The sequence below is a fragment of the Notolepis coatsorum genome (genome assembly GCF_963971535.1).
Source record: "Notolepis coatsorum genome assembly, chromosome: 10".
Taxonomy (NCBI): domain Eukaryota; kingdom Metazoa; phylum Chordata; class Actinopteri; order Aulopiformes; family Paralepididae; genus Notolepis; species Notolepis coatsorum.
Genome location: NC_140174.1, coordinates 136,856,151 through 137,000,329, shown reverse-complemented (window position 1 = coordinate 137,000,329; position 144,179 = coordinate 136,856,151). Strand labels below are relative to the sequence as shown.

At 45.3% G+C, this 144,179-nt stretch overlaps 3 protein-coding genes across 4 annotated transcripts in view; 1 reads left to right on the top strand and 2 right to left on the bottom strand.

Moving 5' to 3' along the window:
* The window catches only part of LOC311235737 (cell surface hyaluronidase-like), a gene marked incomplete at its 3' end in the record, with an annotated part of 70,593 nt that extends 51,802 nt beyond the window's left edge, over positions 1-18,791 (bottom strand). Inside the window, exon 1 of the mRNA XM_084323203.1 lies at positions 18,602-18,791. The remainder of the gene's footprint in view (positions 1-18,601) is intronic.
* Positions 18,792-25,701: 6,910 nt separating this feature from the next.
* Positions 25,702-99,997, bottom strand: abhd17b (abhydrolase domain containing 17B, depalmitoylase). 2 transcript variants are annotated; one of them, XM_084322431.1, is made up of 5 exons: positions 99,628-99,997; positions 99,356-99,408; positions 95,270-95,749; positions 40,265-40,444; positions 25,702-28,892 (listed from the first exon to the last, which is right to left on the bottom strand). In XM_084322431.1, exons 3-5 carry the CDS (start codon positions 95,734-95,736, stop codon positions 28,673-28,675), a joined length of 867 nt encoding a protein of 288 aa, XP_084178557.1. In that variant the 5' UTR covers positions 95,737-95,749; positions 99,356-99,408; positions 99,628-99,997; the 3' UTR covers positions 25,702-28,672. The 2 variants fall into 2 exon arrangements, with proteins under 2 accessions (XP_084178557.1, XP_084178556.1); XM_084322430.1 differs by lacking the exon at positions 99,356-99,408.
* Positions 99,998-100,715: 718 nt separating this feature from the next.
* Positions 100,716-105,848, top strand: cUnh9orf85 (chromosome Un C9orf85 homolog). The gene is made up of 4 exons (XM_084323358.1): positions 100,716-100,852; positions 101,855-101,961; positions 102,180-102,293; positions 103,929-105,848. Exons 1-4 carry the CDS (start codon positions 100,751-100,753, stop codon positions 104,140-104,142), a joined length of 537 nt encoding a protein of 178 aa, XP_084179484.1. The 5' UTR covers positions 100,716-100,750; the 3' UTR covers positions 104,143-105,848.
* Positions 105,849-144,179: the final 38,331 nt, after the last annotated feature.

Sequence of the window (144,179 nt, the reverse complement as noted above, 5' to 3'; positions counted from 1 at the left end):
CTAGCTTTCGGAGCCTAGCTGGAGCTGCGCGTGGGCAGAAATGAGACCCGCTACAGGATTTTCAAAATAAGAGTATCTATATGAACCGAATCCCTATCGCACCAGTGCTACTGAAGTAAATCCATCCATCGCACAGACCGCTGTTGCTGTAGCACGTGCGAGATATATGTCGCACTGTACAGGCCTGCATAGACAGTAATGTTACATCTAGACATTTATGACATACCAGATCTACAAATATACAGCACTGTTTGTGATACAAAAATATAGTAATAATAGAGTATATACATTTGAGGGGGAATACATTTACATTTTTCATTACAAGTTTTCATTCACACTCAAAATCTGTGTTCATTTTCTATTTTGCATACTAATGTTCTGTGTCTTGAGTCGTACTTGTATTGAAAAACTGATTTTATATGTCTGAGGAGAAGACTGGTACTCATCATCTTCGTCTCCACAAAAAGAAAAATGACATGTGAAGTATGTTGTGTGCCAGGTTCAAACAGTGCTGTATATGTACAGTTTATTCCTACTCCTATCCAAGCTCCGGGAGGGTCATCAAAGAGAAGTTGCATATTCTCAGTCCTTGCCCCACAATGGTGGAATGAACTACCCACCCCAGTTAGGACAGCCGAAACCCGTCCAATCTTTCGCCGTCGACTAAAGACGCACTTCTTCAACCATTATCTGAATTAAAAAATAAAAATAAAAAAAATCTAACCCTAACTAACCTTACTGTCATGCACTTGTCCTAATAAACTAACCTACACTGTAGCACTCAACACTTTATGAACATTGTTACTCAGCTGATAGAGTTGTGCCCTTCCTGATGACTTGTCGTACAGAACTTGTAAGTCGCTTTGGATAAAAGCGTCAGCTAAATGACTAAATGTAAATGTATTCCCCCTCAAATGTATATACTCTATTATTACTATATTTTTGTATCACAAACAGTGCTGTATATTTGTAGATCTGGTATGTCATAAATGTCTAGATGTAACATTACTGTCTATGTAAACGAGACGAAAGTTAAGTTGAAAATGGGGGACCCTGATGTAAACTAGACGAAAGTTAAGTTGTGTATGTGTGTCGTAAACGAGAGAGGGAGCGAGCGAGAGAGCCCCCCCCTCATCCGCATGCGCAGTAGTGCAAATACTTGTCCAGGCCACTAATACTTGTCTACGCCACGAAGCCCCGCCTCAAACCCGTCCACGCCTGGGCTCTGTGGCTCTGCAGATATCCCCTATTGTGAGAAGGTCAAATATCTGGAGTTGCTGCGCTTGGCCACCAGAGGGCGGCAGAAAACCACTGTTCATATTGTTCGGACAGGATCCCTGGCCGGGACCATGACAGTACCCCCCCCCCCAAAGGGTCGGCTTCCAGACGACCGGTAAGACCGTCCGGGAACGGGTGAGGCGGGGGGCCAAGACCCCGGAAAAAACTGGTGGGACGGAGGACCGGTCAGGGGGCCTGGAGAAAAGGGGCGTGGCCGACAGACCCGGAGCAGGACCCTGGATGAGGGATCCTCCAGGTGCAGGACTCGGGTTCTGGTCCGGAGCGGAGGCGCGAAGACGACAACCCCGGAGCAGGACCCCGGACGGGGACCACTCCATGTGCAGACCTCGGGACCGGGTGCAGAACCCCGGACGGGGGTCTCTGCGGACGAAGACCACAGCGAAGACCACAGCGAAGACCATGGCGAAGACCACGGCATAGGGCTCGACCAGACGAAGAGCCGGGACCAGACGAGGAGCCGGGACCAGTCGGGGAGCCGGGATCAGACGAGGAGCCAGGACCAGACGAGGAGCCGGGACCAGATGAGGAGGCCGGGCTGGGGGTAGAAACCGGACCGGGCGTAGCGGCTGGGTCAGGCGTGGGAGCCGGACATGACGTGGAGGCCGGACCGGGCGTGGAGGCCGGACCGGGCGTAGCACCTGGGGCTAAGCTAACAGGGGCTAGGCTGGCAGTAGAGGCTGGTGTAGCTGAAGAAGCCTTGCTAGCTGTAAGGGCTTTACTAGCCTTTCTAGACTTGCTAGCAGTAGCAGGGGGAGCTAAGCCAGTACTAAAGGCCGGAACCACACTGAGTCTCCTAACTGAGGAAGCCCTAGGTTTAGCTGTAGGGCCTGTAGAACTAGCAGTGGCTGTCCTAGCAGGGGATGCTAAGGAGGTAGCTGACACGGCTATATTGGCTACAGGGGCTACAGGACCTGTGCTAGCAGGGAGAGCTGAGGTACTAGCTGTAGGTGCTACATTAGCAGGAAGAGCTAAGGTGCTAGCTGCAGAAGCTAAACTAGCAGACAGGGCTGGACTAGTTGTAAAAGCCTGGCTAGCCGAAGAAGCTAAACTAGCAGACAGGGCTGGACTAGTTGTAAAAGCCTGGCTAGCCGAAGAAGCTAAACTAGCAGACAGGGCTGGACTAGTTGAGAAAGCCTGGCTAGCTGAAGAAGCTAAACTAGCAGACAGGGCTGGACTAGTTGAGAAAGCCTGGCTAGCTGAAGGAGCTTTGCTAGCCTCCCTAGACTTACTAGCTGTAGCAGAAGGAGCTAAGCTAGAGATACAGGCCGAGTCTCCTAACAGAAGAAACCATTGACTTGGTTGTGGGGGCAGAGGTTCTGCTAGCTGCGTTAGCTACGGTAGCTAGGCTAGCAGCTATGCTAGTAGCCTGGACTGTCTTAACAGAGCGGGGGTTAGCAGTACTAGCTGGGGAAGCTAGGCTAACGGCTATGCTAGTAGCCTGGACTGTCTTAATAGAGCGGGGGTTAGCAGTACTAGCTGGGGAAGCTAGGCTAGCAGCTATGCTAGTAGCCTGGACTGTCTTAACAGAGCGGGGGTTAGCAGTACTAGCTGGGGAAGCTAGGCTAACGGCTATGCTAGTAGCCTGGACTGTCTTAATAGAGCGGGGGTTAGCAGTACTAGCTGGGGAAGCTAGGCTGACGGCTATGCTAGTAGCCTGGACTGTCTTAACAGAGCGGGGGTTAGCAGTACTAGCTCTGGAAGCTAGGCTAACGGCTGGGCTAACAGCCTGGGCAGTGATAACAGTGCGGGGCCTAGCAGTACTAGCTCCTGAAGCTAGGCTAACGGCTGGGCTAACAGCCTGGGCCGTATTAACGGCGAGAGGACTAGCTGTACCTGCGGAGGAAGGCGTGCTGGCAACCGGAGCTTCACCGGGGGCAAAGGACAAGAGCTCCCGAATCAGCCACCGGATCACACGGCCATGCGCCTCCAGCTGGAGTGCCTGCTCCGCGCTGCGCTCACCGACAGAGGTGAGCAGCATGTACACAGTCCATCTCTCCTCTGAGGATGAAGAGGGAAAATCCCCTTTGAAGAATTTCTCCATTGAGAGGAGAGCGTCGCTCGCTCTTGCTGTCTTCATGACTGCTGGGGTCAGAACTGGTCGTGCCATTCTGTGAGGGTACGGTGTGGGAATAGAAGAGGAGACCCCAAGTGCAGGACACAAGCAGAGAGAGAAGAGGCTGAGGCGACGGGATGAAGTGAACAGGCTTTTACTGAGCAAGCAACAATGATGATTACAAAACGAGACGGTTACTAAACAAAAGCGAACTGCAAAATCTGAAAACAATACTCAGCCATGCTGGAAAAATAAGGACTAAGGGAGGAACGGACTCACAGGGAATACTGGTGACAAAGGTGAGTATGTGACCGAACACAACTGTGAATGAAAATCAATACAATGCAATGCAATGACGCGACAATGACTGTGAGAAACGGGCAGGTCTAAATAGTGCCTGTGAACTAATTACTAATGAGTGCCAGCTGGTATAAGGCCAGGCATGGCCAAGACAGGTGAACAGTGAACACAGAATTAGTAAAGAAAACTCACATCATAAATAAATGTGTAAAGGGAATATCTTAAAGGAAAAACATATGTAAAAGAACAACCCTTAAAGGAAACATATGTAAAGATGTTAACACTATTAAAAACATGTGTAAAGGGATGAGCCTTAAAGGAAACACATGTAAAGTTATCAACACTTACAGAAAACATATGTAAAAGAGATGAACCTTTAAAGGAAACATAAATTATGAAAAGATAAAACCTCTTAACACTTTCAGTGCCCATCACGTCATATCACGTTTTATCAGCCCAATGCCTGAATGCCCACGACGTTTATTAGCGTTTTATTTTTTAATTAGCAATCTGAATTCATATTTCATCAACAGAGTCTCCCGTTGGTATGCAGCCCCTGTAGGAGCTCAGATGTGAAAAAACCGCCCCCTGTCGTCTCCCAGATGGTAATGCACCCTTTTGGAATGGACTCAATGAAAATGGATGAGAAAAGAAAAATCCGGAATCCACATTTTACTTCTCAGGCATGTAACCCGAGCCGATCGGATTCATTGTGGACCCTCAGAACAGCGTGGAATACATATGTACAGTATGTAGCGTTGGATCAATAAAAGCGATCGATATTTGGAATGGCGATCAGGAATTGGAATAATCTTTTTGGATAACATCTGATCTCAGGTAAGGAATCTATTTTACCAGTCTTCGGATAATCAAACCTGTTTTCACGGAGATATAAGCTTTTCCCCTATGTGTGTGTGTGGCTGTGTGGCTGTGCGAGCGATCAGGAAATAAGAGAATACATTTTTCAGATCGCCTATATAGCGTGCATACATACACATATACTATCGATAATAGTTGAAAACTATTCATAAATAGGCAGAAAAATTACAGTTTTTGTGTATTCTAGAATATTCCAGTCTTTTATCATGGCATATTTATATTTTCCTTGAAAACGAGGGCTTTTCAAAATGCTATAAAACGAATGGCCATCGCTTATCAATGACTTGTTTTGTTTACATCAGGGTGAACGCTGTTGCGAATGACAGAGCTCTCATATTTGCGAATGCATAAACTATATCTTAAATTATGGCTATGTGTCTAATATGGCCGTCGCTTATCAATGACTTGTTTTGTTTACATCAGGGTGAACGCTGTTGCATTCGCAAATATGAGAGCTCTGTCAATTGATAAGCAACGGCCATATTAGACACATAGCCATAATTTAAGATATAGTTTATGCATTCGCAAATATGAGAGCTCTGACTGTCATTGAAGTGGGTGGTGGCAGCGTAACAGCGTTCACCCTGATGTAAAGTAGCGATTTTTTATTGGTTTGTCATGACAAACCAATTACATAATCCAACATATGTGTAAAGAAACAACATATTCCAGTTAACGGTATATTTTTTTAATGATTCAATACGGTATAAATTAGGTTAACTGGAGCTGCGTATTGCTGGCTCTCATATTTGCGAATACAACAGCGTTCACCCTGATGTAAACAAAACAAGTCATTGATAAGCGACGGCCATATTAGACACATAGCCATAATTTAAGATATAGTTTATGCATTCGCAAATATGAGGAGGCTGAGGAGCTTGGCGCGGCTCATGCGCATGCGCGGCGTAAGCGATACCTGGGGCGTGCTAGCGTAGGGTCACGTGGGCTTAGTGGCCAATCAGAGGAACCCGGAAACCGAACAGCGTTGTAGAAGGCATAGACGCGGCCGGGACCATGACACTTTGAGAGCAAAATAAAGAGGCTAGATCTATGATGAACTTTGTGCTCAAATTACACAAAATCGACTAGACTAGTGCTTCCCAATCCTCTCCTCGAAGCACCCCAGCCGTTCGTATTGTGTTCAATTCCACCACCAGCACACCTGATTCAACTTAACTAGCCCTTTATTAGTTGAATCAGGTGTGCTGGTGGTGGAATTTAACAAATACATGGAACGGCTGATGTGTCTCGAGGAGAGGTTTGAGAACCACTGGACTAGAGCATACATTTGAGCCATCAAAGAAATGAAGCAAAAGTGGTTACCTGTGTTGAACTGGTTTATTTTTTAGAAAATAAAAGAATATCGTGGATTACTATTACGACTACTACCACTGCCAATACTACTGATACATCCCTATTGGCAAACTTCATATTAAAAAAAGAATTGTAAAAAAATTATTTACATTTACATTTACATTTTTGTATTACATTTCTTTTTTGGTTCATTATACAACTGTGGCGGGCCGCCACAGTCTAGGTAATTAATGGGAAAATTGTATAGTATAGTTTAGATACATTAAGTATAAAAATGATGGAGTTAAAATTGTAAATTGTATAATAGTAGTGTACATAGGAACCAGTTTCTCAGGAACTTAGCATGTCTTTTTTTATCATGCACATCTTATGTCTTACCCATTTTCTTCTATGCCTATTTTATTATTGTATTTTGCACAATCGATGCGGGCATGACCACCCGCATTTCACTGTATGCCCTAGTATGTATGTGACAAATAAACCTCTTGATTCTTGAGAATATAGATATAGCCCCACACCGCGACGCACACCTATCTCTTACAGCGGTGGCGCAGTAGGACTAGGTACTGTACAAGGATAGCCAAAGCCGCTGGCGCTCAAAGTGTTAAGCTTTCGGATATATGTGACCTGACATTTCCACTATCCGCAACAACACTACTCCTGAATGATATCTCCCAGCTACCGGCTTCCATACAACAAAAAATACTAATTTTAGCGGGAGTTACAGCAGCCAAAAAACTGATAGCCATGAGATGGAAACAACCCGAAAAACGTACAATGATCAATTAGCCTCTTAACCCTTTATCTGCCGGAGATTATTCTCATCTTAATCCCTTCTCTGCCAGTACTGTAAGTCTATGGAGATGTTCCCCTTCTTTGCAGGGCTATAACTTTTTAAATTGTATTGCTAAATTGACATTACTATGGCCCATTCAACATCAAGTATCTATCGTTTAGGATGTAGCAACGTTCTACTTTTTCATTCACACATTCATACTAAAATACTGTCTAAAGTATAAATATGTTTTTATCGTTTTCTGCAGCATTCCATAGAACGTGAGTTATAGCCATAAATACATATATTAGATCATCAAATGTAGTATGATACCGATTGACGTCAGATTAAAAATTTCAATTGTACAAGGTCCTAAACGTCATGACTCATCATCTGATGTTGACCGGAGGGGGGGGGGGGGGTCGTTTATAATGCAATGACCGACGTTAAATTAATCATGTAGTATGGGTGATATGTTGATCATAGCAGTTTGTAGGGATGCACCGATATGAAAATTTGCCACCAATACCGATACCGATTGTTCAACTAACACAATCGGCCGATACCGATATTTGTGGCAACATTTTTTTTTTAAATATTTTTTAAATATTCTTTTTTTTTTTGTAATATTTCTTTTTTTGTAATATTTTTTATTTATTTTTTATGAAACTACTGTATATTTGTGTTACAAATTGTGCTCACCGATATGAACATAGGCCTCTTTACTTACTTAAAAAAAGGAAACAAGAAATAGCACTATCTCTCTCCCAGTATGTTCTGCAGGGCTGTAGCTAGATACTAGTTCTCCCAGCATGGTCTACCTGCTGGGCTGCAGCTAGATACTATTGTCTCAACCAATGAAATTTTGATTGACAGTCGATTCTGCCAATTACGTTACACACCGCTTGCCTCTGCTGTTACCACCAATCGGAAGCGCGTATACATTTTTTACTTCTGCTTTTGTCCGCCATTGATTTTCACAAGAGGTTTTCTAGAACAACAACACGGCGCGGCTGACGTTTAGCTTTTAGCTCCGCAGGATGACTTAAATGAGGCATAATGATTTTACTGCAACTAATGTTATAATAAAACAAAGCCTTTCTATACATGTGTCTGATTGAAAACGTTATTAACAGATTGCAGAATGGGTAAAACTCAGGGCTCTGTGAGCAACGGAACGAACTGAGCTAGTATGAACAATGCTTGCTACGTTCGGGTAAATAATATGCTGAATGTTATTGAACGTGTAACACTAACTATATAACGTTAATGCTACAAAACGAATGCCTTGTTAATCATAAGTAGTAACTTTGATGCAGTAGCTTGTGTGTGTGTGTGGGGGGGACTGCCAACGGCGTTGTGCAGGTCGCGAGTGAACTTTTATTTGTCTTGACGCTACACAAATTGATGGATATTTATCGGCTACTGCCATCGGCACATTCGAGCTTATCGGCCGACAGGCCGATTGCAGTCAACAAGGCACTTATCTGCCGATACCGATACATCGGTGCACCCCTAGCAGTTTGTATGGATAATAATAATCAAACACGCTGAAACTCACCGCAGCTTCCTCTGACCGTTGGGTGATCAGCGTGGAGCAGAAAGATCGCTATTATGGGATGTTGATATATGCGATCCATTTCCAGGTTGTATAATACTATATACGTCCAAATAACGTTGTTTATTGAGTTAGGGCAACCGATCGATTATCCAGTGTGTCGAGATGGAGCCCCGGGAGCGATAGCGAGTGGCCGGACGAAATATGGGTGAGCACCACTCCCGGCCGCTCACTTCCGGTTTTGGCAATTCGCCGATCGGCCACCAGATGGCGGTCTTGAACCGTTGGAGAGTTGAGAGGAGATCTACAGCACCCGTCAAGTCTCCGTGGGTGAAATATGATTGCCATGACAGATTTGTGAAATATTGATCTCAAAGATGCTGTACGACGTCATTGGCAGATTACGCATGGCGGAGAATGACGTCGTAACACGTTCTTGGCGAAGAAAGGGTTAACTTGCAACGGCCCACATGTGGGCCCTCTTGAGGACGATTTGCCCACCTGCACTTTGGCAACCTCTAGTGGCTCGGGTGTGCATATTTTTTAATAAAATATATATTCAGCGGTTCTCGAGTTACATGCCGATATGTGAGGCATACGCCGAAGTACACAGTGTGACAAATACAACACCGACTCCCGGGGCTCTAGCTCCGTCAATCATTTGGCGATCTCGAAAATGATTGGATAGGGTTGTAGCCAATGAGTGTGGCTTTCAGGCTCTGGACCCAGTGTGTCATTTCAGCCATACCAATTTCTGGGGAAATACTACTTCTGGACTACTACAGAAAAACGTGAGTAACAAGTTTTTCTACAACTCAAGTTCAGACCTATGTTACTCTATTTCATTAGCAGTAAAGTGAATTGTCTTTATTGTATCAGAAACTTCAGAATGTCATCTTTCAAAAGAGACCAGGCTCATGCATGTGCTATAAGTATAAAGTATAGTGTTTTGGTTTGCAAGAAAAGTATGCAGTCCTCAAAAACTAAAACTAAAATGGCCAATTTTGGGGGCGCCTGTTAACACATTGGTCGCCAAAAACGGCGTAAGTCGTTATTGCCCGCCATGCGTTGAACGCCAACAACGGCGTAAATCGTTTTTGGGATCAATTTAATTTTTTCGCCATGGCATTCATAATTCATCCAGCCTCCCTCCGGACTGCAGCGGCACCCTGTATGAGATTGCAACGCCTCAATACCGCCGACTGGTGGATGGTCGGGCGAGTTACACTCTCGCCAAAACCGGAAGTGGCGATCGGTGCGTTGAGGAAATTCCTCTGGCAGTCATATCTTGTTACGTGGATCCAGACAAACACTCTAGTGCATTGGGATCGCTTTCGAAACAAGTTCAAGTTCTTTAATAGTTGTCATACAGAAGTACAGAATACTTTCATACAAAATGCTTCTTACTGTTACGCTCCAGAGACTGTGCTAGACAAGATAGTATCAAATAACATAATAACATAATATAGCATGAATTTAGAAGAAGAAAATGAGGTCACAGTGTTCGGTATAGACATATGTACAATGTTCTGAGTTACCATATAATATACAATACACAATACTATGCAGTGTACTAATGTACAGTACTATCTAGTGCAAAGCAGAAATGGGATGAGGTACAATTTTAGGTACAATTTACAGTAAGGTGTACAAGTTGTAGTGCAATCCTTCATCCATAAATATAAAGTGTGGGGAGTGGGTGCTACAGTGTGTTTGTTTAAAGTGGGTGTGTGCTATAAAGTGTGTGGAGTGGGTGCTACAGTGTGTTTGTTTAAAGTGAGTGTGTGCGTGTGGATGTGTGTGCTATGTGTGTTTGGTGGTTGTTGTTGTGTAGTGTTCATTCATTGTTCGTTTAGCAGCCTGATGGCCTGGGGATAGAAGCTTCTTCTGAGTCTTTCTGTGCTTGCCTTGAGACTCCTGTATCGCTTGCCTGACGGCAGCAGTTCAAAGAGGCAGTTGTTCGGGTGGCTCGAGTCCTTAATAATTCTCTTAGCCTTCCCCTTGCAACGCTTGTAGTAAATGTTCTGGAGGGTGGGGAGCCCCCCTCCAATTGTGCGTTCGGCTGAACGTGTCACTCTTTGTAGTCTGCTTTGGTCTTTTGCAGTGCTATTCCCAAACCAGGAGGTGATGTTGCCGGTCAAGATGCTCTCTATTGTACATGAGTAGAAGTTCTTAAGGATCTTCTGGCTGACTTGGAACTTCCTTAGGCGCCTGAGGAAGTAGAGGCGTTGTCGTGCCTTCTTCACCACACTGTTAATGTGTGTGGTCCATGTCAAGTCCTCGGATATGTAGGCTCCGAGGTACTTGAAGCTGTTGACTCTCTCAACCGGTGCCCCGTCGATGCTGAGGGGGCTGTAGTCCTTGACCCCCGACCTCCTGAAGTCCACAATCATCTCCATCATATGATTTTGGCGTTTATTGCGCCATACAAACCGGAAATGGATGTAGGAGATCGACGTCAAATAATTGGGATCCTTTTTCCTTCAGTCTCATCGGCGAACGGTAAGAGGAATATAATGTTATTTTCAGCCCGATTGTTTATTCTTTTCACTGCAAACCATCTGCTCAACATATCAACCCATACTAAATAAAGCCGTTACTGACGATCAAGGAATTATAAAATTTATGGAACGCCCTACCCAAAGCTGTAAAGGAATGTGGATCACTACCCACTTTCAAAACCTCTCTCAAGAGACACCTACGGGAGACTGCAATTCAACACTGGCCCCTGTAAATATCCTAACCCAACCCCCTCCAATGTACAGTCATTTACCTAGTATGGTTTTGTCAATAGTCCAATGTACAATTTTGTTTGTTTGTACAGAGTCTCCCCCCCCTCAATGTACAGTTTTGCTTGCTTATACAGTGTGCCCCCCCCCCCCCCCCCCCCCAACCACCTCCAATGTAAATTACCCAGTATGGTTGTCAATATCCCAGTGTACCCAACCCCCCCCACCCAACCTCCTCCAATGTACAGTTTCTACGTCAAATGTATATACTCCCTTTTCTTGACTCCTTCTGTATCACAAACAGTACTGTATTTGCAAATCTGGTATGTCATAAATGTATAGATGTAGCAGTACTGACTATCTGTATGTCATGTATGTCATATATGTCCTGATGAATTGAAAATGGGGGACCCTGGTGGAAACAAGACGAAAGTCTTTCTCTGGTCTGCATCCCCTTAACAATTGTGTGTATTGAGCTGTACTGTATTGTACCCATTCTGCAATCTGTTAATAAAGTTTTCAATCAATCAATCAATCAATCAACCCCCCCCTTTCCTTCACGCATGATGAAGCATAATGTATACCGATCATATACATTTTAATTTTTTAATATAGCGTGTATAGGAAAGAAACGCCAATCGATAATCTATCATATGCGTCAGGGCCAATAACTAGCATTTTTGGAATTACAGCAGAAAAGCTTAAAACATACTTATATTCTAGACGGTATTAACACAACAATGTATGAATGAAAAAATATAACGTTCCCACATCCTGAACGATAGATAATCGATGTTGAATGGGCCATAGTAATGTCAATATAGCAATACAATTTAAAAAGTTATAGCCCTGCAAAGAAGGTAAACATCTCCATAGGCAGACTGGGTACAATGATGGGCACAACCCCCGGCGCCCAATGTGTTAAGAGGTTACTATTCTTAGATGTAATTTATTTGGATCTCCACTGCTCGGTTAATTGGAGTTAAAGAATCCAACATTGGGTTGTGGGCGTCGGCGGCTGAGAGTGTAAAATCCATGATCTAGCAGCGAAGCGGGTCGGGATGTTGGTCCTGAGGGGTCCTGGGGTGGGGGAAGAAATGTCTTTTGTAATGTCATGCAATATCAATTTATTTTTATATTCGGTTTTTATTATTTCTATTTGTATCTCTATATGGGATGAGATATTTTGGGCCCTTATGAATTTGGTGGTTTGCGGTATCGGGCTGGTGGGGGCCCCTGGTTCGGGGTCTCGGAATATTAAAGAGGCATGACTCGGGGTCCTCATAGGGTGGGGACTGGGGACCGTAGAGGTCGGGACAGGGTTGATGAGGGTTCAGGATATTTCACTGTTCTTCATTTTACATTATTTATACTGCTTTCTTGATTAATTTTATTTTATTTTATTGTCTTGTCATTTTTGTTATTATTATTGTTGAAGTACTGTCCTGTGATGTCTTGTGTATTATTATTATTGTATTGTGTTGTCTCTTGTTATTATGTGGAAATTAATTTTTTCTTTTTATAAGAATTGTATCACAAAAAGAAAGAGTAATATGCTAGACAAGAAAATCTGTATATTACTATCCCATCTCTTGGGTCTTTAGAAAGACCAGACGAGGTCAGAGGAGTTTGATAATATTTACTGAGGATGGCCAGATAATAGGGATGCCCCGATCACGTTTTTTGCCACCGATACCGATCACCGATCGTCGTGAGCCATATCGGCCGATACCAATCCGATACCGATCGTTTTTGATTAAAAGAAATTAAAGTTTATTTTATATAATTTTTATTTTTTTTATAAAATATATATATTATATAATTAGACTTGTATTGTATTATCTGCGAGACATCGCCACCACGCAACAAGCTCCACTGTCTGTGTGTACTCTAGTAGCCTCCAGCTACAGCCAGGATTCTCCGGAGCTGCAGCTGGACCTATACTCGAGTAGCCGTGTCAAGTATATAGCTGTGTCGATTCTTAGTGCAATATCCAAAGTCATAGAAAGGATCATTAATGATCAAATAAACGAATACCACTCTACAAACAACCTGTTGTACGAGCTCCAGTCTGGATTTAGAACATCATATTCCACAGACACATGTTTATTATATCTGACAGACCAAATTAGAACAGAGGTGGACAAAGGTCAATTCTGTGGGATGGTTTTAATAGACTTACAAAAAGCCTTCGACACTGTTAACCACGACATACTTTTATATAAACTGAAGGATATGGGTTTTAACAGTATATCCTTAAGGTGGATGGAGTCTTATCTGAGAGGCAGGAAACAAGTAGTGGAAATTAATGGGACCATATCCTCCTCACTCCAACAGACGTGCGGGGTGCCGCAAGGAAGTATTTTAGGACCACTTTTATTTCTTTTATATATCAATGACATGAAAACTGCATGTGATTGTAAACTGTTTTTATTTGCGGACGATGCTGCACTCATGGTCTCCCATCAGGACAAAAGAGAAGTAGAGAGGTCACTCAGTCTAGAGCTTGTCAAGATCAGTCATTGGCTGGTCGAAAACAGGTTATCCCTACACCTGGGTAAAACCGAAGCTATCCTTTTTGGCTCGGCCATACGACTTAAGAGGTCTCCTGGGTTCAAGGTAGTCGTAGGAGATATCGAGGTAACAGCAAAGGAGGAAGTCACATACTTAGGATGTATTTTGGACAACACCTTATCAGGGGTGAGCATGGCACAAAAGGTGGTCACAAAGATCAATCAGAGAATAAAATTTCTCTGTAGAGTGTCCACCTATATTAACAGGTCAGCAATGGTCCATGGAAGTCCTGGCAGGGGCACTGATCCAATGTCATTATGACTATGCATGCTCCTCCTGGTACACTGGCATCACAGTAGCACTGAAAGGTAGGCTACAGACAGCTCAGAACAAATTAGTTAGAATGATTTTAAAACTCCATCCCAGGACTCACCTTACACAGACACATTTTAACAGCCTCAAATGGCTCAGGGTTGAGGAGAGGGTCTCTCAAATAAAACTCAACATAACACATAGGATACTCGGGAATACTGTCCCTCAGTACCTCAGTGGATATTTTAACATGGTAAGGGATGTACACGGACACGCCACCAGGGGGAGCCCTACAGACATCGTCCCAGTGAGATGCAATAGGAAAATTGGCCAAAACGCATTCCTATATTCAGCAGCAGTACAATGGAATAGCCTACCAATGGAGTTGAAGACCATAAGCCCCTTCTCCACTTTTAAATTAGCTATAAAGAGGTGGATCATAAGTAGCAGAAGCTGGGAGTAGTGAACAAAGGGTTTTAATATGTGTTGTTCCTTTTTTATTCTTTTATTGTCTATAAAATGGAATATTATTGTATGTATTTTTTTGTTTTTATACCACACATCCTGACATACAGACACTACAAACACCCACGTCCACACACCAGTACATAAATCCACTGACACCAATGATGAAGGACCACAATGGAAACAAGCCTATGGCTTTATTGTGTTTTTTATGAAATCCTATTGGTAAATGGAGAAAATGTATACCTGTTTTCATATTGTGATCCAATGTATATGTGTGATTTTTCCATTCTAAACCAATAAACTATTCAATTCAATTCAATTCAAGCCTCGAGCTACGGCCAGGATTCTCCGCGCTGCACCTGGACCCTATTGGTATAATGTTACTTAACTGTGCTCAGCAAGCCCTCAGCTCGAATACGCATCGAATCAGTGTTATAAGACATTGATATCAGGAGCTATCTGTAGCTACTGCTAGCCGGATATATAACGTTAATACAACGCCTCAGTGAATTATTTAGTTCAATGGGACATTTCGTTTTTAACAGTGAACTAACTTGCGCTAACGTGAGCTAACAGCTAACAGCTAACGGGTATCATACCTACCTACTATACTTGCTAGAGCGTTTGTTGATGTCAGGAGCTATCGGTAGCTGGCCGGCTAGATACCGTTCGGTTAGACAATGCCTCATCATCATGTATTAAACTAAAAGTGAATAGTTGACTGGGTCATTTTGTAACGGTAGCTAAGCTAACGTTAGCTCAGGGAGACGCCGACACGCCGTCCTCCCGTGTCTCACTAGACTAGACCCGTGTTTACATGCGTGCGGGAGGAGCTGGACTCGAGAGCAGACGCCGCACCACCGGTGTCTGAGACAGAACTCAGCGACAGCGAGTGATCGGGCTTGACGATCGGTGAAAATAAAACATTATCACCGATCACCGATCGCATATTTATACTGAATATCGGCCGATAACGATCGGTGGCCGATCGATCGGGGCATCCCTACCAGATAATGTTGAAAAACATTTAAAAACACAATACATGATCCGATTTATTTTGTGTGGTGTGTTACAACACAGTGCAACACGGCTGTCCCCGGTTCGACTCCCCGTCTATCTCCCATTCTTCCTCTCTCTCTCTCTACCGGACTGCCCGGTAGTAAAAAAAACAATAAAAGATCTACAAAAACATATTTAAAAGAAATATAAATAACAAAATAACAAAATGTTCTAAATAAATTACATGTTGAAATTGAGAAGTTTGGACACATACAACTGAAATAAAAACATTGTGTTATTACAGAGAGAGTTATGTACAGAAGAAAAAAAAGTACCGTTGGGTACCGAATACCAAATTCCAAGAACTGGTACTGGAACCGGTAATGGTTCAAATGTGAGCGCTACCCAACCCTAGTTAAGGACGCAAGCTAAGCTACATGGCGTAAGCAGGACACATACTAGCTTTTGATCATTTTAACTGTGGCTTAGTTTCTCTATTGGATCCCGTCTCCTTTTCACAACTGAGGACCTCAGACGAAGAACTATGTACGTTCGTCTTAAGTTCTCATAGGAACGTTGTTTTCAAACATGATCATCTAAAGGTGGTAAGTTAAAGAGTGTCGTGTTCACTCCTAGTCAAAGACAGCAGAGGTTGGGTAGTTCCATGTGATATTATATCACTTTCACACTCACAAGTGATTTAGATTAACTTCACATCTGCAGTGCAAATACTTCACAACTGTGTAAACTCCAAAAAATGTCAAAACAGACTTATGTGGTTATTCAGCGCAATGGGTTCAATTGAAGTAATATACTGGAACGCTCAGCAGTTTCAAAAGGATCCAGGGGGGGAATGTGCGTTGCTCTGAACCAGAGTGTCAGAAGTCCTGTAGTGTGTGTGTGTGTGTGTGTGTGTGTGTGTGTGTGTGTGTGTGTGTGTGTGTGTGTGTGTGTGTGTGTGTGTGTGTGTGTGTGTGTGTGTGTGTGTGTGTGTGTGTGTGTGTGTGTGTGTGTGTGTCACGTGTGTGTGTGTGTGTACAGCACTAAGCCCAAACCACTGTTCTAACATCAGTCTCCAACACCTCGAGGGCTGCTGGTCAACGTCATATTCAGAAGGACTTTTTTCAGTAACAATAATAATATGTATCATTCATGACATCTGGTTAGGTATGAAAGATCACGTGTAAATGGCAGCTGGGTGGCGCAGCGGACATTGCACTCGTCACCAACGCAAGAGACAGCGGGTTCGACTCCGGCTGTCGGCGTTGCCTCCGGCTTGGGCCGGCCGTCATACTAACTCAATTGGCAGAGTTAGCAGGTGGAAGTCAATGGGTGGTAATCTGGACGTTGTGGACAGCGACTCCTACAGGTCGGTCAGGGCGCCTGCACAGCAGAGACAGGAAATGGCGGGGGTAGTGTGAGCCTCCCACACGTTACACCTCGCCAATGAGAGTCCACGCTGGCAGGTGAAAAGATGTGACAGGCTGCCTCCTTGTGTATCGGAGGGGACACGTGATGCAAGGCTTCTATCCTCCCTACAACCGGCCAGTGGGGGGCATAGTCGAGCAATGTTCAAGACAGGGGAGGGGAGAATTGGCACAGTGGAATTGGGATGGGAGAAAAAGAGAAAAAGTGGATTAAAAAAAAGAAAGATCACGTGTAACACAATCCAGTTCACGTTCATCACTTTGGACTACAGGGTAATGATAAGAAATGCAATACATAATCAAATATTGCTGTTGTGTCATTTCTGGAATATTTGAGAATGTTCATTGAAAATGACCGTTTCAATTCAATTTCAAATATTTCTGAAATTATTCTGTGAGAAATAAGATTTGATGATGGTATTTGCTTTTCATCATTAAAATGTAGACAGCTAAATAATTCTTTATTTTATTTAGCCTTTTCTCCCAATTTAATCGTTATGCCAATTCCCTCCTGGATGTTACGCTGCCCTACCGTCGGTCTGGGCAGGGTGTAGATGACCACACACCTCCGCTCTGATACATGTGGAGCCGCCAGCCGCTTCTTTTCACCCGACAGCTAGGAGTTTCACTGGGAGAGCGTAACGCTCACAGAGGTTTGCGATATCTCCCCCAGACACCCTCCCTGCTGACCGACCAGCAGGAGTCACTATTGCAACGACCAGGACCCCCCCACCAACTTCCCACGCGGCTGACTGAGCTGGAGGTGCCGCTGCTGGGACTTGAACCTGGGGCTCTGTGGTGGTAGGCGACTGAGTGCTTAAACTCTACCCAGCCGCTAACCCTATCAGTAAAGATGTTACCACACAGACCAAACACTACTACTGTCCCGCCATCGTTCCACACCTGTGCACTTTAGTGAAACTTCAGGTTACTCATTGTTTGGCACTGAGAATAAACAATACCGCAGCCGGATACTTCATAGAGACACACATGTCTTCTTAGTGTCTGTGACTCACTATTCCCATAATCCTGTGTTTTGCCATGACTTCAGAACTAGTGAATATCTTGCAGATGTACAGTAGGCCACATCAATATCAACAGGGACAGGGCTACATGAGACCGTTTCATAAACATTCTATTTTGGCCCCGAGTTTATTTCATGTTGTAGTGTTTGCCAATATGGTAGCTGACAGGAAAGGAAACACTATATTACTCATCAGTTGAAGAGTCTTCCTGAATCTTTGCTTTGAAATGTTGCCTAATATGGAAGTGGGTTCTATATCGGATTAAATGTATGAGCCAAAATATTAAAGTGGGTTCTATATCGGATTAAATGTATGAGCCAAAATAATGTTTCACAAACAATCACACACCGATAGCAGCAGCAACAATGAAAAGTGTTGATGATGATGATAATAACAACATTCTAATACAAATATAACACAACGTGTTTTGTTGCATTCAATCATTGTGCATCATTAAACGCCCTGTTTCTGTTTCATTCACTCTGCATCAACTGCATTCAATGGCAACACAAAATTATCCACATGGATTTATGTATGAGCTTGTTTTGACCACAATATATCTGCCACCCCTCTCTGCGAGTCTGTGTGTGTGTGTGTGTGTGTGTGTGTGTGTGTGTGTGTGTGTGTGTGTGTGTGTGTGTGTGTGTGTGTGTGTCCACCACACTGACAGCTCACAAGGTGTCTTGGACACGTTGCAACACTTTACTCACCGTCCACCAAAAGTTTTAGCCAGCATGCATGATGACCAACAGTTACTTGGCAACAGCGAAATCGCCTTAAAGACATTTTTATTTGTACACAGTGTACACGAGAAATACTGCCGGGAGCATCTTCTTCACACAAACCAACGCGGCTCTCCCAAGGAGCCTCCTACTATGCCTCCCCCCCAGAGCCACAGAGGAGCGACGGAGCTCGGAAACAATAATGTCACCTAACGAGGAGGTCGTACCTTTTCACGAGACGAGCGCCTCTCTTCTGTCCATCCGCTCTCAGTCCGACGAGCCGCGAAACGTTGCCCCGCTGACGCGTGAGACCGACGGTCAGAAACCCAAACAGTCTGCGTTCTGCTTGTGTCCTTTTTATACTTTTCTCTTCACATGGTGTTTTTTCTCACGGGGCTGTCGTCCGTCAGCAGCCCCCCGTCCCACAGACAGGCAAGCGGGCGCGGCTTGAGGGAGAGGACGGAAGGGGAGAGAGGCACGCATTGGAGGAGTGCAGTGCAGTGGTGACCAGGGGCGGGGCTTGGGTTGAGCCGCAGCGCACCCTGCTGGTGAGCGAAGGAAGCGCGGGTTGTATATGAGAGATGGGGTGGGTTTGGTCAAATTACCCCCCATGGTGGGTATTAGGATTAGCAGAAACCGAATGTGTTGTGATGTTGTACTGTACTGTATATTATACATACCGGTATAGTGAGTCATTCATTCCTGTTATCCAGTAACATTTTGGCTTCATCATTTATTGAAGTTATTTTTTAGTTAGTGGAATCTCAAGTTCAAGTTCAAGTTCTTTAATAGTTGTCATACAGAAGTACAGAATACTTTCATACAAAATGCTTCTTACTGTTCTAACTTGGTGGAACATATTGACTGATTGATTGATTGATTGATTGATTGATTGATTGATTGATTGATTGATTGATTGAACATTTTATTAACAGATTGCAGAATGGGTACAATACAGTACAGCTCAATACACACAATTGTTAAGGGGATGCAGACCAGAGAAAGACTTTCGTCTTGTTTACATCAGGGTCCACCATTTTCAATTCATCATAACATATATGACATACAGGTAGACAGTACTGTTACATCTAGACATTTATAATAATAATAATAATAATAATAATAATAATAATAATAATAATAATAATAATAATAATAATAATAATAATAATAATAATAGATCAAATTTACTGTACCAGATTTACAAATATACAGTACTGTTTATGAGTACAAAAATAGTCTAAAAATAGAGTATATACATTTGAGGGGGAAGAAACTGTACATTGGAGGAGGTTGGATAGGTGGGGGGGGTAACTGTACATTGGAGGTGGTTGGGTGGGGGGGGGGGGTTGGGTAGGCGGGGGGGGGGAAACTGTACATTGGAGGGGGTTGGGTTTGGACATTTACAGGGGCCAGTTTCGAATTGCAGTCTCCCGTAGGTGCTCTTTGAGAGTGGTTTTGAAAGTGGGTATAGTGATTCACATTCCTTTACGGCTGTGGGTAGGGCGTTCCACATTGATGTGGCATAATTGCTAAACGTATTTAGTCCCTTGTTTGAGCCGAATCTGGGTTTAACATGATTTGTGGAGCTCCCTCTGGTGTTGTGGTTGTGGTATTCACTGACCTTTGGGAAGTATTTTGACATGTACATGGGTACCTTTGTGGTGTAGTGTATCTTGTAGACCAGGCCCATTGCAAGTTGCTGTACTCTATTGTCTACTCTAAGCCATCCTAGGTTGTCAAATCGAAGCTCTTTGAGTGATGACATTTAGGCACATAACTTGTATAATTAGCCTGCTACGTCAGATGCGTTTTTCTTTTTTTTTTTTATGTTTTAACAGGATGGAACAAACATTTCACAGGATCACATTTTTAAAACAAAAAGATAGGAGCTTACCTCGGTTGCACAGTTGAATTCCCGCCAGAAAGAACATTTTATGTCACTTCCTGATTATTATTATTATTTAAAAATGTTTTACCTGAAAGGCGAGAAAGTACTAACTGTGTGGGACATTACTTCAGGGACACATGTAGTGTATATCACCAGTCTATAACGTACTTAAAGAATACTTTAAAGTTTTTATCATTTCATGGTTTATAGTTCTTGTGGAAATTGATTACTTTGCATTGAGGAGGACGTGATCAAAATTGAATGTGTCAATAAACAGTTGTGTCAAATACAAAATAGGAAGAAGACCTAAATATTATAAGTTAAGTCGTTTGTTATAAATATGTGACTACTTTTAGAGAAGATATTTGTAAGTAAATCATGTTGACAAAAAAGTCACTGTATAACAGGAGCCCTATACCACTGTAACAAAGACGCAGGATTATTGTCTAAATTAAATGAACTCTCCTAGACATCTTGTTCAGTAAACAAACAACCACAGATTGACCATCCTTGCAGCTGCTCCTTCTCATCCCTTGTTTTCCTCAGTCACCCAGCATTTCATCTGCACTCTTATTGTCGTGTCAAATGTTGTTTTATGGCTTTCACTACAGAGGGGTCATGTTGTCTGAACCAAGGCAGCGAGGTTGGCCTTTGGACCTTAAAGGTGCTGTAAGTGGTGTTTTTCTGTTTGTTAAAATAAGTGGTCTACATGTTAAAGTAATAGCTCTACATTCCAACAGCCATTACTGATATAGTGTTTGGTCTGTGACATGGGTCTCCCAGTCACTCAGCTCTGCAGTAAACAGAAAAACTAAAAAAAGAAGAAATAAAAACAAATTTTAATCAAATATGTGCTTGGTAATCTGCCAGTGCAGTAAGCAAATTTGGTTTGGCAAGATTTCTTGATGAGATTAACTAGGGCTTTCTCTCCTAAAGTGGGAAAGAGATACCAGAAAATGTATTTAGTGTTTACTGCAGAGCAGGAGGGACTGGGAGACGCATGCTACTGATCAAACACTCTATATCAGTGATGGCTGTCGGAATGTAGAGCTACTTAACATTTATTTTTCTACCGTGGAAAGGAACCCAACCTGAGCATAATGAGACATAAGAGCAAAATGGCCATTGTGTGGATATGGTCAATGGGGAAACATTTATTCTATCTCAATCATTTTCAATAACAACAAACTGATGGTATAAATCTATACTGTTCAGTAAAAGCGATTGATCTGATTGGTATTCTGTATGGGCCGATACTGAAGGGTTAGGACTTGGAATTGGTGGTAAAGGCAGGTATCACTGCACATGTCAGTGAATGTTTATTTACTTATATGCTTATTTTCTATATTCAACCTTGGAACATATTGGTACACAATATACTTTGGCAGTGTGCTGGGGATCAAACCAGCAACCCTTCAACTACTAGGCTAATATTTGAAAAGCATATTTCTAAGATAGATGTCTAAGATGCTCCTCATTATAATAAAGCTTGGTCATCCACAGAACCCTTGAGGCAACTATTGTTGACCATACATTTCATTTCATTACACAGCTGTCCAGGCTAAATCCAAGCTTTTCAAAGCAAACTGTTGTTCTTAAAGACCTCATCTCTCTGCTATCATTATGAGAATGAATCCCCCCATCACCACTAGAGGGGGTATTGGTACTGTTTACACACGACTGTGCTGACAAATGACAACAGCAGCATCATAAAATGTGCAGATGACACCACGGTGATTGGAGTCATAAGCGACAGTGATGAGAGGGCCTGTGGGAGGGACGTTCTAACCATATGGAAGATGGAACCATATGGTGTCATGATAAAAACCTCTCTAAATGGCAACAAGACAAAATAAACCATTGTTCCATTGTTAACTTCAGGATGATCAGAGAAAATCACATTCCTATTTCCATCAATGGGTCAACTGTTGAAATGGTTGATTTCTTAGTAAATCATCCTCAAGAAAGTACAGCAGACTGTACTTTAACACAACAGAGACTGTACTTTATCACATCAGACTACTTTAGCACAGCAGAGACCGTACTTTAGCACAGCAGACTGCACTTTATCACAACAGACTGTACTTTAGCACATCACTTTAGCACAGCAGACTGCACTTTATCACAACAGACTGTACTTTAGCACATCACTTTAGCACAGCAGACTGCACTTTATCACAACAGACTGTACTTTAGCACATCACTTTATCACAACAGACTGTACTTTAGCACATCACTTTATCACAGCAGACTGCACTTTATCACAACAGACTGTACTTTAGCACATCAGACTACTTTATCACAACATACTGTACTTTAGCACATCAGACTACTTTATCACAACACTGTACTTTATCACAAGACTGTACTTTAGCACACCAGACTACTTTAGCACAGCAGACTGTACTTTAGCACATCGGACTACTTTAGCACAGCAGACTGTACTTTATCACAACACTGTACTTTATCACAAGACTGTACTTTAGCACACCAGACTACTTTATCACAACACTGTACTTTATCACAAGACTGTACTTTAGCACACCAGACTACTTTAGCACAGCAGACTGTACTTTAGCACATCGGACTACTTTAGCACATCAGACTACTTTAGCACAGCAGACTGTACTTTAGCACATCGGACTACTTTAGCACATCAGACTACTTTAGCACATCAGACTACTTTAGCACATCGGACTACTTTAGCACATCGGACTACTTTAGCACATCAGACTACTTTAGCACATCGGACTACTTTAGCACATCGGACTACTTTAGCACAACAGACTGTACTTTAGCACATCGGACTACTTTAGCACAACAGACTGTACTTTAGCACATCGGACTACTTTAGCACAGCAGACTGTACTTTAGCACATCGGACTACTTTAGCACAGCAGACTGTACTTTATCACAACACTGTACTTTATCACAAGACTGTACTTTAGCACACCAGACTACTTTATCACAACACTGTACTTTATCACAAGACTGTACTTTAGCACACCAGACTACTTTAGCACAGCAGACTGTACTTTAGCACATCGGACTACTTTAGCACATCAGACTACTTTAGCACATCAGACTACTTTAGCACATCGGACTACTTTAGCACATCGGACTACTTTAGCACATCAGACTACTTTAGCACAGCAGACTGTACTTTAGCACATCGGACTACTTTAGCACATCGGACTACTTTAGCACATCAGACTACTTTAGCACAGCAGACTGTACTTTAGCACATCGGACTACTTTAGCACAACAGACTGTACTTTAGCACATCGGACTACTTTAGCACAGCAGACTGTACTTTAGCACATCGGACTACTTTAGCACAACAGACTGTACTTTAGCACATCGGACTACTTTAGCACAACAGACTGTACTTTAGCACATCGGACTACTTTAGCACAACAGACTGTACTTTAGCACATCGGACTACTTTAGCACAACAGACTGTACTTTAGCACATCGGACTACTTTAGCACAACACTGTACTTTAGCACAGCAGAGATTGTACCTTCTGAGGCATGAGTTTTGGTATGAGAACCAAAGCTCTTGTGAACTGTTATGGTTGCACCATTGAGTGTGTTCTCTTGACAGGCTGTGGTTTGGCAACCTGACTGCTTGGGACTGTGAAGACAGCAGCCAAAGTCATTGGCACAGAACTGGACCACCAACTTCATAACATTTACACCGCTCTCTCTCTGCAATAGGAAAGTCCAAAACATCATGAAGGACACCAGCCCCCCAGCTCATGTTCTATTCTCGCTCCTTCCATCTAAAGAAAATGTTACCAGAGCATCAAATCACACAACGCCCTACTCAGTAGCAGTTCCTTTCCACGGGCAATCAGGTTGCTGAACAGCTGACGGGGGTGTCACTTGATATTGTTGTTGTATAGTAACGTTATCATGTATACAATACTGTATATTGTGTATATAATGTGTATACATACGAGTGCATTGTGTAGTCTACGTAGGCCTGTAATGTTTTTAGTAGTGCTAACAGGCAATTAAAAAATTAATCTAATTAATTACAGGATTTGTAATTAATTAATCGCATAACCATTTTAGGCCTGATATTTTATATTCTATAATCATATTTCAAATTGCATGTGTCCGGATAGCAGAATTCAGTACTGTATCTACAAAACCTTCTGTTTAATCATCTTCCCTTTATTCATTTGCTTAGATTTTTCAGGTCTGGTCAATTTTAGCATGGTGTTATTCAGTCAAAAAGAAAAAAAAATTATTGAATTGATATTCTCATTTGGTTTATTACAATTTACTCAAGCCTAACAGACAGTATTTCTGACACTGGGAATACATTCCCTGAGATCCATAGATTCAGATACCAAGAACATGCAAAAAGTCTGTAAATGTTTATTCTACGTTTTAATGGAATTGATGATATACAAAAAAAAAAAAATTGTAATACATTGAGTTAATTTTCATAACACAATAATTTTCTGTGTAATTAATTAATCTAATTAACGCAATAAACTGACAGCGCTAGTTTTTAGTTGTTTCTGGGATGTGTCCTTTGTTTGTGTGGCCAAGGCAGAGCCAGGGCACAAGTACTTCATTGTGTTTTTAATACACATGACATAAAGTTGAACGTGTACCGTGCAATTGTAATCAGACTCAACAGAATAGTGGTAATGGTACAATACGAGCCATCTCTATCTGTACACGTCACACGGGGCTATTAGGACAAAGAGTTGTAGAATGCGTCATCCAGTGCCTTTGGAGAACCCCTTTTGCAGCACAGGAACTTCTGCCCTCAAGTCACCGTTAGTCAATGAGACAGGACTGGAAGAACCATGAGTCTCACGGCAAAAGAAAATCAAATAAACTTTTTGACTGTTGACACAGGATTCGTCAAAAGCCCCGGACTCACCTTGGCACAGCGTGGACTCATCTCCATACTCAGTGGTGGAAAGTAATTTTACTCAAGAAAAACAGGGCAAAAATGTATTAAGAGCAGCATAACTGGACCACACACCACTTTAACATCACTTTTAGAGGTCAATGGATCGAGGCGTGAATGCTCTTATGCTTTTATAATAAATACATTTTTACACCATTTAATTATTTCAAAACCAGTTTAAAATGTAAACACTTATGTTTAGATATCTTTACTTCAATGATCATATGTTTAGCTTTTATTTCATTTAAGAATGATCCTTGTGGATTGAGAAAACCTTTAACATTAAAAAGGTTTAAGAGGTAAGTCAATCATTCTGTTTAAAATGTACGTGTTGCCATTTATATAGACAGAGGTCTCCTTTCACAGAATGTAATTATGTTCATTGTATCTTCTTGTAAATCATTGCCACACTACTAATGCCCTGATGCCTTGTAGTGAGTCTGTGATGGAATTCTATAACCCCTCCCACTTCCAGAGAAGTTGTAACACAAAAGGCATTAGGCATCTCAAATATCATTTTTATTTCTATAACAATTTTTTTAATCATAAGTATGGTCAGTATTGTTATTAGATACAAGTTCCTTCAGTAATGAAACATGACTTAGAAAAAAATAAATCAAATGGTCATGGTGAGCAGATTGAAATAGTTAATTTCAGTTAATTTCATCTGTAGGATGATGCGTGTCTAATAGTCATACCAACATTTACAGTAGTCATAACAACTACAGCTGAGAGAATAATAACAGAGGCTTGTTGAAGAAAAAAATAAGTAAAGTACAAATATTATTTACAAGGTGAAAATGAAAGACAGCATAACCTTGTGGCCTGTTTAAGTACAGAAAAAATATATATAATTTTTCTTCACAACGTAAACCTTACGACAGAAACAACCAATCCTAATAGATCTGGGTCAACCTAAATAACATCAAACGACCAATCAAAAATCATTGTCTGTTCCTCTCAACCTATAGTAATCAGACCTGAAGGTTTACAGATAGCACCCATGAGCTTACAGACTAATCACCACTTACGTCCAGAATTTGGCCCCATTTTCTGAACACGGACTCGGCCTAATTCAGAGATAAAATGTAAGAAACGTTCAAAAAAAAGGAAGGTATTCATTGGAGATTTTGTACATAAAATCTGTGTTGGTGAAAGCGGTCAATAAGGTAAGAGAAGCTAGCTGTATGTGGCAGAAGCTCTTAAGACTTTCCACTTTGATAGTGCCGTCTAGTCTTCACTACAACATACAGCACGCGACAGACGCACGTCTCGCTTTCACCTCAGCCAGCATTAAAGGGCGTTTCAACAGAGAAACAATGGATCCGGAAATGCCATGCATAATAAGATAATCAAAAAGGTTAAGACAACAAATTATTATGTGCAAAAAAAAGGTTCCATTAGTGTCCACCATGGAAGCCGTTAAATGCTGAGCTGACGTTACGAGAAACATTTCTTCTATTACACGTACTAGTAAAACAAGCAGGGCTGTTGTCCAATCACTTTAAATTCAAATCAATACGATAACTGACACGAGATTTCTCAGCTATTTAAATTAGAACGTTATTTTAAACGTATAAATCGACATCCTCGTGAAAACGAGTCAACGGCAACCATGATCTTCTACTGTTGTCCTGAATGGCATTAGTGGTGTGAAGTCTTGATCAGAGTACAGACAGCTAACTGCTGTCACAGTAGTTTAGCTTTATCATATATATATATATATATATAAATAAACATCTAGAAATATGCTTTGATCTGATCCCTATATGAGATCTAAAGTATAACTAAAATACACAACTTATTCATATCTTGAGTCCCAAAATGACAGCAAATTATATTACGTGTCAAATCTGGGGCCTTAAAATGGATTTACTATATAAAGTCTCAATATACACTTCCTGTTCATTTAAAGTGGGGTCATATATTCTGTGGAGAGAACTGTCCAGCATTTCTTTGTTGTCTGAAAAGTTGAAGTTTATATAGAACTAGGACGTAGTGACGGATGATCTTACAGCAATGATTCTTCCAAGGAGGAAGTACAAACGTATGAACAAACACTGTGGCAACTTTAGTAAAAGACAAAGAAGAGTGTGAGGCAAGGTAACACCTTATTATACGGCCAATGACATCAATGGTACCAATTTCAGAAACACATAGTTTTGTGTGTCTATATCCCATCTGTATTTCACATAATACTAAAAACGGAATATACAAAAAAAACAATGAGTTTCCAAGATTGCTGATGTACCGTTGTCCGTTGGCTATATTTGCTCCTCTCCTAGTGCCCCATCTTGCATCATACTCTTGTGGTTTGTTACACAACACCGCCGATTGTACCTTCAAAAAGGCTAAATAAAACATCCTTATAAACAGTTCCTTATGCAGCTTGTACACTTTTGGAGATGTTTCTAGATAGCGTTAAGACACAAATCCGATTTAAATTCTCTACTATATACTAACTATACTGAACATTTGGCAACACTGGTTATATTATGTCAGTTTTGTCTCGTACAGTTATTCTCAGTCACATGTGATAACGTGCAAAATGTTATGTAGAATATAAAAATACAATAAAACAATAACAAAATTAAAAAAGAAAATGAAAATAATCCACGTCGACTGCAATGGACTGGACCAGACGCTTTAGGTTAGACTGAGACGGACCGGGTTTGGAGGCAGCCTGTTCCATTCGGGTCTGGTCCAGTTTCCAGCAAGGCCTCAACCCCCCTCTCAGATTTGGTCAGAGGTCTCATCTAAGGACTGCATAGACCACGTCCTCCTGAAAGGCAGCAAAAATGTAACACTACACACACACTCATGCTCGCACTCGCCACTCTCCTGAGTAGACACAAATCATTCATTCAGTCATTCACACATTGCAATTTTCAATTATGTTAAACGAAAAAAGTATGAACTAAATCAAAACAAAAATATGGATTTTCAAAAGGATGGGTATCTTTTTTTTCTTTTCTTTTCCAAGTTCACAGTTGCAGCAGGTGGGTTGGACTGTATTGGCCTGGAAAAGGGAGGGGCGGGGCGGGGGGCGCTGGGGTTCCAAGGAGAGGCGCTTGATGGTGAGAGAAAAGTCTGTCGCAGAACATATATTGCCCACCAGACGCTAGCGATGACGAACTGCATCCCAAGAAAACAGACACGGCTCGATTCCCCTTTCACTGAGGCAAGAAAAACACCACCACCTTCCCCTCTCTCTCTCCACCACCTTCCTCTCTCTCTCTCTACCATCTCCTCTCCCTCCAAATCCTTCTCCCGTTAAACGTTGACCGGTTCACCGACAAAAACTTCTAAAGCGCTCTGTGTAGTGAGAAAGGCTGCCACCTTCCTTTCCTTCTCTCTCTCTCTCTCTCTCTCTCTCTCTCTCTCCCTCTCCTCATCCTCTTCTCCATTATCTCCCCCCTTCCGGCGCTGTGGTGTTGGTCCTCCTCCTCCTCCTCCTCCTCCTCCTCCTCCTCTACAGGTTGACCAGCTCGTGCGCCACAAACTGTTTGAGGCGCTCCAGGTACTGTCCGTAGAGCTCCACATCGTTGTGTCCCGCGCCCTCCACCCAGAGCGGCTCCACGGGCCGCTGGCAGCGCTCATACAGAGCCAGCCCGTGGGAGAAGTCGATGACCTCGTCCTCCGTGCCGTGGATCACCAGGACCGGCGATGTCACCTTAGAGATCTTGTCGATGCTTTGGATGAAACAAGCAAGAGAGAGTTAGGCAGGGACTATAGGGCTGTCCTCAGCTGAAGAGGCAGGGACTATAGGGCTGTCCTCAGCTGAAGAGAGAGTTAGGCAGGGACTATAGGGCTGTCCTCAGCTGAAGAGAGAGTTAGGCAGGGACTATAGGGCTGTCCTCAGCTGAAGAGAGAGTTAGGCAGGGACTATAGGGCTGTCCTCAGCTGAAGAGAGAGTTAGGGACTATAGGGCTGTCCTCAGCTGAAGAGAGAGTTAGGCAGGGACTATAGGGCTGTCCTCAGCTGAAGAGAGAGTTAGGCAGGGACTATAGGGCTGTCCTCAGCTGAAGAGAGAGTTAGGCAGGGACTATAGGGCTGTCCTCAGCTGAAGAGAGAGTTAGGCAGGGACTATAGGGCTGTCCTCAGCTGAAGAGAGAGTTAGGCAGGGACTATAGGGCTGTCCTCAGCTGAAGAGAGAGTTAGGCAGGGACTATAGGGCTGTCCTCAGCTGAAGGCAGGGACTATAGGGCTGTCCTCAGCTGAAGAGAGAGTTAGGCAGGGACTATAGGGCTGTCCTCAGCTGAAGAGGCAGGGACTATAGGGCTGTCCTCAGCTGAAGGCAGGGACTATAGGGCTGTCCTCAGCTGAAGAGAGAGTTAGGCAGGGACTATAGGGCTGTCCTCAGCTGAAGAAAGTCTTACTCCACTAATAGTCATCCGTACAATTGTGTTTTTACTTTGTGCGGACCACATTAGAATAGAAGGACCACTTTAAATCGAGATGTGCTCAGCATTGTTCAGGGAATAACTCATTTTAGTATATGGGGGGGGGGGGGGATTACATACATCTGTCTATTATTCGGTCTACACTTTTTGCATTACTCATATTCTGTCCATTTTATACTCATTTTATGTCTGCGCTTTATGTCAGACATGTTAAATCTATTACAATTATTTCTTTTTTTATATTAGATTTTAATTACAGAATTTTTTTTTCTTCTTTTTTTAATCCAGGATTAAATTATGCCGATTCTATGTCTACATCACTGCTGTGAAGCAACCGATTGAATAATCACTTCATCTGCAAGGGGGAGGGAAAAAAAGACATTGTTGTGTAAAATGTTAAACTGTCAACCAAACAATGGTGAAAGATGTACATTAAGATGTTGTAAATTCATCACAAGCCGATGAGAGGAAGTAATTTTATTCACACAGTGGGAAATGGAGCAGAACCAGCCCTGACCAACAGAGGGAAGCATTGAGCATCTTAAATCACAGTACTGTGACTCATCCATTTAACACCACTTCACTTCCTGTATGTTTAGTACATTGGTATTGATGTATGTATTTATGTATGTGTGCGTGTGTGTGTGTGTATATGTATATATGTGTGGGTGGGTGCATGTTGCAGCAATGTCTGTTATCGAAAAGGCTTGTGTGTGTGTATCGGCATATATATGTGTGTGTGTGTATATGTGACAGGGCTGGGCGATTAATCGATATTTCGATTAATTCAAATTAATGATTTAGGACGATTTTGAAAAATTAAAATCGATAAAAAAATAAAAAAATATAAATCTTTTTTTAAAGAGTCACCTTTTATTTTACAAAAAGTGATGTTTGGTGAATGTTATATTTGCACTTTATTAATCCCAATATTCATTCTTGTTTGATGATCAAGAGGCACCTTTTATTTGTTTTAAGTGAAGTTTGGTGAAAAAGCAAGTTATTGCACTATTAATCCCAATAGGGACATTCATCTTTGTTTGATCAAGAGTAACCTTTTATAATATATATATATATATAATTTCTTTATAAGTGAAGATTGGTGAAAGTTAGGTTTGCACTTCAATCCCAATAAGGACATTCATATTTTTTTGTGTCAAATAAAAAATAAAAATTAAATGTTTGCTCTCAAGAGAAAATGTATTAAAATCGTAAATCTGATTTAAAAAATAATAATCTGGGATTTAATTTGTAGGCCATATCGCCCAGCCCTAATATGTGTGTGTGTATATATATGTGTGTGTATGTATGTGTGTAACTGAGGGGTACAATTCCCTGACTGTATTGATAAGTATGGTATTATTAAACCACTACCGCTTGTACTTTAACTTCTGGCCATCCAGTACATGATATAGATATGATGAACACTTTCCCACCTGATGAAACGAAGTCCACACAAATGTATAAATCGAATATTTTATATAGCAAAGGGTATATACAACGTTCACTTAATGACATTTATGATTTGAAATGCACTTGTAAGGCAAATGAGTATTCGTAGGTAAATCAACATTGAATGTCCAATCTCTGGTTACGCAGGGAGCAAGTATACAACCTGGTTCTTTAGGGAACTATAGCGATGGTACTTAAATGATTATAGCTGGATACACTAAAGGGGGGGGGGGGGTCCCGCTGGTTGTAAGACAGTAGGGGGGGTTAGGAGAGCCGCTGGCGGTATCCCATCTGGCCGACGATTTCTTGGGAGAATTCAGAGTGCTGAACACGGTGCCCACAGAACCTCGGTCCGCAGATGAATACAGCTGGGCCCTCTGGTGGACGGTAGCTGCCGGTCCACAACGAAGAGACGTGAGGCGACCTCACTCGGGGTAGAGCGCCGTCTCACCTGGACTCCTCTCGGGGGGGTAGTTCCAACACTCAGCAGTGTTGGCCGTTATCCATGGAATAATCAAAGCACCCAAAGCATGTAGATAATCCAAGCCGTGGAAGGCTCGCCGTCGTCCGGGTAAAGTAATCCAATGTACAGGTCCACTCGTCCTGGCCCGGAGCTCCTCGGATGCAAGCACCACACGTGGTCTGCCCAGCCTGGTTAAGACTCCAGATAACGTCAGGAACGATGGGGGTACTGCTCACTTTATAACTCTAACCGAACGATGCACCATACATAATAGACTATTATTAACTTAATAGAAATACGTCCCACTCGACGGTATAGTGCCAAACTATGACAATTCAACTATTAATCCACACGATGTCTCAATGCCTATTCTGAGGCCAAGTAGGCCTTACTGCACCACACGTGCGTCGTGGGTGAGGCTTTGCGTCTGTTACTAGGTTGGAGGGTAAAGGACTAATGGACTAAAAAAAGTTCTACTTTACTTGCGCCATATATATATGCGCTGTGAACAAATAGTACCATTCGTATTTCGCCAGACGTATTCCTACGCGGAACCGGGCTTGTAACGACATGTTTGTCGGCACGATTGAACTTGAACCAAGGGGCATGGCTGCTGGCGCCAGGTTCTCGTCCAATGGTAGAATGAAACTATTATGGGCTGTTAGTAGACTAAAGGGATATTCAGTGCATATTGTACAAGGAATATACAGGGGATATCAAACGATATACAAATACTATTAAATATATATCCATAAATAAATATATATATTCGGTTTAATCTGATCCTTCACAACAGCCGCCCCCTAATTAGTCCCACCTAATTAGCTAAGCAGAGACAGATTAACCGCACTGTCTACCACTCTAGGTCCGCTGTAAGGGTCAGTCAACTCACAAAGTCATGGGGTCATGGTCGTCATCGATAGTGTCTGGGAGTCTGGGCAGTTCTATTAGCCTCGCCACGGGTCGTGTGTAAGTTCGCCCTTGGACGAGCACTTCAGCTGCTCGGACCTTGCCATCGGCACCGGTGATCACTTTGCTTACGCGGCCAGCCGGCCACATAGCTCTGGGTAGTGACTGGTCGATAATCATGACGACTGTTCCTTCTGTCAAATTGTCTCTCTCTTTTACCCACTTCTGGCGGGTCTGTAGAGACGGTAGGTAGTGGAGTAGGAAGCTGTTCCAAAACTTGTCAGCTAGCACTTGACTGTACCTCCACATTCTTTGGCCGTTCGCTTCTTCAGGCCTGTACATTGTCTGGGGTAGCGCGGGGTCCAGCCGCCCCATTAAGAGTGTGTTGGGGGTGACTGGGTCGACATCTGCTACATCACTGGAGACGTAGCCGAGGGGCTTGGAGTTCAATACTCCCTCGATCTCCGTGAGGACTGTCATTAGGACTTCTTCCGCCACAGTCTGGGCCCCAAGCACGGCGTACAGGGCTGTCTTTATAGAACGTACTTCTCGTTCCCAGGTTCCACCGAAGTGGGGTGCGTTCGGGGGATTAAACTGGAAGTCAATCTGGGATGGAGCGAGGTGGGTCTTAAGTTCTGGGCCCATAGCTTGGAAGCTCTCTCTCAGCTCTCTTTCTCCGCCTTTGAAGTTTGTCCCGTGATCAGACAACAATGTAGACGGTTTTCCTTTCCGTGATGTGAATCTTCGGAAGGCCATAAGGAATGAGTCTGTGCTCATGGTCGGAAGGAGTTCGATATGTATCGCTCTGGTGGTCATGCATTTGAATACAATACCCCACCGCTTCTCGGTTCCTCTTCCTCTCTTTATATACAACGGGCCAAAACAGTCCATGCCTGTGGAGTGGAATGGCTTGTCACCGAGTCGGAGGCGACAGGGAGGTATGTCAGCCATCCGGGGTATGCTGGGCTGCGCGCGCCACTTTCGGCAGTCTAGACAGGTTCGCTGGAAGCGTCGCACCGCTTCTCTTCCTTGAAGTATCCAATAGCGACGTCTGATCTCCGCGAAGACTCTCTCTGCTCCTGCGTGGTGTACATCCTCGTCGTATTTCTTTATGATCAGCTCTGTGACCTTGTGTCGGCTGTTCAAGACTATCGGGTACTTAACGTCATCCGGTAGATCGGGGGCTCTCCGCAGGCGACCACCCACTCTGATGAGATTATGGGCGTCACTCTCGGGTGCCAGGTGGAGCAGTCTGCTGTCTGATGGGACGGGCTTTCCTCCCTGTAGACAGTCTAGCTCATCAGGGAACGAGTCTCTCTGGGCTCGTTGTAGTAGAAGAAGTTCTGCTTCTTCGTAGTCAGCTGCTGAAATGTCAGTGGTGGACTGAATCTCTGGGTGGTGCCACAGGAATGTCTTTAGCTGCGCACTCTGTAGGGTAATGCAGTCATCTATGTTGGGGTCTGTGGAGGCGACTGTGCTCAGTCCACAGAACATAGGTTTCTTGTTCTCAGCCTCCTCTTTACTTGCTTCCCGTGGGGTGGGCGTAGGCCACTCTTCTTCCGGGAGCTTGAGGAATTCCGGTCCGTCACTGTAGATGTTGCGACGGGTGAGGTCATCCAGGGACATTCCCCGGGTGATGACGTCAGCTGGGTTGTGTTTGGTGTCCACATACCGCCAGCTCGTTGCTTCTGTTAACTCTTGAATCTCGGTGATTCTGACTCCCACAAAGACCTTGTATCTGCATGAATCAGACTTGATCCATGTGAGTACTGTCGTGGAGTCTGACCACAAGATTGTTCTGTGCACCGGAATGGTGAGTTCACGTTGGATTAACGTGGCTAGATGCGCTCCTGCTAGGGCTGCGCAGAGCTCTAGACGCGGGATAGATTGTTGCTTTCGTGGGGCTATTCTTGAGCGAGCCAGGATGAAAGCAGTGTGTATCTCTCCTCCCTTCTCTTGGGCACGCAAGTAGGCCACCGATCCATAGGCTACTTCGGAGGCGTCACTGAAGACGTGTAGATCCATCTTGCATGTCTCTGGCCTCACTGTGGGTGGGAAGTAGCTGCGGCGTATATTGACGCCTGGGAGTGAGCGGAGTTCCGTCTCCCACTCTCTCCATGTGGAGGCAAGGTGTGCGGGTATTGGGTCGTCCCAGCCCTGGTCCTTGTCCCATAGTGCTCGTACAATCATCTTTGCCCTGGTGGTGTAAGGTAGAATACATCCCAACGGGTCATATTGTCTGGCGAGTGTTCTGTACACACTCCGTCTGGTGGTCGGTGTCGCCGTCGACCTTCCCTGCTCCGTGGTCAGGGGTTTGTGTCTATAGTGGAGCGAGTCTGTTTTGAAGCGCCAGACTAATCCTAGTGTCATTTCTTGGGCTTCTCCTGGGATGGTCGCCATCCAGGTCTCGCTGCTGGCAGCCTTGTCCGCGGGGGAGAGACTGCGCAATACGTGCGGGTCACTGCTGGCCCACTGCCTGAGATCAAAGCCGCCTTTGATCAGGGAGGCGCGTAGCTTGATTAGGAGAGCCTCGGCTTCTTCTTGAGTCGAAACGCTTTGTAAACAGTTGTCCACGTAGAAACTGTTCTTCACACTGTGTCGGACCTCTTCATCTGCTGCTGGGTCCTCTGCGACGTGTTTCTGTAGTGCAAATGTAGCACAGCACGGGCTGCATGTGGTTCCGAAGGGGAGTACTTCCCACTGGTAGATGGCTGGGTTCTCATCTCCGATCCTCTCTCTCCATAGGAACCGCAGCAGGGGCTTGTCCTCCTCCACTAGTCTCACCTGCAGGAACATCCCTTTGATATCCCCGCTGATAGCCACCTTGTCCTGGCGGAAGCGTAGTAGCACGCCTAGTAGAGAGGGGCCGAGTGTGGGGCCGGGCAAGAGCTCTTTATTCAGATTTTGGGATCCGATCTGGTAGCTGCAGTTAAACACAATGCGATCCTTGCCGTTGTGGTGGACCTTGTGGTGCGGCACGTACCATGATTCGGTCGTCTGATCGGCCTCTTTAATGTCAATCTTTGTCACGTGTCCCGCTGTGATTAGCTTCTCAATCTCAGCGCGGTACACACTCTCTTGAGCGGAGTCTTTGGCTAGGCGCCGCTCTGTGTTCAATAGATACCGCTCCGTGGCGTCTTTCTTTGCGTGAAAGGTGGGCATTCCCTCTCGCCTCAGGAGTGGAGTTGCGTATCTCATCACTCCGCCGACTGTGACTCTCTTTGTCCCTTGCTCGAGTAGGTTGATGGCGTAAATGTCTTCTTTAGAACGAATGTCTTTCTTTTCGTTCTTAAAGGGCATTGTCTCTAGTGTCCATAGCCTCTCGACATGCTGCAGGAGAGTGGTGTCTTCTTCTGTCGTTCTGGAGTGGAGGCAGCTAGTGGCTGCTGTTCGGTTGAGAGATTTAGCGAGGGGGCCTTGTAGTGTCCACCCTAGGCGGGTCTCGACTGCTGCAGGACAGCCTCGGGGTCCTGTATGGACCCGGTCAATCGGGACGATGAGGTCTGCATGGTCGGAGCCTATCAGCAGGGTCGGGGTGGCGCCGTCTATGAGCGGGATAGGTAGTTGACGCAGGTGCACATATTTATCCATCAGCTTGGCGATGGGGTAGGTGTACTGCGATAGTCCTATTTCTTGGCTGGTGAAAGCATTTGTAATCCTATACCGTCGCTCTGGCTGCCCGCTTGCGGCGATAGTGAAGGAGACATTCTCGCCCTTTATCGTCTTTAAATCTCTTCTTATTGTCCGAATCGTCAGTTGGTTCTCGCTCCCCCGCAGTCCCAGCTGGGCCGCAGCGGACGCGAGCAGAAGGGTCTTCTCTGACCCGTCATCAAGGACGGCGTAAGTGTCCATGACTTTATCTTGGTAGCTCAATGTCACACGGACTACCTTTAAGAGCACTTTGGCACCGCTGCTGCTGGCGGGGTCAATGTACATGACACTTGCCTTGGTGCCGCTCGATGGTGCAGGTGCAGGCCTTCTTCTGTTACTGTCGTGTAATACATCTAGATGGGCTCCGTCGCACCGACTGCACCTTTTCTTTAGGCGGCATTCGGCTGCCATGTGACTGCGCGCACATCGGTAACAGCGCCTGTTGGACTTTATCCATTGACTCACTTCTTCTGCATTCATCTTTGTGAACAGGTCACATTGTGACAGCCAGTGTTCTTTCTCACAGTAGGGGCACACCATCTTCCACTTCTCTTTTCTCGAGGGGGTACTGTGGCTCTTACTGCTCGGTACTGACTCTGATTGGTGCATGACAGTCACCGATCTTCTTCCATCGTTTATTCTCCTGGGTCCCTCTCTGGAGCTTGGTGTGCTCCGCACGAACGTATCCAGTCGTAAGCTGCTGACTTCTCTCGCCAGGAAGTTGGCTAGATCAAGGAGGGATGGTTCGGGACCGTTAGGATCACGGTGGTCTCTCTGCCGCCTAAAACGCTCTTGTCGTGCGGGTGGCAGCTTCTCTAAAATCCTCTCGACGTTAGAGTTGGCGTATAGCTCGTGCATGCCCTTTTCCCGTTGCGCTCCCAGCATCCCTACCAGGGACTGCACTTTGATTGACAGGTCGTCTAATGAGCGATTGTCTGTTGCTGGGGGTAGGCGATCAATATGCCTTATCTCTTGGATTACGTAATCCCATATACGTCCATATCTCTGGTCCAGCGCTGCTAGAGCCGCGGTGTATGGGGTCGTAGAGGTGGCATAGGCTAGCGCTATATTGTGCGCTCGCGGTACTTTCAGGTGCTTCAGTAATATTGCATACTTGTGGCGTTCATCAGCGACATCCACCATCATTGTCTCTAAGCACATCCGGAGCTCCGTGTACTGTGCTCGATTCTCATAGGTGAAGTCTGGAAACGTCGGCGTGGCAATGTATGACGCCGTGGATGGCTGATACATCGGCGAGCGTTGGGGGAGAGACCTCCTAGGCGAGTCTCCTCTTGCGCCTCTCTGTGGGCTGGTACCGGCAGGGTACCATGGCCCGCTGGTCCAGGTGCTATTCCTCGGGGCTGGTCGTGCGTCGTGCTCACCCGTGAATAGAGTCGGGGGTCTGTAGCGCAGCGCCGCGGGGGTATAGCCTGGGCTGTACTGGACCTCCTGGTCCGGTGGAGTACTGTGCTGTCGTCGGGCTTGGTTCTCCTCCTCTCCCTCTTCTTCTTCTATCAGGTCCTCTAGATCCTGTAGTCGTTTATTTAGCTTCTCCGCAGTGTATGCCGCTCCTTCCTTGTAGCTGGGTCTCGCTTGGACCGGTCTGGGAAGGGGGTCGGCGGGGGGTATAGGCTTGGTCTGTTGGTCAAGTTCAGGGTCGCTTGCTCGGTTAGGAGACGCTGCCCTTGACTGTTGTCTCGACGAGTTCCTTGAACCCCTGGCGGAGGGAGAGGGTGTTGCCTTGAGGATCAGCTGCTCCATTAGCTGCGCTTGTAACTTGTCGCGCTCGGCTTCGCGCTTGGTGAGATCTGCTTCTCTTTGGGCACCGGCAGCGGCGCGCTGGGCGTCGGCCCGGTCTCTTGCCATATTCTCTTCCGTCTGAAGGCGTCTCATCTCCAGGCGTATGCGCTCTTCTTCGCTCCGTTGCTGCGCTTGGAGTTGTTCGCGCTCGATAAGCATCTGTGCTTGGAGTCGATCGTGTTCGCCCTGAAGTCGATCGCGTTCACCCTGAAGTCGATCGCGTTCAGTAGAGGCTGTCAGGCTGACGAGGAACGCCTGTTGTAGCATCCTCTCCGCTTCGCTGGGGGAAGACGGTTGTAGAGGTGAGCCGCTCCTGGGTGAGCCGCTCGTTGGGGAGTCCTGGAGCTCTATTTCCTCGGCGCTCTCCTCCTCTTCTTCCGTGCAGAGTTCTCTCTCTGTAGGGTTGTCTTCCTCCCGGGGCTGGTCGGGGACTACTTCTTCGGTATTGGCGGGGGGTAAAGGCATGTCAGCTCCCTCCTGGTCCCCACTGTGAGCTTGGTCAGTTACATTAGAACCCACTAGGGCCTCTGTGGTCGGGGAAACCTGGTCGTTAAGGTCAGACATAATTTTACTTTCTACTTTTACCGCGTTTACCGTTTGTTGAAGGCTAGGTAGTTGACTGACAGCGTAATCCTCTAAGTACTGAGGTGGCTGTCGTCTGCGCTGCGGGCGTTCTACGTTAGGAGGACCGTTTCGTGGAGTGTTCATCATAGGCCATTTCAATATTAATAACACTATATTAATATTACACTAGTTACCCTCCGGCTCGAAGGACCAATTGTAACTGAGGGGTACAATTCCCTGACTGTATTGATAAGTATGGTATTATTAAACCACTACCGCTTGTACTTTAACTTCTGGCCATCCAGTACATGATATAGATATGATGAACACTTTCCCACCTGATGAAACGAAGTCCACACAAATGTATAAATCGAATATTTTATATAGCAAAGGGTATATACAACGTTCACTTAATGACATTTATGATTTGAAATGCACTTGTAAGGCAAATGAGTATTCGTAGGTAAATCAACATTGAATGTCCAATCTCTGGTTACGCAGGGAGCAAGTATACAACCTGGTTCTTTAGGGAACTATAGCGATGGTACTTAAATGATTATAGCTGGATACACTAAAGGGGGGGGGGGGGGTCCCGCTGGTTGTAAGACAGTAGGGGGGGTTAGGAGAGCCGCTGGCGGTATCCCATCTGGCCGACGATTTCTTGGGAGAATTCAGAGTGCTGAACACGGTGCCCACAGAACCTCGGTCCGCAGATGAATACAGCTGGGCCCTCTGGTGGACGGTAGCTGCCGGTCCACAACGAAGAGACGTGAGGCGACCTCACTCGGGGTAGAGCGCCGTCTCACCTGGACTCCTCTCGGGGGGGTAGTTCCAACACTCAGCAGTGTTGGCCGTTATCCATGGAATAATCAAAGCACCCAAAGCATGTAGATAATCCAAGCCGTGGAAGGCTCGCCGTCGTCCGGGTAAAGTAATCCAATGTACAGGTCCACTCGTCCTGGCCCGGAGCTCCTCGGATGCAAGCACCACACGTGGTCTGCCCAGCCTGGTTAAGACTCCAGATAACGTCAGGAACGATGGGGGTACTGCTCACTTTATAACTCTAACCGAACGATGCACCATACATAATAGACTATTATTAACTTAATAGAAATACGTCCCACTCGACGGTATAGTGCCAAACTATGACAATTCAACTATTAATCCACACGATGTCTCAATGCCTATTCTGAGGCCAAGTAGGCCTTACTGCACCACACGTGCGTCGTGGGTGAGGCTTCGCGTCTGTTACTAGGTTGGAGGGTAAAGGACTAATGGACTAAAAACAGTTCTACTTTACTTGCGCCATATATATATGCGCTGTGAACAAATAGTACCATTCGTATTTCGCCAGACGTATTCCTACGCGGAACCGGGCTTGTAACGACATGTTTGTCGGCACGATTGAACTTGAACCAAGGGGCATGGCTGCTGGCGCCAGGTTCTCGTCCAATGGTAGAATGAAACTATTATGGGCTGTTAGTAGACTAAAGGGATATTCAGTGCATATTGTACAAGGAATATACAGGGGATATCAAACGATATACAAATACTATTAAATATATATCCATAAATAAATATATATATTCGGTTTAATCTGATCCTTCACAACAATGTGTGTGTGTGTGTGTGCACGGTGCAGCCTTGTGTGTGTGTACATGTGTGTGTGTGTGTGTGTGCATGTGTGTGCACAGTGCAGCCATGTCCGTCAATGTAAATACATTGAAACGCTTGCATGTAAACACACACGTTGTGCTGCTGGAGGACATGTGAGCTCTTTAAATAGCGGCGTCTAACGTCCAGCTTCATTCCCGTCACTCACTTGGGGAAGGCGTCGAAGCAGTAGGTCTTCTTGGTGTCTGGGAAGGCCACCCTCATGCCGGAGGTGAGGGGGGAGTGGAGCACCACGGCCGCGCTCTCGTAGCGAGCCGCCAGGTCCACAGTGGGGACGGTGCCGATGCTCTGGCCGTACACGATGACGTTCTCCGGACGGATGCCGTACCTAGGAGAGGGAGACCCAAGGACATCAACAACGTTGGATGAGGATTACATACACACATACATGAATCAGGAAAGCATGTACAGCATTTGTGCAATTACATAACATCTGGAGCTCAAAAGAACTGACTTTCAACACCAAAGTCAGATTCTTCAACACCAAGGCAGTCCTCCTATACGGATCAGAGACGTGGAGAACTACAGCTGCAACCATCAGGAAAGTGCAGGTCTTCATTAACAGCTGCCTGCGGAAGATCATCCACATCCGATGGCCTGACACCATCAGCAATAGTGAACTCTGGCAGAGAACAAACCAGCTGCCCGCAGAAGAAGAAATAAAGAAACGCAGATGGCGCTGGATAGGCCAGACCCTACGAAAGCCTGCAAGTACCCTCACCAGACACGCCCTAACATGGAACCCGCAGGGCAAGTGGAAAAGGGGTTGCCCAAGAAACACCTGGTGCAGAGACCTGGAGGCAGACACCAAGACCATGAAGATGACCTGGAACCAACTGGAGAGAACAGCTCAAGACAGATCGCTTGTTGACGGCCTATGCCCCAGAAGGGGTAGTAAGTAATACATGCTACAGCCAACAGCCCATGTCCCAACGATGACTCAGGAGGTAATCCTACCGTGGCTGTAGTTACACACGGCCACCTATACATTAAGCTGCAGTTGTTCATTTTCAAAAGGACAGATGAGTTTCTCCTTAGTTGGGTGGGGTGTCATACAGTACGATGCAATTCACTTTCTTTGTCAAGAAATCCGATGTATGTACAGAGTTGTAGTATTAATATAGGTATAAAAACAGTATGGTAGTAGTAAGTCATACTGGCCAGCATTATTGTACATGCCATCATACAGAGTTATATGGGTTATATGCAGGTGTATAAGTAGGTATAGAAGGATTATATACAGGTATATTCAGACAGGTATGGATATATACAGTATAGGGCTGTCCCCGACTAAGGATTTGGATGGTCGACTATGATTGGCCAAAATTTGCCGTTGGTCGACTAAAAATAAAAATATATATATAATATAAAAAAAAATATATATATATATTTTTTTTTACATTTTTTATCATTCCATTTGGGCTGTGGGGGGTGCTTAATGTCTGAAGGAGTCGACTGAAGGCTTCTTGTCCTCTGCAAAAACATGCAATTGGTCCACTGATGGAGACATCTTGATATTTGTCTAGTCTAGTGTGTTCATTAGATGGGTGAAATCCTCTTTCAGTGCCTCTGTGCCTGTTTTCTTAGGCAGTTAGCCTCTGGTATGCGTGCCATTAGCGTTAGCCACGCTTCTAGGCCTCTTTTCTTTTGGAAAGAATTATAAAAATAAAATATTATAAAAAAATGAAATAAAAAAGAAATTATATTCGACTAAGAGGTTGACCAGTCGACTACGGCTCCTTTCGACCGATTAGTCGACTAATCGACTAATAGGGGTCAGCCCTAATACAGTATATATGCGGGAAGTATAAATGTATATGGTATATAAAGCACAATTATACATGCTATCATACAAGTAGACCAGTGGTCACCAACCTTTTTAAGCCCAAGATCACTTTTTTTTTTTTTTGTGAAGGCAAGATCTACATATTGAAGCGTTGAGAGAAAAAGACAGCCAAGATTGTACTTTAAACTAAATGTAGAACTGTAATGTGGACCTTCTCCTATTAACATTGCCAAACATATTTACAATTTGCATTTTATAAAGTAGAACTGTAATATGTACTTTCTCAGTCAGTGCTAAGAGCAGTCATCTTATGCAGCATCACTTTTCACATCAAAACAAAAGTAGAACTGTAATGTGTACTCTCATATTATTAACATTATAAAATGCTAATTGTAAATATGTTTGTCAAAGTAGAACTGTAATATGTACTCTCAGTCAGTGCCAAGTGCAGTAATCTTATGCAGCATCACTTTTCACATCAAAACAAAAGTAGAACTGTAATGTGGACTCTCAGGGAAAGATCTAAAAAATAAAAATAAATCTACAAGTATCAAAGATCGACCAGTCGATCGCGATCGACGGGTTGGTGACCACTGGAGTAGACTATAGTTTGAGGTAGGTAGTGATTACAGTGTAAGGTAGTTGTAGACAGTTAAAGCAAAGCATTTGATGCCTCCTCCAACGCCTGGAACCTCCAACTGACTCTGAAGCTGGAGGTTCTTCCTTCATTGCTGCATTCAATACAATTCATAACACAATACATAAAAGTATTATGATCTCGGACCACTGTGTTTCGACTTAAAGGAACACGCCAACATTTTGGGAAATTAGCTTACCGTCTTCTCCAGAGAGACAAGAAGATAGATACCAGTTTCCTCTCTGTGCGTTCAGTAGATAGAAAGCTATCTGGCTGCATGTTAGCCTAGCTTAGCACAATGAATGGAAGCTGACACGGCCGGTTAGCCTTCGGGAGATGCGTTAGTTGGACAATGCCACGTTTAATGGAACGTATCCGAGATGTTTGTGTGACGCCGGCCTTTGGGTTTATAGTAGTTCCAGGAGAAAGGTGAAAGGGAGAAAGGTGAAATGGTGAGGTTATGGAACCGCCTGGTCCAGCTGCCAAATGGCAGGGTGACAAAAAAGATGTTTAATTGGGACAGAGCACACGGTCATCCCTGGTCAAGAGAGATGTCCATGATTTTTTCTTCTACTGACTTAAGTATGATTTTTATGAACAATCTGCAGTGTAAGGTTCACATAATTAAAACAAAATTATCAACAATCCATCAGGATAAGTGGAAGGTGGAGATTTGGAAAAAACCTAAACTTAGAAAATTTGTAATTAAAAGTGAGTATTTGACTGAACCTTATGTAATGTTAAACTTAAAGAGAAGACGGAGGTCTCCGTGTGCCCAGTTGAGGTCTGGCACCCTGCCGCTGGCTGTGGAAGTGGGTAGATTCCAAGGTAAACCTGAGGAGGAGCGGTTGTGTGTTCTATGTGATCTGGGACTCGGAGTGGTGGAGGATGAATATCATTTTGTTTTTTATTGCCCTTTGTACACCGATTTGAGGAGGGCTTTATTTGAGAAAATTCAAATTGTAAACCCAGATTTGTTTTGGCCGTCTGAGAGTTGTATGTCGAGTTGTTTTTTTGTGGAGGACATCTTCAGTTTTGCAGGATTTTTGGAGAAAGCATGGCACTTGAGACAAAACACACTATATCCTATATAATTGTATTTGAATTCCTCGTTTCTTTGTTTATTTACATTGCGTACAGCTTGTGTTATATTACGTTTTATTGTATTTTCTTGTATTTTCTTATTCTTGTGGCCATCTTGGTCTATATGTCATTTGTCAAGTAATTGGTCAAGTATATTATTATATACTTATTGTTATGTGTCTTGTAAGCCAATATGGGCTGTGCATACACCTGTATGTAAGACACGAAAATAAAAAACATCAAATCAAATCAAATAAAAGATCCAGCATTTCAGTTTATTAAAATCGGTCATCTGGGAATATCATGTGAACATCAATTGGATTATTTGACATGGTTTTGCATCCGAATCAGATATGATAGGCCCCAGCCCCAGAGAGCAGCCTGGAACTCAATTATTGTCAGCGTCTTCCTCTGGCCTAGTTATATGTCGTAGCTGTTCCATAAACAAACACACCTTTGTGCAGATGGAGCCTGATGAGGTTTATGGCACATTGTTAGTCATGTTCTATTAGCATCTCCCACGTCATGATACTGTGACTCAGCCATGATTGGGGAAATGAACGTTGCCTTAATGACAGGCAGGGTGATTAGGAGATAGCAGGTAAGGAAATATGACCTACATGCAGGCTGTATGGGACATAGCAGGTAGAGAAATATGGTCTCCATGCAGGCTGTATGGGACATAGCAGGTAGAGAAATATGACCTCCATGCAGGCTGTATGGGACATAGCAGGTAGAGAAATATGGTCTCCATGCAGGCTGTATGGGACATAGCAGGTAGAGAAATATGGTCTCCATGCAGGCTGTATGGGACATAGCAGGTAGAGAAATATGGTCTCCATGCAGGCTGTATGGGACATAGCAGGTAGAGAAATATGACCTACATGCAGGCTGTATGGGACATAGCAGGTAGAGAAATATGACCTACATGCAGGCTGTATGGGACATAGCAGGTAGAGAAATATGACCTCCATGCAGGCTGTATGGGACATAGCAGGTAGAGAAATATGACCTCCATGCAGGCTGTATGGGACATAGCAGGTAGAGAAATATGACCTACATGCAGGCTGTATGGGACATAGCAGGTAGAGAAATATGACCTCCATGCAGGCTGTATGGGACATAGCAGGTAGAGAAATATGGTCTCCATGCAGGCTGTATGGGACATAGCAGGTAGAGAAATATGACCTACATGCAGGCTGTATGGGACATAGAAGGTAGAGAAATATGACCTACATGCAGGCTGTATGGGACATAGCAGGTAGAGAAATATGACCTCCATGCAGGCTGTATGGGACATAGCAGGTAGAGAAATATGACCTCCATGCAGGCTGTCAGGGGACATAGCAGGTAGAGAAATATGGTCTCCATGCAGGCTGTATGGGACATAGCAGGTAGAGAAATATGGTCTCCATGCAGGCTGTAGCAGATAGCAGGTAGAGAAATATGACCTACATGCAGGCTGTATGGGACATAGAAGGTAGAGAAACATGGTCTCCATGCAGGCTGTAGCAGATAGAAGGTAAGGAAACATGGTCTCCATACAGGCTGTAGCAGATAGAAGGTAGAGAAACATGGTCTCCATGCAGGCTGTAGCAGATAGAAGGTAGAGAAACATGGTCTCCATGCAGGCTGTAGCAGATAGAAGGTAGAGAAACATGGTCTCCATACAGGCTGTAGCAGATAGAAGGTAGAGCAACATGGTCTCCATGCAGGCTGTAGCAGATAGAAGGTAAGGAAACATGGTCTCCATGCAGGCTGTAGCAGATAGAAGGTAGAGCAACATGGTCTCCATGCAGGGTGTAGCAGATAGAAGGTAAGGAAACATGGTCTCCATGCAGGCTGTAGCAGATAGAAGGTAGAGAAACATGGTCTCCATGCAGGCTGTAGCAGATAGAAGGTAGAGAAACATGGTCTCCATGCAGGCTGTAGCAGATAGAAGGTAGAGAAACATGGTCTCCATGCAGGCTGTAGCAGATAGAAGGTAGAGAAACATGGTCTCCATGCAGGCTGTAGCAGATAGAAGGTAGAGAAACATGGTCTCCATGCAGGCTGTAGCAGATAGAAGGTAGAGAAACATGGTCTCCATGCAGGCTGTAGCAGATAGAAGGTAGAGAAACATGGTCTCCATGCAGGCTGTAGCAGATAGAAGGTAAGGAAACATGGTCTCCATACAGGCTGTAGCAGATAGAAGGTAGAGAAACATGGTCTCCATGCAGGCTGTAGCAGATAGAAGGTAAGGAAACATGGTCTCCATACAGGCTGTAGCAGATAGAAGGTAGAGAAACATGGTCTCCATGCAGGCTGTAGCAGATAGAAGGTAGAGAAACATGGTCTCCATGCAGGCTGTAGCAGATAGAAGGTAAGGAAACATGGTCTCCATGCAGGCTGTAGCAGATAGAAGGTAGAGAAACATGGTCTCCATGCAGGCTGTAGGAGATAGAAGGTAGAGAAACATGGTCTCCATGCAGGCTGTAGCAGATAGAAGGTAGAGAAACATGGTCTCCATGCAGGCTGTAGCAGATAGAAGGTAGAGAAACATGGTCTCCATGCAGGCTGTAGCAGATAGAAGGTAGAGAAACATGGTCTCCATGCAGGCTGTAGCAGATAGAAGGTAGAGCAACATGGTCTCCATGCAGGCTGTAGGAGATAGAAGGTAGAGAAACATGGTCTCCATGCAGGCTGTAGCAGATAGAAGGTAGAGAAACATGGTCTCCATGCAGGCTGTAGCAGATAGAAGGTAGAGAAACATGGTCTACATGCAGGCTGTAGGAGATAGAAGGTAGAGAAACATGGTCTCCATGCAGGCTGTAGCAGATAGAAGGTAGAGAAACATGGTCTCCATGCAGGCTGTAGCAGATAGAAGGTAGAGAAACATGGTCTCCATGCAGGCTGTAGCAGATAGAAGGTAGAGAAACATGGTCTCCATGCAGGCTGTAGCAGATAGAAGGTAGAGAAACATGGTCTCCATGCAGGCTGTAGCAGATAGAAGGTAGAGAAACATGGTCTCCATGCAGGCTGTAGCAGATAGAAGGTAGAGAAACATGGTCTCCATGCAGGCTGTAGCAGATAGAAGGTAAGGAAACATGGTCTCCATGCAGGCTGTAGCAGATAGAAGGTAGAGAAACATGGTCTACATGCAGGCTGTAGGAGATAGAAGGTAGAGAAACATGGTCTCCATGCAGGCTGTAGCAGATAGAAGGTAGAGAAACATGGTCTACATGCAGGCTGTAGCAGATAGAAGGTAGAGAAACATGGTCTCCATGCAGGCTGTAGCAGATAGAAGGTAGAGAAACATGGTCTCCATGCAGGCTGTAGGAGATAGAAGGTAGAGAAACATGGTCTCCATGCAGGCTGTAGCAGATAGAAGGTAGAGCAACATGGTCTCCATACAGGCTGTAGCAGATAGAAGGTAGAGAAACATGGTCTCCATGCAGGCTGTAGGAGATAGAAGGTAGAGAAACATGGTCTCCATGCAGGCTGTAGCAGATAGAAGGTAGAGAAACATGGTCTCCATGCAGGCTGTAGCAGATAGAAGGTAAGGAAACATGGTCTCCATGCAGGCTGTAGCAGATAGAAGGTAGAGAAACATGGTCTCCATGCAGGCTGTAGCAGATAGAAGGTAGAGAAACATGGTCTCCATGCAGGCTGTAGCAGATAGAAGGTAGAGAAACATGGTCTCCATGCAGGCTGTAGCAGATAGAAGGTAGAGCAACATGGTCTCCATGCAGGCTGTAGCAAATAGAAGGTAGAGAAACATGGTCTCCATGCAGGCTGTAGCAGATAGAAGGTAGAGAAACATGGTCTCCATGCAGGCTGTAGCAGATAGAAGGTAGAGCAACATGGTCTCCATGCAGGCTGTAGCAGATAGAAGGTAGAGAAACATGGTCTCCATGCAGGCTGTAGGAGATAGAAGGTAGAGAAACATGGTCTCCATGCAGGCTGTAGCAGATAGAAGGTAAGGAAACATGGTCTCCATGCAGGCTGTAGCAGATAGAAGGTAGAGCAACATGGTCTCCATGCAGGCTGTAGCAGATAGAAGGTAGAGAAACATGGTCTCCATGCAGGCTGTAGCAGATAGAAGGTAAGGAAACATGGTCTCCATACAGGCTGTAGCAGATAGAAGGTAGAGCAACATGGTCTCCATGCAGGCTGTAGCAGATAGAAGGTAGAGAAACATGGTCTCCATGCAGGCTGTAGCAGATAGAAGGTAGAGAAATATGGTCTCCATGCAGGCTGTAGCAGATAGAAGGTAGAGAAACATGGTCTCCATGCAGGCTGTAGCAGATAGAAGGTAGAGAAACATGGTCTCCATGCAGGCTGTAGCAGATAGAAGGTAGAGCAACATGGTCTCCATGCAGGCTGTAGCAGATAGAAGGTAGAGAAACATGGTCTCCATGCAGGCTGTAGCAGATAGAAGGTAGAGCAACATGGTCTCCATGCAGGCTGTAGCAGATAGAAGGTAGAGAAACATGGTCTCCATGCAGGCTGTAGCAGATAGAAGGTAGAGAAACATGGTCTCCATGCAGGCTGTAGGAGATAGAAGGTAGAGAAACATGGTCTCCATGCAGGCTGTAGCAGATAGAAGGTAGAGCAACATGGTCTCCATGCAGGCTGTAGCAGATAAAAGGTAGAGAAACATGGTCTCCATACAGGCTGTAGCAGATAGAAGGTAGAGCAACATGGTCTCTCCATACAGGCTGTAGCAGATAGAAGGTAGAGCAACATGGTCTCCATGCAGGCTGTAGCAGATAGAAGGTAGAGCAACATGGTCTCTCCATACAGGCTGTAGCAGATAGAAGGTAGAGCAACATGGTCTCCATGCAGGCTGTAGCAGATAGAAGGTAGAGAAACATGGTCTCCATGCAGGCTGTAGCAGATAAAAGGTAGAGAAACATGGTCTCCATGCAGGGTGTAGCAGATAGAAGGTAGAGAAACATGGTCTCCATGCAGGCTGTAGCAGATAGAAGGTAAGGAAACATGGTCTCCATACAGGCTGTAGCAGATAGAAGGTAGAGCAACATGGTCTCCATGCAGGCTGTAGCAGATAGAAGGTAGAGAAACATGGTCTCCATGCAGGCTGTAGCAGATAGAAGGTAGAGAAACATGGTCTCCATGCAGGCTGTAGCAGATAGAAGGTAGAGAAACATGGTCTCCATGCAGGCTGTAGCAGATAGAAGGTAGAGAAACATGGTCTCCATGCAGGCTGTAGGAGATAGAAGGTAGAGAAACATGGTCTCCATGCAGGCTGTAGCAGATAGAAGGTAGAGAAACATGGTCTCCATGCAGGCTGTAGGAGATAGAAGGTAGAGAAACATGGTCTCCATGCAGGCTGTAGCAGATAGAAGGTAGAGCAACATGGTCTCCATGCAGGCTGTAGCAGATAAAAGGTAGAGAAACATGGTCTCCATACAGGCTGTAGCAGATAGAAGGTAGAGCAACATGGTCTCTCCATACAGGCTGTAGCAGATAGAAGGTAGAGCAACATGGTCTCCATGCAGGCTGTAGCAGATAGAAGGTAGAGCAACATGGTCTCTCCATACAGGCTGTAGCAGATAGAAGGTAGAGCAACATGGTCTCCATGCAGGCTGTAGCAGATAGAAGGTAGAGAAACATGGTCTCCATGCAGGCTGTAGCAGATAAAAGGTAGAGAAACATGGTCTCCATGCAGGGTGTAGCAGATAGAAGGTAGAGAAACATGGTCTCCATGCAGGCTGTAGCAGATAGAAGGTAAGGAAACATGGTCTCCATACAGGCTGTAGCAGATAGAAGGTAGAGCAACATGGTCTCCATGCAGGCTGTAGCAGATAGAAGGTAGAGAAACATGGTCTCCATGCAGGCTGTAGCAGATAGAAGGTAGAGAAACATGGTCTCCATGCAGGCTGTAGCAGATAGAAGGTAGAGAAACATGGTCTCCATGCAGGCTGTAGCAGATAGAAGGTAGAGAAACATGGTCTCCATGCAGGCTGTAGGAGATAGAAGGTAGAGAAACATGGTCTCCATGCAGGCTGTAGCAGATAGAAGGTAAGGAAACATGGGCTCCATACAGGCTGTAGCAGATAGAAGGTAAGGAAACATGGTCTCCATACAGGCTGTAGCAGATAGAAGGTAGAGAAACATGGTCTCCATGCAGGCTGTAGCAGATAGAAGGTAAGGAAACATGGTCTCCATACAGGCTGTAGCAGATAGAAGGTAGAGAAACATGGTCTCCATGCAGGCTGTAGCAGATAGAAGGTAGAGAAACATGGTCTCCATGCAGGCTGTAGCAGATAGAAGGTAGAGAAACATGGTCTCCATGCAGGCTGTAGCAGATAGAAGGTAGAGAAACATGGTCTCCATGCAGGCTGTAGCAGATAGAAGGTAAGGAAACATGGTCTCCATGCAGGCTGTAGCAGATAGAAGGTAGAGAAACATGGTCTCCATGCAGGCTGTAGCAGATAGAAGGTAGAGAAACATGGTCTCCATGCAGGCTGTAGCAGATAGTAGGTAGAGAAACATGGTCTCCATGCAGGCTGTAGCAGATAGAAGGTAGAGCAACATGGTCTCCATGCAGGCTGTAGGAGATAGAAGGTAGAGAAACATGGTCTCCATGCAGGCTGTAGCAGATAGAAGGTAGAGAAACATGGTCTCCATGCAGGCTGTAGCAGATAGAAGGTAGAGAAACATGGTCTACATGCAGGCTGTAGCAGATAGAAGGTAGAGAAACATGGTCTCCATGCAGGCTGTAGCAGATAGAAGGTAGAGAAACATGGTCTCCATGCAGGCTGTAGCAGATAGAAGGTAGAGAAACATGGTCTCCATGCAGGCTGTAGCAGATAGAAGGTAGAGAAACATGGTCTCCATGCAGGCTGTAGCAGATAGAAGGTAGAGAAACATGGTCTCCATGCAGGCTGTAGCAGATAGAAGGTAGAGAAACATGGTCTCCATGCAGGCTGTAGCAGATAGAAGGTAAGGAAACATGGTCTCCATGCAGGCTGTAGCAGATAGAAGGTAGAGAAACATGGTCTACATGCAGGCTGTAGGAGATAGAAGGTAGAGAAACATGGTCTCCATGCAGGCTGTAGCAGATAGAAGGTAGAGAAACATGGTCTACATGCAGGCTGTAGGAGATAGAAGGTAGAGAAACATGGTCTCCATGCAGGCTGTAGCAGATAGAAGGTAGAGCAACATGGTCTCCATACAGGCTGTAGCAGATAGAAGGTAGAGAAACATGGTCTCCATGCAGGCTGTAGGAGATAGAAGGTAGAGAAACATGGTCTCCATGCAGGCTGTAGCAGATAGAAGGTAGAGAAACATGGTCTCCATGCAGGCTGTAGCAGATAGAAGGTAAGGAAACATGGTCTCCATGCAGGCTGTAGCAGATAGAAGGTAGAGAAACATGGTCTCCATGCAGGCTGTAGCAGATAGAAGGTAGAGAAACATGGTCTCCATGCAGGCTGTAGCAGATAGAAGGTAGAGCAACATGGTCTCCATGCAGGCTGTAGCAAATAGAAGGTAGAGAAACATGGTCTCCATGCAGGCTGTAGCAGATAGAAGGTAGAGAAACATGGTCTCCATGCAGGCTGTAGCAGATAGAAGGTAGAGCAACATGGTCTCCATGCAGGCTGTAGCAGATAGAAGGTAGAGAAACATGGTCTCCATGCAGGCTGTAGGAGATAGAAGGTAGAGAAACATGGTCTCCATGCAGGCTGTAGCAGATAGAAGGTAAGGAAACATGGTCTCCATGCAGGCTGTAGCAGATAGAAGGTAGAGCAACATGGTCTCCATGCAGGCTGTAGCAGATAAAAGGTAGAGAAACATGGTCTCCATGCAGGCTGTAGCAGATAGAAGGTAGAGCAACATGGTCTCCATGCAGGCTGTAGCAGATAGAAGGTAGAGAAACATGGTCTCCATGCAGGCTGTAGCAGATAGAAGGTAGAGAAACATGGTCTCCATGCAGGCTGTAGCAGATAGAAGGTAAGGAAACATGGTCTCCATACAGGCTGTAGCAGATAGAAGGTAGAGCAACATGGTCTCCATGCAGGGTGTAGCAGATAGAAGGTAGAGAAACATGGTCTCCATACAGGCTGTAGCAGATAGAAGGTAGAGAAACATGGTCTCCATGCAGGCTGTAGCAGATAGAAGGTAAGGAAACATGGTCTCCATGCAGGCTGTAGCAGATAGAAGGTAGAGAAACATGGTCTCCATGCAGGCTGTAGCAGATAGAAGGTAAGGAAACATGGTCTCCATGCAGGCTGTAGCAGATAGAAGGTAGAGAAACATGGTCTCCATGCAGGCTGTAGCAGATAGAAGGTAGAGAAACATGGTCTCCATGCAGGCTGTAGGAGATAGAAGGTAAGGAAACATGGTCTCCATGCAGGCTGTAGCAGATAGAAGGTAGAGAAACATGGTCTCCATGCAGGCTGTAGGAGATAGAAGGTAGAGAAACATGGTCTCTCCATACAGGCTGTAGCAGATAAAAGGTAGAGAAACATGGTCTCCATGCAGGCTGTAGCAGATAGAAGGTAAGGAAACATGGTCTCCATACAGGCTGTAGCAGATAGAAGGTAGAGAAACATGGTCTCCATGCAGGCTGTAGCAGATAGAAGGTAGAGAAACATGGTCTCCATGCAGGCTGTAGCAGATAGAAGGTAGAGAAACATGGTCTCCATGCAGGCTGTAGCAGATAGAAGGTAGAGAAACATGGTCTCCATGCAGGCTGTAGCAGATAGAAGGTAGAGAAACATGGTCTCCATGCAGGCTGTAGCAGATAGAAGGTAGAGAAACATGGTCTCCATGCAGGCTGTAGCAGATAGAAGGTAGAGCAACATGGTCTCCATGCAGGCTGTAGCAGATAGAAGGTAGAGAAACATGGTCTCCATGCAGGCTGTAGCAGATAGAAGGTAGAGAAACATGGTCTCCATGCAGGCTGTAGCAGATAGAAGGTAGAGAAACATGGTCTACATGCAGGCTGTAGCAGATAGAAGGTAGAGCAACATGGTCTCCATGCAGGCTGTAGCAGATAGAAGGTAGAGAAACATGGTCTCCATGCAGGCTGTAGCAGATAGAAGGTAGAGAAACATGGTCTCCATGCAGGCTGTAGCAGATAGAAGGTAGAGAAACATGGTCTCCATGCAGGCTGTAGCAGATAGAAGGTAGAGAAACATGGTCTCCATGCAGGCTGTAGCAGATAGAAGGTAGAGAAACATGGTCTCCATGCAGGCTGTAGCAGATAGAAGGTAGAGAAACATGGTCTCCATGCAGGCTGTAGGAGATAGAAGGTAGAGCAACATGGTCTCCATGCAGGCTGTAGCAGATAGAAGGTAGAGAAACATGGTCTCCATGCAGGCTGTAGCAGATAGAAGGTAGAGCAACATGGTCTCCATGCAGGCTGTAGCAGATAGAAGGTAGAGAAACATGGTCTCCATGCAGGCTGTAGCAGATAGAAGGTAGAGAAACATGGTCTCCATGCAGGCTGTAGCAGATAGAAGGTAGAGAAACATGGTCTCCATGCAGGCTGTAGCAGATAGAAGGTAAGGAAACATGGTCTCCATGCAGGCTGTAGCAGATAGAAGGTAGAGCAACATGGTCTCCATGCAGGCTGTAGCAGATAGAAGGTAGAGCAACATGGTCTCCATGCAGGCTGTAGCAGATAGAAGGTAAGGAAACATGGTCTCCATGCAGGCTGTAGCAGATAGAAGGTAAGGAAACATGGTCTCCATGCAGGCTGTAGCAGATAGAAGGTAGAGCAACATGGTCTCCATGCAGGCTGTAGCAGATAGAAGGTAGAGAAACATGGTCTCCATGCAGGCTGTAGCAGATAGAAGGTAGAGAAACATGGTCTCCATGCAGGCTGTAGCAGATAGAAGGTAGAGAAACATGGTCTCCATGCAGGGTGTAGCAGATAGAAGGTAGAGAAACATGGTCTCCATGCAGGCTGTAGCAGATAGAAGGTAGAGCAACATGGTCTCCATGCAGGCTGTAGCAGATAGAAGGTAGAGAAACATGGTCTCCATACAGGCTGTAGCAGATAGAAGGTAGAGAAACATGGTCTCCATACAGGCTGTAGCAGATAGAAGGTAGAGAAACATGGTCTCCATGCAGGCTGTAGCAGATAGAAGGTAGAGAAACATGGTCTCCATGCAGGCTGTAGCAGATAGAAGGTAGAGAAACATGGTCTCCATGCAGGCTGTAGCAGATAGAAGGTAGAGAAACATGGTCTCCATGCAGGGTGACCTACGGTGGGGAGTTTCCCTTGTAGTCCCAACCCAGTCAGCAATAGTGTGTTTCCCATGTTTGCCCTTATGCCTCTGTCATCGTGTGTTCTTATGCAATACTGAAACACGCCCAAAATACACACACTAACAAAATAACGATGGTCCAATGAACAGGCCTACATGACATTAGATTGCCTCCCTAGGGAACGAGGATGAGGACAGGCAGACTAGCAGAGGAATACCACAGGAGCCCCATGACTCCCTGGAGGGTGGAGGTGGGAGAACAAACGAGAGGAGAAACTGGGATGGAAAAAGTAAGAGACACCTCAAAGACAGTGAGAGAGAGAGAGAGAGAGAGAGAGAGAGAGAGAGAGAGAGAGAGAGAGAGAGAGAGAGAGAGAGAGAGAGAGAGAGAGAGAGAGAGGAATAAAGGGAACGAGAGAGAAACCGAAGACAGACATTCCATAGTGTATTATGAAGAACGTGACCCACTCTAGCCAGGCCAGTCAGCTGACGGCCTGAAAGCCTCCAGTCAGAGGAAACTATCACAGGCTTAACAGGCTCTACCACTGCAGTAATGTACTGTACACTACAGTGATGAATAGTAACAGGCTCTACCAGTGCAGTAATGTACTGTACACTACAGTGATCAATAGTAACAGTCTCTACCAGTGCAGTAATGTACTGTACACTACAGTGATCAATAGTAACAGGCTCTACCAGTGCAGTAATGTACTGTACACTAGTGATGAATAGTAACAGTCTCTACCACTGCAGTAATGTACTGTACACAACAGTGATGAATAGTAACAGTCTCTACCAGTGCAGTAATGTACTGTACACTACAGTGATCAATAGTAACAGGCTCTACCAGTGCAGTAATGTACTGTACACTACAGTGATCAATAGTAACAGGCTCTACCAGTGCAGTAATGTACTGTACACTACAGTGATGAATAGTAACAGGCTCTACCACTGCAGTAATGTACTGTACACTAGTGATGAATAGTAACAGGCTCTACCAGTGCAGTAATGTACTGTACACTAGTGATGAATAGTAACAGGCTCTACCAGTGCAGTAATGTACTGTACACTACAGTGATGAATAGTAACACAGTCTCTCTACCACTGCAATAATGTACTGTACACAACAGTGATCAATAGTAACAGTCTCTACCAGTGCAGTAATGTACTGTACACAACAGTGATCAATAGTAACAGTCTCTACCACTGCAGTAATGTACTGTACACAACAGTGATCAATAGTAACAGTCTCTACCACTGCAATAATGTACTGTACACTACAGTGATGAATAGTAACAGGCTCTACCACTGCAGTAATGTACTGTACACAACAGTGATCAATAGTAACAGTCTCTACCAGTGCAGTAATGTACTGTACACTAGTGATGAATAGTAACACAATCTCTCTACCACTGCAATAATGTACTGTACACTACAGTGATCAATAGTAACAGTCTCTACCAGTGCAGTAATGTACTGTACACAACAGTGATCAATAGTAACAGTCTCTACCAGTGCAATAATGTACTGTACACTACAGTGATCAATAGTAACAGTCTCTACCAGTGCAGCAATGTACTGTACACAACAGTGATCAATAGTAAGTCTCTACCACTGCAGTAATGTACTGTACACTACAGTGATGAATAGTAACACAGTCTCTACCAGTGCAGTAATGTACTGTACACTAGTGATGAATAGTAACAGTCTCTACCACTGCAGTAATGTACACTACAGTGATGAATATTAACAGTCTATACGAGTGCAGTAATATACTGTACACTACAGTAGTGATGCACGATATATCGGCCGATATGGCAGTTTTTTTACACATCGGTATCGGTCCGATATCAAGATGGGGCCGATATGGGCAGATAAAAAAATCTTAAATTTTTTTATTTTTTTTACATGTTTTGGCCTTAAATAGTTTCAAAATATCAGTCATTTCTGAAAATAAGTTTTGGAAAATAGCTCTTTATTTGATTATCATAAACAAGTGTTTTCTATACAGAGATATCGACATCGGTAAATATCGGTATCGGCCAGAACAGCAATATCTGTTATCGGTATCGGCCACAATTTTCACATCGGTGCATCACTACAGTGATGAATAGTAACACAGCTTCTACCATTGCAGTAATGTACTATACACTACAGTAATGAATAGTATGTAAGACCCCTATAGTAAGGTAGTGTGCTAGTATCAATACACTACCATCACAGGCTTAACGTCCTACCGCCGCAGTTGTGCACAATAATCAACGGTACACTACAATCACAGATCTGACTCAACGGCACATGTACGAAACTGTGGCGTGTCATCAGGACGAGAAAAACACCACAATCACAGGTCAGCAGGCATCAACAGCCTCTGCAGAGGAACACCTACATGATGCATGCACTGTTCTCAAGGGCTACAAATAGCCCCGAAGCAAAGAGCAAGAGTCCAGGTCAAAACGAATCACACACAGAGAAATACGGCCAATCCGATCTACGGTCTTTTAAACGGATACGGCGAGACAACCGTTTACAGTTAAGTGCGTGAGTCGGCGGAGCAGTAAATAAGGGTGGAAATACATGGTGGGCGCTGCTGGATGTTAGGCACTGCAGTGGAAGAACACCACTATTATGACGACAACTTGACACACAAAAATCAAACGCATGGATTCCTTCACGTCGGGCAGAGGAGTTCAAATGTTTTAGAATGTTTAAAAAAAAAAAATCACAACCTCCTCGTGATTCTCCACTTCTCCAAACTGAATGAAAACCATGCAGTCCCTTAAAAACGGCCTTAAAGAGAACATCGGTTTCCAAGAAGTGAAACCCAGGCGGTATAAACAAACACTTCATCATTTGTTTTCCTGTTGTTGTTGTTATTGTTGGGTTTGTTTTGGCAGACAAATGTGAACCTATGGGGTGAAAACTGTTCAGGCCTAATCAAGTTAGGCTTGTAAAATAAACTCATAAAAACCCATAAAACACATGTTAGATTAACTATTGAGGACACTGAGTTCACCAGATAATATAGCCTAAAGTATGTCAAGTCAAGAGTCAAGTCAAGAGTTTTAATTGTCACGGCATACAAGTATACAATGAAATGCGGGTGGTCTTGCCCGCAACGATGTGCAATACAGTGGTACAACATATAATAGAATCCAATAAAAAAAAAAACATTGTGCAATAAACAGGTAACAGGTAACATGGTGTGACATCTCGGTATCTGTACATAGTTATTTAGGAGTGAGGATTTGCTTGCCAGGAGATCAAAACATAATTTCTTCCACTCTGTGGCGGTGCTGAATATTCTGCATCTCACACATCATCACTAAGGACTTCAGACGAAGGCCCTGTTATGTCCAATTTAAATTGGACTACAAGATTTTGTCCGAGACTTGGGACAGTCTATACTGGAGATGGGGAGATATCGGAGGAGAAAGTCATTCTTATACCTTCTCTACTTGGGATAGAAAATATTAGTGAAACCATTCCCCACTTTTCTGGGGACCTCCTGGAACCCCCTCAAGGAACCCTAGGGGGCCACGGACCCCACTTTGAGCACCACTGGTAATGGTACAGTTAATCAAAATAATTTGGAATGTGAACGTTATAGGTTGCGACACCCCAACATACAGTCTTTACAAGCTGAAGCTCAGATCAAATAAATAAAACGGCCTATAAACCACTCTTCTGAACTTTAAAAACAGACAAGTAGCTCTTCGTCATTTACCTAACGCCATGCGTGTCCAAGCAAGAATGACGTAGAGGTCTCCCCTATGAAAGACCCTGAAAGAAGACAAATGTGACTCCAATTTTAAATAGATCTATAAAATAGATTAAATGACTAAAATGCCAAACCACCTTTGCACAGAAGTCACCGTTGTGCCAGAACAAAAAACAGTGCCATCTTAGAAAGCTTTAGCATGGCTTGCTAACCGACGCCTCTCGGGAGACGTGGGAAGTAGATCACAGTGTGCAGGAGGTCACTTGCTTTACTCTTTACTTAGTTATATTATCGTACTTGGCCATCGCGTCCCGCTCTTAAGCCTATCGAGATATACCTCATCTCATGTACCTATTGTACTCCATCAACGAAAAAAACAAGTACACCCACACCTGCCGGGTCCCGCCCCTATGGAGGCGTAACCTATAAGACAGTAGGCATGGTCACCAAACACTCTTCCTCTATTTTCGTTTCCATCATAACGGTCGCAGTGCACCTTATGTAAACTAGTTGTTATGAAAAGATTATGAGAAATTGCGTAATGTTGAAAGTTACCGGAGGTTTGCTTACCCCTGGAATCTTCGGGGCATGTTTCAGCGACACGTCGGGCCTATGTTGATGTTTCCTCGTCTGATGGCAGCAGACCAAGGAGCAGCGTGCAAGGTTTGGCTATCGGGCCAGCTTGTACACAGGTAGGCCCTGTGTCATCAGAGGCATTGATGTTAGCGTTAGTAATGCTGGTTTGTTTTGTTACACAACCATGTTGTGTGTCGGCGCCAGGGGCGGGATGGTTTGGTGAACGGTTCACTGCAGTGGACGGGTTCCAAACGATCCTGGAAGCGTGCTGCTAAACAGCTAATGCTAACGCTACATGCTAATGCTAATGCTATATGCTAACACTACTGCTACGCTGTTCTAATGTCTCCGCGGTGGGATTTTGCTGCTTTTCCCTCCTCTTGCCCGGTTCATCAATGAAGGTCAGTCGGTAGCTAATGTGGGGGTTTTGCTGAGTCCTATTTTACCCTTTTTACGGGTAAATGGGTTGTCAACAGGGTGTGCCATGACTAGGTAGGCCTAGCCAGGTAGCGTTAAACCTGTGCCCCGGCGGGGCTTTGAACGGGGTTTCCACCCGGAAGCCGATGCTTGAGGCTCGGCGGGTGGCAGTAGATCTATACTACTGCAGGACGGGACTTAGCGGCGGCCCGTGTTGTGGCTCAGCTGACTGTTTTCTGTCCATAGTAGCGTTGAACGCTATGCTATAGTAGTGTAGTGGGCTACTGTTTTGTTCCGTCTCTCCGCTACGAGAATGTCTGTCTATGCTACAGCTTTCTCTCCTCTCAACCATTCCTGCTGACGGTCAATCGGTGTCTATTGGGAGAGTAGTGCGGGGGGGGGCTTTGTTTACCTTTTGGGTAAATGGGCTAAGCTAGGGCTGGTGTGCTGTTATGAATGAATGCGGGACTGGTTCTCTCTGGTCCGCCTCCCCTTAACGTTGTGTACATGGGCTTGCTCATTCTACAGTATTTGTGGTGTTAGTTATTTTATTCATTTAACCCCTTCATGGTGCACACCACAGTGGAGGTTGCTGTTTGCAACCACCAATGGTGCTCCGTGTTAACATCAGTCCTTTGCTTTTGACATATTGAAACAGTGCCCCGCCCGGCCGACGCCATGAGGTGGGTCGGCCTGGCGAGTGGCTGGTGGGCTGCTAAAGCCTGTACCGCCATGGTATGGAATTGGCAGCGATTAGTAACTGTGTTCGAATTGCTGTTTTTTCTATCAAAAAAATGGTGTCTGGTGGCGGGGCCTTGAGGGCCAGCCGACGTCGACACATCGGAGGTTGTTGACGTTATTAGCTTTGACCTAGCCGCAAGCTATAACCGCTCAGGGTTCCCCTCTCCGCAGGGGATTTTAGTCTTCTGCTGGAGCGCGGGCGGTATTGTCCTAGGCCCCACACCGCCTCACACCGCGCAGCCAGAAGAAGAGAGAGCACGGCCTCGTCAGCGGCGATGACGAGGCCCTCGACAGGCGGCCATGTTTCCCCCGCCAGAGGTATCCTGGGCGTTGAATCGACAGGTGTCCACAAGGCCGACAGCCTTGGCGGCCGAGGGATCGGCCATGTTGGATGGGCTCGGCTTGAACAACAAGCCGCCGCTGTCCTGCCGCGAGCAGCCCGCTCTCCGATCACTCCCTCCCCCAACACCAGCGGAAAAAGGGGGCTCCGATTGTTTCCTTTGGCTGCGGGCCGCGTGCCTTCGTTGAAGCGCGGGCGGCCCCACTTTTCGCTTCTCATGGGGACAGGGGCTGACACCCAGTTGATGGCTGAACCTGGGTCTGTCCGTGAGAATGTTGTGCTGTCAAGCGGCTCCCACACCATAAGCTGTGTTGGTTGAGCCTGGTGTTACGTCTGTCAACTATAAGTGTTGTCAGCAGGGGGGCTCGAAACCTTTTGAGGCACACAGTGCGGGCTTCCCCGGCCTCGCCTTCGCCAGGCCAGGTATCATGTTGGTACCTCCCACTCCCACGAGATCGGCAGTGGTCTGAAATGAAGAGGTGCGCGTGATTTAGGTGGTAGTAATATCACTGCAGGGCTACGGTGTGTAGGAACCCATGGGATCCTCACGCCTTGCATGTCCGGCTGCAGAACAACTCCTCAACATGTTCTGGAGGGGTGTTCAGTGGGGGGGCTTTTGTCACCTAGATTGATGTCAGCTTCCCCCGTATCAAACCGGCCCTTTCTGTCGGGGTCCCCCCTTGGGTGCGATTGCCTCGTGGGTAGTGTCAGGTTCCGACCCGACTCCACGGAACGCTCTGCTCGCAAGGGTCCAGGGTTGGCTACGCACAGCGGGTGGGACCGGGCCAACTATCTACAGTTCCTGGCAGACCTGCGCCACATGGCGGCGGGTGTGTTGAGAGTGTCATCACATATGACTACGGCAGTACCATATGTCGAGGTGGATGGAGAGAACGCTGAGGCGGGGACTTGTGTTTACACAACCCCACCCAATTTCGGGTTTGGTACAGACCCTATTGTCAGGGTCACCAGCAGTGACAGCTCTGGTCAACGAGATCCAATCTCTGTGGACGAAGCAAGCCATCGTTGTGGCGTTCTCCTCCCGGTGTTCTCTGGTGAGAAATCGGGAGGGGGGGGGGTGTCAGACCCATGCTGGACCTGTCCCATGGGAAGGTTCAGCATTTTTTGGATCGTCTCCTACCTGTTGAACACTGTCAGGTGGGGGTCTGGTTCTCCTCCATAGACGTGTAGGATGCGTTTTCGCATCTCCGATCTTCCATCCTAGGGCTTACCTACGCTTCCTTTGCAGGGTTAGCGTATGAGTACCAGAGGCTGCCGTTCAGTTTTCTCTGGCTCCCCGCATCTTCACCAAGTGCGTGGAGGCCGCACTGGGGCCTCTGCGTCGTCAGGGGTTACGAAATATATTCTGCCCTGACGACGTTCTGGTCCTTCGCGGTCAAGGTGGATCGTCGGGTCTCGTACCAGGCAGGTCCCTACCAGCCTGGGGTTTGCTGTAGACTGGAAGTAGAGTACTCCTCTTTCCAGTCAATGGTTGGAGTGCTATGGACATCCCTCTCAGAGCGTGTTGTCGACACGCTCGGGAGGTTCCGTCCTAGGACGGTTACGGCGCTGTCTCACGTCACGTTTTTCACCGACGCCTCCCTCGCTGGTGACGCGTCGGGCCAACGCAGTAGGGGGCAGCTGGCAAACCATGCTGCCCGGTCTGCGCTACGTTCAATGTGTTGGTATTGAAAGCGGTCCTTCTGGTCCTCAAACGGTGTTGATCAGGACGGACAATACGACGTTAGTGTCGTATATTGACAGACAGGGAGGAGTACGCTCCCCCCGTCTGCACCAGGCGGCGGGCGGCTGGCTATGGGCGTCCTCCATCTGCGCGGCCTGAGGGCTCCCCACATCCCCGGCAGGGTGAATGTGGGTACAGGTGTACTGTCCCGGGGCGGTCCTCATCCTGACGGGTGGGGATTACGTCCGGACATAGCCAGGGCCAATGCCGTGCCGCCTGGGATTCTTCCCCATACATCTGTTAGGTCAGTTGTTGGGACGGGTACGTTGAGGGGTGCATGTTCTTGATCCTGATGGTGATACCATCCGGAATGCGCATGCTCCCTCCACTGTCGCGCTTTACGCGGGCAGATGGCGTATGTTCCAAGTGTGGTGTAAGGCGGGGGGCCGGGACCCAGTCTCCTGCCCCCTGGATGCTGTCCTTAGTTACCTCCAGTCTCTCCTTGATAGACTGTCGGCTTCGACTGTGAGGGTATATGCAGCAGCTATATCCTCCTATCATGAGGGATTTGAGGGGGATGTCTTGTTCAGCCACCCTCTTGTGAAGCGTCTCCTGCTTGGCGCTCGACGCGTTAAGCCGGTGCTACGCTCTTTGGCTCCGAGTTGGGATCTTCAATTGGTCCTCGGTGGGTTGTCCTTGGCCCCGTTTGAGCCTCTTGAGCAAGCGCCGTTGGAACAGCTGTCGTTCAGGACCGCGTTCTTGCTGGCCGTCACCGCCGCTGAACGCGTGGGTGTGCTTTGTGCTCTCTCGGTAAGACCAGAGTGCCTGTCTTTCGTTCCGATTGCGGTGTCACTCTGCGGCCTAATCCTGTCTTCGTGCCTAAAAATATCCGGAGTTCTTCCGCTCCAGGGATATTGTGGTTCAGGCGTTTTCATCCGCCTCCTCACGCTAGTGAGTTAGATGCGGGCCTTCACCTGTCATGTCCGGTCCGTGCTTTGGGAATTTACCTCAGCCGTACTCAGGACCTCAGGGTCACCGATCAGCTTTTGTCTGTCACGGTGGTTCTCGTGCCGGTAAGGCACTATCGAAACAGCGCCTGTCCCATTGGTTGTGCGAGGGCATTGCCCTCTGCTACACGTTGGCCGGGCTGGATCCCCCTGGGGGCGTCAGGGCGCACTCCACTCGTGGGGTGGCTGCCTCTGCCGCTCTCCTGGGTGGGGCCTCGGTGGAGGACATCTGTGCTGCAGCTTCATGGTCCTCCCCGGGCCCCTTTGTAAGGTTTTACCTCATGTTAGGTCACACGTGGTTCCGCCTGTGCTGTGTGTTCAAGGGGTTCTAGTTCCCTCTTGCTCGCACTCAGGTGGAGTTGACTGCGCCCCCCCTTCATTAGGAAGGATGGGGTGACGGGGCTCCCCAACCCCTTGATGTGGGCTTACGGGTCCTCAGGGGGTACATTTGTCGGGCCTCGCTTCCGCTCTACCCCATATCTCGATAGGCTTAAGAGCGGGACGCGATGGCCAAGTACGATAATATAATGTAAGGTTATGTATATAACCTAGTTATATGAGTACTGGCTAAGCGTCCCGCTCTTAAGCGGCCCCGAGTTACCTTTTGAGGGATCTTACTGGAAACGGGATTTTTGGCGAGGAAGAGTGTTTGGTGACCATGCCTACTGTCTTATAGGCTACGCCTCCATAGGGGCGGGACCCGGCAGGTGTGGGTGTACTTGTTTTTTTCGTTGATGGAGTACAATAGGTACATGAGATGAGGTATATCTCGATAGGCTTAAGAGCGGGACGCTTAGCCAGTACTCATATAACTAGGTTATATACATAACCTTAAGTTCTCTCACGTGCAGCTGCATCGCTCCAGTGGTAGATCACAACGACACCTAAAGCATCAGCGTCAGGCCTAGATAGACCCATGTACCCGTCAGGCCTAGATAGCCCCATGTGCCCGTCAGGCCTAGATAGACCCATTTGCCCGTCAGGCCTAGATAGACCCATTTGCCCGTCAGGCCTAGATAGACCCATTTGCCTGTCAGGCCTAGATAGACCCATTTGCCTGTCAGGCCTAGATGGACCCATTTGCCTGTCAGGCCTAGATAGACCCATTTGCCCGTCAGGCCTAGATGGACCCATTTGCCCGTCAGGCCTAGATAACTGCATGTCAAGGTGGAGAGTCGGGGCTGCAATGCCGGTTAACTTCGAGCTCCCTCGTCATTAGCACTGATCTCTTGTTTATAGTATCAGTGTTTCAAAACACACTAATAGTGCAGGTAGACCTTTACCTCTAGATGGATAACTGCAATCTAGCTAGCGTACATCATATCTGCCCACTACATCCTGGCCAATAACAGTAGACACTCTGGAGAAGGTTAGAACAACAATGTTTAGCCTATGTAAGGTTATAACAACTATGTTCAGCCTATGTAAGGTTATAACAACTATGTTCAGCCTATGTAAGGTTATAACAACAATGTTTAGCCTATGTAAGGTTATAACAACAAGGTTTAGCTTAATGTAAGGTTATAAAAACAATGTTTAGCCTATGTAATGCTGATATGTGGATGGTAAATTGAAACCATCTGAAACACACACACTCCCTGGCACCCGTATAGGATGTCTGAGTCCACAGTTTAACTAAATTACCATGTCAGTCATAAATATTTCACTCACTGCAATTTATGTTCCGGCTAATCTGTGTTGTGACTCATAGAGGGTGTTCCCTAAAGCAAACTCACTGAAACTAATCCCCTGCAGCAAGTCAAGATTCAAATGTATTGTCATCATACAGCACAAGTACAGTACAACGGAAGGAAGTTTGGCAGAGTGCAAATGTAACAGTAATAGTGCAATAGTGCTATAAAATGTACAGGTGACTAAACTGGATATACAATATATAAATGAGTACTACCAAGTAATAATGCTAATCAGATGTATGTTGAGCTGAAGACGAAGGCACAGAATGAGAAATAAATCTAATTTCTGCGACTGTTTTTTTATTTTTTATAAATTTCTTTATTACAGGAAAAGTAGTTTGTACACTTACAATTGTCAACATCATACATCTTCCATCTTTTTTTATTTTCTTCCCCTTCCATTTCCACTTCCCCTCCCTCATACCCACCCCATCCCCCCCACACCGAAGTTGTTGAAAACACATCTGCAAAACATCCAAACATACAGCATAGATGCTAATGGGAAAGAAAAACAAAAAAACAATAATAATATCAATCAGACCCATCTGTATTATGCACAAATATTTAGATAAAAAGAAGTAAAGAAAGAACTAAAAACACAAAGAAAACTCTCTAGCACGGCTGTGGCTGTGGAAGAAAGTCATCAATGAGATTATTTCACTCTTTCCCTCACCCCTGCTTATAGTATTGTGGTAATTCTTGAGTAGTCTGACCTTCTGCAGCTGCGTCTCCCGTTCCCCTCTCGCTCCCCCAGTTACCCACCCAGCCCCCGGGGGTCTCATTCACACCCATACATACCAGGACAGGGGGGGGGGGAATTAGAAAATAGGAATAAAATAAAATAATAATAAAAGATAAGGAAGTGCAGTTAGAAGTGTAAAGCTCTATCCTTTCTAAGTCTCTTCATTGATAGTCAGGGTATCGATGTGTTGCAGAAATGGTTGCCAGGTCACATGGAATGTTTCAAGGGAGCCCTTTAGGGAGAATCTGATTCGCTCAAGCTTAACGCAATGTAGTAACTCATGTATCCATCTGTTGTGAGTGGGTGGGGAAGGGTGTATCCATTTAAAGAGAATAAGTCTCCTAGCGAGGAGGGTAGTGAACGCCACAACTCGTTTTGCTGCCCTAGATGTGATCGAAGGGGTATTCGGGATACCGAAAAAGGCAGTGAGTGGATCAGGGTCTAACGTCACACCCAAGACCCTACTCAGTGTATCAAATATTGCAGTCCAAAACTCTGAGTTTGGGGCACGTCCAAAACATGTGCATATAATCGGCTGGGGATTGTTTACATCTATTACACGCATCCGTTCTATCCGGGTATATCTTTGCTAACCTCGCATTGGTGTAGTGAACCCTATGCAGGATCCTACACTGCAGCAAACTGTGTCTTGCACATATAGAGGAAGTGTGTACAAGGTCTAATATATGATCCCATTGTTCATCTGTAATGATAATTCCCAGATCTTCGTCCCATTTGGCTTTTAGGGAGTCTAAGCAAGTTGGGTTCATCCAAAATATTTTATCATATAAAATTGAGACGAGCCCTTTCCGCCCGGTACCGAGCGATAGGAGAGGGTCAGTCCTAGAGTCTGGAGGACGGCCAGGGAATTGTGGGAATTTGTTCTGAACAAAATGTCTGATCTGAAAAAAACGGAAAAGGTGGGAATTTGGGAGACCACATTTTTTTGATAGTTCTGCAAACGACGAGAACACACCTCCGGAGTAGAGGTCATTAATGGTTAGCAAACCTTTGTTCGCCCAGCTTCTGAATACAGGATCAGAACAGGACGGTAAGAATAGGTGATTACGAGAGATTGGAGCTAGCCCCGACGGAGCGTGTAGGCCAAATTGTTTCCTAAACTGATTCCAGATTTTCAAAGTATCCGTCACAATTTGGTTCCGAGCCACCTGTTTAATAGGGATCGAAATGGGTAGTTGGGATGTTGCCACAGACCAGAGTGAGTACTTTGAAGAGGAGACCAGAGTGAGTACTTTGAAGAGGAGACTTCCATCCGAGCCCATTGGGGTTGGTCTTCTTCCTCCCTCCTGGTCCTCCAGTAAAGGAGTTTGTTTATATTACATGCCCAATAGTAATAGCGAAGATTGGGCAAAGCCAAACCCCCTTCCGATTTGGGCAGTTGCATGATCGTCCTCTTAATACGTGCTCTTTTGTTACCCCACAGGAATGAACCAATAAGTTGATAAATTGAAGTGAAAAAGGCTTTATTAATAAATATTGGTATACCGGTATGCTGAAAAGCGTACAGAAATCAGGGCAAGACCACCATCTTTATCAGGTTAACCCTTCCCAGAAGCGAGAGGGGGAGAGAGGACCATCTCGTCAGATCTAGCTTAAAGCGATCCAGCAGAGGACGGAAATTTTTTGCGAAGAGCTCCGTCTGTGATTTGGCCATAAAAATCCCTAGATATGTGAATCCTTCCGTGGCCCTTTTAAAGGGGAAAAGCGATTGAGGAAGCCGTTCCGCAGATGCATTAACAGGTAAATATTCACTTTTCTGGAGATTAAGTTTGTATCCAGAGAGCTGCCTATGTTGTTCTAGAATATCCAGGATAACAGGGATGGACGATGACAGATTGGAGACATAAAGTAGGAGATTGTCGGCATACAATGAGAGTTTATGAACCAGGCCGAACCTCTCGATCCCCTCAAATCTGTCCTCACTGCGAAGCCATATGGCTAAAGGTTCTGCGGCGAGCGCGTAGAGCAAGGGAGAAAGTGGGCATCCTTGACAAGTGCCGCGATAAAGCGCAAACTGGCCCGACTTGGTACCATTCACATTAACCGAGGCCACCGGGGACGAGTATAGGAGTTTTATCCATGAAATAAAACCCGGTCCCAAACCGAATTTCTCAAGTGTATGGAACAGGTACCTCCATTCCACTCTGTCAAACGCTTTCTCAGCATCCAGGGAGAGTACCATTTCTGGCGCGCCAGTCGTGGTTGTGAAAAGGATATTTAACAGCCTCCTGGTGTTAAAGAAGGATTGCCTATCCATGATGAAACCCGTCTGATCCGGGTCTATCAGGAACGGGACCACCTTCTGAAGACGGCATGAAAGGACCTTAGCCAATATTTTACAATCCACATTAAGGAGGGAGATTGGTCTGTAACTACTACAAAGGAGAGGGTCTTTACCTTTTTTGAGCAGCAGGGACAGTGACGCCTCTGATAGCGTAGGCGGCATTTGGCCCTTTAGAAGGGAGTCATTATATACTCTCAGTAGAAAAGGAGCAACCAACACGGATTAGGTTTTATAAAATTCTGTAGTATAGCCATCTGGCCCGGGTGATTTGCCACTTTGTAAAGATTTGATTGCCTCAGCCACTTCAGAGATGGTTATAGGCGTGCCTAACTCTTCAGCTTCCGCTTTATTCGCCTGAGGGTACTTGAGAGACTTGAGGGGGTTTGGGCGATCCCAGTCCTGCTGGGAAGACTCTGACGTGTAAAGTTTGGAATAGTAGTCAGAGAAAATTTCAGAAATTTCCGTAGGGTCTGTTGTAGTGACACCTAATTGGGATTTTATCCTGGGAATCAGTCTAGAGGCACTCACCACTCGTGCTTGGTACGCAAGTAATTTTCCGGCCTTATCCCCCTGCTCGAAAAAACTTTGCTTGGTGTGCAGGAGTAGTCTCTCGAACTTACTAGTTGAGAGCAAATCATATTGTGATTGGAGCTGGAGTCGTTTCTTATATAGAGCAGGAGTTGGTTTAGATGAATACTGGATATCCAATCGTTTAATCTCATCTGATATACCCGTTAATTTGGATTGTTCCTGCTTCCCAAAATGAGAGGTAAAGGAGATGGCCTGTCCGCGGAGATATGCCTTAAAGGCCTCCCAGAGCATGTCACTGCTAACTTCAGGTGTGTCGTTTATCTCAAAGAAGATTTTTATTTGTGCATGAATAAAATCCTTAAATTCAGGTTCAGATAATAAGTGGGAATTGAATCTCCAAAATATAGAGGGTGTTCTACCCTGGGGGAAGTTAATCTCAACGGATGTCGGGGCATGATCGGAAATGACTATACTATGGTAATTAGTAGAGACTACATTATGTAGTCGTTTTTCATCTAGTAAAAAGAAGTCTATCCTCGAATACGTGTGGTGGACATGGGAGAAGAAGGAGAAAAGTTTATCGGTAGAAAATTTTGCTCTCCAAGGGTATATAAGGCCAAGCTGTTCCACATGAAATTTTAGGATGCTCGCCGCTTTGGAGATGGTAGTACGTCTATCCGAAGACCTATCCAGTTCTATGTTTTGGACCTGGTTAAAGTCTCCTCCGATAATTATGTGATGATCATTAAGGTTAGGTATTGAGGAAAATAAATTAGATACAAATTTATCATTGTCCCAATTTGGTGCATATATTGAGGCCAAAACCACCGGAATGTTCTGCAGCCTGCCCGACACTATAACATATCATCAGTCAGGATCAGTTAAAATGGTGGAAGGCTCGAAGGGTACATCCTAGGGCTGGGCGATATGACCAAAAATGTTATCGCAATAAAATTATTAAATTATTTTCATATAACTCGATATCGATAATTATCGTCGATATAATGTCTGTCAAGTTTAATTAACTTCTTATGCTGCTGCGAATGTCTCGAGTCGAGTTGATGTCGTCATCAGTCCGCGCACGTTAGCAGTTAGCCGACAAGCGGAGTATCTCATGACAATGTAATAAATATGACACTAAAATACTCTCTTCCGCCACAATATATTGAAACGACGTCCACTGTATACCCCACACTACTATAAACGTGGCCTCAGAATTCACGCCACACACATACTCGGCACGTAAATATATAAAACAGCGCCGTGCAAGCTAGTTATCCTAGCCAGCCTGTTGTTTCTAAGCGGTGTATTTCATGACAATGTGCTAAATATGACACTAAAATACTCTCTTCCGCCACAATATATTGAAACAACGTCCACTGTATACCCCACACTACTATAAACGTGGCCTCAGAATCCACGCCACACACATACTCGGCACGTAAATATATAAAACAGCGCCGTGCAAGCTAGTTATCCTAGCCAGCCTGTTGTTTCTAAGCGGTGTATTCCATGACAATGTGCTAAATATGACACTAAAATACTCTCTTCCGCCACAATATATTGAAACGACGTCCACTGTATACCCCACACTACTATAAACGTGGCCTCAGAATTCACGCCACACACATACTCGGCACGTAAATATATAAAACAGCGCCGTGCAAGCTAATTAGCCTAGCAAGCCTTGTTGTTGAGTGAGTCCTACCTCTGGGTCTCCTTCCGGGTCTCCTTCGCTCTCGGCCATCTCCTTCACTGATTGGTTGTTAGTGCGTGTGCTCAGAAAATCGATATATCGAAACTTTGCGACCACGTTTCATGTTTATTTCGAGGAAATAATTTATCGCAATAGTTATCGTTATCGTTTTATCGCCCAGCCCTAGTACATCCCTATGTATAATAATTGCAGCTCCCCTGGCTTTTGCTGAGAATTTAGAATGAAAAATGTGTCCCATCCATGTTCTCTTAATGCAGGGGATATCTGAGGTGGAGATGTGTGTCTCTTGTAAAAAACAAATGACACCCTTGAGGTGCCGTAGATGGTTAAGTACCTTGTTAGCCTTGATAGAGTTATTCATCCCTTTGACATTCCATGAGACGAAACGGATGTTCCTGCCCGTCACTGCCATGTTCTGTTAAGTATATACATACCTGAGTCGAAAAGATAAAACATTGGAAGAGAGGAGAAAGGTAGAGGGGGATAGAGAAAAGGGGGGGGGGGAGGGTTGACGCACACACATACACCCACACAACTATACACAAACATACTCACCCGAGGGTACATCCCTTGGTCACTAAGGGAATAGCAACAGCCTCTGTACCTCTCCGGATACATTCCTTCCGGTGGGGACTTCATCCTCACTCCCCTTTTCCCCGCTCTCCCGTCAATTTCGAACGGCCTCCAATACTGTTACGGATAAACCTTTAAATTCGAGTTAAAAGAACATTCAAACAGCCAAAGAAATAAGAAATACAAACCAAAACAAAAAAAGGGATGCTTAAATTCAAAAATTAAAGATTGGGATAACAATGAAAGATATTTGCAACACAACTCGAGGCTCATCCATTAGAGCATGGGCATAAAAGCGCTACCAATGACTCCCAATAAGGAGTGTGACCCATAGAAAGTTGAGAGTGAACAAGTAAACCGAGGGGTTCCAGTGTGTGTAGGTCAGCCTATAATTCAGTGGACCTGGGCAAAGCCCGCCTCCAGCCTACAACAGCTTGGGGAGAGTGTCTTTAGCCCCTGCTACCAAGCCCACTAGGGATATAGAGATTGCAAAACCAAAACAGAGTTGAAACAGAGGTGCCACTCTCTTCTTTTCTTTTTCCCCCCTTTCTACTTCGGTCTATATAAAAAAAATAAAAAATTATATACATACATTTAAAGAGTAACATAGTAATAAACATGAGGTATATGCAGTTACAGGGGTTACACGATTCAGGGACCTCACAATGTACCTAAAATATGTATAGAGAGGTAATGTGGTTAGTTACATCCGGCAGTGTCAGAGACCTGTACCTTAAGACAATAAAAAGAAGCGTGTGCAAATTGAGTTGGCCCAGTCAGTACCTTGAGTGCTTCCTGAAACATGCATACAAAACACCCACTACCCAACAGATACTATCCGGCTTGTTTGTATTGAGACCCTCAAATATTGAGGAGCATGTGCACCCTGAGTATGCTCACCCTGCATAGAGAGTCATATGTATATAAATCCATACAAAAGAAAAGACAAATTAAGTTAAGAAAAAAAGGGAAGATTATATACATATATAAAAAAAATGGGGGGGGGGGGCAAAGACAAAAAATACGAAATAGGGAGCAGAAGAAAACGGCATGCAATCATTCACAAGGTCATGGCTATAGCAACCTGGTTGGCATAAGGTTCCTTTTGAAGGAGTCACTCCGATTGAAATAACAATATTCCCCTTCTGAGGCATAGGTGGCCAATCTATAGTGACTGGGCACTATAACATAACCAAGGTCCACAAGTTCAGCCGAACACTCAGTACGTCGTAATCATGTCTATTGCTGTTGGTTTCAGCTGGCCCCGAGGTGTCCGTTAGACCTAGGTAGATGGCCTAGTAAATTCAGGCCCAGTCTCTGCGCAATGAGCACTCCTAAAGCATACAAATAGAACCTTCATTATCCTGTCAAACCGGTCCATTCTATTTAGAGACACATGTAAAATAAGGGCTCTTAAAGAATAATAAGAAAAACAAAAAGGAGTTGGAAACACGGGCAAATATAATCCGCGTCGGCTATTTGGGAAGCATAGAGTTCAGTTTCAGAAGCCAGTCCGCTTAATGTCAATAGCATCTCCCCATGAGGTCTCAGTGTCAGGTCTAACGCGGTCGACCAGTTTAGCCCAACCAATGTCTATAAATTCAGTCTCGTATTCTACATTCATTGTTCATTGCTCCCGGCGTCAGGTTAGCTTACCACTGGGTTCTTGTTGGGTAGCCGTCCACGCTAGGCTAGCTTGGTCTTGAGGTACGCTTCGGCATCTCCAACAGACATGAAGCGTAGCCTGTCCCCGCTCTCTTCCGTAATCATCAGTTTGGCCGGGGAGTGAAGACTAGGCCTCAGCCCCCGCTTGTAAAGTAGTGCCATCACATCGCGGTATGGTGCTCGCTGTTCCAACACAGCCGGGGTATAATACTCATAGAAGGCAATTTGTTGACCGTTGTACTGCATCTCCGCTCTTCTCTTTCTGGCCTGACGGATCACCCGTTCTTTGGTTTGATAGTTATGGAACCTGATAACAGGCCTAGGCTTTTCACCCTGCTTCGGTTTAGCTGCCAGAGACCTGTGTGCGCGGTCCAATTCTGGAGGGTTAGGGAGGGTCTCTGCCCCAAGAACTTGGGATAAAAGGGTGGCGAAGAAGGATGTTGGTCTCGGGCCCTCAATCTGTTCCGGTAGCCCAACGATCCGAAGGTTGTTACGTCGTCCTCTAGCCTCGAGATCCTCCGCCTTAGCCTTTAGCATAGCCTGGCTAGCCCTCAGATCAGCACATGTAGCCTCTAGCGACGCAATTCTTTCGCTTACAGATTCCACATTCTCCTCCAGGGACTTGACCCGCTGTCCGTTATCGGCCATGTCCGTTTTCATTTAGTCAAGTTTATTTTCCAGAGTGGTAATGGCTTTTCTGAACTCGGTGGTAATAGCTTCTTTGTGGCTCTCAAGCAGGGCGGCCAGCCAGGCCTCGCTAACAGCGTCGTCAGCCTCCTCCTCATTTTTAACATCGCCCCGTTTTGGTCTTGGAGTCTTGGATGACATCTTTGCAAAGATAAATATTTAGTTAGCTATATCGATACTTGCATATAAACAAGAATTATGAGGGTTTGGAGTCTTAAAACGTAGAATTAAAAAAAAAATTAGGGAGAGAGGGAAAAACGCGTCCTACTCCCTGCTCACCAAACCGGAAGTCCTCGCGACTGTGTTTATTGTACTATAGCAAAGTTTCATGAAAATAATTCCTGCACACTATTTTCACGTGCAGGCTGAACCACTTCATGTAGCCTACTTTCAAACCATCTCAAATCACCTAGTACGCCAGGTAAAGGTGTAGTGACCGAAACGTGGGATTGTTAAGACATTGTTTGTCAAGATCCTGTTTTTTTTCTTCTTTTCTTTCCTACATACCGATGGAGAGATAAGGCGGCGTGCGAAAGCTCTCTGGCTGAACCTACTCTAACCCTTTCACTACCACACTACAGAAGGTTAACCCTTTCACTACCACACCTTCTGTATTGTGGTTGTGAAAGGGTTAACCCTTTGTTAGTGTGGCAGTGAAAGGGTTAACCCTTTGTTAGTGTGGTTGTGAAAGGGTTTTAAAGCCTCGTGTGGTGGTAGTGAAAGGGCTAATCCACAAACCCGTCTCCGGCCTTCGTCTCCCGGCACAAGGCGGCACGGTAGGCAGGCTGGTTGAGCAAGGTAGGGTGAGTGATCACCAGCCATGATCACAGACACAGCGCTCTTTGTTTCCCAGCACTATAAGCCCTGGAGCAAATTACGTCATTGCCTCTTTCTACCACCAACCACCACCTCTCTCTTTCTCCAAGTGTGTGCATGTGCCGTGTGTGCATGTGTGTGTGTATGTGTGTCTGTATGCGTTTCCTTGTTAAATGCACATGTGCTTAAATTTGGACCCTGATCAATAAGATGATTGGTCAGGAAGGGAGTTTTTCTTAATGGCCAGAGAAATGGGAGAGCTACCATCTGAAAGCCCAGAGGAGAACGGTTGCTAGGCTACGGGTCACTGTGCAAGACTTGGGGGATTGACTCCTGGCACGCTACCAAGTCACTCTCTGAACAGAAAATGATAGAGCTATTCTATACTAAATAATGCACGGATGCACACATACATATACACATGGCATGACAGGTTCTTGAGATGCGTGCGTGTCAGCATGTGCGTGTGAGTGTGAGTGAAAGAGGAAGAATTTCTTTCATTTAGTTAATTCTCCTCTTCTCCCTCACGTTTTCTCCATGAGGTGGTAGGCAGAGCAGATGGTGCTCATACATACACAACTATGGAGGCTCCTCCTCACCTGCGCACGTGTGTGTGTTTATATTTGTGGTTGATATACACCTGCTGTGCTGACTCATAATTCATGAATCACAGACTGCTGGACTACTCAGGTGGAGGGAGAGCCTCACCCTTCCTCTGAGGCCTAGACAAAGAGCTGTGTGTGTGTGTGTGTGTGTGTGTGTGTGTGTGTGTGTGTGTGTGTGTGTGTGTGTGTGTGTGTGTGTGTGTGTGTGTGTGTAAGGATTCAGCTCAACAGCTGACTAACCACTTTCATATGGCCAGGGAACATACAAAAGCAGATAGCCAGTGTGTGTGTGTGTGTCCACTCAGGGGTGCATATTCACAGCACGTGCACAGAGACAATGAGAGAGATAGATAGAGAGAGAGAGAGAGAGAGAGAGAGAGAGAGAGAGAGAGAGAGAGAGAGAGAGAGAGAGAGAGAGAGAGAGAGACAGTGTCTGATCCAGGGTTAGAAATTAAAAAAAAAAATTGCTTTTTTTGCCACCCTTAATTGATTTTCGGGGGCTTTTTTTTATTTCGGGGGCACTGAATTTTTATGATGAAAATAGTTATTAAACATCCTTACATCCAAAATTTTTTACAGTCTTCGTCCCACGGACAAAAAGATCCACACAAGCTCCTCGAACACTAGCCGTGTTTGCAGCCGGAGTCTCACGACAAGCTTTGCAATAAATGATATGTTGACCGGTAGCATCCTCCTCAACCCCTACCCAGTCTAATCCCCACGACTCCATCATACTCCGTTTTAATTTTTTTTTTATTTGAGGACCTGGGGAATCTGCTTCTCAGACTCTTTTTCTTCGTGTTTTTATAGTTTGATAAAAAACGCTCCATCTTGTCTGTCTTCAAAATGCCATCAAATGCTGGTGAGCTGCTCACCTGCTAATGTGAGAGGGTGGGGAGAGTGACGTTGACATCGGCGTCTGATCAAAACATATTTAATAAATCACGTCTTTCACTCGTCGGTTAAATAAATAGTAATATACATTTTTATACTATGTTTGATAACGTAATGTTAATGACATTAATAATGTCTCCATATATATATCATTAGTAAACTGTCTGGGGCTTTTTTTCCCCCCCGGCCCCCCAACGCTGCGTGATCGCTGAAACCAACGACAACCTCCGCCTCCCAACGAAGCGATAAACTCATCCCAATAGTATGCAACTGCAGAGCCGCAGAGCCAGCGGCGCTATCAGGTCCGGTCTGGGGACCGCTCCGCAGCGCCACCCATCCAATGGCTGAATTGCCAATGGCTGAATTGGGGTACTGCACTGTGCGGGCACAACTGTGAGCTCTGCGGCTCCGCAGCTGCACGCCTCTCGCTAATCCAGCACCAAGCTCCCGCACCAGTAAACTGTCGGGGGCATTTTGTGCCCCCCTTAAATGATTTTCGAGGGCATGTTGTCCATTTTCACAGGCATTTTGCCCCGAGCACCCGTTAATTTCGCACCCTGGTCTGATCCAACTAGCATGAAGGCCATGTAGGACTGATGTGATGGAGATGGCGTTCTGAAGCGGAGCCACACAGAGAGGACTCTTGATGCGATGATAAACACACACTATCTAGTCCATTCATGTTCAAAGTCAGCGCTAAAAGGCTGGAGTTAATCGCTCTCCCTCCATCGTACAGACACTCAAGTTACTACTAGGCACCGGCACAGCAGGCAAATAAAAGTGCGACGTTTATAGCAGCAGAAAACGTTTATTTTGTACATTATCTAACGTTAACACTAACCTAAACTAACGTTAGGTTAGTTGTAACGTTAGTTTAGGTTCGTGTTAACGTTAGATAATGTACAAAATAAACGTTTTCCGCTGCTATAAACGTCGCACTTTTATTTTGACAACCCCAGAAAGGAAGTCATTATATATGCTTTACGATCCTGATCTGTGTTAGCTCCGGTTAGCTCAGAGCGTCCGGTATATAACAATACCAGCCATTGGATTACTGTTTTCTAAATTGGGGAGGCTTTTAATCGTCAAGGTAAGAGGATTTCAAGTCATGGTATCCATAAACTTCAATCGGTTCGGATCCTTTGAATGAATGAAAATGTAAACAAACACGGCGTCACATTGAAATCACTGACTGCGCTCAGAGAGGAGTGGTTCGGCAAAAAATAGTTCAGAGTATATTTGCTTATAAAACGTAATTGTCTAATTCAATTATTTTTTATTTCTCCATGTGGTGAATACACAGGTCACAACATGTTTACATGAACGTTTTGGAGTTGTATTTGGAGTGTATTCTGCAATCTGTTAATAAACTTTTCAATCAATCAATCAAACTATACACTGTAAGGGAACGTCGGGCTCCGGCCCCGCCTCACTTCCAGTGATGAAGCTAAGCTATGCTAACGGAGCGACTGTTCCCTAAGCTAAATGCATGCACAGAGACAAAAAAGGTATGTATCTTCTTGTCTAACTCCAGGGAATATGTTAAATAAGCTAATTTCCCAAAATGTTGGAGTTTTCCTTTAAGATGTTGGCTTGAAATGTGTATCCCTCTCATTTTCTAATGTATTGTAACAAAGAGTTAATCACCTATCAAAGACACTGACACATTGTGACTAGAGATGTTCCGATACCATTTTTTCCTTCCCGATCCGATTCCGATACCTAAGCTTTGGGTATCGGCCGATACCGATACTGATCCGATACCAGTGCATACATTAAACAAAATTTAAAAAAATTATATAAATTATAAAACTTTTTTTTTCATACAGCTACTGTTTTATATATACTGTTTTTTAGTAATAACTATAAAGTAATGGTATTTATTCAACAACAGGTGATTGTATAGATTAGTATTACTAGTTAGCTAGCTAACAATCTTTTTTTTTTTAACATTTATTTTTTATTTTTCCCCTTTTTTTTACATAAAACCAGACACACAATACATAAACAATGGAAATCCACAATAAATCACAGGACTATGATTGACACAATAATGAAATTAATGACAGTCCAATACTTAGATCAAAATAAATGTAAATTATAAGATTTACCCATAATAAATGCTAAACAATACCTATGCTCTTGCTCGCTCTCCCCCCCCCCCCCCCCCTCAGGACCCCTCTTTGGACAATCTATCCATTATTCCGTTTAACACCAGGAATTACAAATTCATATGCTAACCTTTATCCTCTCCACCACCTCTAACCAGATTGCTATGCTGGCTTCACTAACACCTAAAATTCTTGCGGTAGATATCTCTAGATAAATCACATCGAGATAGGTAAGAACCCATACCTTCCGGCACATTTTATCCGGTTGAATCCAGCGTGATGCTATCAGCTTTTTAGCAGCCGTAAGACCGGACAAAATTTGTCTCTTTAGCTGTATAGAGGCTGCTAACTGAGAAACATCATTCAACAACAATACAGAAGGCAGTACAGGTATGGTCAGAAATAAAAATTCTGATAATTGCGTGGTTACTTCTTCCCAGAATATCTTAACAGGGGGGCATTCCCAGTACATATGTACCGATATCACCCCTTAAACACAAGGAGCATAGATAGTCTTGTTTAAGCCCCATTCGGTTCAATCTTATAGGAGTCAGGTAAGTCCTATGAATATAATTAAGATTAATCTGTTGATGATCCGGGTTGCGTGACGCTAGTCGAACGTTTGCCCAGAATTCTTGCCAATCAAAATCTACTTCCAAGTCTGGTATATCCCTCCTCCAGACTGAGTCTAGGGGGAGTATTCCATACGAAGACGTAAGTAAGTGATGATAAAAGTCTGATACGAAGCCTCTCGATGTCTCCCTTTCATAGAAGAATGTGATATCTGTGGTGCTCAAGTGGTATCTTTAATGGGACTCCATGAGCCTTCAAAGTGGCTAATAACTGTATATAGAAATAATAAGTGGAGCTGGTGAGGTTAAATTTGTTATACATTTCATGATAGCTACAGAAACCCTGTTCGTTGAAGATATCACCCAATGTATGTATGCCCTCCTTTTCCCATTTGGGATATCTGATAGGTCGTTGTGCAATAAGGAGTGCATTGTTATTGAATAGGGGAGAATGGCTATGCCATTTATGTTGGTTAGTAAATTTTTTCTGTGTGTCACGTAGGGCTGACCTTCGAATATTTTTTTGGCAATCGAAGCTTCGGGGCCGAGCTTCGATTTTAATTCGGATACAGATGCTTGAGAATCAAACCAGGTGATCAGTGGTCTTAAAGAGAACGCTTTAAAATAGTGGTAGAAGTCTGGAAATGCTAAACCTCCGTCGGCTTTATTTCTCTGTGCGGTGGATCTTTTTATTCGTGGAGGTTTGTTGTTCCAAATAAATGTATATGCGGTGGAGTGTAATTTTTTCCAGTAACCAGCAGGGGGGGGGGGGGGGGGGGGGGGGGGGGGTAACGGTAACATTGAACTAATGAAGTTGATTCTAGGTAAAACATCCATCTTAACTATTGATACTCGGGCCTGTACTGAGTTTTTAAGTTTTGACCACCTGTCAAAGTCATTTGTGATCCTATCTTGGAGTCTTGTATAATTATACTTCACCGTTTGGCATATAGTAGGGAATATTTCAACTCCAAGACATCTAAAGTGTTCTACCATTGGTATACTTCCTGGAAGGATTGTAGTCTTTGCAGAGACATTAAGTGGGAGGAAGGCCGACTTTCGCCAGTTTATCCTAAATCCCGATAGATTGCCAAAATCATCAATCAGCTTGAGAAGATGAGGCAGTGAGGTGGTAGGGTTTTGCATGAACAATATTACGTCGTCCGCATATAAACTAATATGATGCTGTGTGCCCTTAATTGAGATTGGCTCTATGGATTGGGATTGTCTTATATACTGTGCTAAAGGTTAGAGCAAATAGTCCGGGACTAAGAGGGCAACCCTGTCTGGACGAGCGCGACACAGGAAAGAGTGAGGAGGTGAATTTACCTGTTATAATCATGGCCGGTGGGTCTTTGTATAATACTTTTATCATATTAATGAATCAGTTTCCTAACCCCATCCTTCCGAGTACTGCCCATAAATAAGACCATTCCAACCTATCAAAAGCTTTCATCGCATCCAAGGATAATACAGCTGTAGGTGGAATGGCATCCTTGCTGGCGTCTAATACATGTAGTAACAGTCTTATATTATCCGTGATCAGGCGGCCTTTTATGAAGCCAGTCTGATCAGGATGAACTAAAGATGTCATATGCTTTTGAAGTCTGATGGCTAGTACCTTAGCATACAGCTTGAGATCGGTTCCGAGGAGACTTAAGGGTCTATAACTACCACATTCGGTGGGTTCTTTGTCCTTTTTAAGGAGGACAGATATGAGTGCCATATTGACGTCCCTGGGGAAGTTCCCCTCTTTGATCGAGTATAAAATCATATCAAGTAATAGGGGTCCAATTACATCCCAACATGAGAGGTACAGTTCTGGTGGTATACCATCCCAACCAGGAGCCTTACCAATTTGCATTTCAGATATAGCCTCCCTAAGTTCCTCTAATGTAATAGGTGTATCTAACTGTTTAGCGTCTTCCATTGAGAGTTTAGGTAGGTTAATTTGATTAAGAAATGTATCCAGTTTATTTTGATCGAAAACCATTTCTGATTTGTACAAGTTGGAGTAAAACTCTTTAAAAGTCTTGTTAATTTTTTTGGGGTCTGTAACAAGTCCTTGTTGGTCCTTAATAGTAGGGATATCTGCAAATTTTGCGTTGGATCGTATCTTCATAGCTAGTAGGTGACTTGGTTTAGAACCATGAAAGTAATAATGTTGTCTTGTGCTACGTATTTGAAATTCAGATTGTTGTCTTAAAATGGAGTTAATCTCTTTTTTTAACACATTAATTTGAGACTCCAATCGAACCGAGTAGTTGTATTGTAAAGAGGAGAATAACGACGAGTAAAGCGTTTCCAGCTCTACCAATTTTGAACAACGATTCTTGCATAGGTTGGAGGCAAAGCCCGTTGTGTAATCCTTGATAAAACCCTTTACTGACATCCATAACATTCTGGGGTCCTGTACCGAATCCGCATTACTCCGCAGGAATTTAATAAGTTCAAGTTGCACTGTCTTTTTTCTATTATAAAGTGCCTCTCACAGTGCATAACACATGAACAGATCAGTCATTTGATTTTAATGCAGGTGCTCGCATTATAAATTGAGATCAGTAGGGTGCATTTGATTTGAAGCACCACGGCGGGTGTATTATACATCGAATGTATTATTATTATTAAAACACAACACTCACCATAATGCAGGCAGCCCTGCCCTGGACTTATTATTGTTTCTGCTTCGGTCCTCCAAAATCCATGCTAATGTTTGAAACATGTCAAATGTCCACTCGCGTTGAATGCCCACCCAATGTCCACCCAACTTGAACACAGTTGCTTGCTTCATTGCCTCGTGTTGCCATGTCAACACGCAAGAGTCACCGGTTGCTTATTGCGAGAGTTACCTGTTGCGATAAACCCGTATTTTAAGTTTATTAAAAGAAGCTTTATAGGTCGTAGGCTCCTCTTCTGGCTCATCAGTTGGTATTTCCCCGTTGCAAAGAAGTTATTCAAAGACGTTTGTTTTGTTTTTGCAAACGTTCGCTCGCATGACTGCATCCCAAACGCGGAAGTGAAAGTGAAATTCCATTGGTTCTCCCAGTCCATGTGACCATTTCTAGCATTTCAATTGGCTATAGTGACAGCCATAGATATGATGAATAGATAGATACAGCTTCACAAAGACACTGGCGTCACGACGAGTGAATATTTCCTGCGCGTAAAATAAACATCATATTCTCAAAATAACCTGACGGGCCAGAAATGATTGCTGGCAGGCCTATTTCGGCCTGCGGGCCGCCTATTGCCGATCCCTGTGATAGTGCATTGGTTACCAATTCCACGTCAAAGCTATCAAATAGTCTAGGGGAAGCAAAAACATAATCTATTCTAGAAAATGACTTGGGTCTTGCTGAGAAAAAAAAATAGTACTCTCGGGCCGTTGGGTTGAGTATTCGCCACAGATCATTTACACCTGTATCCTTGGCCCAAGCCTGTAATGCATTAGAGGCCCGTTTCTGATCATTGGAAGTGGTGGTATTAGATTTATCAAGGGATCCCACATGGGATTAAAATCCGCACCAGTTATAAATGAATACTCAGGTAGATCCAACATTGTTCTAGTGAGAGTAGCGTAGAAGTTAGCATCGTAAATATTAGGGCCGTAAGCCACTACCAAAGCGATTTTCCTGTTACTATATTCCATCTTAGCAATAGTTACTCGTCCTTCTGCATCAGACCATACGCCCAATAATTTAATATTAAATCCTCGTTTCACAACTAGCTAACAATCTAAACTATAGCTATCCCTTCACACTTTTTAAGGGTAATAATTGTTTCATTATAAACCAATTGTGTAAAAGCCTAAAAGACAAATACTGAGGAGCGGAATATTTACAAATGGACATGAAAAACACAAAAAGTCCTCTGACCTCAAGTTCAGCTGTTTCACTCCAAAGATGACAATGTAGGTGAACTCTGACCCCAATTCTGGACATTTAAATATGAAAATATGGGAGACAGGACCCTCTCGTGGTGAAATATAATGAATGTGACAACCTACCCGTGTGACAACGTCCCCCGTTCTCCCCTACTTCTAGGCATGAAGTCACATTGAGATTTTGTTCTCCTTCACTAACAGAACTTGATGAAAAGAGGAATCACACACAAACGTGTTATCCCACTTATTACCAAATAGACTAAGAGGTCTTGACAAATCTTTGGCCAAATGTTCTAGGCAGCCGGTATGTGGAGCTGCTTTGTGTTAAAGCCCCAGGTTTCTGGAGCTTCCATCCATATACATTATTGAAGAGTGAGATCTGTAGTGAGAGAAGGGTCTGTTTTTAGCCCAGAAAACATCACAGCACCAATGTAAAAACGGACCTTGGACAGCCACAGTAAATGCAATTAAAGATTGATATTTACCTGATGTAAATCACCCTTTTGTCATAGGCTCATGAAGTCAATAATCAATTTTTATTATTATAATTATTTATAATTTTTTATTTTATTAGGAGAGGGGGGGCACCAATTTGTTTACATTTGGATTCTGGACTGATCCTTTAAAGACTGTGTGAACTTGTGTAGTTCTAACTGTGACTGAAACTGTGTGCGTGTGCGTGTGTGTAGCAGGTTGCTGAACCAGAACAAAGTGAGCTCAGTCAAGCCCTCCCAGGGCAAATAAAGGATGAAGTGGAAAAACGAGTCATCTGATTGGGCCAGCCAAAGGGCAGCCTATAGGCTAACTAACTTCACATTGTTCAGATCCAGTAAATCACAGGACCACAGGGACACGAGACATCCTCTCATGTGCTGTAGCCTACTTCAGGAGATTAATTTACAGAGTGAATCTAAAGTCATGTCCTTAATGGCCTGCCCTCGTTTGACCCTCTCCATAAAAAGGACGAGCTATTCAACTGTCCAGACTTTCGTCTTTCAGCGATTTCTCGCGTAGAGGTACTAACAGCACCGTGGAACACGAGAGTCTTCACACATGATCTCTCCACACAAGCACACATGAACACAGACACACACCACACTTCCTGCACTCTCTCACACACAAACATCCCAACAGGTCACTTTAGGAAAAAGCAAAGGTCACTTTAAAAAGCATAACCATGTTTTTGTATAGTATAGTTAGTTTAGTTAGTACTAGTAGTATAGTTACATATAGCATAACTGTATATTGTATAGTATATTGTATAGTAGTGTATACTATATAGGACTCATTACCTTTAAGCATTGTATTTTATCTTAGTATCTTTTATCATGTCTATTTTATTATCTATTCTATTTTATTCTATTATCATTTGTATTCTTGCACAATCAAGGCGGGCATGGCCACCTTCATTTCACTATGTGTCTTGTGTATGTATGTGACAAATAAATCTCTTGATTCTTGAATCTTGAGAGTTCCGAGAATCGGTCTGCCTTCAACAAGCGGTTCACTTAAAAACAAAATCGAGAAACATTACACCACGATACAGAAATATTACACCAGAGAGCTGCTGGCTAAACCTGGAACACTGTGATGGTGAAGCAGCATGGGTGGCTGGCAATAGCAGGCAAACAATAACCCTTAGAAGACCGTATGTTGACCTTGGCAAACACTAGGTATCCCAGGGCACTGACAGTAGCACCACTAGGGTACTGAGGACCTAATGCCAATACCACACCCAACGTATGACAACACCCATATTACATGCCAGAATATGACCACACACTAGTAGCATAGCCAATTATGACCTTGTGTCAATAATGCTGCCAACAATAGAGAACTAGGTAACAAACACAACTAGGGCTGTCTTAAATACTTTGCAGCTTCGTTCGATGGGCATGGGATTCGAATATGAAAATAAGATTTGGCTTATTATTTTGGCTATATATGTTTTTTTTTTTTTTTTTTGTAAAATCAACTCTGCCTCCCTTTGTTAACTACAACAAGCAATGCTGTTTGTTATTTAAGATGAGGTCGGACTCGGCACGGACAGATTTGTGTTCATTGTGCTGCTTTTATAAAGCCTCAAATGACTGCTTACAATATTTCATGAAAGCAAAGGGTTTTGTTTGTCTAAGATTTAAACTTTACAGCACTGACAAAGTTGAACAAAGTGCTGTACAAGTCCCACAACATTCAAAAAAAAAAAAAATTTAAATAGAAGACATTTACATTTTTATAATTTTTCTTTTTAATCTCGAAGCTTCGAATTAACACTTTGGGTGCCGGAGGTTAAATTCATTATATACCATGGGTTGCCAGCTCTATTTGTCTATGGAGAAGTTCCCCTTCTTTGCAGGGCTATAACTTTTTAAATCCTATTGCTAGATTGCCATTATTAGGGCCCATTCAAAGTCCTATATGTATTGTTCAGGGTGAAGCAACGTTAAACTTTCTCATTCACATATTCATACTAAAATATGGTCTAATGTATAAGTATGTTTTCATCTCTTTCTGCAGCTTTCTCCAGAACGTGATTTATAGCTCCAAATGCATTATATTGATGATGAAATACAGTTTGATAGCAATCTGTGCCAGATAATAAATTTCAACGGCACGTACTTCTGGAAGTTACTACACGTCATCTGATGTTGACCGGATGGCCGAGGGGGCGTTTATAATTCCGTGGGCAGCGTTATACCATTCATCTAATGTGGGTCAAATGTTCATCATAGCAGTTAGTATCGTACACATTGAAAAATAACGCTGAATCTTACCGTATCTTCCTCGCGCCGTTGGGCGATGAGCGTGGAACAGACATTTTCCTATTATGGGATGTAGAAATATCCGGTCCATTTCCAGGTTGTATAATAATATATACGTCCAAATCATGTTGTTTTTTCGAGTTATTTGCAGCGATCGATGTTCACTGTGTGAAGACTGAGTCTCTCTAACATTAGCGAGTGCCCGGACCACATATGGAGTGAGTCCTGCCGGGTTAAAGGTAACATCCGTTTTTCCGATCTGCCGATCGGCCACCAGATGGCGGTCTTGAACCGCTAGAGGATTGAGAGGAGATCACACTTGTGTCTCAGGGCCCCGGAAAGGAAATATGATTCCGATCACAGATTTTTGAAATATTTTATACCAAAGACGAGTTACGGCGTCTTCGGCAACTTGAGCATGGTGGGGAAGGACGCCTAAACTCGTCCTTTGGCAACTAAAGTGTTAAAATCGAATCTCGGCCCCGAAGCTTCGAATTTTTTCTGAAGGTCAGCCCTAAACACAACAGATACCATTAATGTTGCGCTGTAGCATTTGGTCATTGGTTAAAAGGAGCTGTAAGTGGTATTTCTTTGTGTTAAAGTGTTAAATAGCTCTACATTCTGACAGCCATCACTGATATACATGTAGTGTTTGGTCAGTAACATGGGTCTCCCAGTCCCTCCGCTCTGCAGTAAACAGAAAATGTATTTTCTGGTAACACATTTCCACTTTATCCATGAGGGAACCCTAGTTAATCTCGTCAAGAAATCTTGCCAAGCCAAATTTATTTACTGCACTGGCAGATTATCAAGCACATGTTTGTTTCTATTTCTTATTTTTGTCAGCCCATTTTTGCAGTGTGGAGTTCTCTCTCCTGATTGGATGAAGTGGGGACGGGATACCAGAAAATTTATTTTGTGTTTACTGCAGAGCGGAGGGACTGGGAGACGATACTGACCAAAACACTCTATATCAGTGACGGTTGTCATTTTAACATTTTAACACTTTTTAATAAAGAAAACAGAGCTGAGGGAATCTGGCAAATCACAAAACAGCATACTGTATTGTATGCATGTAGGCTATATAGATTCATGTTCCAATGAAAGCAGGTGAAGAATCAATCTATGATTTTATTATGATTATGATCTGGAATGCAAAGGAGGAGCAGCATTATGCAACATGCACACTAGACAGTCAGAGAGGACTCAACTATAGCCTTTAGGTATGAAAACAAACTGTCATTAATTCTGTATGTGTATGAATGAGTGCATGTCAGTGCTCCCTAGGGCCGGGTATCGAAATGTTAGACTTTTACGTTATCGGACATATTGTTTTGATACTGTTGTGAAGGATCAGATTAAACCGAATATATATATTTATTTATGGATATATATTTAATAGTATTTGTATATCGTTTGATATCCCTTGTATATTCCTTGTACATATACACTGAATATCCCTTTAGTCTACTAACAGCCCATAATAGTTTCATTCTACCATTGGACAAGAACCTGGCGCCAGCAGCCAAGCCCCTTGGTTCAAGTTCAATCGTGCCGACGAACATGTCGTTACAAGCCCGGTTCCGCGTAGGAATACGTCTGGCGAAATACGAATGGTACTATTTGTTCACAGCGCATATATATATGGCGCAAGTAAAGTAGAATTTTCTTTTAGTCCATTAGTCCTTTACCCTCCAACCTAGTAACAGACGTGAAGCCTCACCCACGACCCACGTGTGGTGCAGTATGGCCTACTTGGCCTCAGAATAGGCATTGAGACATCGTGTGGATTAATAGTTGAATTGTCATAGTTTGGCACTATACCGTCGAGTGGGACGTATTTCTATTAAGTTAATAATAGTCTATTATGTATGGTGCATCGTTCGGTTAGAATTATAAAGTGAGCAGTACCCCCATCGTTCCTGACGTTATCTGGAGTCTTAACCAGGCTGGGCAGACCACGTGTGGTGCTTGCTTCCGAGGAGCTCTGGGCCAGGACGAGTGGACCTGTACATTGGATTACTTTACCCGGACGACGGCGAGCCCTACACGGCTTGGATTATCTACGTGCTTTGGGTGCTTTGATTATGCCATGGATAACGGCCAACACTGCTGAGTGTTGGAACTACCCCCCCGAGAGGAGTCCAGGTGAGACGGCGCTCTACCCCGAGTGAGGTCGCCTCACGTCTCTTCGTTGTGGACCGGCAGCTACCGTCTACAAGAGGGCCCAGCTGTATTCATCTGCGGACCGAGGTTCTGTGGGCACCGTGTTCAGCACTCTGAATTCTCCCAAGAAATCGTCGGCCAGATGGGATATCGCCAGCGGCTCTCCTAACCCCCCCCCCCTACTGACTTACAACCAGCGGGACCCCCCTTTAGTGTATCCAGCTATAATCATTTAAGTACCATCGCTATAGTTCCCTAAAGAACCAGGTTGTATACTTGCTCCCTGCGTAACCAGAGATTGGACATTCAATGTTGATTTGCCTACGAATACTCATTTGCCTTACAAGTGCATTCAAATCATAAATGTCATTAAGTGAACGTTGTATATACCCTTTGCTATATAAAATATTCGATTTATACATTTGTGTGGACTTCGTTTCATCAGGTGGGAAAGTGTTCATCATATCTATATCATGTACTGTGTGGCCAGTAGTTAAAGTACATAGACGGTAGTGGTTTAATGATACCATACTTATCAATACAGTCAGGGAATTGTACCCCTCAGTTACAGATACTATAGAGTATAGAGCATCAAAAAATGCTGTCGAAATTTGGACACCCAAGTACTTTAAGCAGTTAATCTCATCAGTGTCCGTGAGCCAATAAGGATGTTTGTTCCACGATATAACATTTCTTCTGTTCGACCGCAATCCAAAAGCATCCAAAATGTAACAAAGCCTCCGATTGGCTCACACAGCACGTGTGACAAGCATGATTCAGTAAAGTAAGATATCATTAATTTTGGCATCTGTATCGAATCCCAGGCACCAGTATTGAACATTTTCCAACGATACCCAGCTCTACTCATGTAGTCCAACATAACCATCAACAGATTGTCATAATCTACAGGGAAAGTCTGTACTCTTTATTAGGCCTTTTTCTCTACAGGGGAAACAACCCCTTTGAAATGTCAAGTGTTGCCTCTACCCTTGAATGCAACAATATGACGGCTTTCTGAGGCTGAATGCAGGCTGAACAAGAGATCCAGCGTTTGGAACAAAGGCGTCAGGGGTGCCGGCTGCAGGCAGGCAGACAGAGTACAACATTTGGGCCAAGGAGACGTACTCTATAAAAAGGCCCCTTTCTCTCCACACACTAGACTGGCAACAGAGCAGCGCGAGAACAATTCACAAGAGAGAGTCAATTCCCAGAGAGATTCAGCATGGTGGCTGTGGCTCTCCTCCTCCAGACCAACACAGAGGCACGGCGTCTCCGTGGTGTCAATTATACAGGGAGGAAGAGGCACATATTGGGCCATTGTGTCTGAGACAGACACAAATACACTACTGATGCGGGATAGGAGTGGTCAGTGGGTGGAGTTAGGGGGTTGAGGGATGGAGGTGGTTAGCAGTGGGCGGGGCTGAGGGATGGAGGTGGTTAGAAGTGGGCGGGGCTGAGTGATGGAGGCGGGGTTGAGGGATGGAGGTGGTTAGCAGTGGGCGGAGTTGAGGGATGGAGGTGGTTAGCAGTGGGCGGAGTTGAGGGATGGAGGTGGTCACCAGTGGGCGGGGCTGAGGGATGGAGGCGGAGTTGAGGGATGGAGGTAGTCGCCAGTGGGCGGGGTTGAGGGATGGAGGTGGTTAGCAGTGGGCAGGGGTGTAACGGTACACAAAAACCACAGTATGGTACGTACCTCGGTTTTGAAGTCAAGGTTTGGTACAGGTTTTCGGTACAGATGGAGGCGGAGTTGAGGGATGGAGGTGGTTAGCAGTGGGCGGGGCTGAGGGATGGAGGTGGTTAGAAGTGGGCGGGGCTGAGGGATGGAGGTGGTTAGAAGTGGGCGGGGCTGAGGGATGGAGGTGGTTAGCAGTGGGTGGGGTGTAACGGTACACAAACACCACGGTATGGTTCGGTACGTACCTCGGTTTTGAAGTCAAGGTTCGGTACAGGTTTTCGGTACAGTGGGGGAAAGTTTCCATGTTCCACTCAGGGGTGATGTAGTGTGCATGTGCAGTAACTAATTATACTTGTAGGGCTGTCAACGAAGATTCTATATTGAAATTGTAAAAAAATATAATAATTATTATTTTAGATTGTGAAAAACATACCGTTGTATTTGTTCGGTACACAGCCGTTCGGTACGGTACGGTACACACTGAAACGGTTCGGTACGGATACATGTACCTTTACACCCCAAGTGGGCGGGGTTGAGGACGTTTTTTTTATGTCAAATATTGTATGCTCACACAAAGGTAATGTATGATGGATTGATGGTGACTTTACACTGCACCAGAAATAAAGGCGGTTCCCCTGAATCATAAAAGGTATAACACTTGATACTGACTCAAAGAATAAGCTCAGAATTGGCTAAAATATAATGGGTGAAACCAGAGCTTCCGACATCATGACTAATGGCCCTGTCAACACGTATATGGATATTTTTGGAAACAATAGTATTTTCTCTGCAATCAGGACCATGGAGAGCTGCCATCGGGTCAATGGGGGCATTGTTGTGTTGTTGTGTGGACACAGAGACATTCTAATCCTCAATCCAAGGATAATTTGATAAAGCTTAGATGGAGTGACATTTCAAAGTAGATTTGATGCTGGATGTTGTGTGTGTACCGTTAGTCTACGTGTTGTGACTACATAAGAAACAAGGCAGACAAGAAATAGGAAAGTGCAGGCAACACACAATGAGAACAGTAGCAACACACACACACGTGTCTCTCTCTCGTGACACACACACGTCTCCGTCTCTCTTTCATACACGCACGTTTCTCTCTCTCTTTCATGCAGTACACCCGTCTCTCTCCCATACACACCTGTCTCTCTCTCTTTCATACACACACCTGTCTCTCTTTCCCTTTAATATACACACACACCGGTCTCTCTTTCATACACCTCGCTGTCTTTCATACACACAGGTCTCTCTTTCATACACACCCACATGTTTCTCTCTTTCATATGTCTCTTTCTCCCTTTAATATACACACACTCCGGTGGTCTCTCTTTCATACACATGTCGCTCTTTTTCATACACGTCTCTCTTTCATACAAACACACCCACATGTTTCTCTTTCATATGTCTCTTTCTCCCTTTAATATACACACACACACCGGTGGTCTCTCTTTCATACACATGTCGCTCTTTTTCACACACACACCCGTCTCTCTCTTTTATACACACACACCTGTATCTCTCTTTCGCACACACGTCTCTCTTTAATATACACACACATTCCTGTCTGTCTCTCTCTTTCACACTCACTCATTCCTGTCTCTCTTTTATACACACACACACACACACACCCGTCTCTCTCTTTTATACACACACACCTGTATCTCTCTTTCGCACACACGTCTCTTTAATATACACACACATTCCTGTCTGTCTCTCTCTTTCGCACACACACTCATTCCTGTCTCTCTTTTATACACACACACACACACACACACCCGTCTCTCTCTTTTATACACACACACACACACACACACACACACACACACCTGTATCTCTCTTTCGCACACACGTCTCTCTTTAATATACACACACATTCCTGTCTGTCTCTCTCTTTCACACACACACACATTCCTGTCTCTCTTTCACACACACACACACAAAAGCCCAGCATGGTAATGTGTGTAGGAGGAGGGTATATCGGCATGAGGCTTCGCTGATGTAAATTGTGCTGGAGGTTCTACCACGGCACACACACACAAGCAGCTTTTCCTTTGCGACAGTGGCCCATTTCCTGCAATGTAGATTCTTCCTGATAATAAGCTTCCTGTTTAGCTGCCAGACTTCCTTAATAAAGGCCAGAGGGGTGCAGAGGGGGGTCTGCTGTCGCTGTGCTCTGTAGGGTGCTCACTTCATTTGGGCCCAAAATGGCTCTTGTAAAAAGGAACTAAATAATGGCCCGAGAGCCTAGTTGAAGGTCACGCGGATGTTTGCTGTTGTTTTGTTAAATACAAAACAACATTAGTTAAAGCAGAGACTAGTCTAATCATGTGGAGACAGATCCCTGTGGCAGTTGAATGTGGAAGTCTGTAACACCATAAATGGCGGCAACAAAGAAAATATTTGCAACAAAACAACACAAGAAACATTCAGAGAAAATAATGAAATGTGATGTGATTTTATGTAGAGTAAAATGATAGGCATCTTGAGGTGAAATGGGAGATTTAAATTGTTTTTAAATGAGTGAGTGACACACCCCTCTCTCTCTCTCTCTCTCTCCCTCTCTAGCACTTGTTTGTCTTCCAGCAGGAAGTGTACAATAACTAGACCTACTGGATGAACTTCCATTTCCTTGTCGTCTGCACAGAGCTCTGCATAGACAAAGAAGAACCAAAGATCACACAGACACAAACACACACTTTACCTCTCTTTGTCCTCTCTTAGTACAGGGGTGAGGATGTGTGTGTGTGTGTGTGTGTGCGTGTGCGTGTGTGTGTGTCATCCATCCATTCATTCACCAGGACCCCACCTGGGACCAAGAGAGGAGCTGCCAAGGAGGCGACCGGAGAAAATAGACGGAGAGAGAGAGAGAGAGAGAGAGAGAGAGAGAGAGAGAGAGAGAGGGAGGAGGTCAGGAAAGACAAAGGAGGAGAGATGAGGAGGAGGAGAAGACGATGAAAGAGAGGGCAGTGGACGACGTAAGGCACGGGATTGATCCAACTGATAGATGGAGGGATAGGGGCATGGTGGGCAGAAGGACACATAAACACCGCCTTACATGACACGCAAAAATGTTTGTGTGTGTTGAGTGTTTGTTTGTCTGCGTGTGTGTTTGTGTGTGTGTGTGTGTGTTTGTGTGCGTGTGTGTGTGTGCGTGTGTGTGTGTGACTGTGTGTGCGTGACTGTGTGTGTGTTTGTGTGCGTGTGTGTGTGTGTGTGTGACTGTGTGTGTGTGTGTGTGTGCGTGACTGTGTTTGTGTGCGTGTGTGCGTGACTGTGTGTGTGTTTGTGTGCGTGTGTGTGTGTGTGCGTGTGTGTCTGTGTGGAGTGGGCTGCAGGCTTGGTCCTGATGGAGCCAGAAGACGAGGCAGAGAGCCGACACAAGCCCACGTTGTTCTGCACACAACCAGCCGGCATCACAACCGGAACAAACACTCACACACTGCATCACATCCACCTACTACACCATCGCCTCGTCCAGCAGTGTGCCTCCTCGTCTAACACCCATCTCTGGACTCATCCAATCCTCCTTAACCCTTTCACTACCACACTACCAAAGGGTTAACCCTTTCACAAACACACAACCCTTTCACTACCAGACAGTGTGGTAGTGAAAGGTTAACCTTCTGTAGTGTGGTAGTGAAAGGGTTAACCCTCTTCTAGGGATATCCTAGACCAGGGGTGTCAAACTCATTTTCAGCATTATGGTTGCCCTCAAAGGGCCAAAGACCGTATAAATGTTAATGTAATGTAAAATAAATGTAGCTACACATTTACATATTGTTAAACATGGTGTTTCTGTATTTATTACTTATTCAAGTTATACATATTGCATATTCATTTGCATAAATGTAAAAATATATGTTAGCTTATGTTATTTTAACAAATAATTTTAGTTTATCAGAACTCCATATTACTCCACCAATCAATGATCAAACCATTCAAGTAAATAACAAAGAAGAATATCATCAAATACAAGCTATGACATTAAGTTTGTTCAAAACCTTTTTGTCACAGTCAAGAGGGGCAGAAGTTCAGAACTAACAACTGTGCAGAAGCCATACATCCAACTAATGGAAGATAGTTTAATTAACTTTCATTAACAGATTGCAGAATGGGTACAGTACAGTACAGCTCAATACACACAATTGTTAAGGCGATGCAGACCAGAGAAAGACTTTCGACTTGTTTACATCAGGGTCCCCCATTTTCAATTCGTAATGAAATTGCTATTATGTGTCTGCATGAACACACAACTGTAACTGTACTCAAAAATAACAAAATAAGGGTTGTCTCAGTTCACAACTATATTGGTCAAGTTTTGGGTGGGACTTGTTTGCGTCCCTACAGCTTCTTATTCAATTGAGCGAGATGCTCGGTTATGTCACACAGCCAGTTTGCATCTGACAGTTCAGACAATATTTCTTCAACCCTTTGTTACCTATTCCGCCTGGATCTTTTTTGTATTTTGGGCTGTAAAATTGTCAAAGAATGTCTGAGGAGTAAGTGCTTTTGGCTTTTTTCCTTTGTTACCTCAGATGTTCAACATACATGTATGTGTAAGAATGTGTAATAACTAAGGCTGTCAAAGTTAAATCTGTCAGATTGTGTTTCCTACATGCAGTCATACAGAAGGAACTCTTTGAATTTGGTGCTACTTACCAGAGATGTGCTGCTTTTCATATTTCAGGAAATAGGCAAACTAATTCAGCATCAGATCATTGCCAGGCAGGGCACGAAATTAACTTTTTGACTCACCGGCCAGTGGCGGGTAGATGGGAAGAATCTACCCGCCAAGCATATTTCTTACCTGCCAAATTTTTTTTGATTAAAAAAATATATACCGGTATATATATTTTATATAAATTTTTTTTTAATAAAATATATATTATATAATCATACTTGTAGTTGTATTATCTGCGAGACATCGCCACCACGCAATAAGTCAAAATGCTCGCTATCTGCAAACAGCTCCACTGTCTGTGTGTATACTTGAGTAGCCTCCAGCTCCAGCAAGGATTCTCCGGCGCTGCAGCTAGACCCTATATTCAGCTAGACCCTACATTCAGCATGCAAGGATTCTCCGGCGCTGCAGCTGGACCCTATTGGTATAATGTTACGGTTCTTTGGTCAAATCACATTCAACATGCCCTCAGCTAGAATACGCATTGAATCAATGTTATAAGACATTGATATCAGGAGCTATCTGTAGCTACTGCTAGCCCGCTAGATAACGTTAAGACAATTTAGTTTACTGGGACATATCGATCTAACGTGAGCTAGCTAACGTGAGCTAGCTAACGAGGGAACGGAGGTATTATGCACTCGAGTCGACTATTGCTGGAGCATTTGTTGATATCAGCAGCTATCAGTAGCTATCCAGCTAGATACCATTAGACAATGCCTCGTCATGTATTAAACTAAAAGTGAATAGTTGACTGGGTCATTGTTTAAACAGTAACGGTAGCTCATGGAGGTCCGCTCTAGACTAGAGCAGACTGCCTCTGTGTTGATACGAGCAGAAGCCCTTAGCCAATAGTATCCCGCTGCAGGGCTGGGCGGATATGACTCGTTGCCACGTTTTTTTTCAAAATAAGAGTATCATACGAACCGAATGTTGCTAACTGCCGGAGCCATCGATATTATGACTGGAGATGCGCTTGCGGCGGAAATGAGACCTGCACAGATTTTCAAAATAAGAGTATCGTTATGAACTTGATTGATTGATTACACGCCACACGGCGGGCAGACCTCTCAGTGGGAGGCGCCAAACGTAAAAACTGAGCGCCAATGGCGCTTGGCGGGCTCTAGTTTCGCCCCCTGTTGCCAGGATATCATCACTCCAGAGCTCCCTACCATCAACCAGGCAGGGTATCATCGCACGACAGCCCCCTACCATCTAGCTACATGGCAGGGTCTGCTCGTCAGCAATGGGGCCCGCGCCAAAGATTTAGCATTATTCATTCTGCTGTGCTACAGTCATGCTATATATTCCATACCACCATCATTTCATATTAAACTATCATCTTTATCATTTTGACTTGTGAAGTATGTTAGACGAACACACGTTTTTCCTTAAGACTCCTCCCTCCCTGGATCAGACCATCCCTCCATCTATACCTCACTGTGTCCTGGCAGGGTTTCACCCACGTTGTTTTCCTGACTAACGAAACATTGTATCGGAATCAGAATGAATTCCAAAAGTGCCTCTTCCTTGCAAATGGTTCCTGAATGGTTCACCTTGTTTGCTCCTCCTCTGCTTGCACTTAGAGAGCCCCCCCCCCCCTTGAGTTTGCCAGGCAGCATCCATTTACATTACATTTAGTCGTTTAGCTGATGCTTTTATCCAAAGCAACTTACATTATTGTGAAAAACAAGTCAGCAGGTGGGGTACACTAGGGATGGGTACCAAATCCGGTACTTTTAAGGGTATCGACCGAATCACGTCGGTACTACAGAGTAGTTTAAAAATAATAATAAATAAGTATAAAGTCCGATGACGTCAACGTTTAGTTTAATGCGAAACGAAACCTATGAAGTGTGCTGCATGTTCACACGCACAATACACGCTTACCTAGGATTTGACTTGATTCAACAACAAAGTAGTCGGGGCAATGGCAAGCCAAAAGCGGTCACAAGTGTGGTTACACTTAACAAAGCTAGATGCAATATTATATATTATATATATTAACAAATTGTTCTAAATAAATAATAACAATAAATAATTTGAAGTTTGGACTAATTTTTTACAACTGAGGTAGGTAGATTACATTTTTAGAGAATAAAGTACCGAAAAAAAGTACTGTTGGATACTGGTATCGATTCACATGTACTAGTATCGGTTCAAATGTGAACTGTACCCAACCCTAGGGTACACCCCTGTCAGCTAAGGGTCAGTGGCATTGTTCGTCAGATGGTGTCGAACTTGAGTGTTACACTCTGAGTGCATACTGTAGTAGTATAGACATATCAGCATGATAGGTAGTAGTATAGGGATAGTAGCATAGTAGTAAGGTACATAATAGTAAAAGGTCCAGGCAGCACCCCACCCACATCTCACACATTCTTCAATCACATTTTTTCCTTCACGTCTTTAATAAAAGCAGGACTAGACAAGCCTAGTTAAGCCAGACCTCCACAACACTCACGCTTGCGTGTTTCCCTAATGGGCAGTCAGTTAGTTAAGAACATTTGCTATCGTAGGCCAGCCCTCTGGTCCCAGCAATAATAACAGAACTATAAAGTGTGGTGTTTAGGTGCTCGGAAGGGCGTGCAGTTAGTTGAGCGGATGATGAACCCGTTGTTGCAGCTTAGCCAACTGTGTGACCGAGCAAACGCACGTGTGTGTGTGTGTGTAAGCACCGGCAAACATGCCAACCAAACAAACAAATGACATCACAGAGCACAGTGGTCATAGAGGATCCTTCCATCTCTGTATCTGTAATGACCAGGTCTCGAATGCCTCACATACACAGGTTTCTTTTGGAATTCCCCTCTATCTATCCATTCATCCATCCATCCATCCATCCGCCCTCACCTCGTCCTGAGTGCCTGCCAGGCGGCGTCCACGTCAGCGTACAGGTTCTTCTCCGAGGGCTTCCCGGTGCTCGCCCCGTAGCCCGAGTAGTCGTAGGAGAAGACGTTGCAGTTGATCCGCGAGCCCAGGCCGATGTAGAAGCTGCTCATCTGGCCGAGGTCCACCGCGTTGCCGTGGGAGAAGAGGAGCGTGTAGCGGGCGCTGGGCGCGCAGCGCACGAACATGCAGGCGATCCGGTTCCCCCGGGAGGTGCGCGTCATGAAGCACTCGATGGCGTCCTTCTCGCGCGCCGAGTACTGCCAGTCGGCGCGCTCAGAGAGGTGCAGGGTCCAGCGGGTGCCGCTCTCGTCGCACATGAGGCTGTAGGTGGGCTCCGGGGGCAGGAAGGCCAGCTTGGAGGCGATCTTGCTGGGACACGGCGGGCAGCAGAACAGGCAGCAGAGCTCGCTGAGTGACAGGTGGTTCATCCTCGATAAAACACTGTGGACACGGAGAGATGAGAGAGAGAGTGGGGACGACGGTGATGAAAGGCTGCTGGATGTACTGTAGCCTAACTGCCTTTTGAGATTAGAGAACGAGAGAGAGCATGCCAGTGAGAGAGGCAGAGAGAGAGAGACGGGAAGAATGCTGAAGGACGAGGTGTGAGTGAGAAGAGAAGAGAACTGAAGAGAGAGAGACATCAGAGCGGCAGGAGAATCAATGTGACCGGTCGGGCATAAGCGCAGGATGAGTTATTGATGGCTGTTTGATATTTAGCTCTGGCTTTGTCATCTCTCTTCTCTTTCCAAACAAAACCAAAAACAAACATATTTCAGTTAATCCCTCCTATATTTTACATGGTTGTATCCCTTATTTGAGAGCTTGTGGTGATATACCTAGGCCTGGCTACCACTACGTATCTGTTGTTAGGCATGTCTGAAAACCGTACACCGTCTGTTTTGTACTTGTACAAAATTCTTTACAAATCCGTGTCGATAACGGGCTCTTCACAGCCTCTCTCTGACCAGACAGACAGCTTTATTAAGTGAATATTAGCGTGCACCAGGGCTCTTCAATACCTCTCTGACCAGACAGACAGCTTTATTAAGTGAATATTAGCGTGCACCAGGGCTCTTCAATACCTCTCTGACCAGACAGACAGCTTTATTAAGTGAATATTTAGCATGCACCAGGGCTCTTCAAAGACTTCAATGCCTCTCTGACCAGACAGACAGCTTTATTAAGGCCATGTCCAGACAAAAGCGATTTCGGTTGTATCCGTCAAAGTATTTTATTGTATGCACCTTTCGTCCACACGGAACTGCGTTCTGGGAGCCTGAATACGCTATTTTCTGAGAACGGTTCCCAGAGAGGACAAATCTGAAGACGCAATAAATCAATCAATCAACGCCACCCTTCCGTTCCCGTCTTTACAAGCCTATACGCATCTTTCCTGAACCGATGACGCGATAGCCCACATCTTCCTTAATCCGCATGCGCAAACCCAGCCAACAAAAAAGAAACGTGATACTAGGGCTAGTAGCGTTATGTCGGGAAAATTGATATCTATAGACTGGTGTATTTTTCTTCCATGAAAAATGGAGCCTCTAATAACTATTATTGTAAAAGACGCTGTAAAAGATAAGCTAAAAACACAGACAACGTTACTTACAGTATATGTTATTCTGAGATGATAATTCATCTGTATCTGGATAACAAATGCACGGATTTTGTCGAGGCAGGTAGCGTTATGTCGGGAAAACTGATATCTATTACTGGTGTATTTTTCTTCCACGAAAAATAGAGCCTCTAATAACCATTATTGCTCGAGACGTAAAAGACGCTGTAAAAGATAAGCTAAAAACACAGACAACGCCACTTATACGTTATTCTGAGATGATAATTCATCTGTATCTGGATAACCAATGCACACATTTTGTCGAGGCAGGTAGCGTTATGTCGAGACGTAAAAGACACTGTAAAAGATAAGCTAAAAACGCAGACAACGCCACTTATTTCAAATACGTTCTTTGAGATGAAAATTCATACAGCAACTATTTCTATTTCCATCCCTGCTACTAGCTAACGTTAAAACGAACCTAAAGTTAGCTGTTCACCAACAATTTCAACATTTGTATTAGCGTTAACTCAAAAACACAGAACCGGACGACACAAGTCGCTAGCGATAGCAGCAATAATACTTCGGGGGGGGTTCCAAATAAAAGAGCGACGTCTAAAACACCGGAAAGACGTTTATTTTGTACATTTTGTGGCAGCGTTACAGCCTTTCAGTGTTTTCGCTTGGACGCACATATCTCGAAACTATTTCATGTTTATGGAAAACCTTTTTGAAATGAAAATGAAATGAAAACGAAAAAGATGGGATCCGTCTTCGTCTGGACAAGGCCTAAGTGAATATTAGCGTGCAGTGTGCACCAAGGCTCTTCACAGCCTCTCGGACCACCCAGACAGACAGCTTCATTAAGTGGGAACGTACAAGCCTCCCCAGCCTCTGGCTTCAGCCAGCCTGCTCAGAAAAGAGACGTTTTCATTTCATATTGATTCCTCTCCTCTGCATGTCGTCATGGCCTCTCTCTTGAGCCAAGATCATTATAGAGCTACAGCCCTGATGACTATTTGTTCTCCGTCTGCCTCAAGGCTTCTTAGCCGCTCTCAAGACAGCCTCGACCAGCTCTCCTTGTCCAACCACCCCCCCCCAGGCTAGCTATTCGATCTCTCTGATGTTTAGGGCGGTTTCACAGAGTACCTTATAGCGTGAAGGTCGCAGCTGTGGTGATAAACGAGCAGGTTGGTCAACATTACAAAATATCACTCTCAAGTCTTCCTGGATGCCTTGCAGGTCAATGATGTCATTTACCAATTTTCCTTTTGAGATGGCCTTGTAATGTGTATTCTGTGAAGCAACCTCTAAAAATGTAAACAAGTGCAATCTCGCAAACCAGACTGCCCATTCCACCATCCACCACAGGCACTACAGTACGATGTAAAGTTAATTCAGAGATTTGTTTCTAAACACATTATACATGTGAGAAAATAATTGCTGAAAACATGTGAAAAAACTGAACTATAGTATGTACTGAATTGTAGAGTGAAACTGTTTTGTTCAGGATTTTGGGGTCGGCCTGAAATAAAGGCTCAATGATGCACGCCTCCTTAGCATAACTCTCAGCTCAATACACACAATTGTTAAGGGGATGCAGACCAGATAAAGACGTTTGTCTTGTTTACATCAGGGTCCCCCATTTTCAATTCATAGTGACATTCATATTCACATTCATAGTGACATTTATGACATACACAACATACATGACATAGCGTTAGGGGAGGGGCTATGCTCATTAACTCTCGTTTGTATATAGAGTTAGGGGAGGAGTTATGCAAAGGAGGCGTGCATCATCGAGCCTTGATTTCAGGCCGGCCCCCAAAAATCCTGAAGAAAACAGTTTAACTCTACAATTCAGTACATAATTGATTGATTAATTGAACATTTTATTAACAGATTGCAGAATGGGTACAATACAGTACAGCTCAATACACACAATTGTTAAGGGAATGCAGACCAGAGAAAGACTTTAGTCTTGTTTACATCAGGGTCCCCCATTTTTAAATCCAGTCTTTTCACATGTTTTAGGGTCCCCCATTTTTAAATCCAGTCTTTTCACATGTTTTCAGCAATTATTTTCTCACATGTATAATGTGTTTAGAAACAAATCTCTGAATTAACTTTACATCGTACTGTAGTGCCTGTGGTGGATGGTGGAATGGGCAGTCTGGTTTGCGAGAATGCACTTGTTTACAGTTTGAGTCTCAATCTCCCAAAAAAAATTACTGATTGATTGATTGAATTGATTGAAAATTGTATTAACAGATTGCAGAATGGGTACAATACAGTACAGCTCAATACACACAATTGTTAAGGGGATGCAGACCAGAGAAAGACTTTCGTCTTGTTTACATCAGGGTCCCCCATTTTTTATTGATGTTATGACAGGTGTGATTTGAGAGCTAACGTTAGTGTGCAATATTAGAGTTGCCCACAAACAGACAATTTCTCGATGGAAAAACGCATGCATCTCACACGGTTACCTGGACGGTCGCTGGACGCTGACTTTCTCTCTAGCTTGAGGTGGTGATGTTGTCTGACGTTACCGTATTGATTGAATGATTGAAAACGTTATTAACAGATTGCAGAATGGGTACAGTACAGTACAGCTCAATACACACAATTGTTAAGGGGATGCAGACCAGAGAAAGACTTTCGTCTTGTTTACATCAGGGTCCCCCATTTTCAATTCATCGCAACATATATCTGACATGCAGATAGACAGTACTGCTACATCTATACATTTATGACATACCAGATTTGCTAAATTGGCCGTAGATGTTTCTCTCCTGCTCTTCTGGGCACCGGGAGCTAGATTATCCTCTGTTCGTGTCGTGTGCTGAACAACTCATGTTAGCAGTGTGTATCTTTCCTTCTCGCTGCTGGCTAATTGTAACGTTAGGTCCTCCAGTCCAGATGAGCCCAACAACGCGACCGTTTCTTTTTCTTTCGATCACTCGATCTTCTCAACATGTGGTCCACAACGATAACGACGACCGCGGCTGTGTCAAAGCACTGAAATCGATACGGCACGGTGGTGTCATGGGTCCAAAAAAACTCAATTCTAGTCTGATGTCAGTGCCTTTCTTCTTGCCAGGCGGTCCAAGGGCTTCTTTCTGCTGCGCTGCTTGTCGCTCCGCTCCGCTGCTTGTTGTCTCCGGCTCCTCGGGACGTGATTGACAGTGATTTCAACCAATAGTCGGTTGGTTACACAAACCTGTCCGCCAATACGATGGAAGTACCTGTACACGTGGGCGGGCTTTGTCGAAACCGCAGAGAGATGACATAATTCCGTGATTGGCTTGTTTTAGAAAACCTATCGGACTTTACGGAAAGACCCGTCGAGATTGTTTAATGAATGAATGAAAACTGTATTTAACAGATTGCAGACTGGTCTCAATACACACAATTGTTAAGGGGATGTAGACCAGAGATTCAGAGAAAGACATTTGTCTTGTTTACATCAGGGTCCCCCATTTTCAATTCATAGTGACATTTATGACATACACATACAGTATATAGTACTGTTACATTTGTGACATACGATATGCAAATATACAGTAGTTACCCATAGATCCTAACAGATAATATATACGATGGGGAGGAGACTGTACATTAGGAGGGGGTGGGTGGGAGAGAAATATACAATGTTTTGACTGACGTAATTAATATAAATGTACGTTCTTAATTGTGAAATAGATTATGGACGAGCGTGTAAAAACTGCATATCTTGTGGACAAGTCCTTTGTTTATTTTTGTACGCTGGGTAAGAAAAATGGGCGGGTTCAAGTTTAACCTTCGTGACGTCGAACTTAAAACAAACTCTTCCGGGTTAATGTTTGGTGCGACATGTGTTGCTAGCTATCTAGTTATTAAACATGAGTTCTCAAAAAGGCAATTCTTCTCGTTCGCGAGCCCAGAAACATAAAAACTCCACGGCCTTCAAAAACGACAAATATGGAGCGACTGTGCAAGTGCAGGTAACGTTATATTGCCGCCATAGTATGTTATGTAGCTATATTAGCTAAGATAAAGTATTCGCTAACGTTAGCACTCTTGAGGTCTGGCATGGCTAACGGCACTGTAGCTTTTTAGAAAATAGTTGTATCACTTAAATAAAACCACTGTCCTTAATCAAAACGCAGGCCAAACGAAAGGTTAACGTTAATCGTACCACTGAACACTATAAGGTAATGTCAGACATTGGAAGAATCTATATATTCTCAAATGTATTGACTGGGCTACAAAGACTGAGGGTACATAAATAAGAACTGCATTATACATATAGAAACGCTTTGTTTACATGTGTAATGTTTGTAACATGTCACTAAAACGGAATTTGTTTTGCTTATTTTCTATAGCCACACTTCAAAACATATAGCCTAATATGCCTTAAGGTTAGATGGGACAAATAATTCCCAGTATATGGACCTAGTCTGGCTGTGGTGGTCATATCTTCTATAGTTTCAAATTACATTTCAAACCTTTATTTAAACTCGCAAAGGCAACTGATGTTTCCCTCATTTACAGTCACGACTCACGTCGAGTGTACATGCAGAGTTAAGCAAAAAAAACTAAAAAAGGCATATAAAATCACACAGAATATTAAATCATAACATCAATAAGACGAGTAAGGATAACAAATCAAACATATATCCAACTGCATTGACAATGGTTGGAGATCAAGGTTTTAAACTGCAACAGAGGGGAGAATATCAAGCTTGGAGTTCATTCCATGAGCTAGGGGCATCACAGCAAAATGCAGATTTACCCTGTTCCAAGTAAACTCAAGGGACCTTAAAACCAACCAGTCACACTAGAACGCGTTCCATAGGTTCCAAAATGTCTCTCCCATCAGCCCAAGGGCCAACCAACCGTATCATAAAGGACATAGCGATGAGTGTCATATCTATCATTAGTGATGAATCTGAGGTGTTGAAATTCAAATAAATCAAGTTTTTTATTGTGTCTTTTAATTGCAGAAAGCAAACTCGAAGGTCCATGCTGGTCTCTGCCAACGTTGTAAAGAGGTTGTGGAATGGAAAGTCAAGTACAGCAAATACAAATCACTAACACAGGCCCGTACATGGTGAGATACATTATACACACACAGCCTTTCTCATTCCCCTTTTAAATGCTTCAAAATAAAAGATGTACCAATTAAACCATCTTCTTTAACGCATGTAAGATCCATCATCAGGAAAGATGGATTTGGCTTTGGTGTATTGCAATAGTGGGAGCAAGGTGATTTGTAGGCGGAAGATGTCTGTGGATAACCTGGGTTGTTGGGCACTGTGTTCGTTTCAGTGTCAAATGTTCCCAGAAGACGGTGAAGGATTCATATCACGTCATCTGTAAGCCCTGCTCCCTCCAGCTGGAGGTCTGTGCCAAGTGTGGCAAGAAAGAGGACATTGTCATTCCGTGAGTGCTTCCTGCTTTGTGTGTGTATCATTCAAAGAGAGAGAGAGGGGAGAGATTTCTCTTTTGTCATACTTTCTCACTCTTTAGAGACACTGCGAGCTAAGCTTGACAGGCGTTGCTAGGGAACCACGGATTTTGATTCACAGGTTTTTAAAGGCGATTTAATGGCTGTGTTTGTCTGTATGTTTAAAGCCTTTATGTTTGAGTTTTTGATGTTGTATATATATAGAGAGTTTTTTCATATGTTTTCCTTTTTGCTACATAAATGAAGCATGTAATGACTGCATCATATTGCTGGTCCTCACTTGACTAGGAAATACTTTAAAAACAGGATATTCATATAATTATGTTATAATGTCTTCTCTCATTCAATAATGGGTGAATCGCCCCCCAAAAATAAGCCAAATATGATTTTTGCCTTTCCCCTATTTTGCAAAGCAAGGAACCTTCATCAAGCCCTGCTAATATGCAATTAGAAGTATGCTATCTGGTGGACAAAAGAGGCATTACAACTGATTGTTTGAATCAGGGTTTCCGTTAGAAAATATTGTTGCCGGTCTCCGTGTCCTGGAAGATTTCAATCTCCTGGACAAATGTGAGAAATTCCGGTCAGTTTATTGAGCTTAAAAACAATTGATAGGCAGGCTATATAAAGAATGACGTCCTCAAGGCATGTAGATTTATAATATTTTAACTTAAAACTAGGCTACTTTTTCGTATACAGTCATTATATTCCAAATAAAATAAGTCCCTCGAGACTCCGTGCTGCTGACTGAAATCAAATAGGTGTCTGGGCAGTCGGCCCGACATTAAACAGCAGTCTGTTATAATCACATTTTTATGAGCTAACGAATTCTGTTATATTGGACATTTGTATTAATTATATCAAGCGAAGAACTGAGAAATTTGGCAGAGAGAGACGGCAACATTATCGTGGGGTTCACTGAAACGTTCAACGAAGCGATAAACTAATCCCAATAGTATGCAACTGCAGAGCCAGCGGCGCTTTCAGGTCCGGTCTGGGGACCGCTCAGCAGCGCCACCCACCCAGTGGCTGAATTGGGAGTATTGCACTGTGCAGGCACAACTGTGAGCTCTGCGGCTCTACCGCTAATCCAGCATCAGCTCCCGCCCCGCTATTCTCATCATCAAACCACAGGTCGCACTGCAAACTTGCTGTGCGCGTGATATGATATAGGAACACACATCTTTGTCATTATTAGACCTGCTTGGTGAAGCAACAATGAAACAAATGTAACTATTTAATTCAAATTGTGCTTAGAGGGAATTATTTTCACAGGACATTATGACCGGAGATATTTAAATATGTCGGACTTCAACAGATTTCCCCAGTAAAAAAACGGTAATTACCGGACAACGGAAACCCTGGTTTGAATGTGGGTGGCGTTCTGGATGGCTGCGTTTGAACAATCACAGGCCTATTTAGCCTTGTAGTTCCTCAATTTCTCTGGCAGCAGTCTTTATGGCAGGTTAAGCGAAGGAAAAACAATTTATTTGACTATCTTAACTTAAGTCGTTGGCGTTTCTCATTAAAAAGCCAAGATATTACCAGTCATGGTGAGTTCACTTTAAACCTTTCCTTATTTTAGTTTTTATTGTGTTTTCACCCCATAGGATAAATGCACAAACTGTGGACGAGGAAGAGCAGGAGGAAGATAACAGTCGGAGCAGGCTGAGACTGAGGAAGAAGGATAATTTGGACAAAGACTCTGACTTGGGGAGTGATGTTGATGAAGACGATAAGGACTTTGGCAGTGACGAAGGATCTAAGAAGACGCAGAGCAAGGCTGCAGCAATAGACATGTCTCGAGTGAGATTCGAAGATTGAAGAGTGTGCAGGGGTTTGATTTGTTGGCCTAGGCAAAACATGGACCTTATGAATCAAAAGTATTCAGCACATACATTATTTACTGCAGTTGCTATCCGGGGCATGAATCACATGCAGGCTCTGAATGCATTTAATAACTTTTTTTGTTTATCCTGCGTAATTATGAATGGACTCTATTTTAAGACTGAAATATGGTAATCTGTCTTGATTGGAGAATATTGCATTTTCACACTTCACAGCAGTACTGTTAACAGCCATGGAGCTATGAGAATTGGGGATGCGCCATTCTTCAGAAAAATGTAGAATCCGATACTGATATCCACATTTCTTTCCCACCCCTCAGCTAATGGCGATACTGACACAATTGTTGTGAGATTAAAGGAGAAATGTACTGAAATCTGTTCTTCAGGCAAACAACATTGTTTACTTGTGTTAAGCAACACTCAAGATCACAAAATATAGGTTCAAAATATAATCTAAAGACTGATATATGGTAAATTTGTCTTGATTTATGACTACTGTTTAAATGGACACTTCACAGCTACCAAATTCATACAAGAATTACTGCCAATATATCAATACATCCCTAATGAAATTGTAACGGATGTACACCACACCTCTATCAACTACCTGAAGGTGTCTGAAATAAAAGTAAAAGTTGACCCAAAATGTAAAAGAAAAAGAATATTCTTCTTACCCAGAGTGTTCTATCCATCCAGATAATTTTGGTGTTATCTGCCGTTACTCCATACATTCGGTTTGTAGCGCTCAAAGTGAAAAAGAATAATAATTGCCACAGATTGAATATGTATAGAAATTCAATCATCTTGGCGGTTAGGTGGTCGAGCGGAGATTGCGTTCGTCACCAGCCCCGGAGCTGTGAGCTTGATTCGCCTGTTCGAATCCAGCTCACAGCTCCGGGGTTGTCACCAGCTTGGCTGGCCGTCTGCACTGATACAATTGGCTGTATCAGAGGGTGGGAGAAGCTGGCGGGGTGGGTCCGGGTCGTTGTAGACAGCGACTCCTACAGTTCGGTCGGGGCGCCTGCTAAGCGCGGATTGGACGTGAGGGGGATAGTGTGGTCCTCCCACACGCTACGCCCTCTCAATGAGAATCCGCGCTGCCAGGTGAAAAGAAGCGGTGATTGGCTGGACGTGTGTCGGAGGAAGCACGTGGTAGCCTCCACTCTCCCAGATGATATGACTGTGGGGGGTAAGTGCGCAGCGACCAGGAAGGGACTGGGAATTGGCATACGACTAACATTGGGATGGGAGAAAATCGGAGGAAAATGGAGCGGGAAAAAGACCAATAAAAAAAAAAAAATCAATCTTTTGTATTATGTCTATTATTAAAAAAAAAAGCAGCCATTTCATTTAAATTACATAATAAAAATGGCAAATACGCTTATAAGTCAACTGTTGTTTCTCTGATAAATAAAGGTTGTACTTTACGGTATTATAAAATAAAAAAAATATTTTTGAAATATGTGGTGGATATATAAAGTAAAAGCTTGTTTAAATGGTCATCTGCACTATTGATTCTACAGTATGGTAGAATCCACAAGATCAAAATTCTTGTATGTTTTGGCGACATCTATTGGTGATAAGCGATCATTGCTGTTGCATTTTTGCAATGTATTGACTGTCCATCTTGATGCTAACTACTGAGTCTTCTATTCATTCCAAATAAACTGCAGTTGCTGATGACATGAAGCCTCTCACTTCCTGTGTGTTTCAAGTTTCAAGTTTCTTTAATAGTTGTCATACAGAAGTACAGAATACTTTTATACAAAATGCTTCTTACTGTTGCGCTCCAGAGACTGTGCAAGACAAGATAAGTATGAAATAAAATAACATAGTAAAATTAGAAGTAAAAAAAATTAGGTCACAGTGTTCAGTTTAGACATATGTACAATGTGTGCTGATGACATGAAGCCTATCACTTCCTGTGTGCTGATGACATGAAGCCTATCACTTCCTGTGTGCTGATGACATGAAGCCTATCACTTCCTGTGTGCTGATGACATGAAGCCTATCACTTCCTGTGTGCTGATGACATGAAGCCTATCACTTCCTGTGTGCTGATGACATGAAGCCTATCACTTCCTGTGTGCTGGATGATCACTTCCTGTGTGCTGGATGATTTCCCGGGAATGTCCTACTAGACCCCAGTGTTTACAACTAAGAACAGCAAATGTAAAAGCATTCATGAACTGGGTAAAGGTAGAATCACTTGTATTATATCAATTGGTGATAGAGGGTGGCAAAATAGAAATTTATTTACATGAAAATGTTTGGGATTGTTACTTTAAGAAGCACCATGTCGGCGGCTGATTGGCGCAGTGGGCAAGGCGCTCGCCTCTAACGCAGGGTTTGAGCCCAGCTCTCGCCGTTGCTACCGGCTGGCCGGTCGTTCATACTAACGGCAAGTGTTAGGGTGGGAAAGCCGGTGGGTGGGGATTTGAGGTTGTGGACAGCGACTCCTACAGGTCTGTTTGGTGGCGGCGGAAGCAGGAAATAGCGGGGGCAGCCTGGCGTTATTTTTTTCCGTAGCCACATTTTGCGGAGACGCTCTCTGATTGGCCACTGACATGTGCGCCCAATCGCGTGACGAGCTGTGTCTTTGCCCATTTCCGGGTCTAACAGCCTGCAAACTACCTAACGCCTAGTTTATCACTGGTTAAGCTTAGGCGACTCTTTCGAAGTTAGAGTTTGGAATCAGGGCTGGTGTTCTATCGCCCTGTTCTAAGACAAACTCTAACCTTAACCAACTTCGAAAGAGTGCCTAAGATTAACCGGTGTAGAAACAGGCGTCACACGATTGGCGCACATGTCACATGACCAGAAACGTCAGTGGCAAATCAGAGAGCGTCTCTGCAAACATAGGCTACGGGAAAAAAATCACGCGAGCCTGCCGCTTCTATGGCTTGTCTTTCCGCGTTCCCGTTTTGCGCTCTGATTGGCCACGCATGTTTCTGGACATGTGACATGTGCGCCAATCGCGGTGGGACGGCAAGTTTTTGGACGGTTAAGCTTAGGCGCTCTTTCGAAGTTGGTTAAGGTTAGAGTTTGTCTTAGAGCATGGCGATAGAACGCCTGCCCTGATTCCAAACTCTAACCTTAACCAACTGTGAAAGAGTCGCCTAAGCTTAACCAGTGATAAACTAGGCGGTAGGTAGTTTGCAGGCTGTTAGACCCGGAAATAGGCGCAAAACTTGCCGTCCCACGATTGGCGCACATGTCACATGAAACGTGAGTGGCCAATCAGAGCGCAAAACGAGAACGCGGAAGTACAAGCCACTTGCTTAAAATATAGACGCGAGCCTTCCACTGAGAGTTCGAGCTGCTGCGGTGAAAAGATGCGACAGGCTGCCTCCTTGTGTACCGGAGGGGACACGTGATGCAAGGCTTCTGTCCTCACTACAACCGACCTGTGGGAGGCATAGTCTAGCAACGTTCAAGACAGGGGAGGGAAGAATTGGATATATGAAATTGGGATGGAGGAAAAAATAGAAAATGGGGAGAAAAAGTGGACCAAAAAAAAAAAAAAGCACCATGTCAAATGTGGCCGTATGAATGAATGAATGAAAACTTTATTAACAGATTGCAGAATGGGTACAGTACAGTACAGCTCAATACATACAATTGTTAAGGGGATGCAGACCAGAGAAAGACTTTCGTCTTGTTTACATCAGGGTCCCCCATTTTCAATTCATCGTAACATATATGACATACATGACATACAGATAGACAGTACTGCTCCATCTATACATTTATGACATACCAGATTTGCAATTACAGTACTGTTTGTGATACAAAAAGAGTCCAGAAAGAAAAGAGTATATACATTAGGCGTGGAAACTGTACATTGGATTGGGTAGGTGGGGGTGGGGGGGGACTGTACATTGGAGGTGGTTGGGTGGGTGGGGGGGGGGGGGTTGGTTAGGAGTGGGGGGGGGGTTGGGTAGGAGTGGGGGGGGGTGGGTAGGAGGGGTGGGTGGGGACTGTACATTGGATTGGGTAGGTGGGGGGGGACTGTACATTGGAGGTGGTTGGGTGGGTGGGGGGGGGGGGGGGGGGGTTGGTTTGGGGGGGGGGGGGGGGGTTGGGTAGGAGTGGGGGGGTGGGTAGGAGGGGTGGGTGGGGGACACTGTACAACTGTACAAACAACACTGTACATTGGATTATTGACAAGACCATACTTGGTAATTTACTGTACATTGGAGGGGGTTGTGTTCGGACATTTACAGGGGCCAGTTTCGAGTTGCAGTCTCCCTTAGGTGTTTTTTGAGAGTGTTTTTGAAAGTGGGTAGTGATTCACATTCCTTTACAGCTTTGTATACCTACACTTTCAGTCTGAAAAAAAAGGATTTTGTATTTTTAAAGAAAGGCCCTGTCTGAGGATCTCAAGCTGCACTCCAGTTCGTAAAGGGTTAAAAGATCAGCAATGTCGCTGGTGGCAAGACAATGTTGAACCTAAACATTGTCATCCGAGAACAAAACTGAAATTCTAATTATCGGCTCCAAAACTAAAAAAGAAACATTAATAAAGAACCTGGGGGGACTAACCCCTTGGATCAAATCTGAGGTCACTAGTCTTGGGGTTGTCATAGATTCAGAACTGAACTTCAATTCTCATATTAGCAAAGTGACGAAAACATCGTTCTTCCATCTCAGAAATATAGCAAAAGTACGACCATTTATTAATCAGAACGATGCTGAGAAGCTAATTCATGCATTCATATCTAGCCGGTTAGACTACTGTAATGCACTTTTCACAGGTCTCCCTAAGAAAACCACAGAGAGGCTTCAGCTAATCCAAAACTCTGCAGCCCGACTGCTAACTAGAACCAAAAGGAGAGAGCACATTAGTCCAGTCTTAGCCGCTTTACACTGGCTTCCTGTAACATTTAGAATTGACTTTAAGGTCCTTCTCCTTACATACAAAGCTCTAAATGGACAGGGACCTAGCTACATCGCCAACACTCTAATAAATTACACACCAGCAAGAACACTGCGATCATCAGCTGCTGGACTACTAGAGGCTCCCAGAAGCAGTCAAAAGAGGATCGGTAATGCAGCCTTTATCAACTATGCCCCAAAACTATGGAACAAACTACCCCAAAACATCAGGGAAGCCAACTCGCTAGACATCTTTAAAAGACAGCTTAAAACCTATCTCTTTGCTCAGGCATTTCACTGATAGATATCAGCTACCACCTAGTGGCAAGAGGAAACATCAGGGATATCCTGACACAACTTGTATTTATTCTTACCCTGCCTACTCTTTTACACTGCCTATCAAATTCATGTGTCGGTTATTGCACTTTTTACTTCTTAGTAGGGATGCTCGATATTGGCTTTTTTACCGATACCGATATTCCGATATTGTCCAACTCTTAATTTCCGATACCGATATCAACCGATATCAACCGATACCGATATATGCAGGGTTTCCCACCCCAAAAAACTGAATAATTTCAGGTAACTAATAATTTCACTGGATATATATATAACAAATATTGTTATTGTTTTTTTCTTTTTTTAAACCGATACCGATATTTTCCGATATCACATTTTACTGCCGATATCGGCCGATAATATTGGTCGGCCGATAATATCGGACATCCCTACTTCTTACTGATGACTATTTTTAAACTGAATCATTTTAAACTATTCTTATTATTTGCTATGCTCGCTCATGCCTGTTTTTTTTTTTTTTTTTATGTCCGTCGGTTAGTGCTGTAGCATTGTAGTAGAACCAGGTTAACTGTGTCCTGGCTGTAGTAGTAGAACCAGGTTAACTGTGTCCTGGCTGTAGTAGCATTGTAGAACCAGGTTAACTGTGTCCTGGCTGTAGCATTGCTGTAGCATTGTAGTAGAACCAGGTTAACTGTGTCCTGGCTGTAGTAGAACCAGGTTAACTGTGTCCTGGCTGTAGCATTGTAGAACCAGGTTAACTGTGTCCTGGCTGTAGCATTGTAGAACCAGGTTAACTGTGTCCTGGCTGTAGTAGCACTTTTAATCTTATGCTTATGGCAGATCAATCAGCATGGATTGTCTGTAAACTTTTAATTACTGAATAGAGAGCCTATTAGGATGCTAGATCCTAATGTGAACCAGGTTAACTGTGTCCTGGCTGTAGAACCAGGTTAACTGTGTCCTGGCTGTTAGTAGAAACACTATGCTTATGGCAGATCAATCAGCATGGATTGTCTGTAAACTTTAATACATGGCAGTTTGGTTTGTTAGAACAGACTGTCTTCACTTGCTTATGGCAGATCAATCAGCATGGATTGTCTGTAAACTTTCACTTGCTTATGGCAGATCAATCAGCATGGATTGTCTGTAAACTTTATGCATTGTTGTCAATTGCCATATCTTGCTATGCTCGCTCATGCCTGTATTTTTTATGTCCGTTCTATTTTATAATTTTTATTTTATTTTATTTTATTTTTATTTTACTATTTTTAAACTGAATCATTTTAAACTATTTTTACTATTTGTGTTACTGAAAACTGTAAGCGGAGAGCCTATTGGGATGCTAGATCCTAATGTGAAACACTGAGATTCTACCTGTCTATCTTTTTATGCTCGCTTATGCCTGTATTTTTTACTGTTGTGAAGCACTTTGAACTGCAACCTCTGTATGAAAAGTGCTATACAAATAAAGTTATTATTATTATATCCAAACAAACAAATGCGTAGCCCCACAACCCATAATAAGAAATTTAAATGGAGACACCTTTTCATTATCTAACTAGTTGATTGACCTCATATAAGGACTACTCATTTTAAATTGGATTTGTTGTATTTTGTGGCGGTAAAATGTTTTTGTTTACATTCTGAATGTTTGTACAAACAATGGAGTAAAATATACCTATATTCTGCCGTGTGATGTGTTAATGATGTTCCAAAAGAATTACATCAAAGTCTTCATACTGCATGTGAATATACCCTATATGTACTGTATATGGTCAAAAATCACAGAGGCTTTAAACCTCATCAGTAGAGGTATTAAAATAAATTCCAAAACCAACAGGCAACCAAAGAAGACAGCCTAAAATATTGATAATATGGTTTGATTGATTGATTGAAAACTTTATTAACAGATTGCAGAATGGGTATAATACAGTACGGCTCAATACACACAATTGTTAAGGGGATGCAGACCTGAGAAAGACTTTCGTCTTGTTTACATCAGGGTCCCCCATTTCTTAAAGGTAGAATCTGTGGAGGAATTTGGAGTGTTTGTGGGGTATGCCACTTTTGTGTTCTATTATGTGTGGCCAATATAGAGGAGTGGGCAGGGGCACTGTCTCACTCAAACTCCCTCTGATGTGCAGGTTGTGAGGGGTTTGAGTGAGGAAGTCAGGTTGTCCAGGGTTTGGAATGTCCTGATTTTCATTGTTTGGGGGCCGCGTGCCTCTGTGAGGGGGCCAGGAGTCTATGGTGCTCTCTGTGTAGTGTGTGTCGTTTTATCCAGTCTGTCTCTGATGTTTGTGTTACATGATGTTTTTTTTGCCCAAGTTCATTCTTTAAAGTTGTACATCGTTTGCTAAGCTGTTCAGTTACACTTTATCTTGTTATATTGAGATATTTTCTCGTTATAATGAGAAATTAGGCAGATTTGTTTCATTTTTGTGAATGAATGTGATTGCAGTGATGCGTTACATTACCTAGTTGTTACAAATGTAATGTGATTACACTAATGCATATTACATTACCTCATTACAGACAAATGTAATGCGATTACAGTAATGCATTACATTACCTTGTTAGACAAATGTAATGTAATTACATAATGCATTACCCCAAAACTGCCTAGTTTTGTACATACAACTTGACTCACCTGACTTTAATTGGATTTGCTTCATATATACAGTATATATCAGTGGAGGTTTCTCTATGACAACACGTGAAACACAAATTCACTCTTAATTCATAATTATTATTAATTTACATATATATATATTTTTTTTTTAATAATAATTATTTTTTTATTAGAAATGTTTTCCCCTGTCAAAGAAAATGCCAGTGAATTTCTTTTCTTCAAAAATGGCCAAAATTGACAGCTCTGAGCAGGCCTGTACTGCAGTAATGACTGCAGTAAATATTTGTGCAGATGGCTGCACAGGTTGACCCAGGATTAAATAAATAATAGCCAATCAAAATAGGCCATTAACGTCATCTAAGCACGGTCTGTGCATTTAAACTCTTGCCATTGAATGGGGGATTGAATGATTGACAGCCTTGACATCCAATCAGAGAATGGTTCCTACTCTGCAGCTCTGCAGCTACACGGAGGGGCTGCGTCTCCTCTCTTCTCGCGGGATTGATTGATTGAAAATTTTATTAACAGAGCGGCCACGTTCGAAAGCTCTATATTAGTGTAGACACAGTGTGTGTTAGTGTAATCTAACATTTAGCACTTTAATAGCAACTTATTTTTTGCCGGCGGGACATTTACTGAGGACCAGCACAAAGTGTGGATATTATGATTTAACAAGTCTATCTGTCCAGGTCGATGACAACATTATTGCAGGTAAGCAGGCAGCCTAGCCGTTTCTAACTACTAATGTTATCACGCTAGCTTGAATGCTAACTAACGTAATTAAGCTGGTGTTGAGCACCGGTCGTAAACCGAGGTCAGATTGATTATCCCATAACTCTTTAGTCCGAATCCCAGCTTCAAGCAGCGTCCCGCGAAGCGTGGGACATCTAGGACTCAATTTGTCTATAACGTTCAGGGCTTAAACTCAGCAGACCTCGGCTCACACACAGGAACCCCCTGTCCCCTCCATTAATACAGTTGATTAAATGGAGTTGCGGGGTATATTTTTATTCTATTTGCACTGGGAAGGACTCTCTATATTCAGAGGAGGTCCATTTCCCTAATCCGTTACACGTATTATCACTATATGGCTTTACTTGATAATCCCATTACACAGAGTCCACCTTTAGTCCTTAATGCATAATCATAAGTCTCCTTTTACTCCGTAGGGATAAAGCCTATAGTTATAGTTATATCCCCATTATAGCTAGGGATAAAGCCACTTATTCTATTTTACATCATTAATCAAAAATGCATGGGGTGAAGTTACAAGGCCAAAACAAATGTCATGCTTACCCGGTCGTCTGGTCAGAAGAAAGGATACAAATCATATTTATAAAGAGGTAATTTTAATTAGAAAAAGCTAGTTACAAAAAGATACTGAAGTGGAAAGCACCCAATTCAGTTTAAAATAAGCACAGAGCAAAGCATCTCATCATGCACGGCTTGTGCCCAGTGTCGAGCACCATTCTTCTCATCTCTCAAAAAAGTCTGTAAGCACCATTCTTCTTCTCTCTCCAGCTCAGTGTAAAAAACCGGCTCTTGAAAGGGCAACCGTCCCTTTTATATCCATCTTACAATATTTCCGATTGGTCTAAACACAGTGAAGTCACAGGCTGTCATTTTTGTTTAGCAAACCAGAGTACAATATGTAATTCGTATGAGCTCCTCCTTCTTGGTACTAACGTTACTTCTCGTTACCTAGTGGTTTTTTAAGTAACAGAAAGTCCCTTATTCCTTCAGAACAGACAACGGCTTTGTCTATGGTGACCACGTGATATCGTACCATGTACGAGGCCTCTCCAGTATCTCTTAAGGATCCCTCCAGACAAACAGTTTTTACACATTATTCTGTTAGTATTATTCTCTACTGACACTCAATTTATAAGCATGCCATTTTGAAAACTTTTACTGTACACATCAAACATTTAATTGTTATATAGTTTCTTTTTTAAGATCTCCCTCTATAGATTCAAGACTTCAACCAGCAACCCTTCCCGTCTGAAAGGGTTAGCCTCTTACAACTCTCTCTCTCCTTTGCTGGGGCCCACATTCCTCAGGGTGCCTCCCTTCTGCATGTGGTCTGTGAAGAACAGACCCTTCTTATGGAGATTTTAAAGGCTCAGTTCCATTTGTTTTTAAAGTAGAGCCCTCATAGAGTTATTTTTCCAGAGTTCAGTTTATACTGGTCACATAGGAACGACTCAGGATGTCATTGTCCAAAAGTGTCGCTTGTTGATCTGTGGCACTTCACACATACGATACTGGTATAGGGTTCAATTCCCTGTTCTACCTAATACCATACAACTATTCGGTCTCTCTCTCTTTGTCTATGTCTCTTTCCTTCTCTCTGTGTGTGTGTGCGTGTGTGTGTGTCTCTCTCTCACACTATGTCTCTTTCTTTGTGTGTGTGTGCGTGTGTGTGTGTCTCTCTCTCACACTATGTCTCTCTCCTTCTCTCTGTGTGTGTGTGCGTGTGTGTGTGTCTCTCTCTCACACTATGTCTCTTTCTTTGTGTGTGTGTGCGTGTGTGTGTGTCTCTCTCTCACACTATGTCTCTCTCCTTCTCTCTGTGTGTGTGTGCGTGTGTGTGTGTCTCTCTCTCACACTATGTCTCTTTCTTTGTGTGTGTGTGCGTGTGTCTCTCTCTCACACTATGTCTCTCTCCTTCTCTCTGTGTGTGTGTGCGTGTGTGTGTGTCTCTCTCTCACACTATGTCTCTTTCTTTGTGTGTGTGTGCGTGTGTGTGTGTCTCTCTCTCACACTATGTCTCTCTCCTTCTCTCTGTGTGTGTGTGCGTGTGTGTGTGTCTCTCTCTCACACTATGTCTCTTTCTTTGTGTGTGTGTGCGTGTGTGTGTGTCTCTCTCTCACACTATGTCTCTCTCCTTCTCTCTGTGTGTGTGTGCGTGTGTGTGTGTCTCTCTCTCACACTATGTCTCTCTCTCTCTCCCCTCTCCCCTCTGCTGAGGCCCACATTCCCCAGGTTGCCTCCCGTTTCACAGACACCAGGCACCTTTTCTGCAGATATTAAAGGCTCATTCCCATTTTTTATAAGTAGAGCCAGCATAAAGCTATCCTCCAGAGTTCAGTTTAAAGATTATACTGGTCACATAGGAACGACTCAGGATGTCATTGTCCAAGAGTGTCACTTGTTCTGTGACACTTTACACCCCCTCTGTCATCCTGGTCGGTCATTTTCCATTGTCTTAATAGCGTCTGTACTGGGGGACGAGATGGCGATTGTGGGGTCACGTGGCTGTGACTCTCCACACCCCCTCTGCCATCTTGGTACCTTGTTACCCTGGTAGCCGGCGGGAAGACTTGCATCTGTTGTTCCCTGGCTGGACGGCTCGACAGGATAGGAGTCACGTTGTTGCTTGGTATCCGGCGGGAAGACTTGCATCTGTTGTTCCCGGCCGATGCACCCAGGCTGTTGTCGTCTCGGTCATCTTGGTCATCTTGGTCATCTTGGTCATCTTGGTCATCTTGGTCGTCTTGGGGTCGCCCCCTCTGACCTCTTGGATCTCTCCCATAGTCTGAGGTAGGTTGATCTGTCACTTCTCGGGCGACCCCCACGGGTCCCCGAGAATTGTAGCAGCAGTCCTCTATTGAAGTGTGGTTGGCCTGGTCTTGTGACCCTGTCCGTAGGCCTCGCAGGACATCACAGATACAGTCCACAGAGGACTCATTTCTTTTCTCTCTTTCAGGTCCATTCAGGGCTCTCGTCGCCCTGTAGCCTGGGTCCAGGCCGATGTCTCTCTGTCCGGTCTGGGAGGTCTAGGAGGTCTGGGAGGTCTGGGAGGTCTGGGAGGTCTGGGAGGTCTGGGAGGTCTAGATGAGGACCCTGAGGATGCTCTGGAGCTTGACCTATCCCGGTCTTCCTCCAGGTCCGATTTCTGACCTGAATCAGTATATTCCTTCTTGCCATCCGCTGCGTCGTCCGCTGACTCCCACCCAGAGAGTGTGGCACTAAGAGTGTGGCACTGATTCAGGTTTTGTCCCTTTACCAGCGCACATTGTTCCCAGGCCTCTCGGACTGTTGCTTCCGTCCACTTCCTTCTTGCACAGGGGATCGACCCTGTGTTGTGCTTGTCTCGGTCCAGACTGGGTAGTTAGTTACTGTTATGTCTGGTGTTAGCTCTGGCTAGTTAGCCAGCTTGTAGATCCAGGCTATGTAGCCTCTTATAGACCCAGCTCCTGCTGATAACACCAGCCTGTATTATTACGCTGGTTCCACTTCCGTCACAGTAGCAGGACTTATGCAGGACTTATTCTGATTTTAAGTAAACATTAGGTTACTTTTGGTTCAGGTGACCTGGTACCTATTTTTTCTACTTAGGTTTCGACTGTAAGAAAACATTACGTAACTTTTTAGTCGTGAGTAAACTTTTACCGCAATCACAGAAATATACTTTAAGTGTGATTCTTTCTTTGAGTAGAATCTTCTACGTTTTTTTGACTGTAAGAAAACATTACGTAACTTTTTAGTCGTGAGTAAACTTTTACCGCAATCACAGAAATATACTTTAAGTGTGATTCATTCTTTGAGTAGAATCTTCTACGTTTTTTGACTGTAAGAAAACATTACGTAACTTTTTAGTCGTGAGTAAACTTTTACCGCAATCACAGAAATATACTTTAAGTGTGATTCATTCTTTGAGTAGAATCTTCTACGTTTTTTGACTGTAAGAAAACATTACGTAACTTTTTAGTCGTGAGTAAACTTTTACCGCAATCACAGAAATATACTTTAAGTGTGATTCATTCTTTGAGTAGAATCTTCTACGTTTTTTGACTGTAAGAAAACATTACGTAACTTTTTAGTCGTGAGTAAACTTTTACCGCAATCACAGAAATATACTTTAAGTGTGATTCATTCTTTGAGTAGAATCTTCTACGTTTTTTTGACTGTAAGAAAACATTACGTAACTTTTTAGTCGTGAGTAAACTTTTACCGCAATCACAGAAATATACTTTAAGTGTGATTCTTTCTTTGAGTAGAATCTTCTACGTTTTTTTGACTGTAAGAAAACATTACGTAACTTTTTAGTCGTGAGTAAACTTTTACCGCAATCACAGAAATATACTTTAAGTGTGATTCTTTCTTTGAGTAGAATCTTCTACGTTTTTTTTTTTTTCAAATCTGTAATTAATTCTACTCCAGAGGCACCCGACAGCAGTCATTTCGGTTCATATTCTTTCGGTTTTTGATACCTATTTAAATAGTATAAAGCCCAACTCACTTGAACTTATGTTCTTAGCCCCGGAACCTCCAATCCGTTTTGACAGACCTATAAACCAGTGACTTGGCCGCCCAAGCACCACAGCGTCCTGTATGCTGAGGCTTCCAAGTCCCCACAAATCTGATAGGCCCGTCGGATACAGAGACCCTGATGCTCGCTCTGTCCCCCCGCGTCAAGGTGCTAAGCTTGATGAGAGTTTGCAGAGTCTCAATTTTTTACCCATAGGTGCTGGTGAGTGTACATCTCATGCAGCTGATATGGCTGGTAGGGTGCTAACCCACCAAATGGTTGCTGTCAGGAAATCCCTTCCGAATGAAATAGATTACAAATTCACTTTACTTTACTCTGGATTTAGAGCAAGGACGGACATCTTTACATATTATACTTAAAATATATACAAAATGCATTTAGTATTCTATGTCATGTTCCTTCCTAAATGACAATAACACTACATATTCTTCCTCTTGACAGATGAGCGGTATGTCAAGTGCAGTTTGCACTTGCTTGAGTGTCACGTGTCAGGGCCCCAGAAGGTAATTTCTCCCTTCGTTGCCCTTATCTCTGCTTGCTGCTCGGGGGTTAGTTTCTCCCCCATGTTTCTCCCGTCAACATCACCCGTCAGAGCTAGCGTTTCCTTGTGCTAGCTTCTCTTGAGCTATTACTCAATATGTTGAGTAATCAGAACTGTGTTCAGTTTCAGAGGTATTTAGCTCCCCATCCTGTTCAGGCTCAGACTCAGTTTCACCTGAAGGTGTCATCTGTGGCCTCGGGTTCTGATCTTTCATTTGAATGTCACCATCCTCCTCTTCTGGGCCATAGAAAATGGAACAGTGCTCATAATTGATGTTTTTGGCCTTTAGGTACTGGTCGAGAGAGTTGAACGCCTCTAGGTCAGTGGAGGGAGATACTCGTTTTGAGGTGGAGCCTGGCGCCTCATAAAGAGGAGGAATGACTCCATCGTCTTCTTGGTTCTTTCCATTTCCACACTCGTCTTTGATAGTGTGTCGCAGTGTTCTTGAGCGAGACACATAACCCCTTACTGCCCCCGTTAAGCAGGTTGGCACCTTGCATGGCTGCCTCCGCCGTCTGTGGGGCTTGAGCCTTAGTCTTAAAGGTCTTCCCACACTGGTCACAGCAGTAAGGTTTCCCTTCTGTGTGTATTAGGTGGTGATGTTTAAGGTGAGTCTTCGTCTTGAAGCTCCTTTCACACTGGCCACAGCTGTAAGGTCTCTCTCGTGTGTGTACCGTACAGTGATTTTTAAGCTCTCCCTTCGTCTTGAAGGCCTTCTCACACCGGGCGCAACCGTAAGGTTTATTTTCTGTGTGTACCATGTGGTGTTGTTTAAGTTCTGCCTTCGTCTTGAAGGTCTTCCCACACTGGTCACAGCAGTAAGGTCTCTCTTCTGTGTGTACCACGTGGTGTAGTTTAAGGTAACGCTTCGCCTTGAAGCTCTTTCCACACTGGTCACAGCAGTAAGGTTTCTCTTCTGTGTGTACCGTGTGGTGTTGTTTAAGGTGAGTCTTCGTCTTGAAGCTCCTTTCACACTGGCCACAGCTGTAAGGTCTCTCTCGTGTGTGTACCGTACAGTGATTTTTAAGCTCTCCCTTCGTCTTGAAGGCCTTCTCACACCGGGCGCAACCGTAAGGTTTATTTTCTGTGTGTACCATGTGGTGTTGTTTAAGTTCTGCCTTCGTCTTGAAGGCCCTTCCACACTGGCCACAGCAGTGAGGTTTCTCTCCTGTGTGTACCACGTGGTGTAGTTTAAGGTAACGCTTCGCCTTGAAGCTCTTTCCACACTGGTCACAGCAGTAAGGTTTCTCTCCTGTGCCAATTACTGCTTGCTGTACAGCCGGCAGCTCTGGATATTGTGATTTGCTTGGTTCTGTGAATTCCTCACTTCCCGCAAACGTTTCAGGAGACTCTGGGTGTTCCTCCCGTTCTCCTAGGTAGTCTAGACCCAGGTCGGGTATGGACACTCCCAATCCCTCATCCGAGGGTGATTCCTCCTCTATGATGTGGGAATCATTGTGAGACATCGTGTTAGCACTGGTTTGTTAGCCGATGGTGTGCTAGTTAGCTTCCGTCTGGCCAGCTCATGGGTGTTAGCACTGGCTTGTTAGCCGATGTAGTGCTAGTTAGCTTCCGTCTGGCCAGCTCATGGGTCTTCCGTCTGGCTAGGGCCAGCTCATGGGTGTTAGCACTGGCTTGTTAGCCGATGTAGTGCTAGTTAGCTTCCGTCTGGCCAGCTCATGGGTGTTAGCACTGGCTTGTTAGCCGATGTAGTGCTAGTTAGCTTCCGTCTGGCCAGCTCATGGGTCTTCCGTCTGGCTAGGGCCAGCTCATGGGTCTTCCGTCTGGCTTCGTGTCACGTAGCCTCGGGCTAGGTAGCCATCCAGTTAGCATTCAGTACACTCCTGGCTTGTTGGCGGATGGCGAGCTAGTTAGCTTCCAGTTCTGTGAACGGTCTTTTTGACTGTGCTTCACATCCAGTCTCTCCTTACAAACAGGGTCTCTGGGCTAGGGAACCCTCGCTTTTCTGTGAACGGTCGTTTTGACTCGCTTCACATCCACACTCCGCTCCTTACAAAGTGTCTCTGGGCTAGGAAGCCCTCGCTTTTCTGCGAACGGTCGTTTTGACTCGCTTCACATCCACACTCCGCTCCTTACAAGGTGTCTCTGGGCTAGGAAGCCCTCGCTTTTCTGCGAACGGTCGTTTTGACTCGCTTCACATCCACACTCCGCTCCTTACAAAGTGTCTCTGGGCTAGGAAGCCCTCGCTTTTCTGCGAACGGTCGTTTTGACTCCCTTCACATCCACACTCCGCTCCTTACAAGGTGTCTCTGGGCTAGGAAGCCCTCGCTTTTCTGCGAACGGTCGTTTTGACTCGCTTCACATCCACACTCCGCTCCTTACAAAGTGTCTCTGGGCTAGGAAGCCCTCGCTTTTCTGCGAACGGTCGTGTTGACTCGCTTCACATCCACACTCCGCTCCTTACAAGGTGTCTCTGGGCTAGGAAGCCCTCGCTTTTCTGCGAACGGTCGTTTTGACTCGCTTCACATCCACACTCCGCTCCTTACAAAGTGTCTCTGGGCTAGGAAGCCCTCGCTTTTCTGCGAACGGTCGTTTTGACTCGCTTCACATCCACACTCCGCTCCTTACAAGGTGTCTCTGGGCTAGGAAGCCCTCGCTTTTCTGCGAACGGTCGTTTTGACTCGCTTCACATCCACACTCCGCTCCTTACAAAGTGTCTCTGGGCTAGGAAGCCCTCGCTTTTCTGCGAACGGTCATTTTGACTCGCTTCACATCCACACTCCGCTCCTTACAAAGTGTCTCTGGGCTAGGAAGCCCTCGCTTTTCTGCGAACGGTCGTTTTGACTCGCTTCACATCCACACTCCGCTCCTTACAAAGTGTCTCTGGGCTAGGAAGCCCTCGCTTTTCTGCGAACGGTCGTTTTGACTCGCTTCACATCCACACTCCGCTCCTTACAAGGTGTCTCTGGGCTAGGAAGCCCTCGCTTTTCTGCGAACGGTCGTTTTGACTCGCTTCACATCCACACTCCGCTCCTTACAAAGTGTCTCTGGGCTAGGAAGCCCTCGCTTTTCTGCGAACGGTCGTTTTGACTCGCTTCACATCCACACTCCGCTCCTTACAGGGTGTCTCTGGGCTAGGAAGCCCTCGCTTTTCTGCGAACGGTCGTTTTGACTCGCTTCACATCCACACTCCGCTCCTTACAAAGTGTCTCTGGGCTAGGAAGCCCTCGCTTTTCTGCGAACGGTCGTTTTGACTCGCTTCACATCCACACTCCGCTCCTTACAAAGTGTCTCTGGGCTAGGAAGCCCTCGCCTTGGGTAGGGCCAGTTCGCTTCCTGTGGGCAAAGCACGAAATTATGTTGCACTTGTAACTCCCCCCAGAGCTCTATAAACATTATGTTACCCTTTAGTTGTGAGTAAACGTTGCTTTAATCACCAAGATAGAGCTTTCTATTCATTTGTGATATCCCCGAGTAGAGCCTTCCACTCGAGTCGCCAGTAGAGCTTTCTACTTTAATTTTAGCCAAATCTGTGATTTAATTTTACTCCAGAGGCTTTTGACAGTAGTCCTGTCTTCTTCGGCCGTTTAGCACCTATTTTGGTTAGTATAAATGCACATCGCCAGGGACGCCATGTTGAGCACCGGTCGTAAACCGAGGTCAGATTGATTATCCCATAACTCTTTAGTCCGAATCCCAGCTTCAAGCAGCGTCCCGCGAAGCGTGGGACATCTAGGACTCAATTTGTCTATAACGTTCAGGGCTTAAACTCAGCAGACCTCGGCTCACACACAGGAACCCCCCGTCCCCTCCATTAATACAGTTGATTAAATGGAGTTGCGGGGTATATTTTTATTCTATTTGCACTGGGAAGGACTCTCTATATTCAGAGGAGGTCCATTTCCCTAATCCGTTACACGTATTATCACTATATGGCTTCACTTGATAATCCCATTACACAGAGTCCACCTTTAGTCCTTAATGCATAATCATAAGTCTCCTTTTACTCCGTAGGGATAAAGCCTATAGTTATAGTTATATCCCCATTATAGCTAGGGATAAAGCCACTTATTCTATTTTACATCATTAATCAAAAATGCATGGGGTGAAGTTACAAGGCCAAAACACATTTCATGCTTACCCGGTCGTCTGGTCAGAAGAAAGGATACAAATCATATTTATAAAGAGGTAATTTTAATTAGAAAAAGCTAGTTACAAAAAGATACTGAAGTGGAAAGCACCCAATTCAGTTTAAAATAAGCACAGAGCAAAGCATCTCATCATGCACGGCTTGTGCCCAGTGTCGAGCACCATTCTTCTCATCTCTCAAAAAAGTCTGTAAGCACCATTCTTCTTCTCTCTCCAGCTCAGTGTAAAAAACCGGCTCTTGAAAGGGCAACCGTCCCTTTTATATCCATCTTACAATATTTCCGATTGGTCTAAACACAGTGAAGTCACAGGCTGTCATTTTTGTTTAGCAAACCAGAGTACAATACGTAATTCGTATGAGCTCCTCCTTCTTGGTACTAACGTTACTTCTCGTTACCTAGTGGTTTTTTAAGTAACAGAAAGTCCCTTATTCCTTCAGAACAGACAACGGCTTTGTCTATGGTGACCACGTGATATCGTACCATGTACGAGGCCTCTCCAGTATCTCTTAAGGATCCCTCCAGACAAACAGTTTTTACACATTATTCTGTTAGTATTATTCTCTACTGACACTCAATTTATAAGCATGCCATTTTGAAAACGTTTACTGTACACATCAAACATTTAATTGTTATATAGTTTCTTTTTTAAGATCTCCCTCTATAGATTCAAGACTTCAACCAGCAACCCTTCCCGTCTGAAAGGGTTAGCCTCTTACAGCTCTCTCTCTCCTTTGCTGGGGCCCACATTCCTCAGGGTGCCTCCCTTCTGCATGTGGTCTGTGAAGAACAGACCCTTCTTATGGAGATTTTAAAGGCTCAGTTCCATTTGTTTTTAAAGTAGAGCCCTCATAGAGTTATTTTTCCAGAGTTCAGTTTATACTGGTCACATAGGAACGACTCAGGATGTCATTGTCCAAAAGTGTCGCTTGTTGATCTGTGGCACTTCACACATACGATACTGGTATAGGGTTCAATTCCCTGTTCTACCTAATACCATACAACTATTCGGTCTCTCTCTCTTTGTCTATGTCTCTTTCCTTCTCTCTGTGTGTGTGTGCGTGTGTGTGTGTCTCTCTCTCACACTATGTCTCTTTCTTTGTGTGTGTGTGCGTGTGTGTGTGTCTCTCTCTCACACTATGTCTCTCTCCTTCTCTCTGTGTGTGTGTGCGTGTGTGTGTGTCTCTCTCTCACACTATGTCTCTTTCTTTGTGTGTGTGTGCGTGTGTGTGTGTCTCTCTCTCACACTATGTCTCTCTCCTTCTCTCTGTGTGTGTGTGCGTGTGTGTGTGTCTCTCTCTCACACTATGTCTCTTTCTTTGTGTGTGTGTGCGTGTGTCTCTCTCTCACACTATGTCTCTCTCCTTCTCTCTGTGTGTGTGTGCGTGTGTGTGTGTCTCTCTCTCACACTATGTCTCTTTCTTTGTGTGTGTGTGCGTGTGTGTGTGTCTCTCTCTCACACTATGTCTCTCTCCTTCTCTCTGTGTGTGTGTGCGTGTGTGTGTGTCTCTCTCTCACACTATGTCTCTTTCTTTGTGTGTGTGTGCGTGTGTGTGTGTCTCTCTCTCACACTATGTCTCTCTCCTTCTCTCTGTGTGTGTGTGCGTGTGTGTGTGTCTCTCTCTCACACTATGTCTCTCTCTCTCTCCCCTCTCCCCTCTGCTGAGGCCCACATTCCCCAGGTTGCCTCCCGTTTCACAGACACCAGGCACCTTTTCTGCAGATATTAAAGGCTCATTCCCATTTTTTATAAGTAGAGCCAGCATAAAGCTATCCTCCAGAGTTCAGTTTAAAGATTATACTGGTCACATAGGAACGACTCAGGATGTCATTGTCCAAGAGTGTCACTTGTTCTGTGACACTTTACACCCCCTCTGTCATCCTGGTCGGTCATTTTCCATTGTCTTAATAGCGTCTGTACTGGGGGACGAGATGGCGATTGTGGGGTCACGTGGCTGTGACTCTCCACAGCTGGTCATGGTTCATGGTGAGCTGTTTGTGTTATAACGAGACAGCAAATGAATGAATGAATGAAAACTTTTTTAACAGATTGCAGAATGGGTACAATACAGTACGGCTCAATACACACAATTGTTAAGGGGATGCAGACCAGAGAAAGACTTTCGTCTTGTTTACATCAGGGTCCCCCATTTTCAATTCATATTGACATTTATGACATACACAACATACATGACATTTATGGCATATGAACTCAATAGCCGGCCGTGGCATTGCCTGTTTAATACACCAAGAACCACTTGTAACCTGACTTGTAGCCTATTGTGTCTTGGCAGTAAAGCTGTGAGTACAGTGGTGAGTCCAGGCCCCAGGGTGGACATTTACCATGCATTTTATAAGCTCTTTTTGCATGAAATTGCAAAGAAATTGCATGTAGATGTGTTTGAAACGGTGAGGATGAGAAATGGTCTGATCTTGCTGTAAACAAATAGTTTTTGATTTGCCTTCTTGACTAAGCTATTGTTGTGATGTGTGTAAGTGAGGTGTGTGTCAAGAGTTACTCAAAGGTATAAATTACTATACCTGTTGTCAGGGGCGTAGCTGGGGGGGGGGGGGGGGGTAGCTTAGGATGATTCCAAGGGCCCAGCACTGGGGGGGGGGGCCCCAAACATTTTTTTTTTTTTTTTTACTAGACATCACTCAGGTGTATTATTGATGCTCTCATTGATACTATGTTTGTTTCTGAAGTGTGTGTGTGTGTGTGTGTGTGTGTGTGTGTGTGTGTGTGTGTGTGTGTGTGTGTGTGCGTGTGTGTGTGTGAGATATATAGAGAGAGAGGGGGGGCTTTGGTAGACTATTGCATTGGTCCATTCATTGAAGACAAGTCTTGGTGGCGCTCTCTGTGATGTTTTGGATCGACACGCGTACCTACCCCCCTCTTAGGACTGGGGATGGCGGTGTGACTAGGACACGGGACTGGTTCTGGTCTCGCCGGACCAGGTCAGTTAACCTGTTGTCCGCCGGGGCGCAGATTTGTTGTTCTGGTACGCTGAAGGACTTTCCGGGGGGAAAATGCCGGGTCGGCCCGGGCGTCGCAGGGATTGATGTTATGGATGTGTGTGTCAGGATTCTTAATAGGACTAGTTGTTAAAGATCCCTAAATATTCAGCACAACAATTGAATGAGGTTGGAGTGGGGTGGAATTTGGCAATGATCACGTGATGATCACCAGTACGACACATCTTCAGTTGTGTTCCCCGACCTCATTGGGTGTTTCGGCCATTTATCACAATACACCCTCTGCCGAGGTTGGCCCACCACAGGCTGATCAGGCCTGGGTGTGTGTCGCACAGTGGCACCACGTGTTCATTTAGCAGCCCATGATGCGTCTCTACGTTTCAGCCACAACCAGTGACTGCTCCGTTCTGCTGCAGTGGCAAGTTCTTTGATTGCCTTTCGTTGGGCCTGTCCTCTGATCCCTACTTCCTTCAGGAGCCTTGTGGTGGAACTGGCTACAAAGCCTCTGCAGCCCACCTCCACTGGCCACACCTTCACGTTCCAGCCCCGCCCCTCTGCTTCAGCTGCTAAGTTGGCATATCGCAGCCTCTTCCGTTCAAATGCCTCATCGATGGCTTCCTCCCATGGGACCGTCAGCTCAACGATGAAGACACGCCGACAAGATTTGGACCAGAGGACCAGGTCTGGGCGCAGGTTGGTCGCTGCAATTTCAGATGGGAAGGTAAGCCTCTGGCTGAGGTCTACCCGCATTTCCCAATCCCGGGCTGCGTTCAGTGGGCCTGAGTTCGGAGGTGACGGCTTGGTCCGCCGTTTCTCCCCTTCCCGGATGAAGGTTGTTTTCCGTGGGAAGGTAGTTTGGGCATTTAGAGGCATGGCGTTGGTGGTTACTCTCTTGTTCTCAAGTTCGGCAGCCAAGCACTTCAGTACCTGGTTATGGCGCCAGGTGTATCTTCCTTGAGTTAGACTGGTCTTGCAACCCACTAAGATGTGTTTGAGGGTTGCTGGGGCTGCACACTGGAGACAGGCTGGGTCCTCTCCATACCAGAGATGTAGGTTGGTTGGTGAGGGCAGGACATCATATGTGGCTCTGATGATGAAGCTTAGCCTATTAGACTCCATGCTCCACAGTTCGTTCCACGTGATTTTCCTCCTCTCCACGCCCTCCCACTTCATCCACCGGCCTTGCTGGGCTTGAGAGACTGCCTTGGCACACCTGGCTGCTTCCTCCTGGTGGCGCACTTCCTCCACCACCATGTGCCGCCGTTCGGTTGGAGTAGCCTTTTGCCATGTGGGTGTAGTTGCTTCCAATCCAAGGCCCCCTCTGCCATGTTGGACATGCCCCACTATATCCCGGTGTCTGAGGGCGGTCTTTGCCACTGCAACTGCTGCAGATGGCTTCCATTTCCTCCCCGTTGCTAGGGTTGGAGCAGCACCTCTGACGAATGGATCCCGGGATTCTGTGAGAGTCATTTCCAGCCTTGATTTGGCACATTTGTACTCCTCCACCAGGCTTGAGATTGGTAGGGAGAGGGCTCCGTTGCCATACAGGCCTATGCTGCTAAGGCCTCTCGGCAGTCCAAGCCACTTCCTCACATGTGCATTCACCAGTCTCTCCAGCCGATTGGCATGGGATAGAGTGACCTCATAGATGGCAATTGGCCACATGAGACGGGGCAGCAGTCCAAACTGAAAGCACCACAGCTTCAGCTTCCCAGGGAGAGCAGTGTTGTTGATCTGCTTGAGGCCAATGATTGTATCCTGCCTGAGTTGTTCCACCTGCTTCGAGTCTTTGAGTTCTGCGCTATACCAGCGGCCAAGGCTTTTGATAGGCTTTTCCAGAACAGTTGGTATTGGCTCGTTGTTAACGTGGAACCTCTCATTGGCGAGCTTGCCTTTGACAATGGAGATACTGCGGGATTTGCTTGGTTTAATCTCCATTCGTGCCCATTTGATGTTTTCCTGGAGTTTATCCAGCAGGCGTTTGGTGCATGCCTTTGTTGTTGTTATTGTCGTCATGTCATCCATGTACGCCCTGATTGGAGGAAGACGCAGCCCGCTCTTCAACCGTTCCCCTCCAACCACCCATCGGGATGCTCGAATAATGAGCTCCATTGCCATGGTAAACGCCAGTGGAGAGATGGTGCAGCCCGCCATTATGCCTATCTCGAGGTGCTGCCAGGCAGTTGTACTGGCCTGTGCTGTAACACAAAACTGGAGGTCTTGGAAGTAGGCTTTGACCAGCCTTGTGATGCCCTCTGGGACTTGGAAGAAGTTGAACGCTGTCCACAAAATCTCATGAGGCACTGATCCGAAGGCATTGGCAAGATCTAAGAAAACCACATGCAGGTCTTTCTTCTCCTTCTTGGCCGTCTGCAGCTGGTGCCAGATGACACTTGTGTGTTCCAGGCATCCTGAGAAACCACTTATCCCTGCCTTCTGCACTGAGGTGTCGACAAAGTTGTTCTTCTGCAAGAATACTGAGAGCCTCTGGGCCACAACACTGAAGAATATCTTTCCTTCCACATTCAGAAGACTGATCTGGCGGAACTGGTCGATGGTTGAGGAGTTCTTCTCTTTGGGAATCAGGATCCCTCCTGCCCTTCGCCATGCCTTTGGTATAATTCCTTTTTCCCATGCCACTTTCATTAGCTTCCAGAGGTACTTCAAGACACCCGGAGTGTTCTTATAGAGCCTATATGGAACGCCGTTGGGCCCAGGGGCTGAGGCTGTTCTTGCCCGCTTTACTGTGCTCTCAACTTCGCTCCATTTGGGGGGCCTTGTTTCCAGCTGGTGCTCAGGTGGTTGTATTGGTGGCATGTCATCCGGAATGCTGGCTGGCACATGCCTCTGATTGTCAGAGTATGTCTTCCTCAGGTGATCCTCTAGTTCCCTTATGGGTACTTTGAGGGTCCCAGTTTTCTCCTTGACAAAGAGATCTTTGACAAACTTGTAGGGATCTCTGTAGAAGGTGGTCCTCATTCGCTCTTTCTTCTTGTGTTGCTTTCTCAAGCATTCTGCTCTTCGCAGTGTTGCAAGACGCAGCTTGATGTCCCCCTGTAGAGCCTCAAGTCCTTTCCTTTCCACTTCTGTGGCCTTCTTCCACTGCTTTCTCAGGCACCTTCTTTCTTTCACAAGTCTTTCAATCTCTTGTTGTCTCCTGGACTTGAGATGAGCTGATGGTTCCTTCTGTGTCCTAAGGTTCTGACTTTTCACCCCAAATCTCTCTGCTCCATAGCTGTAAATGATTTCTCCAATCTTGTCCAGCTTTCTTTCCACGCACCCTTTCAGACCTTCTAGAATATGGATAAGGTCTGTGTCGGTGGTTTCCCACTCCTTTTTCTGGCAGGATTTAGGCCACAAGATTTGAGGCTTTCGTCCGTTCATCTTCCTCTCTACTGCTGTCTGTGGCTGGATGGGCTCTGGACTCATGTCCGTTGGTGGATCTGTGCCTGATTGAGCTTCGTCTGGGGTTCTGATACCCTGTGGACTGTGGTGAATATCCTGCCGCTGGGCTTCACTCGACTGATTTGGCCTACCTCTGAGGAAGTAGTGGTCAATGCGAGGCCCCTCGCTAAGCTCTCTCAGGCACTTTTTCCTGCCCTGGTGGATCTTGAGACCCCTCTCTGATGTTATCTTTTTCCAGCCACAGATGCAGCTTTGTAGCTTGTGTCCTGCCAGTGCGGTTACTCCGTCAACTACTGTGCTGATCATTTGATTCGTTGTCGTTTCCGTTCCAGGGTCTGTTACCGTGTGGTCCGCCGGTGAGTCATCTTCCGCCCCCGCTCTCGCAGACTCAAGGGGTGTTTTTCGTTTTAAACTTTTCGTAGCCATAGTTGGGTGGATCCAAATCACTGTGTAGTGAATGGCTCCTACCAACACGGGGAGCTAACCCGTGCCAGCCCCGTTGGGGTCTGTTCCCTCCTGTCAGCTGTCTCTTCAGGCCGTCACCAGGTCTTTCCCAGGTTGTCAGCTGCCCTTTCGCAGCGGTCACTGGTTTTGACACCAGACATCAGGATTCTTAATAGGACTAGTTGTTAAAGATCCCTAAATATTCAGCACAACAATTGAATGAGGTTGGAGTGGGGTGGAATTTGGCAATGATCACGTGATGATCACCAGTACGACACATCTTCAGTTGTGTTCCCCGACCTCATTGGGTGTTTCGGCCATTTATCACAATACACCCTCTGCCGAGGTTGGCCCACCACAGGCTGATCAGGCCTGGGTGTGTGTCGCACAGTGGCACCACGTGTTCATTTAGCAGCCCATGATGCGTCTCTACGTTTCAGCCACAACCAGTGACTGCTCCGTTCTGCTGCAGTGGCAAGTTCTTTGATTGCCTTTCGTTGGGCCTGTCCTCTGATCCCTACTTCCTTCAGGAGCCTTGTGGTGGAACTGGCTACAAAGCCTCTGCAGCCCACCTCCACTGGCCACACCTTCACGTTCCAGCCCCGCCCCTCTGCTTCAGCTGCTAAGTTGGCATATCGCAGCCTCTTCCGTTCAAATGCCTCATCATAGGTATGTCACTACGAGTTGTCCTTCACAGTGTGTGCTTGGTCCATATTGTGTTGTACCTTGCGCTGTGCTAAGGGGACTGGTCCTTCTCTATTCGTTTTCGCCCCTCCCTTCCCCTGCTGGGCAGGGCTGGGAGGGGGCTGTCAAGGAGGTTTTCTATTGAACCCATCTGGCATCCCTGTGTACGTCCCGGTCCGCCGGGCCCAGGTCCGAACTCGTTCTCGTCGACCTGTTGGCCTGGGTTAACCCCTTTTTGAAAACTGAAACACTTGTACTGCCTGTATAGCCGGTGTATACGCGCAGTTGTGTTTCTGAGTTCTTTCTTGGGGGGGTTAAGGGAACAACCGCCTCCTGTTAAACTAAACATAGGGGGGTGGTTGATTCCCCGGTGTGTTGGTAGCAGAGTCGACTCTCGGGTTGAGGCCGGGCTTGACCCTGTCTGCCCGCGAGTGTGCCCCCGCACCTTTCATGACGTCTGCCAATCACGTCGGCCTTCACTTGGACCTCGACCTCTCTAAGGGGTCGGGTTTGTGGAGGTTGTGACATTGTGCACAGCATATCGAACGCCCCTTCCGCCGGGCTGCTGTTTCACAGTAGACCCCTTAGGCGCCTGTCTAGTCCGCAGTGCTCTGGGCACAGGTCGAGTTGTGCTCTTTGGGCCTGTTGCCTGGATTGAGGGATCAACCTCTTGGGGGTTGTCTCCCCGGTGCACCGACTGGCCCCACAGTATTGTGGGGGTGTAGCCTGTGTGGAGTGCTTCAGGGCGGTGTGCCGTAGGGGGGAAGGGCCTGCTCTTGGTTTGGACCCTGTCCGATACGCTGGCAATGTGGGGGGTGGTGTCACCAGTGACTGTCTGGTGGGGTCTCGATGCTACGGCATCGTTGGCCTCACCGGGCCCCCTTTTTTTTCAGGGGGTCCTGGCTCTCAGGCTGTTCCTGGGGCTGGGTCCTCCTCCGCAAAAGAGGCTCCTTAATGACAAAGCTGAATCAAAGTTCACAGATCCTATCATGACAGCTCTCTAAATTAAATGGTAGAAAATCTCAATGATGCTCGTCTGTATTAGATTATGTCGCCCCACTGCCAACCAGAGCCTCCCCCTGGGTGAACTATAATGGTGTCAAAGAAGAAAAAAGGAAATGTTGTGCAGCAGAGAGAAAAGGGAGGAAAACAAAAAACACTATCTGCTGTGATCTACAAAGATGCTTTAACTGGCTATAACAGAACCATCCGAGGTTCGGAAAGATTATTTTTCCAATATTATCACAGAAAATGTCAGAAATTCCAGAGTCCTTTTCTCCACTATCGATCAGCTGCTAAACACTGTCTCTGCCCCCCACCCTCCTCAACAGCTAAATGTGAGGAATCTGCTCTGGTTTTTTAGAACAAAATAACTTCAATCAGAGCTAGTATCATTACTAGTGGAGTTGGAGATGAAACCGATCTCAGTAGAGTATGCAATGTAACCATGAGTAACTTTATAGGTCCTGGACATTATAAACACATCCCTTATTAACACTTTGGATGCCACGCCTCCCCGTCTCAAAACATGGTTGAATGCCAGCATTAACACTTTGAGTGCCAGCCACGACATATGTCGTTATTTCATGCCCCCTGTTGAGTGCCGATGACGCTAATTGTCGTTTTATTTTTTTATTAGCGATCTGAATTCATATTTTATCAACCAAGTCTCCCGTTGGTACAGCAGCCCCTCTAGGAGCTCCGATGGGAAAATACCCCCCCCCTATCGTCTATCCCTGTGTAACTGCAGGCCATTCTATTACACTGGTGGATCTGTGGGGGGGGGAGCCTACTGGCTCCACTATGCTGGCGAGGGATCTGATGAAGAGGGAAGTGATCGCGAGATGGAAAGCAGCCTGGAATAAATATTTACAGCAGCCAATAATCAATCAATAAATGAGATCGATATTTGGAATGGCGATCAGGAATTGGAATAATCTTTTTGGAGAACATCTGATCTAAGGTAAGGAGTCTATGTTACCAGTTTTAGGAAAATCAGAGCTGTTTTCACTGAGATAACAGCGTGTCCCGTATATGTGTGTGTGTGTGTGTGTGCTGTTGAGGAAATAAGATAATCGAATTCTCAGCTCGCTTCTATAGCGTGCATAAGTACACATATACTATCGATAATCTAGCGTTTATTTGAAAACGATTCATAAATAGGCCGACAAATGAGAACGTGTCTAGTGTATTCGAGAATATTCCAATAAATGCCGTTTATGATGGAATCTTTCTATTTTCCTAAAATTTTCGAGAAAACGATAGCTTTTCGAAATACTATAAAAAGGATATGAACCGATTAAAAAACAATCCGTTTCGACAATGTTGACTGCAATTGATAAGCGACGGGCAGATTAGACACATAGCCATAATTTAAAACATAGATTATGCGTTTTTAACGCTATCATTGAAGTGGGTGGCGGCATTCAAGGGGGTAAAAAGGAAAACACGGCCGGCACTGAAAGTGTTAAGGAGGCTGATTTTGCGATATTTCATGACTTTCGCGGATCTATTTCTATATTCTATATTTTAGCTATGTGGAAATGGTTTGGCTCATTTGACAAACACTAGTTGCTGTACAATATGAAAAAAAACGTTTGTTTTTACATACCTTCGTTCGTTCACAATTCCACGCTAAAAAAGGTAAACATTGGCCGAAATCAAGCCGCATTTCCTGGAAACCGAGATATGAGGAGTTTTCTGCAGCATGCGTAAATCATGATATTTGCTCGTCTGAGACACATTATTCCAAGTTCATAGGGTAAACACAGACCACCTAGTGTTGTTTATCATTCATGAAATGCAGTAAAGATATTATATAGGGATATTTTTATTGATTACGTTATATGCCTATATTTCTTTTTCCACACTTACTGCATATAGCCTCAATGCCACACACTTACTGCTATATAGTTCAACATAGCGACAATATATAGATCTATATATATATATATATATATATATATATATATATATATATATATATAGGCATATAACGTAAATCAAAATATCCCTATATCCTTTACTGCATTTCATAAATCATAAACACTAGGTGGTTTTGTCGTTATTTGCTCATTATTTGCTCATTTCTATATAACCATTCCTGTACTGTTACCCAGGTGGCCAGCATACTCGGCCCGATTCCGGCTACCGGTCGGCACACTCGGCACATGTCCGGCACGGCACGCCAACGATGAGCCGGATCTGGCCCGGTAATGGTTGCCGTGCCAGATCCGACTCGGCTCGCCAAAGATAAACCGGCTCTGGCCCGGCAATGGTTGCCGTGCCAGAGCCGACTCGGGCTCGCCAAAGATAAACCGGCTCTGGCCCGGTAATGGTTGCCGTGCCAGAGCCGACTCGGCTCGCCAAAGATAAACCGGCTCTGGCCCGGCAATGGTTGCCGTGCCAGAGCCGACTCCGGCTCGCCAAAGATAAACCGGCTCTGGCCCGGCAATGGTTGCCGTGCCAGAGCCGACTCCGGCTCGCCAAAGATTAGCCGGCTCTGGCCCGGTAATGGTTGCCAGGCCAGAGCCGAAGTTTCAGTCAAGCGATGCCGCCCCCACACACAACAGCGGTGTGATTGGCAGAATCGACTGTCAATCAAAATTGTTCCGTTGAGACCACCGCAACACTTCCGTCAAATGAGTGAATACAGCTGTACTGTACCCACTCTGCAGTTTGTCAATAAAGCTTTCAATCAATCAATCAGACAAATGCATAGAAAAGCCCTTATTATAACCAAATAACAAAAAATTATATTATTGTTTATGAAAATGTTTTAGCCCTATGCTTGCCTATTATTTTAATGGCAACAAATAAAATAATAATAATAAAATGAATAAATAAAATGTTAGAGGAGTGGAGGGGGGGGGGGGGCAGAGCGAGGTGGGTGTTAGAGGAGTGGAGGGGGGGGGGCAGAGCCTCATAAAGCTAACATTAGCTGCACTCATAGGAGCCTGTTGATGTAGCCTCATAAAGCTAACATTAGCTGCACTCATAGGAGCGTGTTGATGTAGCCTCATAAAGCTAACATAGCTGCACTCATAGGAGCGTGTTGATGTAGCCTCATAAAGCTAACAAGAGTATGTAATACTGTGGTTATGGCCTTTAACTAGCAGCTCATAGCTAACATAACAATACTGTGGTTAAGGCCTGCAGCAGCTCAGTAGCTAACATAACAATACTGTGGTTAAGGCCTTTAACCAGCAGCTCAGTAGCTAACATAACAATACTGTGGTTAAGGCCTTTAACCGCAGCTCAGTAGCTAACATAACAATACTGTGGTTAATGCCTTTAACCAGCAGCTCAGTAGCTAACATAACAATACTATGGTTAATGCCTTTAACCAGCAGCTCAGTAGCTAACATAACAATACTGTGGTTAATGCCTTTAACCAGCAGCTCAGTAGCTAACAAAACAATACTGTGGTTAAGGCCTTTAACCAGCAGCTCGGTAGCTAATGTAATACTGTGGTTAAGGCCGTTAACGATAGGTTATGTATATAACCTAGTTATATGAGTACTGGCTGAGCGTCCCGCTCTTAAGCCCTATCGAGATACCCCTTATCTCATGTACCTATTGTACTCCATCACGGAAAAAACACATACACCCACACCTGACCGGGTCCCGCCTCTATGGAGGCGCAGCCTATAAGACTGTAACCATGGTCACCAATACACCCTTCCTCGCCAAAATCCCGTTCCAGTAAAAGATCCCTCAAAAGGGAACTCAGGGCCGCTTAAGAGCGGGACGCTCAGCAGGTACTCATATAACTAGGTTATATACATAACCTATCGTTATATATTCGTACTTGGCTTATCGCGTCCCGCTCTTAAGCCCTATCGAGATATGGGTTAGAGCGGACGCGAGGCCCGACAGATGTACCCCCTGAGGACCCGTAAGCCCACATCAAGGGGTTTGGGGAGCCCTGTCACCCCATCCTTCCTAATGAAGGGGGGGGGGCGCAGTCAACTCCACCTGAGTGCGAGCAAGAGGGAACTAGAACCCCTTGAACACACAGCACAGGCGGAACCAAGTGTGACCTAACACACTGTGGCACATACCCACACACTCCTGCTACCCTACCAAAGGACGGGAAGCAGGAAAGGCCACAGACCCCAGAACCGCCTGGGAGACAGAACCCCCGGTCATGTCCATGAGGTAAAACCTTACAAAGGGGCCCGGGGAGGACCATGAAGCTGCAGCACAGATGTCCTCCACCGAGGCCCCACCCAGGAGACCGGCAGAGGCAGCCACTGCACGAGTGGAGTGCGCCCTGATGCCCCCAGGGGGATCCTGCCCAGCCAATGTGTAGCAGAGGGCAATGCCCTCACACAACCAATGGGACAGGCGCTGTTTAGACAGTGCCTTACCGGCACGAGAACCACCGTAACAGACAAAAAGCTGATCAGTAACCCTGAGGTCCTGAGTACGGCTGAGGTAAATTCCCAAAGCACGGACCGGACATGACAGGTGAAGGCCCGCATCTAACTCACTAGCGTGAGGAGGACGACGAAACGCCTGAACCACAATATCCCGGGAGCGGAAGGAACTCTGGATATTCTTAGGCATGAAAGCAGGATTAGGTCGCAGAGTGGCACCGCAATCGGCCCGAAAAGACAGGCACTCTGGACGTACCGAGAGAGCACAGAGCTCACCCACGCGTTTAGCGGAAGTGACAGCCAGCAGGAACGCGGTCTTGAAAGACAGCCGTTCCAACGGCGCCTGCTCGAACGGCTCAAACGGGGCCAAGGACAACCGACCGAGGACCAATTGAAGATCCCAAGTCGGAGCCAAGGAGCGTTGCACCGGCTTAACGCGTCGAGCGCCAAGCAGGAAACGCTTCACAAGAGGGTGGCTGAACAAGACAGTCCCCTCAATTCCCTCATGATAGGAGGATATAGCCGCCGCATATACCCTCACCGTCGAAGCCGACAGTCTACCAAGAAGAGACTGAAGATAACTCAGGACAGCATCCAGGGGGCAGGAGACTGGGTCCCGGCCCCCTGCCTTACACCACTCTTGGAACGCACGCCATCTGCCCGCGTAAAGCGCGACAGTGGAGGGAGCATGTGCATTCCGGATGGTATCAACCACCGAAGGGTCCATCCTCTCCAGACTCACCCTCCCACCAGCCACACCAACAGTCGTTGGCCCTTTAACATCGGGTACTGGAACAGTGACCCGTCGTGCTGTGAGAGGGCCGTCGCCGACCAAGGAATGACTCAAGGAGGAGCGACCAGAAGCTGGATCAAGACCGGGAACCACACTGCCGTGCCCCGGTCCGGCGCAACCAGGATCACCGTCCTGCGCTCCCTCCGTATCCGCTCCAACAGCTGACTCAACAGCTGTACAGGAGGAAAGGCGTACAGAAGACCGGGCGGCCATGGAAAGGTCGAGAAGGCATCCACCCCCAAGGGGGGATGATCTGCTTGACTGAGCGAGAACCACAAGGGGCACTTGTGAGAGCGTCAGCACGCAAACAGATCTACCGAGGCCTCCCCGAACCGATCCCAGATCTGTCTGACTATGTCGGGGCGGAGTTCCCACTTGTCGTAATGAGGACCGCCCCGAGACATCATATCCGCGCCCATATTCTCTGTACCAGGAATGTGGAGCGCCCTCAGACTGCGCAGCCTGCGGGATGCCCATAGCCAAAGTTCGACCGCCGCCCGGAGCAGGCGGATGGAATGAGTCCCACCCTGCCTGTTGATATACGCCGCTGCCGTCATACTGTCTGTCCTGACCAAAACGTGTTCGCCTACCACCAGGTGGTTGAACCGTTTGAGGACCAGGAGGACCGCCTTCAATTCCAACACATTGATATGCGGGATAGATGGGCCAGCATGAACCTCCGTCCAGCTGCCCCCCACTGCGTGGGTCCGACACGTCCCTCCCCAACCCGTGAGAGAGGCGTCGGTGAAGACCGTGACGTGTGAGCGCCTGCTGCCCATGGGGACCCCAATGGTGAGGATACCCAGCCTCCTCCAGTGGGCGAGATCTCCCCATATCGACAAAGGAACCGTCAACCGTTTCCATTTGTCCCTCACCGGATCTATTCTCATAGAGAGAAACCACCTCTGTATCCTCCTCATGAAGAGGAGGCCAAGAGGAACCACCGTGTGAGCAGATGCCATCATGCCGAGCAGACGCATCACTTGCAGCGCCGTGACCGTCCCTCCCAGACGGAAACCCCCGAGCGCGTGACGGATAGACACCTGGCGCTGCTCCGAGAGGGTTGCAATCATGGGCCTTGACCTCAACGTCAAGCCCAAGTACTCCACCTGTTGACTGGGAAGAGGCGTACTCTTCTTCCAATTCACAGCAAAACCCAGGCTGGTGAGGAATTCCACCACCAGCCTGGTATGAGACCTGGCAACCTCCTCCGAACGACTGAGGAGTAGAATGTCGTCGAGATAGAATAGAAATCGTATCCCCCGACAACGTAAAGGCTCCAGCGCAGTCGCCACGCACTTGGTGAATGTGCGGGGAGCCAGAGAATAACCGAACGGCATCCTCTGGTACTCGTACGCTACGCCCTGAAACAGGAACCGTAGGAACTTCCTGTGAGGAGGGAAAATCGGGACGTGAAAATATGCATCCTTCAGGTCTATGGAGGTGAACCAGTCTCCCCTTCTGACAGCAAGCAGAAGGAGTTTGACGGTCACCATTCTGAATGGTCTCGCTACAATCAACCGATTGAACGCGGACAGATCCAGTATAGGTCTGACCCCCCCTGTTTTCTTGGGTACCAGAAAATAACGGGAGTAGACGCCTGACATCGCGTCCTCTCTCGGAACCACAACGACGGCCTGCTTCGCCAACAGAGATTGGATCTCGTCGGCCAGGGCTGTCACTGCGTCTGACCCTGACAATAGGGTCGGCACCAAACCTGAGAACGGAGGGTGGGGTTGTGCGAACTGCAACACAAGCCCCTGCCTCAACGTTCTCTCCATCCACCCCACAAGGCGGCTTTCTTGTCGCCATATGTGAAAATAATCCCACAGCGCACCCGCCGTCAACTGACGCTGGGCCGCAAGGAACAGTAGATAGTTGGCCCGGTCCCTCCCGCTGTGCGACGCACCCAAGGGGGGACCCCGACAGAAAGGGCCGGTTTGATACGGGAGAAGCTGTCATCAAACTGGTTGACACACACCCCCCCCCCTGAACACCCCTCTAGCGCATGCTGAGGAGTTGTTCCGCAGCTAGACACGCAAGGCATGAGGACCCCATGGGCCCCTACACGCCGAAGCCCTGCAGTGATATTGCTACCACCCAAATCACGCTCGCCTCTTCTTTGCAGACCACTGCCGCTGTGACGGGAGTGGGAGGCATCAGTGCGATACCCCGCCTGGCGAAGGCGAGGCCGGGGTAACCCTTGCTGTGCATTCAACAGAAGAGGCCTCGAGTCCCCCTGCTGACCACTGTAGCTAGTGGCAGCTGTAACACCAGGCTCATCCAACACACAACGTGTGGTGCAGGAACCACGCGACAGAACATTCTCACGGACAGACCCAGTATCAGCCATCAACTGGGTGTCAGCCCCGGTCCCCATGAGAAGCGAAGAATGGGGCCGCATGCGCTTCAAGGAAGGTTCGCGGCCCGCAGCCAAAGGAGAACGATCAGAGTCCCGCTTCCATGGGTAACAGAGAGAGGATTGAACGGGGAGCGGGCTGCTCGCGGCAAAGTGACAACGGCTTGTTTTACCAAACTTGAATTCACCCAAAATGGCCGATCCCTCGGCCGCCAAGGCTGTCGGCCTTGTGGGACCCTGTTGACTCTCCACCCAGGGCACCACTGGCGGGGGAAACATGGCCGCCTGTCGAGGATCTCGCCACAGTCGTTGACGAGACCGCGCTCCCACCTCTGGCTGCACAGTGTGAGGCGGTGTAGGACCCAGATCAACAACCGCCTGCGCCTCCACAGAATGCCCAAAAAGACTATCTGTGGAAAAAGGAGTCGTGAGGAGAGAAAACCTATCCTCTTCCCCAAGAGGAGATTGCTCCAACCAAACATGCCTAACAACCAACGTTGATAGCATCCTAATCCTCCCCGCAGTTATAGCTTGCGACTGAGTCAAGATCTCTATAACACCACAAACATGAACCATGTTTACAATGTCGGCTGGACCCATAGTCCTACTACCCGACGTCAATGTGGATAGGAAACTAGCCAGCTGAGCCATAACACTGGCCGCCGCTAAATACCATCCTGCAGCAGTATAACAATCATCCGTCCATACTGCCACCCTCCGAGCCGATTCGCTGTCAAGCATCGGCCGGGTGGGATGTCGTTCATCCCCGCCGGGGCACAGGAACAAATCTACCTGGCTACGTAGCCACGGTACACCCGGCCTGCACCCTGTTGTTAGCCCGTTTACCTGTAAAAAAGGTAAATAGGACCCAGCGAAACCCCCCACATTAACAACCGACTGACCTTCATCAATGAAGCTGGTAAGATGAGGGAAAAGCGGCATCCCGCGGCGGGGATTATTAGAACAACGACCCATTTCAGCGTCAACGTTAGCATTAGCAGTAGTAGCAGTAGTAGCATTAGCGTTAGTGCTCCAGGATTGCCAGGAAAACGTCCACTGCAGTGGAACGATCACCAAGCCACCCCGGCCCTGGCGCCGAAACATACTCCACAGCATTACCAATACCGACATTATTATGTTGAGGATGCGACCCTGGTCAGACGCCTCTGGTTTTAGCTCCGCAACGATGTACTCACTTTTAGCTATTATGTTTGTTTTTTCTACTTTTTTATTTAAAGCAACACTGGCGGGTACGTCATACGACCGTCAGACACTTATGGACCTGAACCCCGGGCTCAAAGAGGAGTTTGGAGACACTTATGACCTAGAATGGCCAGCAGAAATCAGACGGGAGAATGGCGGCAAGGAAAAGAACAAAGGCGACGGCAGGAGGAGACACAGAGGGAGACGTGGAGGTATCAGATTGAGACTAAAAAGAGCTGCTTACCGCCCAGCAATTCCATCCATCTTTCTGGCGAATGCCCGTTCGTTGGAGGGTAGGATGGATGACCTGAGAGCGAGGGTCCGGTTCCAACGGGAGATGAGAGACATCAACATTATATGTCTCACAGAGACATGGCTCACGTCGACGACTCCGGACAAAAGCGTATCTCCCTCGGATGCCTTCACAGTCTTACGTGCAGATCGTAACGCTGCCTCAGGAAAGACCATCGGCGGCGGAGTCTGCCTCATCACGAACAATTCCTGGGTTAATCCCGAGGGGGTGCAGGTTCTCTCAAACTCGTGTTCGCCGGACTTGGAACATCTTTCTATCCTATGTCGTCCGTTTCACCTCCAGAGGGAGTTCACCGCGGTCGTCATGACTGCCGTGTATATCCCCCCACACGCGAATACGGGCAAAGCGCTGGGCGAACTACACGATCATCTCAACAGACACCAGATCAAACACCCAGACGCAGCGATGGTAGTGGCCGGCGATTTCAACCAGGCCAACCTGAAGAAAGTGATGCCGTCCTTTTTTCAGCACATCGCTTGCTCCACCAGAGGGAAAAACACACTCGACCACTGTTATTCCCCGTTCAAAGCCGGTTACAAGGCAGTAGCCGCTCCGCCATTAACGGGGTCCACAAGCTCGAGCGATCATGACTCCATCTTGCTATTTCCGGCATATCAACAGAGATCACGTGACGCCGTCGTGTCACGTGAGACAAAGAAGTGGACCGACGAATCAGAGGCCACGCTCCAGGACGTGCTTGCAGACACGGATTGGGATATGTTCAAAGGAAGCGCCAGTGACGTCAGTGAGCTAGCAGACACAGTGGTGTGCTACATCACAACAATAGCCGATGGTATTGTCCCCAGGAAAACGGTGCGGATTTTCCCAAACCAGAAACCGTGGGTGGATAGCACTATTAGAGCAGCTCTGAACTCTCGTACCACCGCCTACAACCTGGGTAGAGAGTCAGGAAACATGGAGGAGTATAAGGCTTCAGTCTATACTCTACGCAAGGCTGTCAAACTTGCTAAGAGGACATATGCTGATAAACTGGAGACACAAATGGCACAAAACGACACAAGAGAATTATGGCAGGGACTGAAGACAATAACTGACTATAATGTCAGCGCCCCCTCAATGGGGAGCGACGACGCCTCCCTCGCGGACAAGCTCAACATCTTCTACGCTCGGTTTGGTGTAGACAGTGGCGCTGCTGGCTCTCCGGCTAGTGACGTCACTGGCGCGCCGGCTGTTGTGGAGGGGGGGACGCAACCGCGAGGGGGGGGGGACGCTCTCTCGTTGTCGGAACACAGTGTGAGAAGAGCATTTATGCAGGTGAACACCAGGAAGGCTGCTGGCCCAGATGGCATAACAGGACGTATACTCAAGACCTGTGCCAACCAGCTGGCCCCTGTGTTCACCGCCATATTTAATCAATCACTGGCGGAGTCAGTGGTCCCTGCCTGCTTCAAGATGTCTACCATCATCCCTGTGCCGAAGAAACCCTCCCCAGCATGTCCAAATGACTACAGACCGGTGGCACTCACCTCTGTGGTCATGAAATGTTTCGAGAGGCTGGTCAAGGACCACATTTGTGCCTCCCTCCCCAGTGATATGGACCCAATGCAATTTGCATACAGGACAAACAGGTCCACCGACGACGCGGTCTCCCAGGTACTGCACAGCACCCTCTCGCACCTTGACCGTCAGAAGGGGGGCTATGTGAGACTGTTGTTCATTGACTACAGCTCAGCATTCAACACCATAGTCCCCACCAGACTGGTGGACAAGCTGATCGAGCTAGGTCTGAGCTCCGCCCTGAGCGCCTGGGTACTGGACTTTCTGAGCGAAAGACCCCAGGCGGTCAGGGTGGGGGGTCAGACCTCCAACACCATCACCCTGAGCATCGGGTCCCCCCAGGGCTGTGTTCTGAGCCCCCTGCTGTACTCACTCTACACACACGACTGTGTGGCCAAGTTCAGCTCCAACTCCATAGTGAAGTTCGCAGATGACACTGTGGTGGTGGGGCTGATCTTGGACAACGACGAGAAGGCCTACCGGGAGGAGGTTGAGGTACTGGAACGCTGGTGCCAGGACAACAGCCTGCTCCTGAACATTGGTAAAACCAAGGAGCTGATCGTGGATTATAGGAGAGGACAGCAGGAGACGCACACACCACTGATGATTAACGGGGCTACCGTGGACAGGGTGAGCAGCTTCAAGTACCTGGGGGTCCACATCTCAGAGGACCTGACATGGTCAACACACATAGACACAGTAGTAAAGAAGGCGAAACAGCGTCTCTACCACCTGAGACAGTTAAGGAAGTTCAGAGTATCGGGGAAGATACTCCAGTCCTTCTACTCAGGAGCTGTAGAGAGCATCCTGACCGGAAACATCACTGCCTGGTATGGAAACAGCACGGCACAGGACAAGAAGGCCCTACAGAGAGTGGTGCGCTCAGCCGAGCGTACCACGGGTATTGCACTACCCCCCCTGCAGGTTCTATACAACAAGAGGTGCAAATCCAGAGCCTGCAGGATAATGAAAGACCCTCACCACCCCAATAACAGCCTGTTTCAGCTGCTGAGGTCAGGCAGACGCCTGCGAACCCCAGCTACTAGGACAGAGCGGCTTAGGCTCAGCTTCTTCCCCCAGGCCATCAGAGCCATGAACAATGAACATTGAGTGCTCAGAACATTGAACTGTCCACACACAAGCACACATGAACACACACACGACACGCACACTGTGCACGCTCACACACGAGCAGCCACTTAACACTTTAACATGAGCGGGCACACACTCATGTCGCACACACGCACACTTATGGCCAAAGGAAAGGACACTTTAAATTAGAATAACAGGAACAGTGTATTGCACTACCAAAGCTAACTAGCATGTCCCACATGCTCTGTAAATAACTATGTACAGATACCGAGATGTCACTCCATGTTACCTGCTACCTGTTACTGCACAATGTTGTTTCCTTCTTTTGATTCTATTATATGTACCACTGTATTGCACATCGTTGCGGGCAAGACCACCCGCATTTCATTGTATACCTGTATGCCGTGACAATTAAAACTCTTGACTTGACTTGACTTGATGCCTAATGACACAGGCCTTACCTTTGTACAAGCCGACTTGATAGCCAAACCTTGTACGCTGCCCCTTGGTCTGCCGCCGTCAGACGAGGAAACATCAGCACAGGCCCAATGTGTCGCTGAAACATGCCTCGAAGATGCCAGGGGCAAGCAAACCTCCGGTAAGCTTTCAACATTACGCAATTTCTCCAATCTTTTCATACCGCTAGTTACATAAGGTGCACTGCATCCGATATGATGGAACGAAAATAGAGGAAGGGTGTATTGGTGACCATGGTTATGGTCTTATAGGCTGCGCCTCCATAGAGGCGGGACCCGGTCAGGTGTGGGTCTATGTGTTTTTCCGTGATGGAGTACAATAGGTACATGAGATAAGGGGTATCTCGATAGGGCTTAAGAGCGGGACGCGATAAGCCAAGTACGAATATATAACTAGCAGCTCAACGTAGCTAACATAACAATACTGTGGTTAATGCCTTTAACCAGCAGCTTATTGGCTAATGTAATACTGTGGTTAAGGCCTTTAACCAGCAGCTCAGTAGCTAACATAACAATACTGTGGTTAATGCCTTTAACCAGCAGCTCATTAGCTAATGTAATACTGTGGTTAAGGCCGTTAACTAGCAGCTCAACGTAGCTAACATAACAATACTGTGGTTAATGCCTTTAACCAGCAGCTCATTAGCTAATGTAATACTGTGGTTAAGGCCGTTAACTAGCAGCTCAACGTAGCTAACATAACAATACTGTGGTTAATGCCTTTAACCAGCAGCTTATTGGCTAATGTAATACTGTGGTTAATGCCTTTAACCAGCAGCTCAGTAGCTAACATAACAATACTGTGGTTAATGCCTTTAACCAGCAGCTCATTAGCTAATGTAATACTGTGGTTAAGGCCGTTAACTAGCAGCTCAACGTAGCTAACATAACAATACTGTGGTTAATGCCTTTAACCAGCAGCTTATTGGCTAATGTAATGTAATGTAAACTTTTGGTTTAATGAAACACATTAAATTAGAGGCACAACATTTCTTCAAAAAATGATCTGCTTATATAAGTACACATATCATCTAATGAAATATTAAGTGTTTTATAGACAACTTTATACAGCTAACTTTATACAGTTTAAAGGAACACGCCAACATTTTGGAAAATTCGCTCAGTCTTAGCACAATGATAGCCTAGCTTAGCACAATGAATGGAAGCGGGCATGACTGGTTAGCCTAGGCATTGTCCAACTAACACCTCTCCCGAAGGCAACCCAGTCATGTCCGCTTCCATTCATTGTGCTAGGCTAACATGCAGCTTAGCTAGCCTACAGTCAGGAAATATACAATCAAAATACAACTCCCAAACGTTCCTGTAAACATGTTGTGACCTCTGTATTTACCACATCTCCCAGTCACACAAGTCACAAGAGTCTCCCAGTCACACAAGTCACACAAGTCTCCAAGTCACATGAGTCTCCAAGTCACAAGAGTCACACGAGTCTCCAAGTCACACAAGTCTCCAAGTCACATGAGTCTCCAAGTCACATGAGTCTCCAAGTCACAAGAGTCACACGAGTCTCCAAATCACACAAGTCTCCAAGTCACATGAGTCTCCAAGTCACACAAGTCTCCAAGTCACACGAGTCTCCAAGTCACACAAGTCACACAAGTCACACGAGTCTCC

Excerpts from the sequence above, each read along its gene's own strand:
- abhd17b (XM_084322431.1), bottom strand. The coding sequence starts at position 95,736 with ATGAACCACCTGTCACTCAGCGAGCTCTGCTGCCTGTTCTGCTGCCCG. Across the intron at positions 40,445-95,269 it reads TGGCAGGCACTCAGGACGAG|GTACGGCATCCGTCCGGAGA; the intron begins GTGAGGGCGGAT and ends TCCCTCTCCTAG. Across the intron at positions 28,893-40,264 it reads TGCTTCGACGCCTTCCCCAA|CATCGACAAGATCTCTAAGG; the intron begins GTGAGTGACGGG and ends TTTCATCCAAAG.
- cUnh9orf85 (XM_084323358.1), top strand. The coding sequence starts at position 100,751 with ATGAGTTCTCAAAAAGGCAATTCTTCTCGTTCGCGAGCCCAGAAACAT. Across the intron at positions 100,853-101,854 it reads GAGCGACTGTGCAAGTGCAG|AAAGCAAACTCGAAGGTCCA; the intron begins GTAACGTTATAT and ends TTTTAATTGCAG. Across the intron at positions 101,962-102,179 it reads CTAACACAGGCCCGTACATG|TGTCAAATGTTCCCAGAAGA; the intron begins GTGAGATACATT and ends TGTTCGTTTCAG.